Source organism: Arvicola amphibius, chromosome 14 (assembly GCF_903992535.2).
Source record: "Arvicola amphibius chromosome 14, mArvAmp1.2, whole genome shotgun sequence".
Classification (NCBI taxonomy): Eukaryota; Metazoa; Chordata; class Mammalia; order Rodentia; family Cricetidae; genus Arvicola; species Arvicola amphibius.
This window is the reverse complement of record NC_052060.1, coordinates 43866173-44010351: the sequence shown is the minus strand read 5'-3', so window position 1 is coordinate 44010351 and position 144179 is coordinate 43866173. Positions and strand designations below refer to the sequence as shown.

The 144179-nt window shown below is 39.5% G+C and overlaps 1 protein-coding gene across 1 annotated transcript; it reads right to left on the bottom strand.

Moving 5' to 3' along the window:
* Positions 1 to 46337: 46337 nt before the first annotated feature.
* Emcn (endomucin) lies at positions 46338 to 123774 on the bottom strand. The gene is made up of 12 exons (XM_038312076.1): positions 123553 to 123774; positions 98512 to 98637; positions 91811 to 91885; positions 80498 to 80608; positions 65427 to 65465; positions 63424 to 63513; positions 63134 to 63187; positions 61560 to 61655; positions 58404 to 58428; positions 54272 to 54333; positions 50972 to 51045; positions 46338 to 47013 (listed from the first exon to the last, which is right to left on the bottom strand). The coding sequence occupies exons 1-11, from the start codon at positions 123623 to 123625 to the stop codon at positions 51011 to 51013; spliced, it is 786 nt and encodes a 261-aa protein (XP_038168004.1). The 5' UTR covers positions 123626 to 123774; the 3' UTR covers positions 46338 to 47013; positions 50972 to 51010.
* Between the last annotated feature and the right edge of the window lie 20405 nt (positions 123775 to 144179).

Below are 144179 nucleotides of genomic sequence, written 5' to 3'. Positions count from 1 at the left end.
TATTTTTATTATATCAGGAACAACTGATCAATGTGGATTTTTATTCATAAAGATCTGTAGTTACATAAGTACCATGTACACAGAATGGTTTGCACCTCAGTACTATGTGTGTAGTTGGTAGGCTGGAGCTTCGTGGTGAGCAATGAAACCCACTTGGCAGGGCTAAGAGGGAAGAAGGGTGGTCTGCTGAGACGGGAGTGGGACAGGGACTAACAGGCAGGAAGGACTTTCATGGGGACTTTTATTGGGGGAAAGGAAGGGAATGGGAAAAGGAAAAAAGAGAGAGGAAGATAGAAAGAGAGAGACAGAGACAGATAAAAGAGAAGAAGAAGCAGGAAAAGTCCTGCCTGCCCCTTCAAAGGATCAGCAGGAAAGAGAGAGCAGGAGTGGGCGGAGCTTAAAAGGGAAAGCTTGGGCCGGGAGGTGGTGGCACATGCCTTTAAAACCCAGTATTCAGGAGTTCGAGTCCAGCCTGGTCTACAAGAGCGAGTTCCAGGTTAGGTTCCAAAGCTACAGAGAAACCCTGCCTCAAAAAACCAAAAACCAAGCAACCAAACAAAAAACAAAAAAGAAAACAAAACCAAAAACAAAACAAAAAGGAAAGCTTCGGCATGCATACAGAGCTATATGCAGCAGCCACGCAACATATGACATAGCGGCATATGGTCACAGGGCTCCCGGGAAGGCTAGGTATTCACCTGAACGCCTGCAGGCTTCTAGGGAAGCAGAAGAGTGTCAGTATAATGCTGTAATAATTCCTTCAAACAAAAAACCTCAATCAAATCAGTTATTTAATATGAAGTGACCAAATGATCTGAAATAAAGTTTCCCTTTATACAAATTGGGATAAAATGTACTTCAAGTAACAAAACTTACCATTTTCACCATTTTAGGCATGAAACTACTTCCTTGCTTTTGCGTTCATTAACATTGCTGTGCAACCGTCACTGCTGTCCTCCCAAACTTCCGCCCTCCCAAACAAACTCCGCCCATTCAACAGTAGCTCTGTGCTATATTCTGTCCCTTGCTTCCATGCATTTTGCTCTTCTAGATACCTCTAGAAATGTCAGCATTCAGCCCATCATTTTACAGGAAGGTTCTCTCTCCTGAGATAGGTACTGCAGCATCAGGCGAGGGCTTAGACCTTGGTAGTTGTTCCTGAAGTCTGGGGGAGAGATTCATAATGGCTTTCCTGTTAGTTCCAGCGAGGAACCACTGCAATGACTGCTGTCAAAGCCAAATTCATTTTACATCTTATCAGATGAATAGAAGACATTGCATTGATATGAGATTATTTTCAGTTATACTAGATAGAGAAATACAAGCACACGAGTACTGGTGTGACCGATGTGATTCTGTCTGTATCTTGTATGTGCATATGAGTGGGTAAGTTCACACACAACTTTCTTGTTGACATCTTCTTGTCATGCAGTAGCCTCTAAACAGTAATGTGTAGCCCCGCATCTAGGTGCTATGATTATGGCTCATTGAAGTTGTCCCAAGCCAAGTAAGTAGAGATGCTGGGCCTCAGGGACATCTCAGTGTCCCCGCTGAGTTCCATTCTGGTGTCCTGATTGGCAGACGTACTGCTCTCCTTTTAAGTTGACCTTTAAGTACCCTCCTACTCTCATCAGCACCGTGCGCCCCTGGGGAGGACCAGACACTTGACCCACCCTGTGTGAGTTTCCACAAGGGTCAGCAGCTTCCCATGTCTGGCAAACAGCTTCCCCCAGCAGCTGAAGTCAAGGATCACGAACTCCTTTCTCACCAAAACTGGGTCACATTATAGATAGCAGGGGAAGTAGTGCAGAACCAGTTCAGGGTGGCAGCTCACCAAGTTCTCATACTGGCAACAAAAATGGAAAATGGCCTTGTGTCAAACTCCAACATGAAATTGCACATGATTAAAATAATAAAAAAATAATGGCAATGATTAAAAACAAGTCTTTCCAAATGCAAGGAGCGCGGTGTAGGACGTATCAGCTTACTGCGCGGGCCCTCTGCTGCGTCTCTCCGAGCAGCCTGTGTGGGAAACACAGCCAAGGTGGAGGGGACCAAGTGGAAACCTCAGCTCCGTGCTTTCTTAACTCTTGCAACCTCACATCCCCAAGAGTATTGTCAGAGCGGTTTGATGTTTTTGCTTTTTAAATGTAGCTTGGCAGCGCTGTGGAAATGCTTCATTTTTTAAGCCCTTGCTGGACATGACCACTGACAGGCAGAGCTCTTCTGGTGGGGAAGGGCTGCCAGGACAGGAAAATGAGTTCCTCTGCACGGATTCATCTCTCAGCTCCTTCTCAGTCGCTCCCATTTTCCATGACTCTGATCCTTTCTCATTTTCCACTCCAAATTGCTCCCTCTGTATGCTGTGCCAATTGGCACATTTCTATACAGAAGTATTTTGCTAATAATATCCCTGGTCTTCTCAGTCCTTCTCTACTGCCTCCTTTGCCCTCTCTGGGTATAAAGTGGATTTCCACAAATTCTACTATTGAGGATTATGAGTACAAGTTGGGATGCTTAGATTTAACTTGAACTTTTACTTGTAGATTCACCAAGTATTTTTGTTCTCTAGGGTTCAAATTTCTTCAAAAAGAACTTCTCATCAGACAACATTTCACGACGGTGATTTGATAAGAATAAAGTTGTCATAGAATCTACAGTGTCTTGCCTGTGAAGCACGTCTACTAGGCTTGTGTCTTTGAAACAAAGTTTTCAGTTTCTAAAAGTAAATCATAGAAATAGACAGACACAGAAGCCCGTGTTCCTATCTGGTCTGCTATTCTAGACATGTTACTTTGCTGTTCTGGATCAGTAAGTCAGTATCAAAAATAAGGAAAGCTTGAACCTTTCACCTGCATCTGGGCATTAAAACACAGTGGTCTATGAGTTTGTAAAACAAAGAGGAAACTTGACATGTTGCCTGGGGCCTCCTGAGAGTTGCCATTCAGATGGCCTTGTGTTTCTGCAGATCAATTTTCTCATTAGGCTGCTTTCAACTTGGCTCAAAATTCATCTCTCTCTCTCCCTCCCCCCTCATTCCCTTTCTCTCTTTCTCTCTCTGTTTCTGTGTCTGTCTCTCTGTCTCTGTTTCTCTCTCTGTCTCTCTGTCTGTGTCTGTCTCTCTCTCTCTGTCTCTCTCTCTCTCTCTCTCTCTCTCTCTCTCTCTCTCTCTCTCTCTCTCTCTCTCTCTCTCTCTCTCTCTGTGTGTGTGTGTGTGTGTGTCTATGTGTGTGTGTATGGAAACTGGAGATCAACCCTAAGTATTTTCCTCTATCCCTCTCCACCTTGTTTGTTGAGGTCTCCCACTGTGCCTGGAGCTTGGCATTTGTGCTAGGCTGGCAAGGCAACCAGTTCTCAGCATCTGCCTGTCTCTGCCACCTCCTGTCCTGGGGTTACAGATGCACGCCACTGCACTCCCGTTTTCTATGTGTGCTGGGGATCTGAATTCCCTTTGCACAGCAAGAACCCTATCCACAAAGCCACCTACCTAGATTTTAGCTTGAAATCCTGCCTCTCAATACCCCCCCCCACTTCTCCTTCTCAATGCAGCACCACTCACCTTCTTTCTTTCTTGAAGCTAGCAACTTCTTAGGCTTTGAAACAGTTGCATCAGCTATTGGAGTCTCCCCATGGAACCTTGAGTAGAGGGATTTTACAGAACAGGACCTCTAAGGCAACGGCATCCTGTTCTTTACTTTGCTCAGAAATATGACTTCTGTGCTGTTTGAATAGTGTGGCTTGGTGTGCATGAATATTTTATCCTTGCACATTAGCTTCATCTGGGGCATGATTTTTTAAAGAGTTCTGTTTGAGCAGGAATGTTTCTGTTATGCCCTGGGCCCCATTTTTCTATGGAAATGGACTTTGAATGCTACAACACAAGTCTGCCAGAAACAGCATCAAACTGAGAGCACATCCTTTGAACAGTAACTTTCCCACAATGCTCTGTGCAGGGCCCAGGTAAAGGTCTTATATGATTTTTAGGTTCTTAATATTTGATAAAGCAGTGATGGGTTTGCAACGATGATTTTTATGTTTCACAGTGGCAATGTATCTAGGTATTTAATAAGGACAATAGCAACCTTAAGCTGAAACCTCAGCCTGCCTCCCACTTACACAATCTTAGATACGCCATTTTTCCTCTTTGGGCCTCAAGTGTCCATGTGTAAGTTGGGGCAATGACCATTACTTTCCAGAATATGAATGAAGTGCCACCTGCCCCTCAGCAGGCATTAAACAAACAGCCAACCTAAACCTTCTACAGAGGTTTGGTTTTCCTAGCCCCAGGGACCATTTACAGTCTTTATTCACAAGGGAAATTAGAATCCCCAGCAGTGTGCAGTTTCACTATGGTGTAATAAATTTGCTTTTGAATGATATCTACTGGTTATTTCTTTAATATACAAAACCAGCATTTTAGCACATCCCACCACTTCTTAAAAATTAAAATCCCAGCTGGGCGGTGGTGGCACACGCCTTTAATCCCAGCACTCGGGAGGCAGAGGCAGGCGGATCTCTGTGAGTTCGAGGCCAGCCTGGTCTACAAGAGCTAGTTCCAGGACAGGCTCCAAAGCTACAGAGAAACCCTGTCTCGAAAAACCAAAAAAAAAAAAAAAAAAAATTGAAATCCCAGCAAAGCCAGTCAGTGATTCACTAGCCAATAATAATAATAATAATAATAATAATAATAATAATAATAATAATAATAAATAATAAATGGCCTGTCTTAGACATTTCAGTTTGCTTCTGCCAATCATGACAGTTTCTCTCTGTTTCCCCTCCTCTGTGTCTTTCTTCTATTCAACGTGTGTCCACTACTTGTTATTTTTCTGGCCAGATGCTGTGCTCAGTCCTGGGACAAAGTAGTAAATGACTGAGTAGGCTCCCTCGAAATCAAACATTCATCAGATGTTTCAGGAAAGCAGCCATCTATGCTGTGTGAGCTTGGTCACACCTTCTTTCCTTGTCTCTGCTCAGGCTGCTAGAGTACTTAGTAGGACATGTTCCGTTTAGGGACTTTTTGTTCTAGATATGCAGGGGTACCTGGCTTTGTCTGATTCTTACCCTGAATTCTATTCGATGGTGTCTCAAGGATTCTTGGCGAGTCATAGAATCAGAGGTTACTATTGCCAAATTTTCCTTTAGACCATTCTACTTGAACCTTCATGGAATGAGAAGCAACATTTTCTAGACATTCACTATGTCAAATACCAAAACATTTTTTGAACCCTCACGCCCTGATAAAAATATTCTGAGACTTGCCACATGTGCTTTACCCTCAACCACATTATAGTGCGGAAATAGCTAAGGGTCAGCAAACCACTTGCTAAAGGTCAGCACCAAGTGTTCACAGCAAAGCCCAGCTTCGGTGTTCTTATTCTTTTAAGTAGTCCATGATGTCACCTGTGTGGCAGGGCTTGCTCAGGTGACAGCACCTGCTTACCCTGAGTCCCATCCTGAAGATGTTCCCAATGCTCCTTTTGAAGACTCTCAACACCTTACGGATGCTTGAGCAGAGCCACCACCATGAAGCAAAGGAATGTGAGAAACATTTTAGCAGCATTATTTTCAACATAAAGGAGAAAGAAAATTTAAAAAGGGATGACAAAGCAAAGACATAGACCTGATTTTCTGTTGGCCTAGTAATTCTTTGAAAACTAGCCTGTATAGTTCCAGACGTATTGTCAATCAATATGGCTGGCCTCCAAGTAACAGCACGTCTGGCTTCATTTCTGCCACTGTGATGAGATTGTGACTCAGGTTTGGGTCATCCTGGCACCTTACACTCGTATTGCCACTGAGCCTCCCATTGGGAGAGCCAGGACCAAACAATTCTTTTTCCAAGATTGACATGTAGATGGTAGAAGGGGGACATCATTTTGGTTGAATTCTCTTGGCACTATAAAGCAAAGGAATAACATTTCCTGAGAGAGAGAGAGAGAGAGAGAGAGAGAGAGAGAGAGAGAGAGAGAGAGAAAGGAAGAAGAGGAGGAGGAGGAGAGGGATATATATTATATGTATAATCATCATATATAATCATTTTATATATAATCATTTTATATATAATCATTTTATATATAATCATTTTATATATAATCATTTTATATATAATCATTTTATATACTATCTATCTATCTATCTATCTATCATCTATCTGTCTATCTATCTATCTATCTATCTATCATCTATCTATCTATCTATCTATCTATCTATCATCTATCTAATTAGATAGACAGAGAACAGTGGTAGTTTCTGTGGTCTGGTTTCCTGGGGCTTCAAATCTGTGATCAACCAAAATAATGATTGGTCTAACTGGTTGGGTTTAGTTTTTCTTTTTGTATCTTAAAAAATCTGGTTAACATGAAAGTCATGGGAATAACGAATCACTTTTTGATTGGATTTGAGGCCTACTCCTTGAGATGAAACCATATCTGACACTTCTAAAGTGGCCAAGAATCTTGACACTAGATAGGCCAAGGGCTTAGGAGAAAGCCCAATACTATTATGCTGCTAAAAGAGCGTAGCAGTAATTTGACTCATAATGACATGTTGCTCGCTCAACCTCCACCAGAGAAGTTTCTTCTAGCAGCAATGGGAACTAACACAGAGACCCACAACTGGACAGTGTACAGAGAGTGGGAGACTTTGGTGTATTCAATCGGAAACAAGATGCCATCATCAAGCTCCTCCCCTCAAGACTATGCAGAAGAGGAGGAGCTTGGAGCTATTCAGAAGAGGAGGCAGGCAAATTATGAGAGCCAGAGGGGGTTGGTGGAGGGCTCTAAGAAAAGTAGTATCTTCCAGACAAGAATCTATTGGTGACTGATCCTTGCTGGCAAAAGGATAATCAGTTTTCTCCAATGGAGTGTCACTGGGTATATTGACCACTCTCTGAGCAAGCCCCAGAGTAGTTGGCTAGCACAAGATGAACTCTAATTATTTTCCCCTCTGTTGACTTTTTGTTTCATCTTGTATTGTTTTGGCATTTTGTGTGTGTGTGTGTGTGTGTGTGTGTGTGTGTGTCGGTCTTTTAATTTTTTTTCATTTTCATTTTTGTTTAGTGAGGCTTTTTTGAGAGAGAGAGAGAAAGAGAGAGAGAGAGAACACAAAGTAGAGTGGGCATAGAAATGGAGAGAATCTTGAAAGAGTTGAAGGATGGGAAGCAGGATCAAAATATATTCTATGAAGGCATTAAATAATTTAAAGAAAGGCAGATATTTTTTTAAAAAATCTGGTTAATAAATTAATATATTAGGGGCATTCCAAGAAGCCATAAAGGGTATTTGTTTCTGCTTTTCTGGAATGCAAGATGAGTCCAGAGACCATTTGTCAGAATTTCTGTGTAACTTTCATGGCTATTGCTTTCTGCCAATGCATTGACATCTATTTTTCTTTTCAGTCAGGAATTTTAAAACTTGCAGTTAGGTAATCATTCTTTTTACTGGTGAATCAGTCCATTAGCCTTTCCAGACCAGCTTCTAGGCTGCAGAAATGCAGAATTATTAAAATAAGAGCTTCACATTCATGCAGCATATTTCAAGCAAGACTTTTTTTTTTAAAAAGAACTTGTTTATAATTTAAAATAACCCTGAAATTGGAGGTTGAAGCGATTGTTTTCTTGTCTACTTAGTAGCAAGCCGTGGGTGAACTTGGGGCGCTTCTACAGTTAGTGGTAGTCAATGGTATGTCCGGGGGATGCTGGTAGATCAGGAAGAAGATAAGGTAATGTGGCCCTGTGGCTGAAGAAGTCTTTCAGTGACATTGATTATAAAAATACACTTGATTTACTTCTTATTAATAATTTATATTTCTTTATATTCTTAATCTAAGGAAATAAAATGTGCTTACAGCTAAACAATTTTTTAGGTTAGAGTTATTAAATGGATCACATCAGAGCCTTTCGTATGGGCTTTTGTTGAAATCTTAGTGACAAACGAATTTCCATTTGCCCACGGAGGAGAGAAAAGCTAACCTTGGAAGCCCATCTACGATTTCTCAGAATCTGGGCATCACAACCACATCCAGTCTTTCCTCTTCACGTGCTCTCTGCTTTCACTACTAAACTATGGCCACTGTGAGTTTCTGCCTGCCCTGGTACAGCCAGCTGGCAAGCCCTGCTGAATGCCTCAGGCTCAGCACTACCCTTGTCCTGGCAGGTATCTAACAAGCTTCGTGTGCTGCAGACTGCAATTACTCACCTTCTCTAAACCTTGAAGCTTGGGTGGGCCCTTGGGCACCAACATACCCACAGACTCCTGTTTCCACACACACTGCTGGGAGTGGATTCTACTTTCCTATGGACTCAGGCTAAGTTGAAACAAACCCTCTCTCCCCAGGCTCTTGCCTCTGGTCTCTCGATCTGACCCCTTTTTAATGTAACATCCCAAACTGCCCATGAGCTATCTGCACTATCTTTCTTTATTTCTTGAAGAAAATTCATCCTTTAGCAAATGACAGGTTTTCATTTATAATAACACTTTGTTGACTTCTATACTGAATTTCACCCGTACCAGTTTGATTTCTTATTCCGTCTTTCTTTTGATGTTTCCCTGCCTAAACCCAGCTATGTCTTTCTATTTATTTATTTATTTATTTATTTATTTATTTATTTGTTCTTACTTTCCGCTCCTCCATGACTGCCTTTCTTTCTAGCTGTGTTATCAGTTCTACATCTTTATGTTTTCTCATTGGACTATAAACTTCTCAAGTATAGATGTTTTCAGCCTGGGGAAGTTCAAGTTCAGAGCATGAGAAAGATAGATTCTGAGAAGCAGTAGGTAGGTAGTACGTATGTTGAAGTCACACAGACTTCTGGGTTGAAAATTTCTGCAGGAATTTGGTACCCATAATAAGGCTGGACGTTACTTTGTGTCCCAGACATACAGAGATGTGATTTGTGTTATGTTAAGACTAAGTTGTGTGGAGTGGAACAATGTGAGCATAGTATAGACAGCAGGTTTCGTACTATGGCTTCATAATTATTTCTTGAGAGACAGGTAGATTGTGGGAGCAGGGGAAAGTGGCTGGGTATTGGGGCTCTTTTCTGCTGTGCTGTCAGCACCCATTAAACAGGAAGATCATAAATTCAATGTTGCTTCCAAGTGAGCTCTTTTCCAGTCAAGCTACATAGAGATTCTATCTTTAAATGCCAAGCAAACAAGGAAAGCTTTGGCAATATCTGGATGGAATCAGAAGAAAGTGTTTTCTAATGAAATGGGATGATAAATGCTTACCATCCTGAGGAGCCAGAAACATAAAGAACGTTCTGGGGGTAACGGGAGAATGATGGCAGGAGGAAAGAGAGAGAGAGGAAGGGGTAAGAAGAAGATGAAGAGAGGCTAGCAGTGAGCAGAGAAAAACTTGAAGAGGGGAAAGATGGAAGAGAAGGGGAGAGAAACATGAATGGAGAGGAGAGAAGGTAACAAAGTGTGAATGGAAAGGAGAAAGCAAAGACAGGAATGGGAATTGGAGTTTTGTGTCTGTATATACCTACTGAAATTCAGAGTCATTTACCGTCAGTGTCAATGCCAAAGGGCACAGGGGTCACAGTTACCCACCTACATCCAGTCAGATTTCACTCCCCCCCAAACACACACTATGACATGGATGGCGCCATTTTTTCAACTTCTTCAGAATATGAACAAAAGTATCAAGAAAATTTGGCTATGAACAATTTATAATACACTATGTAGCCATTTCATTATATACTCATACATATATGTATTTATCTCCATTATACAATTAGACATTCATTTTGCATTTAATAGTGCATTCTGATTGTCATACAATCACTACTTCAAAAACAGTTTCCTGACTATAAAACCTCTGACCTTAAATGTGCTCCCACTTTTATTCAAAGTTTCTGCATGGAACTCAATGGCTTCCTGAGTTCTAGTCACTTAAGGATTTGAGGCTGCAATTGGCTTATGTAGAACTGGCTTGTCACTTAGCAAGGTCAAGGTCACAGTGGTAAGTGGGTAAGAAGGTGGTTTGTAATTCAGCTCCAGGAGCCGCATAGGAGCCTACATTCCTAGCAGTCGACTAGGTATTAGTAAGACTTAATACTTAAAACTTAAGACTAGACTGGCTGTTTGTGGATGAATGCAAGTAAAATAATGCTTGCATGTACCACGGGGCTGCTAAGAAGATGTCGGCAACAACTTAGCACGGTACCCAGCCTAAGGTCACTCTTAACATTATCTATTATTACCTCATTTTTCTTTATTATCATTTATTTTTTGCGTAGATGTTAGCGTGTTACAGCTTACTTAAGTAGTCACAACAATTCATGAGATAGAACAGTTGCCATAGGCCAACTTCACTTGGTAGCAAGCAAGCTAAACCTTTGCTAGGCTGTGCACAGACCCTTAGGAGGAACACAAGCCAGGGTGTCTGGTTTAGTATAGTCTGCTCCCCTGTGAGATCCAACCAAGTCAGTGAGATGAACACGGTTATTTCTACACAACCCAAAATAATATCTGATATGTCCTGACAGCTCTCCAGTAATGGATTTCACAGCTGTGTGTTGCTTGATACACTTAAAATTCTTTTGCAGCTGCAGTTCAGGCTTATTCCTGTCCCCTTTCTCCATTATCTTTCAGAATGTGAAAGTAATACTCGAAATTTGAAGGCTAACAGGCCACTGGGAACAAGAGTTCAAAATAATACCAGCTTTCAAACTGCTCCTAGTTTTATTAGTGTGTATAAAGCCGACATTTGGTGGTGGCTGTGTGCGGTGTTAAGGCGATCTTTCGTTGAAGGGAAAAAAAACAGGGCAGTAAATCCAGGGCTGGAATTAGGACAGCCAATTTCTGACTTGCACTGTGACTCTTGACAAGCCATTTAATATCCACAGCTTTTATCTTCCAACGCAAACCGGGACAAACACCAGGGCGGGACTGACAGGGTGCGTCATGATCAGCAGCGGAGGGGAACAGAATACTTTCCTTTAGCTAATTTGACAGGGTGTCAAACCGCCCTCTAAATATTTATGTTCATACCCATAGACAAACGCTACTCAACCTTAGTACTGGAAAGAAGCCTCTCTTCCCTGTAAACGCTGAGCCTCGTGGCTGCACAAGCCTCTGAGAATAAGTGATGGGAGGTTGGCCAACCCTAGAGAAGACGTTTGCGCTGTTCCCTCTGAGGTTCAGGGAACACTGGGGAAGGACAGACAGAACGTAAAAACAAAAATATAAGAATAGGGACTACAGAATGCTGTCTTCTGGGAGAGACGCGACCATTGCTATCATGAACATATAGCAGCTGAAGTTGCTTGAACCAGAGTCTGCACAAAAATGGACCTGTCTGTCAGGCATGCATTGAGGAAGATCTCAGGGGTCTCTACCCCTCACGGATGAACTATTTGCTACTGATCAATTCATGGAGAGGGAAAGTCATTGCCTTCAGGTGTGTTCCTGCTGGTGACACCATGTTTAGTTGGCATTAACTGTCAAGTTGACACAACCTAGAGTCACCTAAATAAAGTGTCATTTGAGTCATTGCCTGTCAGTTTGGTCTGTGAGCCTGTCTGCGAGGGATTGCCTTGACTATTTATTGATGAAGAAGACTCAGCCCACTGTGGATGGCATCCTCCCTAGGCAGGTTGGGATATCTTAGGTTGGATAAAAAAGTTAGATAAGCAGAGGACACAGAACAATGTAGAAGGAGCGGTGGGGCTGTGTCACGCCACCCGGCTAGCTTTACCCAAAATAATTACATGGAAACTATATTCTTTTAAATACTGCCTGGCCCCTGGCTTGTTATCTGTAGCTTCTTATTGGTTGATTCTCATATCTTGCTTTAACCCATATTTAGTAATTTATATAGCACCACAAGGGGTGGCTTACCAGGAGAGATCTTAACCTGTATCCACCTCGGAGAGGAGAAGCATGGCGACTCACTATGGAGACTGCCTGAATCGTCTCCCCACTCCTGCTACCCAGCATTCTGTTCTGTCTACTCCGCCTACCTAATTTTCTGTTCTCTTAAAGGGCCAAGGAAGTATCTTTATTAATAATGAAAGTAACACATAGACACTCCTCCATCAGAACAAGCCTGAGAGCGAGCCGGCAAGCAGGATTCCTTCACGGTTTCAGGCTTCAGGTTTCTGTCCCAAGCTCCTGCCTGATTCCCTCAGTGAGGAACTTTGGCCTGATGTGTAAGCCAAATGAATCTTTTCCTCTTGTGAGTTGGTTTTGTTCACAGTGTTTTATCACAGCAATAGAAAGGAAACTAGATTAGCCCACCAGGCTCCAATGGATAGAGCCAATCAAATACTTACACAGGTAGCCTAGGTTAAATTCAATCCTAGGTCTTTATATATGTATACACATGCACACATGTGTACATACACACATGTACACACATACATGCTCACAGCACAACACACACACAAACACAGCACAACACACATACAGAGAGGTAGAGGAAGAGACATATACACACATGTACACACATGCACACATATGCACACACACATGCACAAAACAACACACACAGAGAGTACAATAAACCTAAAGAGACTAGTTTTTTTCATGTCCATGCTCTTGGTAAGCTATCCATGATACTTAGCAACTCTAACCACTTCATTTAGTGACTTCATTGAGTCCCACTGCAAACAGCCTATTCTCCGGACATCCACCATTTTAAAGATACTCAGAATAATGAGATTAGGATGCAATTTTCCCAAAGACTAATTTATATTTTAAATCTGATCCCAGGTGATTAGACCTAGACCTGATCTTTAATACCAACTATGTGCTGGATCCGACCTGGATAATTCCTTTGGATTCCAGACTATGAATCTACTTGACATGATGACCACTCACCTGGCTAACATGCTCAAGACAAGTTCTGTTTGTTTCCGTCAAACTTTTCTTCTCCAACCATATCAATGGCAAATGCATTATTTGGTTTTTTTTTTGTTTGTTTTTTTGAGACAGGGTTTCCCTGTAGTTTCTAGAGCCTGTCCTGGAACTAGCTCTTGTAGACCAGGCTGGCCTCGAACTCAGAGATCCGCCTGCCTCTGCCTCCCAAGTGCTGGGATTAAAGGCGTGTGCCACCACCGCCCGGCTGCATTATTTGTTTTAACTTTCTAAATTTTGTGTGTATGGGTGTATGGTCTGAATGTATGTCTCTGTACCACATCAGGTGATGCCTTAGAGGCCAGAAGGGAGCACCAGATCCCCTGGGACTGGCACCCATTTCATACAGTTATGAGTCACCATGTGATTCCAGGAATCGAATCTGGATCTTCCAGAAGAGCAGTCAGTGCTGTTAACCACTGAGTCATTGTCCAAGTCCCCCAAATGCTTAAGGCATTCAGTTTCTAAATTTTACTCTTGCTTCCTATCATAACTCATACTCAGTTCCTTAGCAATTCCTATAGGGTTTCTTTCTTTCTTTTTTTTTTTTTTTAAAAAAAATCATCCATAATCTGACCACTCTCTAACTTCCACACCACGATCATGCACATTCGAGTCCCCATTATCTTTCTGTGAATTAACTTCTTTAATTAACTTTAGTTTAGAGATCTGTTACTCTGAGAGTTTTCAGTGACCCTTTTAGAATGTAAAATAAAATCTGTCCTCTAAATCCTCCAACCACGTGTACCATAAGACCGAATATTTACGAACCTCATGATAGTTACAACTGCTCTTCTCTCATTGTTTTTTCCCCCCAACACTCTTTCTTTTATTTGCTGGTTCCAGGTACTGGCTGGCTTTTCTTTGTTGCCCCAGAGTCTGCAGTCCATTCCCTTCTCCTGGTATGCTTTCATACTACACCCCATGACAGTCACCTTCTGTACTTACCTTTCAGCTTCTAGATTCTGCAAATTGCTTTCTTTTCATTGCTGTCTTTGAAATATGGGTGGCAGCGACCTGGAATAATGCACTGTCATTTTTGATTTCCTCTCTACACCATCCTATCCTTTTCATAAATAAGCTTCCTTTGAATTATTCTAATTTGAATGGATCATAGATAGCATCATTTCTTTTCTCCTGTAACCATGAATAAAACTATTGTTAGTATTGTATTTAAGACTTAATGATATGAGAAGAGGCTGGGGGAAGCAGGACAACCAAATGAGATTGTGGAATAGTCTTCAGTAAATTTGTGGAGTACAAAGATAGGCGGAATCTCGCATTATACTATAATCTCAGTGGGGCTTTGATCATTTGTTTCTTGATGGCCTCATTTTCTGCTACATAATGATAATATTATGCTAGCTGGGACTGCTAACCAAGAAGCAGCAAAAACTCCAGATGATTAACAAGGTAGACACACTCTAGAGGGCTGGGTAAAGGTCTTGAAATATGAGGTGGGGAGGCAGAGTGTGTAAGGTAATATCCTGTCCGAGTCGCTGCAACTTACGTAACATTCATGACTTAGAAAAAGGTACAGACCTAAAATCAACATTTTGTGAATAATCTGTATATTTGCCGATGTCTTCTTGCTTGCGTACTCATAATTAATAAGGTTAAAGTTGTATTACTTATCTCTGGGGAAAAATGAGCTCTATAGTAGGTCTCGGCTTATAACGCAGGCAGCTCTGCTTTCATAACATAGTACACCTATTAATAAAATAACTATATGTGGCAGACATAGATGTTCTGCGAGTCCCTGGCAAACCCAATTGGAAAATCCACAGTACAGAGATCTGTGGTTCTGGAGTAGCGCCATGCCCTTCTTTACTGACAACCTACTTTCTATTTGCAAAGCAGACGCTGGCTGGCACCTAAGCTCTGGCAGATACTAAACACCCTATCACAGGATGCAGAACAACCATGTGACTCGAACTTTCCATTATCTTGAAATCTTACCCGCTCCACAGAATTTAAAAGGGGATATAAGCAATAACGTTTTTACGAGGAAATGGAAGCACTCTTCCCCAAGTCCGGTCGAGTCAACTACAGGAGCAGATGGCTCACTAGTACTGTGCCCGTCTCTACTGCTCTGCAGCCTTTCCACTATCCACAGCTGTGACTTCATGGGGAGTTCTCCATGGCTGGCATTGTGGAGACAAAGCATAGATTTGACTACAGGCAAATCTCCATGCTTGGCTGGCACCAGCTGAAGAAGCATAGACACTGCAAATCAGTCACACTCAGGAGCGACCTTGGAAGATGGTTCTAGGGAGCGTACCTCACTCTATGATAGTGTAAAACCTGGGCTGTTCATATGTCTCTTAGGATGAGAACACGCACCCTCTACCAGGAGGAAGGACAAGAGAGAATGGTGAAGGGAAAGACTGCACGAACAATCTTTCTCTTGGGGGCAGAGACTAACTTTCACCCTATTAATCTGGGTCTCTACCCAAGAAAACAGACTTGAGTGAATCACATCATTGGCATCTTTGAGTTTCAGTGGAGCAGCCAGTGGCCATGCAGGCAGGGGGTTACTAGATTGAGGTAGGGAAGGCAATTCTCTACTTCTTTTCCTGTGTGTTTGCTTTAAGCTAGTGATACACCTTGGCTGCATAGAACATGGCTTTTGTTTTGTTTTTTGGTCTGTTTTCCAAGGTAACTTTTTCTTCTTGGATCTTTCCTTTTGTGTTCTGGTGACTGGCCTCTGCCCTGCCAGTGCTAATGGTGATTATTTGTACCTTCTCCAACCAGCTCTGTGGTTCCAGTTCATTCTGTCTACACTTTCATAAACAGAATTCAATTTAAAAAATGCTCCCAAATTATCCAATTTGAGAGAACCATCTGTTTCCTATTCTGAAATATGCCTCTCATGGCCATCTTTCCTCTGAACTACACATTGTTTATTATTTAGAGTTCAGGGAACTGCAAGTGATATAAATATTCCAGCCACCCTCACTTCAGCTACAAAAGCATATGGATTTATTGGGCTGCATCGCTAGAAAGCTCAAGCGATGATTCTGTCCACAGGCATGGCTGAATCCAAGAGCTCACGTGGCGTTGGCAGGGTTCCCTTCATCTCTTGGCTCCTGGGTGAGTTGCCTTCCTTTTCAGGCAAGCACTTTCCACAGAGTGACAAAAACGGACGCTGGCAGCCTTTGGTTCACAGTTGATACACAAATTACAGCCCCAGGAAACAAGAGCTTCAGAGATGCTGTGTCTTAACGCCCATCGGGACATTATCCTTTGTGAACTGCAGAGTCATTAAGGTTGCTTCCATGGGTGTGCAGATATGCCTAAGTTACCAAATCTTCTGCAGTTTGGCTAAGTACTGGCTCAAAATAGGAAGGAATCTTGTTTGGTGGGAGCACCCCCATCTTCTAGGCCTCAGAGTTCTTTCTCTTTGAACCGAAGGCCAGTTTCTACTGTAAATGGAATGCTCTTCTTCCTGTAATACAGAGTCCCCTGTCCACCCAGATAAAAGCTGGTGTAGCAAATCCATTTGGCATGGTCTCTCAGCTTTGTTCTTATTGGTTAAAGGCAGTAATTTGGTGGGAGAGGATTCCCCAGGGTGAGGTTTTGGGGCAGGAACTGAAAAGAGGACATCTGTCAACCTTTGGCTTATTTGTTTTGTGCCGACGTCTATCATTTAACTGCTAGTCACCCGTCTGTGTTTTAAGAGCCACTTTGTGGCTGCAGAACAGACAGGAATCTCTGCCCCAAAGACTATGGGAAACAAAACACAAAACAAAACAAAACAAAAAAAACAACAACAAAAAAGGCTATGCCAGTCTTTCATTTTTTTCCTTGGCAGCCAGTTGTGCAAATATACCTTGGAACAGGCTTTATGAACTTTTGAGATCAGGAGCAACAGCAAGGAGCCAGCTTGTCTGGAGAATGGGGGTGTAGAATAGTCATCTGTAATATCTAAAACAGCTGGTTATAGCAGAAGAGGGAACAGACAGGTAGGACAGGCTGGGCTCCTCAAGGGAAGAACCCACAGTTCAGCATTTAGTAGAGCCATGGGCATCTGCATAGAATTCACGGCAAGGAACACCATGAAAATGGCACGCATGGAAAACAGCTTTGCCAGTGTTGGAAGACTGGCAGGAAGGAGGCTGCAGCTGTTAAAGAAAGAAGAGTCTGGGGTCTAGACAAGGGAATTAATAGCTTACTAAAGGGGAAATAAGACAAAGAAATAAGGGAGTTCTTCTAGCTGAGAAGACATAGGTGTTAAGGAGCAGTAGATGGAATTCATTTGCCTACAAATTCTTGGATACATGTGTCAAGTTAGAACTCAGAGTATATAGAATTCTACAAAATATCTTTCAAGAATGTATGGCTTTTTCTAACAAACTTTTCATGTGTTTTCCTCAATAGATTTTCATCAAATTGTTTATATCTGTGTGCTTAGTACCTATTATGAAAGGTAGTACCATACATGGGCTGGAGAACATAGGTTCCAGTGTCACACAAGTTGGGATTTGAATATCCACTGTGTCATTTAGTAGCTAAGTATTTCCGGGTCAAATGACTGGAGTTTCTTTATAAAACTTGAACACAATTCTAACTTCATGGGATTATTGTAGACAACAATGTAGGTGACCTGTACCAAGTGACTGTCACAGTAATCACACAGTAAATGGCAGCATACATTATTACCAATTCCCTAACCAGAATGGATTCTCTTTACATATAGCAAATTGATAATGATATTAATATTTACTTCCTCTTCTTCTCACTTTAGCTAGTTGAATGAGCAGAGCATGTTAACCTTCAATGCTTTTTTACAATTAGTTCTGTGGAGGAAAAAGTGTGACTTTTCTATGGTTTGGTTTTGTTCCTCAGAGCTGGGGTCAAAAAGGTTATATCCATTCATTCTGCTAACCTGATTCTCATCCTGGGTCATGGGATCATATGTTAGTTTTGCTGAGTTGTGGGAATCTAGTTGGAATTTGTTATTTCTGGTTTGTGCCATGGGTTCAACGCTTTCTTGCAATTTTGATGCCAGTATAGGTTGACCTTTGAGCCTCTTCTCCCAGCTAAAGTTTCTATTTCTGAAACAATTTTGGTTTTTATTGTAAGATTAAGGGGGCGTATTAAATCATGAAGATTATGCCTCACCAACATGTTATCCAGCATATCAGCACATCAAGAAGGGATATGTGCAAATTCAGGAACAAAGTCTCTGTGCCTTTTTGTGTACTATCTGAAAAATGATTATTGCAGTGATATCCTCCTCCTCCTCCTCCTCCTCCTCCTCCTCCTCCTCCTCCTCCTCCTCCTCCTCCTCCTCCTTGTTCTCCTTTTTTTTTTCTTGTTTTCATGACAAGGTTTCTTTATGTGTAGACCTGAATGACCTCAATCTCACAGAGATCTTCCTGCCTTTGTCTCCCAAATGCTGGGATTAAAGGTGTGCACAACCACTACCTGGCTCCTCATGTGCTTCTTGATTGTTCTAGCTCATTAGAAATTAGGTATATGTGGAAAAATAAAAGCCCTTTGCTTTGGTGGCAAAGTAGATTGATTTTTTCTTTTTAGGTCAGAGTTGCCCACATCTAAACTCATATATTTTCTATCCCAGGAAGTCAGCAATATACTTTGTTCCAATTATTTTTGGTTTTATAATTCATTTAAACAAAATGTGTTCCTGTCTTTGAGTATCTTGCTGTCTTGGACTTAGCTTTTAAATTTTTTGTTTTTATGTTTATTTTTCTTCTTTCCTCTACTAGATATACTCAATTTGTATTCATTATTAGATGATTTAGCTGGTGGAAGAGTGGATGTCAGATGCTAGGGCTGAATATAAAGAACTACTTCTTCTCTTGATTGTTTTCACTGAGGGAAAGTGAAGTAGTTGTGTGTGAAGGTGCTCATTTTGAATACTCTATTTGCTTTCTGCTGATTCTAATATGGAGCCTGGTATCCTGTGTTTGGTTTCTTTGACCATTTTGCACTGATGCACCCTTTCTTATTCTTGTTGTAATAAAAGGTCAGTTTTCACATATGCATTAAAAAGGCACTTATGTGAAGCAGAATCTTTCTAAAGTTATCTTTTGAAAAGTCAAGGAGAGGGGCTGGAGACATGGCTCAGTGGCTAAAAGCTGTGGCTTCTTTCGCAGAGGACCCGGGTTTAGCTCTCAGCACCTACCACATTACAGATGACAACCGTCTACAGCTTTGGTTCCAGGGGATCTAACACCTTCTTCTGGCCTCTGAGGGCACCAGGCACAAAATGGTCACACACATCATCATAAATACATCTTTAAAAAAATAAACGAGGATGACTTTATAAAACTCAACTAAAAGTTTTAGTAAGCACGCGTGTTTATTTTAAAATGTCCCTGGGAAACATTTCCAGGTTGCAAAGACGATCTCTATTGCTTTTATTTCTCCTCACTAAGACAGACTGAGGACTTAAACTTTCGTTTGGGAGGCAGGCCCCAGGACAGAGCGTTTGGGACAGAACTGAAAAGAGGACATTTGCTTAGCTTTGACTTACTTGTTTTGCAGAAAAGCATATTATTTGGCTGCTAGTCACCCTTGTATGTTTTAAGAGCCACAGTGTGGCTACAGATCACAGTTTCATGTTTAAAGCATGAGGTCATATGTCTGAGGGACCAGTTGGTGCTAACTAGGTGTTAGTATGCCTTTTACTGTTGAATCCGGCACCGCTTGTTTGTAGGAACCTGTCTGGGACAATGAGGGAATGAAGAAAGGACAGACACACCAACAGAAGAGATAGCATCTGTGCATGTGCTGGCTTGGCTGGAGTAGAACCAACTACCTAACAACTGAAAACTCAGCCTGCTTCTTACCTACAGCAGAAGGAGGAGTGTGTTAGTCTGGCTGCAGGGGAGCAGCCTCAGGTTCCTCCCGGTGGAGGAAGCTGCAGTTGCTAGTTTTCACACACACTGGTCAATCATTTCTCAACACGTGTACTTGGACCAGAGGAAGGCTTGGCCAATTCCTATGTATCTGGGTCATTAGACCTTGTTAACAGTACACTCTTACCCAGGGCTTCATCCTCTCCTTACATATTCATTCAGGGCCTCTTCAGCTGCCCACATATCACTACCTTTCTCTTTTTATGAATTATTTCTTTTAACAATTTAGACATCTAAATCAATACATTGTCTTCTCACTGTGCCCCTTCCTGGTTAAGACATGGTCATGGCAAACATTCAGAGTGACGTGAACTCTAAGGTGTGGTTTATAATTTGAAATACAGAACTCACAAACTTTCAAAGTCTTAAAGCAAATACAGCATCTCTCAACCCTTAAAATAGATACAGAAAATAAGTGTTCGGCTGGGCTCCGAGAAACGGAAGACCCTGTGCAGGGTTGAGGGGGGGGGATGTAAACAGTGCACTTGCTGCAGAGAACAGCAGGTGATTTCTCAAAGAACAGGGATTTCTCAAATCCCTGGGTTTGTGGGATGCAGTGCTTCTTGGGTGCCTGAGTCATTGAATAAAAGGACTCAAGGAGGATGCTGTTTTCTAGATGCACATTTATAGCTGAATATTCACAACTTTCAGAATAGTGGACGCAGGCCAAGTGCACACTGATGGGAGAGCTGGTAAGACATCACTCTTATTAGTAAAATGGAATCTTAACTATTCAGCTTTTAAAGAGAAGGAAATTATGTCACATGTAATAATCAAAATGAACATTGAGGTCGTTACGAGAGAAATAAGGCAGTCTCAAAAGAAGTGCCATCTAAGTGTGGTTCAGTTGATAAATTCTAAGATTTATTATTGTTTTGAATCTAAAGCCTTCATAAACATAGAATACTACCACACACATGCACACACATGCGCGCACGCACACACACACACACACACACACACACACACACACACACACACACAGGCACACAGACACACAGAGGCACATCTTTCATGATGTTTACACAGTACAGTGGTAACGTGTGTGTTTTCTGTAACCAGGCTGCTGAGACTCAAATCCTGCCTTTCCTGTAGACTCCTGAATGACCTTGGACAGCATGACTTCTCTGAGCTCCAGCCTTCTCATTTGTAAGTGGAGATATGAAAACTGTTTATCTCATAAGGTTGTGGTAGAGATTAAAGAAACTCAACCAACACCTGCAGCGATGCTCGAAACCTGCTGTGCTTGAAGTGTGGGAGCTAGCTTTACCACTGTGAGTGCATGAAGCCTTCCTAATGCACTCAACATCTCAGTTGCTAGTGATATGGTACATGCATATTCTTTCAAAATCTGAAATAGTTTCTAACAGAAGTCCTAATAGATATTAGGTATATGTGAAAAAATAAAAGCCCTTTGCTTTGGTGGCAAAGTAGACTGATTTTTCTTTTTAGGTCAGAGTTGCCCACATCTAAACTCATTCATTTTCTATCCCAGGAAGTCAGCAATATACTTTGCTCCAATTATTTTTGGTTTCAACATTCATTTAAATAAAATGTGTTCCTGTCTTTGAGTATCTTGCTGTCTTGGCCTTTGCTTTTAGAATTATTTGTTTGTGTGTTTGTTTTGCTTCTCTCCTCTATTAGATATACTCAATTTGTATTTATTATTAGATGATTTAGCAAGCTACAAAATCACAAGCATGTCAATTTTGCAAAAAACAACAAGAGATCATCTTTACATAATGACCATAATATAACCAAACTTGGACATTTTCCTGTATGTAACAATGATATTCAAATTATTAGGATGCTTAGAATACAGCCGTAAACTAACCCTGTCAGGTTTCTTCCTGTAAGATAACAACATACTGTGGTCTTCTTCTTCCTAAACAAACTTAATGAGGCCCTTACCTATTTTATCTTCATGTTGCTGTCACTTAGAGTGCCGGAAATGATCATGCATGTGTATGTGATGTTTAAATCAAAGGAAGCTGGATTCTGAATTTGTTCTTCCAGCTTTTGCAACTGCATTCTTACTATAATTTATTATAGCATAGATGTATAATGTACACGCAAGCCTAAACAGAAAGCAATATCAATATGTATGACTAATACTTTAGTTTTAGAGTAGAAGTGTGGGACTTTTAATTTTCCTTTTAAGTTAGGCGTGTTGACAACACAAGGGCCCTGGCTGCTGCCGCTGTAATAGTGGGGATGAGCAGCTAAGTAGGGGATCTCCAAGTTCATTCCCTGAAAGGAACAAAGAATTGCACAACCCCAAAGACAGAAAGCCCAAGTCACACCTAGATATTCTGGATAGAAGAAGCCTAAGGCTTGAAGTCTGTTAAATGGGCACTGGTAGGGTCTTCTGGAGGGCCTCTGGGTGCTCCCCTTCCCCTATTTGTTTCATCCCACTGTTCCTCATTGTCTCTTTTTTGGTTTTAACTTCATTTTTATTTACTTTTTCTTTTCTTTCTTAAAATTATGACATCATTTCCCTTTTCTTTGTCCCCTCCAAACCCTTCCATATACCCTTCCCTGACCTTTTTCAAATTCACAACCTCTGTTTTCATTGTTATTGTATGCATATATGTATATGAATATATGTTTATAATCCTAAATATAACCTGTCAAGTCTATGTAATGTTACACACACGCACACACACATAGGTGTGTGTGTGTGTTTTCAGAGCTGATTATTGGATAAACAACCGGTGTGTGCTCTTTGCCAAGGAAGATTACTTTTCTTGCTTTCAGCATTCCTTAGTTGCCTGAAGTTCTTTGTGTAGGGTAGGGGCTCTTGGCCATTCTCCTTTCTACTTTAGCATGTGTTTAGGCTGTCATGTTGATGAGACTTTATGAGTGTAGCTTCTGACATTAGTAGAAGACACAATTTCATGGCAAACCATTTAATCCTTTAGCTCTTGCTATTTTTTCAATACCTCTTCAGAAATATTCCTGAGCCTTAGGTATAGGAGTTGTTTTGTAGATGTATCTGAAGGGAATGGGCTCCACAACTTGCCTTCGGGTTGTTTCTGTAAAGGTCTGCATCTGTGGCAAAGGGAATTTTTCTTGATGATAACTGAGAGCTATACTTATCTGTGGGTATAAGAAGAGCTATTTGAAAAGTAATAATTGGAGAAATCTGGTTTAGTAAAGTGGTTATAGGTTCTCCTCCAAAACACATGACTTCACTAGTCCTGGATAACTAGTCAGGTTTTCAGCACCACATACTATTTAGATTTCTCTCCCATCCTCCAATTCCTGAATGTCTATTCTGAGGCTTAACATTAATTACAAACTCTTTGGCCTATTAACTTAGGCTTATTATTAACTAGTTCTTACAACTTCAGTTAACCCATTTCCATTATTCTATATTTGACTACAAGATTTGTGGCTTGTTGCCTTATATTGTGCTTTTCTGGAAGCTGCTGGTGTCTTCCAGACTCTGTCTTCTTTCTCCCTGTGTTCAGTTTGGTTCTCCCATCTAACTATATTCTGCCCTGCCACAGGCCAAAGTAGCTTCTTTTTAAGCCAATGGCAATGAAACATATTTACAGCATACAGAGGGGCATCCCACATCAGTCTTAAGTCCAATCAGCTTTTGGTTCCTGCCAAGTTATGTGTGCCACTACTCCACCGTGGGTGTCACTGTGCTGTGCTGGTCATCGCTGTTTTCATAGGCCTCATAGCGGGGTAGGACTGTTGGTTGCTTTGCTCCTTTGGAAGTTTGTATAATGCCTTCTGGTACCATGAGAGATAGTCCTCATAGAAAAGGCATTCCGCTCAGCTCTAGAGCACTCTCGGCCTAGTGTCTGAAATTCATGGTAGCTTCAACAACTTTGAGGGGAAGGGGCACCAAAGGTAATAATGATAATGTAACACTGGGAAGTCTCTTTAACAACTCTGACCCACAATCCAAAAGAGGGCTTCTGTTGCCTAGTGTTGGGGATTGTGTTAGATGGTCTTTGGCCATGGGAGGAAATATTGTTAGCCCATATGGGTAAATTTCACTTAAACTATATATGCATATGTAGTTTTATATGTACTATAGGTATTTTAGGTAGATAATTAATAATATGGTTTCTTATGACTTTTTCAGACATATAACTGTTTTTTTACCTTACTCCCTCCTTCTTCTATATTTGTCTCCTTCCTCTCCTCAATTAAAGCCCCCCCCATATTTCTTATTTCAAACCATTAGCATCCTGCTGTTCCCCCTCTCTATCGTGCCCCAAATAAACACAAAAGTGTCCCTTTTTACTTTCCTGATTTCTTCAGCCACTCCAGTTACGTACTCACATCTGAAGATTTGGAATTAAGAACCTCAGAAGACAGAGGCATGAGACATTTGTCTCTCTAGTGTGTTAAATTTCTTTATAAAAAATATACTCTTAGTAACTCTGTTATAACAGGCTAAACTGATATAAACCGTGTGCTGTCCTATTTTGATAGAGCTTTCCTGCTGGGCCAATGTCTTGGTAAATTTGCTCTTATTCTTGTGTCTCTTTCTATTCTTCCTTTTGATCACCTTGAAAGCAGTCTTTTGACATTAAAGAACTGAAATCTTCCAGAAAATGTCTAGGGCAGTAGATGTCTGGGCTCAAACTCGGGCGGATTGTAGTCAACTCAAGGTAGCTTTGGGCAGTGGCAGTGTTGTGACCAATGAGTTTTCTTATTCAGTGTATGATTACTGTGCACTGATAACTTTCTCAAGCACGTGGGCCTCAGGACTCTGTAGTTTTGCGTCCATTCCCAGGTAATGTTTAGCCCACTGAAGTTAGAAAATGGTCCTTTTATCTCATGGCATTGATAAAGAAACATAATATGTATTCTTGGTACTTATAAAAATTAATACAACTTTTATACTTACATTTTCACTTTCACATTTAACCTGTAATTTGCTGCAAAAATACATTTTACAATGTTGAAATTTTTAAAAATAAAGCATAAATCCTAATATTGTATACCTGCACCCAATAGATTATCCTTAATAAATCCTAATATTGTATACCTGCACCCCAATAGATTATCCTTAATAAATCCTAATATTTTATACTTGCACCCCAATAGATTATCCTTATGTCCTCATACTTTGTGTATCCACATTTTAAACTTGGAGGAACTTGGCAAGATGGGGTTTACTTTAGATTATTTTATTTCCTAAAAAGAGCCAAATCAAATGCTCCAAATGGAGGGTAGGTACATTAATTCACAACCGTGACGATGTCCAGACTGTCATTATATCAAATATGCATCACTTGGTTGAGGTTCAGGATTGGCATTTTCAAAAGTTCTCCATATGATCCCAGTGTGCAAAACAAGTTGCAAACCTCTCCATTAGGACAGCGTTTCTCCACCTTGGCATGCATGAGAATTACCCGGAGAGCTTGTTAAAGTAGGGATTCTTGGGGGCGGCTTGCAATTACATCACAGTTTTATTTTAACAAGCTCCCAGGTGAAGCTGGTGTTACTGGCCTGTGCTATATGCAGCAGCTCCATCAGACGAGATAGGTATCCATCTCTCAAAAGAGAATAAAGTTGAGTAATTAAAAACTGATTTGGCCTATGGCTACGCTGGACTAAATTATTCTTTAAAACAGTTTAAGTATCTAACGAAGTTCAAATACCAACAATTGTATGTTGAATGGTGCCTTTCATAAATCTATAAAGTCAATTTACATATCGGTCACATGATCTTAGCCACATGATGACCAACACAAGTTCAGTAACATAGCTTTCCCCGTTTTAAAAATCTGTGGTTAATATTATACATTCTTGATACAAGATGGGCCAGATTTCTATAGCTAAAGTTTCTTTCTGTTCCCATATTTAAGTCTTTTGAGACTTCTCTGGGACTATGTCTCAACTCTTGCTATGCATAAAACAAACAGGAATGAAGAGATAATTTATTTGTTGTCTGTATATGCCCAAGAAAGACATTCCTAAGTTTTGGGGCATTTTCTCTATCTCATTTATAAAATAATTTGGAGGAAATGAACGTTTTTAAACCCCCTACGAGCTCTATAATTGTTACCCTTTTCATTTTACAGACTCGCAGACTCTGAGCAAACAAGCTGTTTTTTTTTTTTATGTAAAAGGGCTTGTGATGGTTCACTAACTCAGTACATTAAAAAGATTAGTTCAAATGTCTGGCTTTTGGGGCTTTAGCCTTTTAGCTCTCAGGAAAGAGCAAATCTGATATAAAAGGGTATATTTCCATGGTGACTCTGCTTGATCCATCTGTGTCTGGGAAGCCTAGCCACAAATATCTTTACAACTATTAAAACTACCAGTTTAAGTCTTCCTCTGCCAAAAATAATAGAAGGATCCTATCTCCATGGTGGAAATATATCCTCTTGTATCAAAAGTCTACGTGCTAAGCCACAGAATTGTGAACATTATAGCCAGATTCAGAAAAGAAAGATTAGCAAATTTTTGTAAGGTTCCCATTGGATCTTCTAATGTCTACACACAGAGCTGTTGGGTAATTGCCGTGAGGGAGAACTGAAAGGCTGGGAGGGGCTTATTACTGATTTTAAAGACGAACAATGTAATACCACAGATGTTCACAAACAACTCAAGAAGCTTTGGGGTGTTTTTAAGAAACGGAGTAATTATAAAGTCACTATTAATTAACCAATATCCTGGCTGTACTTCCTAAGGAATAATTGTGGTGAAAAGCTGTGTTCATGGAGATGTTGAGATGTATTTGTATGCACGTGCAGTAAAAAAAAAAAAATGCGATGTGGCCTACTGTTCAATAATAATAAATAAAATGTCTACTGAAGTTGTTAAGTGAATCATTCTACTTGTGGAAGGTAATAATATGTACCACTAATTTAATGACAGAGAAGTTAACACACATGGGAAAGTGGTTACAAGTGGCGAAGTGATAAAGCCTAGTGCAAAGTCAGTGCTTTAAATGTTAGCGCTGAAGAGACAACACTGTAATCAGTGGTTAGAGCAGGAAGGCATTTTGCTCCCTTGCTTCCTAACTTTGCATAGTTATGTCTTTGTTATCTTAGCACCCTGTCTTGTGAAGCACATGGTTCATCTGGAACCAAAGGTTAAAGCACAGACTTCTCAGTCATCTTGCCCGCATGCCAAAATCATTTGCATTGTAGGAGTTACATGCACTGGGGTAACCCTGGGGCCTCTCTTCTTAGCTTCATAGTTTATGCAATGGGAACAATTCTAGGAACTGTGTTATAAGGTGCCATTTAATGAATAAATATAAATGCAAGCCACACCAGAGAATATGAGGTATAATAAGCAGTGTTTATTTACTGTTCTGTGTTGTGTAAAATGATGGCATTGGTTTTGTATTAATGTCCAAATTAGGACGAGAAACATTGACTTTTGGCTTTCTATTATGGAGGTGTCAGTCCTTGAGCTTCTTTGGGCTCATGGCTGGACAGCACATAATGGCAGAAGCTTTTGATGAGAACCAGATCTGCTCTCCTCATGGCAGAGAAGAGGTCCTTATGGGTATATTCTTTGACCCACGATTTCTCAACAGGGGCATCCTTTTCCCTTTTTTCTCTCAAGATCATAGTGTATCGCCCAATATGATTTCAGTTTCAATATCCTATTTTTAAAAATTATTTATATCTTCTTCCTTAGAAATAGAATTTATGTCTGTTGATTAACTTGATTTAACAAGCTGACATTGATTGATTTTTAAATGTTAACTCAAGTTTTTTCATAGGCACAATCTTGACTTGGCCACAATTTTCTAATATTATTGTTGTTGACATATTGATATTTTGCTTAAGGGTTTTAAAATGTCTAAGTTTATGACTGATAGTCACCTAGAACTTTCTTCTTTAAACTTCAAAATTGCTTTTGATTTAATTTTTTTACTGTTTAGTAACCTGTTGAGTTGAATTAAGGTTACTTGCATGAATATGAGTTGAGGTTTTTTACTGTATCATGGACAATGTATCAGTGTCTACACAACTGAAGAAAATGATATTCTCTTTCTTGACATCTATTAACTGCCAATGTTCCTTTAGGCAAAGATGAGCCATCACATCCTGAGATAACTTATATGCATTGGAGGATCTCCCGATTCAATAATCTTGATGACCTCAATCTTGTGTAGGTTTTGTGTAGGTAACCAGAGCTGCTGTGAATTCATGCATGCAAAGGCCCCACCATATCCAGATGTTAGTGTTTCACAGCACTGTTTCCCATCTTCCAGTCCTTACATTTCTTTATGCTCTTTCCTCTCTATGTTTTCTGAACCTCAGAGGGGGCTGAACTGATGTTGAGGACTGAGCTCTCCAAGATCTCTTATTCTCAGCACATCGACTAGGTGGGAGTCCCCAAGTTTACTACTGCCTACTGGGAACAGAATGGTCTTTTATCCTGTAAAGTTTGGTCAGTTGTACTGGTTTAATAAAATGCTGATTGGCCAGTAGCTAGGCAGGAAGTAGAGGTGGAACAATGAGAACAGGAAAATTCTGGGAAGAGGAAAGGTCAGTCTGCAGCCATAAACCAGATGCAGGGGAAGCAAGATAACGGTGCCTTGCTGAGAAAGGTACCAAGCCACATGGATAACACAGACAAGAATTATGAGCTAATATAGGTTATAAGAGTTAATAAGAAACCTGAACTAATAGGCAAACCAGTTTATGATTAATGTAGACCTCTGTGTGTTTCTTTGAGACTAAATGGCTGTGGACCAGGAAACCTCTGCCAACAAATAGTGTCAACGTGGACAGCTAAATCCACTTAAAACCTGAGCTTGGGAAAGAAATCTAGACAAAAAAGAATAGAGTTAAGCATGACTTCTTGGTAGCATTATCGTGGTAGGCTCTGTTTGCTAGAGACAAGTGCACTTCATTTAAGAGCAAAGTTGTCTCTAAAGCCTGGAAGAGTTTGTATGCAATTAGATTTCATTTTTCTTAAATGCTTAATTGAGCTCAATAGGAAAACAATCAAGAGTTAGTTTTTTTGTAGAGTATTTTGAATTGTTAGCTTGATTAATATTAAAATATATTCAGGTTGTTATTACTATTTACATTTGTTACGTCTGTTCTCATAATATGATTGAAGGACTTAGGTTTAAAAATTGTAAAACTTGTTTATCAGACTCATAATAATACCTGTTTTCATGACCTAATACTGTTCCTGGTCCTTCCACATTGAATACACCATACATTTGCTTTCTATTTCATTATCATCTTTACTCCAGCCTTTCCCTAGGATCTCAGTGACCATCATGTGTTCTAACTATTACACACTGCTGGAAGTGATAGAAGCCTTTTTATTTGCTTTTCAAGATTTAATATTTTATTTCTCTATCTATCTGTCTATCTATCTACCTACCTACCTATCTATCTATCTATCTATCTATCTATCTATCTATCTATCTATCTATCTTTTATTTAGTGACTTGTGCATAACCAGTTCACCATTCTGAGAAAGTTATGACTATAAATCCCTTGCTTCCCTCTTCAGAGAGCCCTTAGACAGTTCAAAACAGATGAGCAAGGTCTGATCTGCTGCTGCTGGCACCTGGGGCCAATATCAGAAAGACAGGGTGTTTAGAAATCTGCTAAGCTGCAGTGAGTGAAAGAAAGTTAAAACAGGAGAAGCCTCTCCGTCTGTGTGTGCTCTGCCTTCTGACTGGCTGACCACTCGTGCATTTACTGTAAACCAAACCTTTGACTGTTTTCTAGAGTTCTGATGATGTGATTCTGATGTTTTACCTGTTTTTAGTCTCTCTCTCTCTCTCTTTGGAGTTATCTATCTTGTATCTGTAAGTGATGGATTTCTTCATCTTCCAACTAAGAACATTTCTTTTCCTCTCTGTGGTATTTTATCTGCATCTTTTAACACTGTTATGTGTTTTAAGCTTATGTAAAGAAGTGAATCTGTGTGAAGTTAGGTGTGGCTATGGCAGCGCTGTGCAGTGCTAGCTAGACTGGTCCTGGACCACAGGGCGTGCACTCTTTACAGGCACTCAGCCCTCCGCTTCAGGTCACCCCAGTGCTGTCTTAGAGGATGGTGCTGACTCACTGAAGGTTTTGGCACTGTGGAGACAGTACCTAACTGGCCCAGGACACCAATTTGACCCTCTCTTCCCAACTGGAGTAGTGTTGAAGGTCAACTTTAGAACTTGCCAGTGGGTTAGCTGAGGTGTTTATGGAAATTTTTACCACAGGCATCCTGCTTTCTTCTCCTTTCTCCTATATATACTTACCAGGATGCAGTGAAAACTCTGGCAATCTCCATGCCAGCATTTCCCCCAGGGAATGAAAGCCCTGAGAGAATGCTTCTGGAAGCAATGGTATTCAGTCCCCAAACTAAAGTAAGCATATGCCAGAATAGATACAGTAAATGCCCACGGTTCCTAAGGTTTGTAGGTTGAGGTTGTGAGCATGTGGTAGTGTGCCTCATGACTGTTGAGGAGGAAGGGAGGAGCCAGAGAACACATTTTGGCTATACCATATCATATTTTCTATCTACCTTTGGAAGTTTTGGACCTTAGGTACCTATAGAAATACTTTATCTGAAGATGCTAGGAATATTGGTAAAGAGACATGGTGAAATGTCTTTGCCAGATGGGATTTGAAATATAAGGGTTAGCCAGGTGTAGAGGGACTCACCTGTCATCCCTGCACTTGGGGAGCAGAGGCAGGGGATCAGGAGTTCAAACCAGCCAGGGTACATGGAACCCTGTTTCCATCTCCTTCAATAAATACAAGAAGGGGCTATTTCATTCGAATAGTGAAGACTAGTATCATTATTTGATGTTCTACAGCACGTTGCCAACAGAAACAGTCACGGAGATGGCACATTTGCTAACAACCCAGCTCCTCAGAGGAAGACCATTTCTCTGTGGACTCACCCAGTATGATTTTGGATAATGCCTTTACTCTGTGGGGACCATACCACCTTCTTCTCTATGGCTTTCAGGCAAATGGCAGCCAAAGGGGGAGTTCTGTATACTGTCAGCCCTCAAATCTGCAACCCGACTGTGGCTGTGCATTTATTAAAGGTATAAATCTGAACTTGTGCTGAAGAGGTACAAGAGAAATTTGATTTGTGTAATGTATAAAAAAGAAGAGTCACACTAGTTTCTAAAGGCAGCCTTCTTGTTGCCTCATTAAATGATCAGGATTGCAGTGATATTTCCCAATAGATGACATTAGTGGCTGATCTGTCCCCTATATTTTAAACACAGCAGAGCAGGCAATAGAATCCTAACCAACCCCAAGCTAATACTCACTTTGTGAGTTGTGAATAATTCATCAGAACAGAAAAATTCTGAATTGATTATTATAAAAGCTGCAACCAAAAATTAAGCTCTCTATAAAAGTATTCCTCACAAATATTAAGACTATTAAATTAGGCATGGATGGCAGGAGAATTAAAGCGAAGAAAAGGGGAAAACGAACCTCTGTATGGGTGCATCAGTTGAGAGAAAAGCAATGATGTTTTTCCAGAGATCTGAGCAAGCACTTCTCGCCAGCAGAAACATCAGTGTGGTCATTGTGAACATATCTGTGACCAAATATACAAATCATGTTGCAAAGAACAACTTTTCAAAAGCAACATTGCCACCCCTGTGTGGCCAACTGAGTCTGAGCACTACAAGGCACTCAGTGGCAAGGGATGTTTGTGTATGGGGTGCATGAAAAAGACTGGAAGGCAAAAGGCTATTGTGTGGTCCAGATCTGACTCAATTCTCTTGCAAGACCTATTTAGCAGCTCAACACAAGAGATGCCATGTCCTTACAAGGACAATAACCAACAAGGACCAGTCTATGCATCTCCCATTGACCTTTGAGAAAGGGTGAGAAGGGACTCGGTTTGTGAAGGTATTCCTAGAGTCTTCTGTTTACCCCAGTAACTTTGGTGGGTAATTTACTTTTTTTTCCTACATGAGCTGTCATAGTCATCAGGAATTAGCAAGAGACACCCCTACTTTGATTACTTCTAATAATTTCTCCATTGGATTCAGATACAGGAGATCACATTGATCTGTATGCAGTGTTCTGGTTCATTCGCTTCCATCATTTTTACTATATAATGTAACATTTGTGTCCAGGCATTTAGTAATCACTCAGTAAGTCTTTATTTTTGCGTAGTCATTGACCTTTTCTTTTAACTGGTTTGCATTTGGCTTGCCCTTGGGAGTTTGACATATCAAAGAACAGCACAATGGTGGATGTGTAACCACTTCTGTGTTCTCAGGACTTTCTGCAGGTCTTTGAGGAACTGCTCCTCATTAGCAACTAAACTTTTGGATAAAGTATTAACTGCATTTGAATCCTCCTTGGCCTGCTTTTGTATGACCTAAAATATGTAGCCAACCAGTAACAGCCCCAGTTTCTACAGGTGTCATTAATTATCATACTAGCCATACTCTTTCTGCCCTCTACTTCCTGTTTGGTCAGTCATTATCCTAATTCTATACAGTTGTATTCTTGCTGTGGTTTGAACCTCAAGTCTCTCTCAGCTGTTCAAGTGTAAAGACTGGTTGTCAGCTGGAATTGCTGGGAGGTGGTGGGGCCTCTAGGACATGGGGTCCAGCCCAAGGAAGCTAAATCACTGGGGGTTATGTCATTGAGCAGACACTGTGACTCAGGTCCCTCCTTCTCTTTCTTTCCTGTCCAACCACTGGAAAGGAACAGGTTTTGCCTGCCATATGTTCTCTAACACGGTGTGCTGCTACAGTACCACAGCCCTGTAGGCAGACTTTTCTGTCCTGCCAGCCTGCTCCCAAATAACCACATAGAGAATTACCATTAATTATAAATGCTCAGCTGATAGCTTAGGCTTGTCTCCAGCCTGCTCTTGCAACTTAAATTAACCTATTTGTATTAATCTGTGTGCTACACGGAGCCTTGTTTATCTCCTCCATGACTTCCCCTGTTACATCTTCTGAGTTTGGCTTGTGACCCCTCCAATTCCTCGCTCCTTCTTCCCAGTGTTCTCTTTGACCCCCAAATCCTGTCTAGCTGTCAGTCAATCAGCTTTAGAGCAGCATATCTTCACAGTGTATAGAAGGATTATTCCACAGCACACCCCAACTGTAACAGGGCCAACTGATCATAGATGAAAACCTCTAAACTCATGAGCCCAAAGAAGCCTTTCTTCACTTAAATTGATTTATCTCAGAAATTTTGTCATAGATATGGAAAAGATACTAGTAACATTATCTCTGTAGGACAGAAAAAGTTCCACCAGACACAGGCTGTTTCAGTGATAGTCTCTTTGTTATTTAGATGGACACCTAAATATATTCAGATGACACATTAACTTCTTCGAACTCAGTTTGTTCAGGAGCCTTTCTATTTGTTCTTTAGCCTTTGCTGTACTTATTTTGTTTCTTAGTCCCTAAAGTATGAATTATCAACTACCTGGATCTTATTCCATAAGCTGCAAAGTTAAAAATTTGCACAGTTCTCATGTTTGGCAAAATTTCACAGTGAAAGATAATAATGTATTCAGAATAAACAGGATTGGCTTTGGGAATGATTCCAATTTTGGATCTTTGGCAGGGTTGGATTCCTACTGGAAATAAAATTAACCAAAACTGTGGCTCAAAATCTTGAAAGATAAAGCTTCAGGGATTACCCTAATGTATTCAAGGTGGCTATGCACTTTAAGTACAGCTAATAATAAGCTCCCTGGAAAGAAAGAGGGGGCTTTGGAAGACTATCAAAGTTCAACAAAATCAGCATCAGCTATGCCCAAGACTACCTTTTCCAAAATACTGGTGCATTCACATTTACGATTTCATTTGGATTGCTATCTTTGGGAGTGTGGGAGACATTTCTCATTATCATGAAGAAGGGACAATAAGTTTAGCCTCCCACATTCAGTGTGTTTCTTCATGTTTTATCACAGTGTCTGAATTCTTAATTTCTCCCTGCAAAGGACAAGGCCACCCAGCAGCTGAGATGACGGGCTTCAGCAGAGGAACCTGTGGTATAATTTGGCTGTAGACCCTGAAGGTCCTCTTTCTTATATCATATTCTCTCTCTCTCTCTCTCTCTCTCTCTCTCTCTCTCTCTCTCTCTCTCTCTCTCTCTCTCTCTCTCTCCCCTTTGAGATGGGGTCCCTTGCTGTAGGAAATCCTTCAGCCAGTAGCCTTTAAGTTATCTGCCCACTTGGGCATGGACTTTTATACTATAAATGCCAATGTAAAGTGCATGTCTGCTCTTTCTTCTGGCTGCTGGATTCTGTTGCTGTTCCCTGTTCGAGCAGAGGACTGTGATCTGTGAGTCTACCCCTAAATAAATAACTCTTTATTGGGCTCAATTCTGAACTAGTTTGGGGTTTCTATTTTGTGTCCATCTTCATCTGGCACCCCACGTGGATCCCAACTCCACACCTACTGGGTGGACCGGCCCAAAAGACTCAAAAGGTCTGCAGCCCAGAAGGTCTCCCACACCTGCCTGCCTGGCTTGCTTTCACCTACTAAGTGTTTTTGTTTAAAATCCCCACCACAGCGGAGCTAAGTGCATGGTGACTTGGAAATTTCCCAATCTCATGCACATTTCCCCCACCACTGCCATGTTCTCTGCTGCACAGGGACTTGCACACCTTCCAGTTTATGCTCCATGCTTATGAGTTCTAGGATCCTTGCTTTGTGTACAGAGTTGATTTGATTGCTTTTGGTTTGTCAAACAAAGCATATTTGTCAGTATTTGACCAGCACCAAGGCAGAAGGCCGAAGCTGCTCACGACTACTCATACTGTCACAGGTGGTGACTCTGAAACCATGACACTTGCTGTTTTAGGTGTAATAAAGATTATTACACCAAAAACAATTTACTGGATCTCATAACACAAGTAACTGTTTGATTAATAAATAAATCAATAAACATGAAAGTTATATATTGGCAGACATTACCATGCAAAATTTTAATAACCTTATTGCTGATATTATGGATTGTATTCTGCAAGGCTTATATGGTTATCGTGATACATCCATTTATTGGATATTGGGACTCAGTTTTTTTCTTCATATTATATCCTTAAGAAAATGGTTCTATAACAGAGCCAAGAATGAGGCACTTTTAGAAATGATGCCATCTTTACAGACTAATAACGAATAGTTAGCTGTCAGGATTAATACCATCAAAATCAAAAGTTACCTGAAAAAATTAATAGTACTGAAAAAGATAACATTAATTTGACAGACAAAACTCAATCCATTTCAAATGGTACTGAGAAATTATTTGAAGAATTCATACTGTTGAATTTGACAGTCAAAATCTATTAAAAAGTTATGATAGGTTAGCAGATAGTGCATCTCTCCAGGAAGGTAATCTGCACACTATCCAAATAATGTCCAAGGATAAGATGTTATCTTTAAAGGAAAAACTTAAGACTTTGGAATCACATGCACAGAATGAGAACCAAAGGCCAGGTGCCTCATTGAAATTACTAGAAATATATACAGGCCAGGAGATTCAGGCTTTACAAAAGACAGTAGCAAAAAGATTTGAAATGATTGAGGAAATTATTGGAGCTGATGAGCAGGGAAAGAAGGTACAAGGACAGGATTTAACATTGCCAGTACCTGTCAGAGATGACTTACCCGGGGTTTTAGCTTCCTACTCCGTGATCTACTCTGACAAAGCATCAAGTTCTAAATGCCCAAAAGGACCCAAAGAAGGTATATAGATACCTATAGGAATGAATGATACCTATAGGAATGAAATTAAGCAAGCAGTAGTATCTTATGGCTTACATTCAAATAAAAGAGATCCTGGACATCTAGATACTTAAAGAGGAAAAGATAACTATCCAGATAGGATCACAAAGCAAGGAGAATTATGATTTATGAGTATAGGACATCTGAGGGTAAGAATCTCAGAACATAATCGAGAATAATAGATATGACTCACTTAAAAATCAAAACTGGCTTTGGAGTTGGATGATGCCCTATCCTTCTCTAAATCCAAGCATGTTGTTAAAAGTAAAATTCATAGTTTCTGTCTCATGTCAGGAGCCATCTGGTATGGGGTAGAAAGAAGAAAGAATTTAGAAAATATTTTACTTTTCTTTATACCTATTTTTGTCTTTATTGTACCTTTCATTGAGTATATGTCTGTATAAATACAGTTTAAGTTTTACACAATGAACAATGAATTTTCCTGCAGTAATCTTTGAAGTTTCCAGGAAGAAGATGGGGCCCCACAACAACGACTCCACCTGATTGATATGATGTCATGATGCTGATAGCACTACTAAAAGACCTGTTTGGGGTACCAGCTGCTCAAGATGGTTCCTACTTAGTAGCTGAAATGGTATGCCTTTTTACAATATTCTGTCCAGAACTCCAAATAGGAACCTCAGAAAAACTCTACCGAATACTGAGAGACTATTTACAATTATCTTGCAATTATCTAACCACTTGCAGTTATCCAGACAGTAATCTTGAAACTTAGCCATCATTTTACTTTCACAGGATCCCATAGAAAGAACATCACCCCCATGACAGCTGGAAGTAATTCTAGAAGACAATGGCCCCTCTCCCAACAAAGTTTGTCTTCAGACTTAGGGACATCAATTAGGGGATGATTATAATTGGTATAGGCCTGGGGATTCGGGGGGAATTATGTAGGCTCAGGGATCTCTTTGAATAAAAAAGATAATAGATTAATGTGAGCTTACTCACACTAATAATAATAGTGAGTATAAAGTGAATACTTCTGAGCTATTATTTATAGGCAGTTTACATTGGTATAGATTCTTGTATATTGATACAAATAAATTATACTAAATATGTTCCTATTTTTGTCTACAACATTTGTATACCTAGGCAAAGTTATTATGTCATATTGTATGTGTGCATGCTTCTACCTCTTCTTAAGATATTTTGTATATTGATACATTTTGAGGTCTTTGTCCTCATTTGTTGCACAGTTATTTAAAGATTGTTTAATATTCTAATATGAAGTCTTAGCCTTTAAGTTATATAGGTATTAAGAATTATAGGTCAATAGTCATCTATGTTTGTCAAACTTATAGTTAGACTAATCAGGTTCTTTAGATACATAGAGATTGTATTCTGCATAGATAGGTAATCTTCAATAACTCCAAAGAGCTGTAAAACATGGCATTTAAATAACTTAGGGTTCTGTTGATGTGAGACAAGATTGCTCCTAGCAGTACCAATCTATTCTGGAGAGAATGCTGAGCACCAATAACACTCCCCTTGGTGCTTGTTTTCTTCTTTGCAAAACTAGCCTTTGGGCAAAACTGCCTATGCATCGACCACTGACAAAATGCATGATATCTGGACAGGACAAGCAGGATAGAAGAAAAAAGACTGTTAAATCTTGCCAAGACAGGATAAGATAGTTTTGAAAAATTCCCTGCCTCTGAAAATGGTCTGTCAGTTATTCTAGGCCTTAGCCAAAGTTGGTTGCTCCAATGTTGCAAATGAGACTTTGGGTGATTGCCCAGGTAGCCAGTTGTCTCTCTCATTTGTTGTACATTTTGGAAGTTGCTTGATTGCACTTCCTGCTTACTCAAGTAATATTACTTCCCTTCTCCAGTCTTTGATGGGGTTGAAGACTAGGTAGACATAAATACTTTCTTCTCATGATTTAGCCAAGTTACTTATAATACAAGATTTAGATTCCTTAGGATGGATAATTATTGAAACATCATGTTTCTGGCTTGATATTGTTTATGCTGGTTGTAGTTCTAATTTTTATACTTGTTCTATTGTATATAATTTTGTATTAGGCTTAGAACTCTTTTATTTAAACAAAAGGGGGAGGTGCTATAGGAACTCTTTCAGCCAGTAGCCTTTAAGTTATCCACCCTCTTGAGCATGGCCTCTTATAATATAAACGCCTAAAGCACATGCCTGCTCTCTCTTCTGGCTGTGGGATTCGGTTGCTGTTTTTCTGTTCAAGCAGAGGACCGTGATCTGTAATTCTACTCCTAAATAAATAACCCCTTGTTGCACTCAATTCTGAGCTAGTGTGGGATTTCTTTTTAGTGTTCATCTTCAGTCCCTGTCTTAGCTTCCCAGAACCTTGCACACTAGATTAGAGGTTCGAGCCACCACTAGCACGTCTGTAGTTTCTGGATGTGTTTAAGTAGCATTTACTAGCTCATCAGTGGAACAGAGGATGCACCTATTAAACTCACCCTTGACAGATTTGAAAGCAGATTTCTCTGAGTGGTCTGGATTCAAAAATGACTGAAGATGCTCCTTTGGTCTTCCAAAGTATAGAAAACGAATGGAAATCACCTACACCCTAAAAATTTCTTTACTAGTACAGCCACATTTAAAGTACATAGAAAATACTTGATTTTATAAAATCCCATTTGTAGCCAGGAATTAAGCAACTACCTTGACCCCCAGTCAGTTTTCAGCTAAGGAGGTCATTTTAGAATTACCTGTGGGACATTTTCAAGAGATACATTCTCTCTGCTCAGAGGCTGGGTTTTTTTTCCCCAAGAATCTAACTCATTGTTGCCTGGGGTGGGCAGCATGGACAAAATCTACCACTGGCCAACAGCTCCTTGTGAGAGTAGGTTGTGTCTCCTGGACATTGAGGTGAGAAAAGGTTGAGAAGCACAGCTCCCTGTCTCAGAGCCATATTTCTTAGCTGTGTCTTGAGGTCTTTGGGGGCCTCCTAGCCTTCGTTCATAACGGAGTCCTGTAGGCAATGTTCATTATGCTTCAAAGCAACCTTATGGAAACTATCTATCTTCTCCTGACAACGGAGTTGCTGCAGCTTCTGGCTGAAACATTAACTCTTGTCTTCTTGTGAAAATTATATCAACTCATAATGAAAGCCTCATAATCACACGCTTCTTGCAGAAGGGGCGAGCAGTTACATACATGTTCATTTTTGAGTGGAAATAGAAAAACACTTCACTGCTTGATTAAGTTTGGTCATTTGATAGGTGGAGAGCTTCAAAACATGAGGTAATAAAGAAGAAAAATATTGAAAAGGTTATTATCATGTCACTTTTTAGAAGCCTGCAAAGAGAGAGAACTGAGCTGGAAGAGGAATATCTCATTTCATTTTAACCAGTGGTTTCTTTCTTAACAGTAACACACTCATTTAACTGCACACACACATACCTGTTACTCTCAAACAGAACGAAAAAAGAACAGCAAATATATCAAGAGGATGTTTCTAAACTTCTAAACGCTGGCTTTTATCACTTACTAATTACCATCTTTTAAAAACAATGTGTGTCTTATTTACCCTGAGTTAATTTGAATTCTGCACCCTGCTCTCTCTGGGTTGGGTGCTGTGGGTGGTGAGATTGTGGGAGGCTCAACCTCAGGACGTCACTCTGTAAATTTAGTATCATAAACCAGTTCTTGGGTCTTACATAAGGCATGAATATTTGTCCTAAAAAGTATGTCTGAAAATCCAAATTTGATTAATATAGCTTTCATATTTTTTATATAACACCTTATATATTAAAATTTGAATGCTATTTTTTTCTCTTTCTTTTGCAGAATTTGAAAGAATTTCCTTCAGGAAATTGTCACTAAGATAGGAACATGAGGGATCAGGATGGTTGAGTTGTGGGCGGGACACAGCGGGAGAGTAATGGGAGAGATATCTTGATAAAGGGGGTCATTATGGAGTTATGGAGAAACCTGGTGCAAAAGATGTTCCTGGGAACTCACAAGAATGACCCCAGCTAAGACTCATAGCAGCAGTGGGGAGGGTGCCTGAATCGATCCTCCCCTGTCCTCAGAGTGGTCACTGCCCCAGTTGTTGTCACCGGGCCTTCATTTAGTACCTGATAGAAGTAGATGCAGAGATCCACAGCTGAGCACTGGGCCAAGATCCAGGAGTTCAGCTGAAGAGAAGGTGGAGGGATTGCATGAGCAATGGGGGAGGGTCAAGATTGTGATGGGGAAACCCACAGAGACAGCTGACCTGAGTTACTGGGAGCTCACAGACTCTGGACAGACAGTTAAGGTGTCTACATGGGTCCAACCTGGGCCCTCTGCTTGTGGGTGACAGTTGTGTATCTTGGTCTTTTGTGGAGCCTCTAGCAATGGCACCAGGACCTGTTGTTGGCACATGAGCTGGCTCTTTGGAAACTGTTCCCTATGGCAGAATGCCTTGTTCAACTTTGAGGCAGGGTGGAGGGGCTTAGTTTTGCCACAGCTTGATGTGCCATGCACTGTTGATTTACATGGGAGGTCTTACCCTGTCTAAGTGGAGATGGAGGAGGAGTGGATGGGGGGCTTAAGGGGGAGGATGGGAGGATGGGGGGATGAAAACATTGAAAGTTATTGTTGAGGTAGGGAAATTTTAGAGGGGCTGAAGGTTACTAGCATTGTCTTTGGGGAGAAAAAGATTTTGTCCTCCCCCTAATTCCTTTGAAAAGTGCCTGAGGCATGGCGTGCACCCCTGTAATCCCAGCTTATGAGTGATAGAGGCAGGAGGATCAGAAGCTCAGGATCATCCTTGACTGCATAACAAGTTTGAGGCCAGCTTGGGCTACATGATACCCTCTTCCCAAAACAAACAGACTCAAAATTTAGAGGATGAAGCAAAGATAGAGTCGGGTGTTGGTGGAGCACATCTTTAATCTTAACACCCAGGAAGTAGAGGCAGGCACATTTCTGTGTTCAAGGCCAGCTGGGTCTACAGAGTGAGTTCCAGGGCAGCCAGGGCTGTTGCAAAGAGAAACCCTGTCTCAAAAAAACCAGCAAAACAAAACCCCCAAAGACGGCCAGAGCTTTCTGAAGAGACGTTGAGGTCATAGGCACGCAAAGGTGACATGAGCTTCAGAGGGACAGTTTTCTGGTCTTGTGCTGTCTGTGGTGGCTGTTAGGAGACAATGAAAGCTGACCTGCTGGTGGAGAAGAAAACATCGTCTAATTCAGAAACTACTAAGTGTTCTAGAAGAATTCTGCCTTTCAAAATAATAACCACTAAGTCCCTTGATTTCTGGTCACCCTTTTAAAGTTAACCTGACAGATATGGGCTGATCTTCAGACAGACTACTATAGTAAACTAGGAAAAGCATTTTCTCCCTACATAGCAAATGAGCTTTATAATAGAAATTTCTTTGTGCTAGGGAAGATATTTTAATTTTCAACACACAATAAATATATTTGCTAAACAAATTATTAATTTCATTGCATTTGATGCATTCATTTGATGCATGTTCTGTAGTATATTAGCCATTTTTCTGCCCTGTATAGTAAAATATTTTCTACCATAAAACACTCACCCACCTAATCAACCAACAGTAACAGCAGCGACAACAAACAAATAATAAGGTAGAGTTGGCCAATAGACTATAGTTCCTGACCCCTGGTTTCACACAGTTTTCAGTTGATGGGGTCACTTATGGGGCTGCTGCATACTGAGACTGGTTAAGCTGCAAGGGACAGATGGGTCTGTGTTCTGCAGTGGCACCTGCAGCTTTAGGAAGGTTTCACTCTGCTTTCGGCATTCAAAGCTCTCTTCTCCGTACATCTGGGTTCTACCACGCCCACTGTCCAACACCGCCTCGTTTCGCTTCCAAACTGCTCAGCACCCCATATCCTGCTCTAATGAGCAAGGCTTCACTTTTTTTCTTACTGCTGAAATTCTAAAACCTGAACTATAACAAGAGTATCGTCACATCTTACAAAAGCTTCTAGCAACTACAGGGTCACCATAGCAACACAAAATTTTGGGGGATTAAAGCATTTTGAGTGGAAACTGATGAGGAAAAAAAAAACCGATGTATGCAGCCAACTGAGATTTTGACTGTAGGCAGGAAAATACCCTGAAGTTTCCCCAAAGGGATTGGGGTAGAGAAAAACGCAGAGCTCCATAAAGGCCTCTGGCACAAAACAAATCTGTGGAGGAGATGAATCAATGGCATTGCTCAACTCTCTGCAACCAAGAGTGGAATGGAAAGGTCTGTGTGTCCCTGGTTTGTTTCGTGGTCCAGGAACATGTTTACCTTGTAATCTGTGTTCTTTGCTTTGCTCTGTCCTTGCTTAGATACTGCATTGAATGACATTCTTTTCCAAGTGTCAGCTTAGGAAAGGGCACTGTGTACATTTGGAATGTGTTTTATATATAAATGCTTCTATAGAATAGCCTAATGAGACTATCAACATATACATATTTACATATTCTCCATCATTCACATATATTCATATATTATCTATCTATATAGACATACACACATATATTCATTATATATTCATATATATGTGTGAATGTGTCAAAACATACTGGATAAATGCATCCATTTGAGGAGATCACTTCATGTTTTCCAATTAAACTGTATTAAGAAAGAAAATGATTCCACATTTAATGAAGTCTTTTCAGAGCTTTGGGAGTTGTGTGTGCTGACTATATTTTTGTGATGACGTTCAGCTAATTGTTCGGCTGCCTCTAATTCACCTTCTAGTTATGATAGTAAAACTCTTATTAACTCAGCAAAGAGTTCTTCCTTTGCTCTAGTTGATAGATGTATCTAATTACATAACAGCAGTTTAAATTTATGTTGTAGATTGGAGGCTTTAAGCAGTTTCGGATTTTTTTCTGCCATAACTGTATTTCTGCTTACTATGGCATGTACAATTTTATAAGAATAAAGCCTGAAGGTAGCATTAGCAGACCAAGAGAGTGATGAAGTCGTTTGGGACACAGGCAACTTTCCTTTCTCTTTCTCCTGTGTTTTGTTCCCCTGAGATGATACTAACGTGAAATATAGTTCAACTGACTCTCTTAAACATCTCTAGAAAGCATCCACAGTGTTCTAGGATATGACTTCTACTTGTTTTCCACTGTCACGTACCTAATTAGTCTTCATTAGTTTTCTGACACATAATTTGACTTTGAAGTGTGATAGTTTGAATGAGAATGTCCTCCATGGATTTTGACAATTTGGTCCTCAGTTGGTGGCACTGCGTTGGGGAGATGGTGCACACCAATTGGTTTTTGATACCAAATAGTCCTAAAATACATATCTACAAAGTAATATTATAGGACTGATTGGGTTATATTTAGAAACATATACATACATATATGCATATAACAATAATTTATGGAAAAAATAATCAATGGAAAAAGTGGTCATGAATTTGAAAAAGAGGAAGAAAGGGGATTATTGGATAGTTTGGAAGGAGGAAAGGAAATGATATAATTATACTATATTATAAAATATATTGTAGTAAAAATAGCCCTGCCAAGTTATTTTCCAATGGTTGTAAATTTGCACACCCATTAGCAAAGCATGAGGGTTTTAGTTTCTCGTATTCTCAACTCTTGATACAACTTATCTTTATGGTATTAGCCATTTTTGTATGTTTAACATCTCATTCTGCTTTACAGTTACATTTTCACGGTGAACAATTGGTAGTGGATGTATTTTCTTGAAAGATGTCTTCTTTTGTAAACTCTTCAAGTATTTACCCCAATTTTCAGTATTTTTGAAGGGACTAACTTTGCATGTGGCTGCCTCCTCATATCGCGGCCATCGTAAAGGCTTTCTTATCCCCATTGGTTTCTATGGTAAACATCAATCGACCATCTATAGACATACATGGACAGAAGTACATATTTCTCTCTGCAGCCTCTACTTTGTTTCATTGGTGAACTTCCAGTGTTGAGTCAATACTGTGCTGTTGTGATCAGACTGTGAACAATAAGTCCATAAACCTAATTTTGTGAGTCTTCCCATTTAAAGCATTAAAAATGTTTTTGCTTATTCTACTTCCACTATATTTTTCAAGTGAACTTCAGCACGATCTTTTCAGTTTCCACAAAAAAAAAAAAAAAGGAATGACGGATTGGATTGGATTGACAAAACCACAGAGCAATATCCCAGCAAGTGACCTCTTCCTGCCTCATCTTCTCATTTCTGGTCCAGTGTCACTTGGTTTATTTCAAAAGCTTGATGCATTTCAAAGTACAGAGTACACATATTTAGAACATTTATGTCTGTGTATTTTTTATTTGCTGAAAAGTAGTACTTAAGAATAATTTTTTAAATATTTATTTATTTATTATGTATACAATATTCTGTCCGTGCGTATACCTGCAGGCCAGAAGAGGACACCAGACCCCCTTACAGATGGTTGTGAGCCACCATGTGGTTGCTGGGAATTGAACTCAGGACCTTTGGTAGAGCAGGCAATGCTCTTAACCTCTGAGCCATCTCTCCAGCCCCCTTAAGAATAATTTTTAACTTCCATTTTTTAAATACTCGGAAGGATATTAATTGATTTGGCATGTTGATATTAATTTTGGTTTGAGTAAGCAGTGATGGGCTGTGCTACAGAATTTTCAACTTGAGATTGGTAGAGAATGGGAGCTGGTGATACAGAAAACTGTATGACCACTCAAAATACAACTTTGTATGTGTATATGTGTGTGTATGCCTCCAGCATTTTGTCATAGCCTAGGACGTCAGCCTCTCAAGCCCTGGCATTATTATGCACACTCATGCTTGGCATTCAAACTACAGTTTCTAAAAATGTATCTTCTATCATATTTATAATATATTATCTATTTATCATCTATCTATCTATCTATCTATCTATCTATCTATCTATCTATCTATCTATCTATTATCTATCATTTACCTATCTATCTACATCTATCTCTCTATCACCTATCTGTTTATCTATCTGTATTTATTCTGGGCATCAAACCTAGGGTTGCATGCATGCTAGGCAAGTGTTCTACTACTGAGCTGTACTCAGTGCTCCTCAGCTATAAAATCTTGAGACAAGTAGAGCTTATCAGAACAAAGTCAGAAAAATTAACATGTCCATCACTGAAGATTAGATGATGTCATAAGCTGATTCTCACAGACTTAAATATGTATCATAGCAAGGTAAGAGATGTGTCAGCCATATGTAACATCATGTATTAGCTGGACAAGGGGGGATATAGAAGTCTTGTTTTGCTAATAATAATAGCAGGTGCGTTATTCAGTAGCACCCATGTGTTCTCACAACACCAGTTGTTGAACTCTTGTTGGTGTTTGGCTCGTTGATAGACTTATATTCATATTATCAGGTAGCACAAATACACAAAAGGCCTTACTTTTGATTTAATGACATCTGAACTGTATGTCCTTATTAAAACTTCATAATAATGTTGGGTATTAAAATAAATCAATATATTATCTATTTCTAAAAAATTCAGTGATGATATTATTGACTTGAAACCAAATATTTTATCCTTTCCAACATTGAGGTTGGTTTATAAAAATACAGAGTTGAGTTTACTTTGGAGGCTGTTGCTACAGGATTGCCTGAGTATGTCCAGAAATTCTCTGTTATCAGTTTGACCTTTAATAAAGATTTGACACTTTGGTTGTTAGGTTAGAGCCATTCCCGTATGATCAGTTATTAATCTAGGATGATCAAGTTATACTAACAATGTTATGAAAGTTAGAGCAAAGACATTAATGTGGAAGTAGAAGAGTTTGTTTCTTTGCAATGCATCTATTTCCCAAGGCTTTAACTGAGGAGTTCACCGGAACAATCTAGAATAAAGACATATGCCCCCTGCTGGGGGTGCTGCCACCACTGTCTCACGCTTTAGACTTTTTGAACCTAGAAAGTAGCCCCAATGTGAAAACACATGCAGCGCAGATACTTATCCTCCGCCCTTAATCCCCCTCAATTCTCTTCCCTTCTCACAGAAAAGTAAAGAGATACCCATGAGACTCGTATTTATGCTTGCTTGATATCTTTGATTAGAGCAGCTCAAATATCAGGAAGGTAAATGATGGTGTAAATCACAAACAATCCCACACCAGTTTGGAATTATGATTAATAGAATGATTATTTATTTAAAGGGGAAAAAACTTACAGATCACCGTCCCAGACAACAGCCCTCTGCGCAATCAGGAAGGGAGCCTAGTCGTCAGAAGCGGAGCCGGAAGCCAGAGCGCTAGCGGAGGGAAGTGGCCACATTTTTAAAAAGAGAGACCACGCCCCAATGGGCTGGTATCTCAGCGGCTATTGGCTGAAGGAGCAGAAGGAGCTCCCGCAACAGGTAAAATCAAAATGGTTCTAAGACCCTAAAGCTGAAAGATTCCATGTATATTTCAGTAAAAGAAAATCATCATGGTGCTGTAAAATATGTCTTTCCATCTTCACCCGACCTTCCCTCAGATCAGTAGGACAAATTTTCATGAGTTCAGCTGAAGAAATTACAGCTGCTCAAAAGAGTTACGAGTTGCACCTTGTTAGTTCTGGAACTTTGCTCAAAACTTCAGTGAACTTGATATTTTGATCTCTTGTGTTAAAAAAAAAGTGGTGAAGGTTGATCCGTTAGGTTCCAACAACAAAGTCTGCTCTTAATGGGGGTGGTTCCATATTTTTATGGGCTTTTTGGGGAGGTGACGTGTTGAAAAATAACATCCCAATTAAGTACTGATGGGATGTTGATTTTTCTAGACATTGGAGTTTTAGTAATGTTTGCTTGCTCAACGTGGGCTATTCTGAAAGCAAATAAATAAAACACCACAGAGATATCAAATAGATCCATCAAAGAAATCTAACCCTGCTACCTTCTTGGTATTCTTGTCACGTGATATGAATTACAAATGAGAAAAACCAAAGAAATGACAATGTCTTTTCCTCTACTGTTGGCTGATACTCTGGTCCTCTGATTTTTTTTTTTTTTACAGATTTTTACAAATGTTTTTTTCTCATACTCTAATTCAAATTCATATTCTAGAAATCAATCCAACTAGACAAAATTATGGTAATACAATGCCAGTGCCACACCATAGTCATGATGTAATGTTTAATGTGCTGAGTACAGCCATTACTTATTAAAAGTAACACATGAAAACATGAATAACATACCTGTCTGTACAGAGGAACATGGTATGATTTCTACTTAACATTTGACATCACACTTGCAAAATCTCCCTGCATTAACATAGTGAGAAACAATAAATACTAACACTAACTAATATGAGAACATAAAGAATACATCAGGTCTTCATAGATCAAGGCTGTAAGCCCTGGAAACTCGAAACTCAGCTATGACTTGTCTCCCGGGAGCCCACCTGCCTGGGCTGAGGTGTCACTGCTCAGAGAAGTTCCTCCTAGAAATGTCCTTGAATTCTAGAGTCATTTGATTTTCTACGTCTCTGACAGGGGATATCTAGAATGCTTTATGTTTCTGCCGAGTTGTAGTATGTCCATCCTTTGCCGAGACGGGCAGACTGGTGAGGAGACTGTGAGTTGGCATTGGTTCCCCGGGACTCTCTCCTCTCCACCCTTGGATCTTGGAAGCTGAAGATTAAACCTGTGAAAAGCACAACAAAAAGCTCAGCTCTAAGGAAGTGGAGAACTCGGACGTGGGGAGGAAGACTGGTCTAGGCAAGAAGTGTTAGTGACTTCCTTACATTTTTGCCATACACAGCGGTGACATGAATATTCATTATGAACATTCTGAGTAGAGAATGGTTAGCTTCCGCAAACTGGCCCGCATTCCATAATCTCTATCTCTGTTATTTCCTTGATTTATCCAAGCACACAGGCTGGAGGTGTGGGTGGCATCAGCAGTACAGTTTCTATTTTTCCCTGTCCACAGCCAATCAATTGGCACATCTTGCTTTACTCTTAAAGCAGTGCTAGGCACTGAACGCTGAGCCTTGCCCAAGCTAGAAAAGTACTCCACAGCAAAATCCCCAGGCCCATGGCTTCCATGTCCTGGGAGTGTTATCCAGAGTGTATGCTGAGCTTTACAATGTAGAAGGAGCTGTAGTTGAGGACATCCTTGATGTCTCTCCAGAACAGTCCAGATGGTTGAGCACATGTGAGAGCAGAAGGGAGATGAGATGTACTGGTAAGGGAACGAGAAGGTGGATGCAAATGGGGACCAGCATATTAAGTGAAACAAGCCATAATCAGAAAGACAATGTGTACACCTGCTCCTGTTTTGTGGACCTTAGATTTTATATAGATAACATTAACAGCAAAAATGAGGCTGTCTTGGGGAAGGAAGGAAGAGGAGAGAAGGAGGAAGAGAAAGGGATAGATATAGGGGATGTGTATAGTCAAAGTACATGACCTACTTGAATAAAAATGGCTATGAAATCCATATACCAGTAAAGATTCTGGCCTTACCAGGAGTTCTGCCAGACAATAAATTATATCCTGTAGTCCATGCCACCTTTGCCTCTCCTTGTATGAGAACAGACTCAGTAAACAATAACAGGATTCATTTACACTTGTCAAAGAGAGTACCACTACGTAAAGAAAAATGCTCATGATGGCACATCACACGGCTCTGGCTTTTTGATTATAGTGGCATTCAGATGTAAACACAAGACTTTTTTTTGGTTTTTCAAGACACGATTTCTCTCTGTAGCCATGGTTGCCCTGGAATTCATCCTGTAGACCAGGCTGGGCTTGAACTCACAGAGATCCATCTGTCTCTGTCTCTTAGTACTGGGGTTAAAGGTGTGAGCCACCACCGCCTAGCTAAGCACAAGATTTTTAAATCAATTACAAAAATTCAAATAGCTGGTTTTTTTTAGTATGGTGCCAACTATTTTGAGAATAAAATCATCTTTGTTCTCACAACTGTTATCAAATTGAACTATAGAGGAAAAGTTGAAGCTAAAATAAGTATTAAGGCTCAATGCAGTGGTTATCCTGGTTATCAGCTCAACGGGATCTGGAATCAAGTAACTAAGAGATAAGCCAGTAGGGATACCTGTGAGGATTTTTCTCTTCTTTAAAATGGAAAGAGCCACTCCAAATTAGGGTCCCCCCTTCTAGCAGCACTACAAATAAAAGGGAGGCTAAGAAAGAAAGATATGCTTTTTGCCTGCTTGCCTTACTCATGCTGCCGCCACCACGGATGCATCCCTTCGTTGATATCAGAGCCCTGCATCAAATGTGCACTGAGGATCAGTAGCTCTCCAGGAAGCCTCCAGGCCAAAGCAGCACTGCAGAGGCCTTCGTCCCCAGGGACCGAGCTACTACTGGGTTCTCAGTCTCTCAATGTGAAGGCAGCCCTTGTTGGACTAGCCAGCCCACACTGTGTGTGCTAATTGAACACATCCCCTTTTAGTATATATTTGTTTATTGAATCTGTTCCTCTAGAGCACCCTGACTAATACATGCCTCAATATGACACTAAATCTGAAGAGTAAGGGAACTATTTTCTGGACCCCTATCAACCCTCATATTGTTATAAACATAGCAGGTGAATGGATGAGCCAGCATCTTTCTGTAATTGTTTTTTTTTATTTCTCATGTAAGATTTTATTCTTACAGTTGATAATGCTTTGCAGAAATCAAAAATCACAGCTCAAAAGTCTTTTGGACTTCCTGCCTGCCTTGCTAATTCACATTAAATATAATTACCTGAAAAAAGTGGATGGTCACTAGATGAAACAGGAAGCATTAAATGTATCTAGAATGTTCATTTGAGGTGACAAATTTGAATTTGAATGATTGTTTTCTGTTGCATACAGATTTGGAAACTTCTTTGCTCCTTCCTTAATTCTAAAGAATTCCAATTCATTCTGAATCTCTGCATTGATATCTGATTTTGAGTTGACAACCCAGAAATTACTCACTGGTTGTTACATTCTAAGTGCAGTGACAGAAATATGTATGTTGAAGAAAAGGTAACACAAATAGATGGTACAATTGGCAGATGTCAAACTTGTTTCTTCCCACACCTTTCTGATCTTTAGTCTTCTGAATACGGTTATGCAATCCCAAAATTATTCAGAAGAGCAACATGAGTTGTGTAGCTTTGCAGATCCAAAGAGAAGAAATCATAGCCCAGGAATATATATTCCACATGTGTATGATAGGTATGTGTTATATATGGTATGGCTGTATCTGTTCAGGCATGCTGACATGCACACGAACACATGTGGAGGCCAAAGGTTAATGGTATCTGTCTTGATCATCCTAGTATGTTGAGGGAGAGTTTCTCACTTGAACTCAATTTACCTATTTGGCTAGTGGGGCTAGTAAGCTTGCTTGCTTCTGGGGCAGTCTGTTTCCACTTCTGAGAGCTAAGATTATAAGGGGATTAAGACACTCATCACACATTTACATAGGTCTTGGGAATCCACAGTGACATCCTGACACTAGTTCAGGAAGCACTTTACACACCTAGCCATCTCTCCAGACTAGACTTTAAAAAAATATTTCTTCCACTTTTAAATATTATAAAATATTTGCATCATCGCCTTCTTCCTTTTTCTTCCTCCCAAACCTTCCATATAAACCCCTCCTTTTCTATTTCAAACCCCTGGCTTCTTTTTTCATTAATTGTTATTAAATGAATAAATGTATATGAGTATATATGTATCACTGAAGATGTAAATACAATTGATTTAGTGTGTATAGTATGCCTTCAGGGATGACTGCTTAGTATTGGGTAACCGATTGATGTGCTCTTCCCTAGAGACTTTCTCTGGCTCTCAGTATTCTTTGGTTGCCTATAGCTCTTTGTGTAGGGTTGTAGCCTACTGCTATATGGGAGTTGGATAACCCCCCGCCCCGCATCTCTCCCTGCCTTCAGCCTTTCCCATGTACCTAAGGAATGCTACAGTTTCCTCTTCCTTCATTTGGGCTATGCTCCCTTGTGAATACAGGCCTCCTGCACCTGGGTTAGGCAAGCTTCCTTAGTGCAATAACAGCTCGAAGGACTTTAACTAAGACTGTAGTTCTGGTCACTCGGTTTGAACAGTTTGTTGCACATAGCCATGTTTCGTGGATCTAGAGAGGTAGTGCCTCTGGATGTGTCCTTAGGCCAGGAAGGTGGGTGGGTGTTTGGTGGAGCTGGACTACCAGCTCTGAGCCAGCCTATGGCAGAAAGGTACATCTTTAACCCCATGTAGCTTCTGTATGCTGTCCCTTCTTGCAATAAACTATGTGCAGTAAGCTACAGGTCTGTACGTATTGTCCCTGTGTCCTGTGAATTGCTATTACCCTATGAACGTTGCCTATCCCAGATGCAGGAGGATTCTACTCACAAGGAAACATGGGAGCTGTGACATTCTTTAGGCAGTGGGGAGGGCCACTGGAAGAATGTTCTAGAGTCAAGACAGCAGTCGTTTTTCTGATAGCTTTTCTTACAGTCTGTTTTTAGACAAATAGTCAATGATGTTTTCATTGGCAGCAACCATTAAACGCTCAGAGTTTAAAAGTCTATAAAATAATCTGAGGTATAGCAGGATAAGGAAGCAGATATTAATGGGTGTTTCTGTGAATGGAATTAGGGAACTCACATATTTATTGCCCAGGTATAGGGAGGATCCATCACGCTGTCAGTTCTTGGTTTTCCCCTGTGCAGAGCGTTCACCTGAGAACAGAGGAGAGGTTTGATCTATGTGCTCAGAGAGATGAAAGATGAAAATAAAGTTTCCTGGATTTTCATTTTTTTCAAGGAAAGTTCAATTTTTTTCTGCAAGATTGTCATTAAAGTCACGGTTCGCCTCTTGGTATTGTCTGGAAATTATTTATCAAGATTTATGAGCTTTCTTTGGCCATCTTATGTTTTTACCTTAACGGATCCGTGCTAGCTTACTCCCTGGAGGTGAGGGTGTGGACTAGGAGACATCACAGGGGAGACGCCAGGTGGGTCATTATAGACTCTCCCTTTACGGCTTTTCCTAGGCTAACCCACTCTACATCTTTAAAGTGCCATTTTATCAAAAAGGTATTCCTGGGTCCTTCTAATTTAAATAATTCAGTGGGAGCTTTGGGGAAATGATTTCTAAGCCAATGGGAATGCTTTGGTGACAGTAAGGGAAGCATATAGGTGACATCCCTCAATGTCAGTGATAGTCTGCTATTGGATAGAAAGGTTAAAGGATGAACCTGGATGGTGGGAAGAAGAGAGTCTCCAAGCACTTTTTACATGGTACTGAATTTGTGATTTGCATCCTGTGTCCTTCAGGGAGTACCACGTATCAGCGCCCATCATTATCTAGAGAAGCACTGTGGGTAAGGTTCTCCAGCTGTGAGGATACACGTCATCATTTTACTCTAGCGTTCCTCTGTCGGTGCTTAACACAGCTGTCTTCCGGTGCCAACGCTTGGGCCACCAGTTACTTTCACAGGTGTGGAAATAATACATAGCACCAGAGAGCTAGGAGACAGACTCAGGACGCTTTGCTGTTGTGATTCTTAGGTCCTGTGCTGGAGGAACTGCTGAGCAAAGGGTGGCATTCCTTGCAGCACCAACCATACTACAAGCTTCTGCTTGCACCTCTTTAGTTTGCCAAAGGCACGCCACCCACCTGAAGCCCATGGCTATGAAATAGAAGAATAAGAAATAAACAAGAAACATTTTCATTTAACTCCTTCTATGTGACAGAAATCGCATAAAGGACATTATATTGAGAATTCATTACAGTTTCTAATAGTTGGCCTTAAGTTCTGTCCAATCAGAAATAGACAATATGAGAAAAACTCTGCCCCATCATGGTTTTGGTAACAGTTATTTTAACAATGATATTCATGTGTAATGATTTGAATCAGAAATGTCCCCCACAGGCTGTATTTGAACACTTGGTCTCCACCTGCTTCACTGTTTTGGGACTTCAGTGAGGGGGAGCCTGGCTTGGGGGAGTGTGTCACTGCAGGTGTGCTCTGAGGGTTTAGAGCCATCCCATACTATCTTTCCCCGTCACTGTTTTCTGTGTGTGCATGGAAACGTGGTCACCTTTGTGCCTCTGCTCCTATGCTTTGCCTTTCCCACCAGAAGGGCTCTCTGCCCCTAGAACCACAGGATAATGTGGTGACCCAAGTAGAGGAAGAGAATTTTGGGGAGAGGAAACTGTTAACTTTGGGAAAATGACAAGACATTTAATTCCAGCCTCTGTACTGTCTGTAAACAAACAAAAAATAATTTTAGCATGTACTGGAATTTTTCTTGAAAGTATGAGGTTTTAATGTTTATTTTTTCCTTTTCTTTTCTTTATTGTTTATTACTTATTCAAATAACATTTGTTTATTGTTTTCTCTCATGACATAATTCATTTTGAGATAAAAGTCCTGAGATTCTATAGTGAGACATGACTATACCCCAAATATGACTGTACCCCAAACCCTGTACAATTTCATTGTACTCCCATTTATGTATATTAATTAACATGGTGTGACATAGACTTTGAAGTAAATAATGTCAACTGTAGAAATCTTCAATTATGATTTATGGGCATGCTGATGTCTTCTATAGCAGATAATTTTTTCATTTAAGTATTTTGAGATGATTATATGGGTGATGGTAGAAAAACTGAGATAACTTGTGAAATTATATTTAACTTTATCATTTCAGGCTCTATTCTAGTTATATTTTAGGAACGGTTTTAGCATTGGTCTTGGAACAAATGCAAAATAATTTAAAAAATTAAATTTCTTACAAGGGTGGTGAGAGAGATTTTATAAAGAAGATGTATTTAAATAAGTTTGAAGGGCATTGAGAAGACATTTGATTGGAATAATGAAGTCACCAAGTCTTGTTAACAATAGACTTTAATCAAAATTCTGTAGTCTAAGGACCATTTGAAGGTCATTATGCTTAGCTTCTTAGTTCTAGGTTATTAAAATAGATTCTGAACCACCAGTTTCTATCTTATTCAGACATTTTTTAGTTGTAATCAGCCGGATTGGCCTTTGGGGTAATTTTGAAAGCAGTATGGCTCCCAAATCCATCTGGGAAGGAAGGAAAGAATCAGAGACAAACTCCTAACAGGCCTAAGATAATATTTCTTCTTTAAACATGGATCTTAACAAACTCCTGTAGGAAGGAAAGAGAAACTGGCAAGGTTGAGGATCATCTAGCCACATTATCAGCTTCACTTGTTGCAAGTACTATCCTGAGAGAGCCAAATCTGCTGTGCAGTCTGCAAAAGAGAACTCAAGAAGGTTTCAGGGTTTGTTGTTGTTTGTTTTTTGAGCGGGGAAATTCTCTTGAGAATCCTATGATCCTAACATCAAGTGATCTTTATTATAGCCAGCTCCTTGCAGCTATAACGTGGAGATCCCACGCAATACCTCATCCCACATCTCTTGAGATTGTGTGAAATAATATAGACCATTGTTTATATTTTAACTAGAAAATCATAACTCCATATGACTACATAGACACACACACACACATACACACAAACACACACACACACACACACACACACACACACACACACACATCCACTCACTCCTTGCCCAAAATGAAACAAAACATCAATAGAACTTTTGAAAACCTTTTGAACTTTCTGGTCTTTGGGCCATTTCTGCAGAACAGTGAAAGTCTAACACTACTCCCCCTCCATTCATTTGAACATGTCTCTACATGTACCAAAAGCAACCCCAGTAACGCAAGGCCCAAGACTTCAGTTTATGAAAATGACATCTTAAGAATCATATCCTCTCCGATATGATAGCAGGAATTTGCATTTACTGAGAGCTATGGCGGAGCTATTTCTCAAGTTCTGCTTGGGACTGTTTTTCATGGACTAAAGCCCAATGCTGGAGTCAGATTGCCATCTAACCACTTGTTTTCTCACCAAATGGAAACTTACCAGACTCGTGAGAGATTGTTTTAACAGTGAGCAGCTTCACACTCTCTTTATCGGACTGAGGCCTGTTTGATACAGAGACACTTGAGTTAGCAGCACCAAGGTCAAGTGCAGTATGTCTGCACAAGGAAGCGGATGTGGCCCAGGGTGAAGAAAAGACACAGGCAAAGACTATTGTTTTTATAAGACTCTATGACAAACTCCACGTTCCTTCACTACAAACACAAGCATACTGTGCAGCCTTTCCCGGAAGTTTTTGAAGCACAATGGCCGATCCTATCACTGTCACAGTGATGACCATGAGTTATAAGTTTAGATGAACATCACCTGGGTCATGGGGATGAATGCCTGGATGTCCTGTGTCTCCAGTTCTGAGTTATGAGGGAGAAGACACAGAAACATTCGTGAACTTTCTGATCGAACAATAAGGCCCAGGGACATTCATTTTTATTAGATCACAAGATTGTAGTATCTGAACCAACTCTTTTAAAGAGACTTTCCCACATTGTTTCCCAGATTCCAGTTCCAAAACCTAGCTACTTCCCTTAGATATCCTGAGAGCCTCCATTTGGAAGCAAGATGATAGGCCTTCAAGAGTCACTATTTCTATAACAGTAACAATTTAGTGAAATAAAAAAAAAACACTATGAATGAAGGGTACATATTCAGATAAATAAAGAGAATGTAATGACTTTCTTGATTTTCAGCACAAACACAGTGCCTCCTGGCTTACTAAAGCCGTGCATGAAATAGCTGCCTTTGTTGCTACCAGCCATTCTGCTTGCTTTGCCAATCAAAGTAGAGCAACCTTGTGCCCAGGAAAAGCTCGTCAGAAGCAGCTTGAAGAACAGGCACTGCTTTCCTTAGCTGTGGTGAATGTGTTGAACATTTCATCAGGAAAACTATCTTCAAATGCTATGTGGTTTGCATATTTTGTTTTGTTATATTCATCCTTCACTGAATTTTTTTCTTCATATTTTTTCTTCTTTCTTATACCTTGTCTGTACCTAAAAGTAACCTTCTCTTTTATTTGTCTTTAAATAGCTCTGACAAACAACCAAATCCCATGTATGGTAGCTTCCCTACATTTTTTAAAAAAGAAAACACACTATTAAAAGTTGCAAAGGAAAAAGGCCAAGTAACATAGAAAGGCTGATCTATCAGAATTACATCTAACTTCTCCATGGAAACAATGAAAGCCAGAAGGTCCTGGTCAAGTGTTTTGCAGACACTAAGATACCAATGGATGACAGCCCAGACTACTATACCCAGCAAAACTTTCAATTACCATAGATGGACAAAATAAGATATTTCATGACAGAACCAGATTTAACCAATACCTAGCCACAAACCCAGCCATACACAAAGACTAGAAGGAAAACTCCAAACCAAGGAAGTTAGCTACATCCACAAAAGCACGGATAATAGATGATCTCACAGCAATAAATCCCAAAGAAGGGGAAAACATACAAAAGAACATCACCAATGCTGAAAACTAAAATAACAGGAACTAGCAATCACTGGTCAATAATATCCCTTAATTTAAATGGACTCAACTGACCTATAAAAAGATACAGGCTTACAGATTGGACAAAAAAACAGAATCCATCCTTCTGCTACATACAAGAAACACACCTCAACCTCAAAGATACATCACCTTAGAGTAAAGGGTTGGGAAAAAAATTTTCAATCAAATGGACATATGAAAAAAAAACTGGTATAGCTATCCTAAAATAGACTTCAAACTAAAATCAATCAAAAAAGACAAAGAAGGACATTTCATATTAGTTAAAGGAAAATCCAAGAGGACATCTCAATACTGAACGTCTATGTCCCAAATAAATACAAGGGCACCCTCATATGTAAAAGAAACACTACTAAAACTTAAATTACACATTAAAATCCACATACTAATAGTAAGAGACTTCGAAACCCCACTCTCTCCACTGGACAGGTCTGTCAGACAGAAGCTTAACAGAGAAATAAGGGAACTAAAAGATGTTATAAATCAAATGGACTATATAGAACATTCCATCCAAACATAAAAGAATTGACCACATACTAGGTAACAAAGCAAACCTCAACAGATTTAAAAAAATGGAATAACCCTATGTTATCTTATCAGATCAAAATGGCTTAAAATTAGAATTCAACAACAACACTAATTCCCGAAAGCCCACAAACACATGCAAATGAAACAATGCTCGCCTGAATCATCAATGGGTCAAGGAAGAAATAAAGGAAGAAATTAAAGATTTCCTAAAATTCAATGAAAATGACCACACAACATACTCAAATTTATGGGACATGGTGAAAGCAGTGTTAAGAGGAAAGTTCATAGCACTAAATGCCTACATAAAAAAGCTGGAAAAATCCCACAATAGTGAGTTAACAGAACAACTGAAAATTCTAGAACAAAAATAAGCAAATTCACCCACAAGGACTAGAGGGCAGGAAATAAACAAATTGAATAATGAAATCAGCAAAATAAAAACAAGGAAAACAATACAAAGAATCAATGAGACAAAGAGTGGTTTGTTTTTTTTTAAAGCAACAAAATAAACAAACTCTTATCCAAACTAACCAAAAGGCAGAGAGAGAATATCCAAATTAATGATATCAGAAATGAAAGGGGGACATAACAACAAACACAGAGGAAATCCAGAGAATCATTAGGTCATATTTTAAAAATCTGTACTCTACAAAATTGAAAAATTTAAAGGAAATGGACAATTTTCTGAAAAATATTACTTATAAAATAAACCAAGACTAGATAAGCAAATTAAATAGACATATAACTGCTAAAGACATAGAAACAGTCATCAGAAGTCTTCCAACCAAAAAAAAAAAAAAGCCCAGGACCAGATGATTTCATCATAGAATTCTACAAGATTTTCAAAAAGAACGAACACCATACTCCTCAAATTGTTCCACATAATAGAAACAGAAGGAACATTGCCAAACTCTTTTTATGAGGTTACAATTACCCTGATACCCAAACCACAGAAAGATATTACTAAGAAAGAGAATCATAGACCAATCTTACTCATGAACATTGATGCAAAAATACTCAATAAAATACTGGCAAATTTAATCCAAGAACACATCAGAGAAATCATTCATTATGAACAAGTAGGCTTTATCCCAGAGATGTAGGGATAGTTCAATATATGAAAATCTGTCAATGTAATCCACGAAATAAACAAACTGAAAAAAATCATCATCTCATTAGATGCTGATAGAAGCTGAAAAAGCCTTTGACAAAATACAATACCCCTTCCTGATAAAGGTCTTGGAGAAAGTAGGGATACAAGGAATATACCTAAAAAAAATAAAGGCAATATACAACAAGCCTACAGCCACAAAAATCAAACTAAATGGAGAGAAGTTAAAAACAATCCTACTGAAATCAGGAACGAGACAGGGTTGTCCACTCTTACCATATCTATTCAATATAGTACTTGAGCTTCTAGCCAGAGCAATAAAAAAACAAAAGGAGATAAAGAGGATACAAATTGGAAAGGAGGAAGTCAAACTCTCACTATTTGCTGATGATATAATAGTTTACATAAGTGACCCCAAAAATTCTACCATAACCTAGAAACAACCTAAATGCCCTCCTACTGAAGAATGGATAAGGAAAATGTGGTATATTTGCACAATGGATTACTGTCCAGCAGAAAAATACGACATTTTGAAATTTGTGGACAATTCGATAGATCTAGAAAACATCATATTGAGTGAGATAACCTAGACCCAAAAAGACAAATATCATATGTACTCACTCATAAGTGGCTTTTAGACATAAAGGAAAGAAAAGCCAGCCTACAATTCACAATCCCAGAGAACCCAGACAACAAAGATGAACCTAAGAGAGACATACATGAATCTAATCTACATCAGAAATAGAAATAGACAAGATCTCCTGAGGAAATAGGGAGCATGGGGACCTTGAAAACAGGTAGAAGGGGCAGAAAGAGGAAGGGAGTGGAGCAGAGAAAAATACATAGCTCAATAAAAACAATTTAAAAAGAAAACAATACATAAAATGTGAGTATAAGCTAAAAATTCTTCTATACGTAAATGACAGGATTGAATGTTCTGTGGGAAAAAGCAGCGACACAGGCCAACTTACTGATCATTCCCGTTTTCTGGAGCTCCTAGAAGAGAAGATGGTTGTTATTAAATGTGACATCAGGGCCTCTTTCTGCTGAAACTCTCTCTAAAACCAGTTTTACTTTTACTGTCTACCCATAGACATTCACTCAGGCACAGTTAGCACTCAACCTGGCATGGACCTGCCCTTGTTAAATAAACTTCAAGGAATTTGGTTCTGGTTCAGTTTTTTTACCATATAACATCACATTACTTTGAGAATGCACCATCTAGGATTGTCTATGATGTGGACACTAGAAACTTCCATATCTTTGCTATCTCTCAGAAACTTCTCAAAGGATCAGTTGCCCTTTTCAGCCAGAGAACAAATTTTTCTATTTTTCTTTATGCACTGCTCTTTCTTGGGAGACAAATCACTATAGTTATGGCAAGTGAGAAGGAGATACCCTTTCTCTTGGGTTGTAGCGCAATGTCACTACCAAGAGAAGCCTTCGAAGTGCCACTGAGGCAGCTAGCTTCCCAAGTGTCTGATAGACACTCCTTGGGTTCACTGTGAGTATGTTTCCTATAGTAGGGTCATGGCCTCCCTGAAGCAAATGTTAATCTGTTCCACTCATTTGTTTTGCCCTGATTATATTCCATTCCATTTGGCTCCTGTGGCAATTTCTCTTCATATCTAATCTAGGTCCATCTTCGGGATGGGCCTCTTGAGTATGTCTCGTCTGCCTTTGAGTATTATTATTTTCATGAAGACCTTGGATATCATTAACATTTAGGCTGCTTCTATTTCTGCTGCCCAACCCAAGACATCCAACTCCATCTCTAGTTACCTAATATTAACCCATTGTATTCCATGCAGCTCGCTGATATCTAGCCATGGCTTTCTCTATCTTTATCTATAAGCATCCAGCAGTATGTTCTTATCACCATAAGTGCTAAATGCAATGTTGCCTGTGATGTTCATAGGCCTCCCCCCATTCAGAGTAAGCTGATCATAGTTGAATGCATGTTTTAGCATTTTTGCTTAGAGTATGAAAATAAATGGGTTAATTAACTGATAGATGCCTGCCAGCAAACTTTCTGCACATATCCCATGCCTGATCATCTATGAAAGTTCAATCTACGGCAAACATTGCTCAGATAAGCTTCGTTTCCAACTTCTGCTTCATGTTGTCTTCCAGAGGGCAGAGTGGGCTTACTAATACTGTGAATGTAATGACGTCTCCCCCCACGTACTTGCTGATTAACTGCAGGCGTTTAATGGTGCTAATTTAAAGACAACAATGCTGGAAATTCTGTGTGGAAACAAAGCTAACAGTAAGCAAATAGATCTGGCTGGTTATATAACTTCCACACTTTATTCCATTAGAGTCAGTTTTAATAGAAAATGTCACTTTTAGCCTCACACATTTTCAACGTTTTCCAGTTAAACAATTCTTTTTCAGTACACGGTATTTTTATAAGTGGACTTCATATATTAGTCTTTATCCATCTCATAGACTGACCACCCACAGGCTTCAACTGTGATGCTGTGATGGCCATATTCCCATGGAAATAGGGCTGGTGGCTTAAAAACGGGTCTGTGTGGGGAGCTGGTCTATGCAAGTCCTATTTCCTCTTTGGAAACTGGATAAGAAAATGTTTTTCAGACATTATAGGTTCACTCTCTCACTCCTACAGGAAAGCGCATTGTTTTCTTTTCCTTTTCTTTTTCTCATTTCCCACCCAGAGAGCAAATGAATGTCACTGTTTTGGTCTGCTAACTTCTCCTTTGGATGTCATGATCTGCTCCAAGCCTCTGTGAGAGGCACAGTCAGTGGCCTAAACCGCATTCATTAGCGTCCTAGGGTAAGAAGGGAACCATAGAGCCTATAAGCCATATAAAAATAAGTACCTTTTACCTTCTTAAAATCTTAAGAGGCTTAGGTAGAATTGTGTTAGTGAAATAGTTAGAATGAAAATAAAGGGAAGATTTGCTTCACTGGCCATTTTAAAATTTTACCTCAACAAGTGTAGAATAAAAGTCTACTGCTCTATATCAGGCATAATGCAAGAGGAGCTGTATGCGGCCTGTGGAAGGACAGTTGTCGCTGGGCTCACAGGCAATGAAGGCACAGAGCAAAGTAAAATTTCTATAATACCACGAAGCTGTTAATCCGATTTGTAGAGTAAAAATTAAAGGTATGATCTCTTCTGTTTAACGAAGTGGTGTGTTATCCAAAGGTACAACCGCTGGCTGAATCCTATGGAGTAAGTTGCAAGTGTGTTCTAAAAGCCAAGTGGTGGGCAGGCTTGACGTTCCAGGAAAATGACAAGAATGGATAACCATATGGAAATCTGAATTTCATAACCCATCCAGGCCAGGTATCTGGAACTGGCTGGTGGATTGGAGTTTGGTCAATGGTTTAGCAGAGAGCAAATCCAGGTGGGAAATCTGAACAGAGATATATAGAGAGAGTAGGTGGAGTCAACGAGACGCCATGTGCTGGTGAAGGAGAAAGACACCAGACTTTTATTCTATGCTTGTTGAAGTATAATCAATCTGCTAAGCTACTGGTCAAAACAGCTTTCTTACTAACCAATGGTAATAAAACATATTCATAGTATACATCAAGCTAAGAGGATTATGATGACAGAGAATTGATGGTGGTGCATTCTAGATGAGGACCATGAGGGAATGTCTTATCTTTATAAACCATCTACTCTAAAATAGTAACTTAGTATACACTACAATAGAAGGTTTATGTAAAGAAATGATAAGCCACATAATGCCACCACAGAAGAAACCTATGTTGGAAAGAAGTTGAGCTTTCAAGGAGGGAAATAGTTTCCAAAGTATAATTCTTGAGATTATGTCCTTCTAAACTAAACTTCCATACACTTCTCTTATTCTCTGACCTAGAACACACTTCCTATTGCACATCATCTTCAGAGCATACACCTGTCACCGTCCACATAGTTGAGGCTATTTCATTAGCTTGAATCAATCTATAGTCTACTACCAGATCTTAATCTTCACTCTTACTTTGAGCAGTATACAGAGAATTTCTCCCTGTTCTTTGTGACATGGTATTGTCACTAAAACTCTTCTCCTCTTGACAGTTTTAAGTTTAAGCAAACACCCATTTTCCTTTTGGGAAAACAAAATGAGGCAAAACAAAAGGTCATCACTTGCCTGGGTCTCTCTTCCAGCACATGCGATACAAACCCACCAGAGTAAATACCAAGAGAGCTATGACAATCAGCGCGATGACCACAGGCAAAATAACACCTGAAAAGTATTGGAGACATCGTCATCTGGAGTGATGCTGATCCCATACAAACAGACCATGCTGGGCAAAACATGCATGCTTCTTTCTTTAAACAACATCCTGTCATAACACTAGTATATTTCAGGCAACAATTAATCTGATTCACAGATTTGCTCTGCTTGTCATTTCTGACATATCCACTTGATGTCACTCTTGTAGCCTTTCTTAACCAAACTTCCAAACCTGAGGAGATGGAGTCCCATCTTCCTGGAGGCTGTGGGCAGAAGGAGAAAGGAGACCAGAGGCAACAGTTCTCTGGATTAGAGTTAAACCGCTCTCATTCATTATACTTTTTTTGTCTTTTATAATGACGTTACTTTTAAAAAAATGCAGCTGACTTGGGTGGTTCTCATGCTAAGGCTGAAACTTGCAAGTTTCTTTGCAACATGCCGCCTTAAAGCTAGAAAATGGGTAAAAGAAGAGTGGATGTGTTAGATAGCATTTTAGAAAGTCTAACAATGTCAGTAAAAGGAGTTGGGTATGCACACACGTGCATGGGTTTGCAAGGGGTTTGTTTGCTGTTGTGAATTTGTGGAAGGCTTTCCTGTTTTGGTTAACAAGAGGGTTTTTGAGTTTTCAGTGATAATCCTGTGCAAGGGTAAAAGTTTAGTGGTTAAAAAGCAAAGGGGCAGGGAGGGGGAGAATTAGTCAGGTCTTCGTATCTACTCCTGTTCTTCTTATCTATTTATCAAGGGGCCCTAATGTTATAATTCTTCAGTAGGGTAGCTTACATTTCACTATCAAGTCAGTGTGAAAGCGTACTTGAAAATATCTCTTGAGTGACGTTGTTTCCTCCTCAAAATGAAAAATTTCACAAATCAATGGGTCAGTTCTTTCTGGGATACCTTATTTAATGAAACGGTTTTACTAAAACCAAAGATAATCATTTGTCATTTCAGCTTCGCACACATTCATCTTAATGTTAATTCCTAAGGGAACAATCGAAATACTCTATTCATACTTAGCACACCTCTAAGGTGTTATATTGCCTATGTATATGTTCAAGTTAAAATAAAATTAACTGCCATCAATATAATAAAATTCCATCAAGGTGAAAAAATTGTTGTGTAATTGAATTGCTTTAAGAATATTTAATTGGCACGTGGAGATGGATATGTTGAAGGCATAGATGTGTGGTGGTTTTGCCTTAGCTGGATACAGTTCCATCAAGTCATTATTTGTTCTTCCTGGTAACTGCTTACCACTAGGACAAGAGTGAAAAAGAAAAAAAAGGAAAGAAGGGAAGAAAACGGCCAGGGTGTAGTAATTAAGATCAGATTTGTGGGGGATTTTTAAAGCAGGCTGCAGTTTGAATTATAGTGGACCTACAGGCTAAGTAAAGTTGAGAAAAGACTGTCCATAACCCTGTCCCTTCATGGTTCTCACTTACATATTCTGCATGCCTGTTTCCATGAATGGAGATACATATGCTACTCACTGGAGTAAGAGGAGATGGTTAATGGAGTGGCTGTGATCTTCCCATCCTCACTTTCTGTTATTTTGAGAGAGAGAACAAACAAGTCACCTTTGATAAATATGTCAATCTATACAACCTTCCCTCTCCCCCCATTTAAGGAACTATCCGTGATTTATAGTTATGATGTTACAAATGCAAAATTTCCCCTCACTCTGCAAGAGCTCTGTTTTGAGAATCAAGATAGATGGTGTTTATGCCATAAAGAACAGTGAAGTAGAATACGTTTCCATTCAGATGTACAAAAATCATACCCGGAAGGTGCGAGATGCTTTTTGGAGTTGTTAGTGATGCCGAGGGTGATGTGGTGGTTTTAGGCGAGGCATCTGGGTGTTGAGTGGTACCTATAGGAAAATCACAAACCCAGACTGAGTTATGGTATTAAGTCTTCATATTGGATTTCTTTGCAGATTTCAAACAGTCTGCATTGTCAAAGACCTGGGAAAGCACTTGATTTAGGTATAATAGGTTACATAAAATGGTAGAGGCATAACTTGACTTCACGTATGTTTTCTGGAAAAATGATTAACTTTGGCATAACACAAACTGAATATCAGTATTACATTGTGCAGAGCAGAACTGGCCAAGAACATTTGAGGGAGTTCCCTACTCCAGTCCACAGAGCACGAGTAAAGCCGTGAGGTTCTTGACAGGTGTAAATCTGCGATAAACGCCAACTCCTTTTCAGATACTTGCAACTATGGGAAACTGTATTTTGTTCATTACACGTGCTTAAAACCGATATACATGCAGAAAACTTCAGGTTTTATGATATTTCCCAATGGTCGGAGATAGATGATCACTGCAGAGGCTTTGATGAGAAGCAGGTGAGAACCAATGGAGACTGGTTTCCTTCCGTAAAGCTCCGCAGCTATATGAACACCTTCCCTAGAGAGATGGATGCTTGATTGTTTCTTCTCCATTTACCATGACCTTTTTTTCCTTCAAGGAAGATGTTTTTGCCGTATTCAATCAGAATAACAAGTAGATTATCATTATGAGTAAACATCATTAAAATTTAAAATATAAGACAACATACCTTAGTAGATATAACATAATGCATGACATATCAAGAGGTGAAAGAAAATACAAACAGGGAACGCTTTATAATTTATTCACACTCACCGTGAAATGAAAGTAAAAATGTAGTTTAGAACTTTTGAACATGAATTCTTTGTCTCTTGTGACAGAAAGTTCTCTTTTGTATCATAGCTGCTGGCTCATCTTCCCACAAAACTCTCAGAGGGCGAAAGGCCTAACTCTCGCCATCCCTCCCACAGAGCTCCTGCCTCAGCCTGTGCAGTAAGGCAAGGCTGCCCATGTCCCTACGTTGCTTAAGACTCGTTCTGAGTTCTAAGGCCCTGGATAATTGCACCAGGGAGATTGATATTTCTAGGGCTGCCACGGCTGCTCTTTCCTCCTTTGCCACCCACGGCACAGCACACACTGCGAGCTCTGTGGGGGAAGAATCATGTTGGGAGTCTGTCCTGTGCTTGCTAGGCAAGAGATCTGTGGGAGGGAGCTAGATACATGCCCATGAGAACAAAGAGAAATGTCAGGCTAGTGCTCAAAGCAGGCAAAAAAAAAAAAAAAAAAAAAAAAAAAAAAAAAAAAAAAAAAAAGGAATATTAAGTGAAAGAGTGGGAGCTCGCTGAAAGCTCACGACTGTTAGTTGTGTTTTGCTGTGGGGATAGATAGTCTTTTAGGTGTTTCAGGAGAGGACAATCTTCAGTGTAGAGCCACAATTTCCATCTTGTTAGGGACACTATTTGGACATTAATTCAGAGTAAAAAGTCAAGTGGCCAGACATGGGAACTTTTTGATGTTAACATTTTAGCTTTTAACTGTTGTTTACAGTATCCTTTTGGATGCCAGGGTCAGATTTTCCATAAAAGTAGATGAAGAGACTGTATTCCTTTGACAGGACACACTGACCAGTACAGAACTGGGCAGCGACCTTCATAGGTGTAGTTCTGTCCCCAGGACTGACTCTACCTATCCCTACCAGAGTCCTCAGGCTTATCCTTCGTATTCCTAGATTTAGCTTTAAAACTTGAAGCCTCCTAACATTTAGTTGTCCTGTATTGTTCTCTATTTCACTCTGCTTTCAAGCTGGCATATGTGTACATACATACATACATACACACATACATACATATACATACATGCATACCTACATATACATACACATATACCTATATGGTCTCATTCTTGGGATATTGCCAATGAATATTCAGAGAAGAGAAAATGAACTTACCTGGCACTTCTGGTGTTTTGATTGAACTCTGATTCTCAGCTTTCAAGGAAAAAAATAGAAACATTAAAATTAATTGTTGATTATAATACCTGGTTTTATGGTTGTTTCAAATGTAAGTTTTATACACATCAGTTTATTTTGGATATGATACGTGTGTCCCTCAAGCTATAGAATCATGGAGCTTTATGACTCCAAGAAACCCCAGAGCAAGAATCAACTAACTTTTTTGTCTCTCCCCTTTTCTTAATTTTAAACAAAAATTTCCGCATGGTATCATCATAGGTACAAATATACTTGTAACTTCCTCTTTTTTTTGCAAGACAGTGTTTCTATGTGTAGTTTTGGTTGTCCAGTGCTCTGTTGACCAGGCTGGCCTTGAACTCACAGAGATCCATCTGCCTTGTAACTTCCTCTTTAAGGCTTAGTGTGCTATGAAGTGTCTGTTGCAATGTCTCAGCCCTGTCTTTAGTGTGAGCTGTCATACATACGAAACACCTAAATCAAGAACTCAGCCAAATACAATCCCTAATGAAAGCATGTAATTCTATATTTATAAAACTTTATTTAGAAAAAATAGGCAGGGACATCTATTTTGCTTCTCTGACTAACTAGATCTTGGTCCGGATCACTTTTACATGATCTTACAAATGAAATACCTAAATACAACACAGTGAGCCACAGGTACTTCTATTTTTCTGCCAAAGGGACTAACCTGTGCTATTGTCCTATTAAGACCCTTATACATCTTATCTGGGAAACAGGCAAGAGTCAGAGAACTGTACTTGAAACTTAAGGGATTCCTGGGTGGTAGCTACAGCCCAAGAGAGATGTCAGCAAGGAAAACCACTTTAGAGAACCTTCAAAAAAGGCCCTTTCAGTAACTTTGATGACGTGGACCATGAAGAGGATTTGCCTTGTGAAAAATATAGAAAATACTTCTGAAGCAAGTAGAGGCCTAATAACACTTACAAATGATTTGCACCTTGTGTATATTCAACTGGGCGGCCAACATTAGCATCTCAAACTCAACCACCTCAGACAGCACCCTTGAGTGGTATCCTCCAACCTATGTCTTTCCCCCCTGCCTTCTTGGATCAGGTCAAGGGACCATTGTCTTCCAGTTGCTTACGGCCAGAAAATTCCTTCTAGAATCTCCTTTCTGCTTGCCTCCATACATTCTGAAGCTCTAGATTAAAGTTTGTTCATCTAGCTCCCAAGAGCTTCTAAGAAAATGTCTTGAAAGTTAACCTTGATTCCGCACCACCTCCCTGTTCCTTAGTGTGGCTGGCCTGTCGTCATAGGATCTGGGGAGCCCTACCTCACTCCTCAGTCCTCTGACCCATCAGCTGCCACTTTAACTCTGCTCCACATTGTACCTGGTGCTGATAGACCAAAGGTTCAAAGCTACAGAGTTCTTCCAGACCTGAGTTTCTCATGTTCTTCCCTGTGCCTCAGGGTTCTCTCAAGCCGTCTCACTAAACTGTCCACACACCCTTCATACCAGCCCGTCACCTGACTTTATTTGCAGCCCTGTGATTTTATTATTATAGTGACGTTTACTTTCTGCTTGAAAAATCGCTTGTTGTTGCTGTATTGTATTTCTCTGAGGATGGATTTTCTACCTTAGATAGAGCTGTGGTTCTAGTACCTATCCCTAGAATATGCTGTAGTAAGTCTCTAGTATATGAAAAAGAACACATTTTAAATTTAATGCTTATAAGAGATATTGTTCCCAGTTTGTAGATCTGCAAATATTAGCTGGGGAAAGTCAAATTACTGTCCTTTTGTTGTTGTTGTTGTTGTTGTTGTTGTTATTTTGAGACAGAGTTTCCTATTAGCTATGGAGCCAGTCCTGGAATTCGCTCTGTAGACCTCGAACTCACAGAGATCTGTCTGCCTCTGACTCCCGAGTGCTGGACTTAAAGGCATGCACTACCCCTGCTTGGCCTTCAAATTACTGTCTTAAAAATGGAAGAACAATGACAACTCAGAACTTTGGTTCCAAACCCATCTACTCTCACTAAAAGAGACAGTTTTTCTCCTCCTAAATATTCTAAGTATAAAGCTTATATAATTAATTTATCCTTTGATAACTAATTAAAATACTTTTGAAAGTGGCATAATGCTGCATTTGGGAGAGGCAGTTAAAATATTTATTAGCAGCTAGGATTAGAATACAAAGAAAATCAAAACCCTTTCTTCCTTTTGTTTATATCAGGTCACAACCTTTTCTGCTGATAGACTTGTCTGGGAATGAATAATTCTAAGTTTGGATCAAATAAGACCTTCTGGCTCTCTTTTATTTGAATTTCTTTTAGCCTCCAAAGTGCATAATAATTTTATATGGATAATAAATAAGAAGTATAACTGTGTTCTAAACTTTGCTGGAATGTAAAAAAACCACAATATTTCATCTCATTATACTGAAGAGTCCAAGATCAAAGTCTATACATATATCTGTGTATGGAAGAAAAATGCTGAGGACAAAATTCTACAGTTGTCAAATACTTAATCAATATGACTGAGCATAAAGGCCACAAACCTATATTTCCATCATATTGAAAACTGAGGCAGGAGGATCACAAATTTGGGATCCCAAGTCAGAGCTCCACAGTGAGACTGTCTCTCAATCAATCAGGAATTTAGGGATAGCTCAGTGAAAGAGTGCTTGCCTAGCATGCTCAGTGCCCGGATTGGACCTCCAGTACCTTCAAAACAGAAAGGAATGTGCACCTCCTTCTTGAAATAGAGGAAATAGTTTGAAGACAACAAACTGTTTTTAAATGAATACAACATTTAACACAGACCCAGTTTAGAGGGTACAAAAATTTTAGCAAAAAATGAACGCTCTGGCATATGGTTAAGTGTATCTCTGGTTTTTATTTATAACTGTAAGGACGCATATGCGCTGTCAGAAGGCCACACTCGGATCTGTAGCGGAAGCGACGGAAGTCAAATCACAGATGCATATGGGACGCTTTTGCTAATATTCTCACAGTTGGGTGATCAGTAAAAGACAGAACTGTTGGCATCTGTTGCTGAGTTGTAGCCTGTAATATAAAACTGTGCTCTTAAAAACTGAAAATATATTTCCAAAGCTAAACCTAAACATTATTTAGAACAGAACGCTTTACTAACAATACAATAGCTAACTTTGCTTCTTTCACAGGAGAGCCTGTGTTTTCAGATAATGCACTGTTGTGGCACACAAAATGTGATGTTAAAGGAAGGAGAAAGAATATATAGAGCTATTTTTATATATGATCATCCACTTCTATTGAAAAATAAGTTATGAGCAATTTCCATTATATTTTCTGTCGTCTGACAGTAAAGCAGTGGACATGAGATTATTTTTGTTTTTTATATGCTAGGCCTTGCGACTAAGACTATTATTCTGCAGATGCGTCCTGTTTGTGCCCACAGCATATGATATCAAATAGCTAGCCAGCCAAGGGGGAAAGCTGTGGTTAAATCCTTGCCTATAATGTCATGGGGAAATGGCTCAGTTTATAAAGTAGCATTGGCAGCTTTGGCAGTCAGACAAATTAATGATTTCTAAATTGTAAGATGAGAGAGGATAGCATTGCATGAGATAGAGTCTCTCCAACGGTTGGAAGGGAACATTCAATGAGGATGTTATTTCCTGTCAGTTTAATGTCCGTGGGGATATGATGAGGATGCAATGTGTGTGTGCAATCTTGCATTTGTGTGTGTGTGTGTGTTCCAGCATGTGAAGGTGTGCTTGCCCACGTATATGTCTGCAGAGTCCAGAGGTTGATGTTGAGTGTCTGTCAATTGTCCTTCAGTTTGGCTTTCGAGACAGGGCCTCTCACTAGTTGACCTGGCACTCACCGATGGCTAGATTGGCTGTGCAGCAAGCACAGGGAGCCTCCTGTCTTTGCCTCTCAGCCATAGGTTAGAGATGCACACAACCATGCCTGGCTTTTCACGGTGGTGCTGGGGATCTGCCCACAGGTGTGCATGCTTACACAGCAGCAGACCGTTAACTTGCTGAGCATCTCCTCATCCCAGGTCTTATCTTACAACAAATCTCTAGGTCAGTTCTCAACCTTCTTAACGCTTGGCCTTTTACTCCAGTTCCTCTTGTTGTGGTGACCCCCAACCAGAAAATTAATTTTGTTGCTACTGTAATTTGTAACTGTAATTTGGCTACTGTTGTGAATTATAATGTAAATATTTTTGGAGTTAGAAGTCTGTCAAGGGGGTTGTGACTCAGAGGTTGAGAACCACTGCCCTAGGTGAACATCCCGAGGCCCCAAGAAGCTTCTCAGATGGCCAAAGGACACAACACAAATGAATGTTTGTACTTAATTGTTTTTCTTATCTAAGCATTTTAAATTGAGAATCTTTACTCATAACCACTAACCAAACTTTCTCTTGGCATGATCAGAGACACCATGGTTTTATTTTATTTTATGTGAAGACAGGCATGGTACCTTGGAGAAAAAAAAGGCCTGGGTGTGTCTCACTCGCATGGTCAGATAGTGGTACCTCTGAAATGTCCACCAGTTATTGAGAAATCAATTCTTTTTTTTTTTTTTTGTATGACAGTAAACGCCACACTAAACCATGAATAATGTGATAAGGAAGGAGGAAGCAGTGGAGGATGGGAAGGTCAGCGGCACTGGGCAAGTCCAACACAGGGCCTGTGGGTCACACCTATATCTAAGAATACAGTTGAACACTCAGTTGTAAACTTACTGAAAACATTAGGGCACATTTCTGAGATTTTTAAAATTGTAAGTCAACTGAGTAAAGGTTCAAGTGTAGATCATAGTTTCATGTCACAATATCAAGAGATATTGTGATAGGAGAAGGGAATTGGGTTTATAATAAGATTGGAAAGAGACATCCTATAAATGGCCAGAACTTAGGAAGAAAGGAAGACCATTATTCCCTCTCCCTCGTATGAAGCCTGACATGACTGAGGAAAGAATACAAAACAAGTTTATGGATTGATGATCCATTGCAAATCATTATGTGATAAGGAAATTTACTTGCTTATCCATTTATTGTATATAAGTGTTATCATTAATAATCTATACATAACTGTTATGTGTTTCTATTTCCAAAGGCATCAGTCCACAGTTACTTGGTTGTGTTACTTTAAACTGAGGTAGTGTGCCATGATGGGACATAGCAGAACAAGCTGGCAGAGGCCATTTAAAGCAAAACCATCCATAAATGTAACACACCATCATGAGGCCAGAGCCTTCACGAGTCAATCACCACCCAAAATTCCAAGCTCTGAATACTGCCCTATGAAAACCAAGCCTTCAAGGTAAGTGTTTTGGGGGACACCTGTGGGACCCAAACCACAATAGCACAGGAAATGAAAGAAGTGAATTCATATTTTCAGCACCTTAGTCCTAAATTGGACACTCAGAGTGAGAAGATTAGTATGTTTACATGTAATACCTGTGCACTTCATGTGCTGGCTCATAAGAATCACTGTTATTGGCCTTTCTTTTGAATCTCATACCAGTACTCAGGAAGATAGACCTACATAGAGATGGTGAGTGTGTAGCAGCAGAGCTAGGTGCACTGAAAGCTAACACAGGTCACTGGTCTGAGATGGGTTTCATGGTGACACCCTCCAAAAGTCTTGTGGATGTGGGCTCTGTGGGAAAGGAATCTATGAAATATAATATATTTAAGCTCTTGTGATGGGATTCTCATAGATTAAGGTAGGCTTTAGATCCCATACCAAATGTCTTGATAAAACTGAAAGCACAGACTCCATGGCTAGAAGAGCATGAGGAGAAACTCATGTATAGACACAGAAACAAAAGGTGGTATGAAGGGACAGAGTATCTGTGATACCACAAGCAAGTTACCTAGGAAGGGCCAACAGTCCCCAGAAAGGAAGTGAGATCCCATTCCCGGCCTCTAGATGGAACCCTGATGCAAACTGGATTAGAAACTTTCTGACACTAGAATTGTGAGGTGATAAATCTCTGTGGCATGAACTTCTTCCATATTTAGGCCTTTTTATGGCTGAGACATTTTGATACAGCTTGCATGTACATAGCTATATAAAATAGACAAACAAATCATTTATTGTTGATAAATCACAATAAAGCGGTTTTATTCATTCTTTTAGTATATGTTTAATTTTACCATTTATTAAATATGAAGACATATTTATACTATTGAGATGGGTGTGCTTGTTTATTTTTTTATAAAGAATTAATCCTTTGGTGCTGCAAGATAAAGAATCTCTTCAATAGTCTACAGCTGACTGATGTCTTGGTTTGGTAATCATCAGTGCTAAACCTGCCATCTCATATAAGTAAGTAGTACAGAATGGCAGAATTATGCACAAGGCAACTTCAGAAATTGCTAAAAATTATGTCCTAATCTCAAGCTAAAATTCATTTAATCATTTAAAAAATTAACTCAAGTCAGTAGCTCAAAGAGAGACTTTAGAAATCAAACATCCTAACGCAATACCATCTAAAGAGATAGTAGTTTGATATTTGTATGCTAAGAAATGATGGAAGGCTAATTAATACTAAGTCTTTTTCTTGTAAGTAGACCATTGTGATTCTATGAGAACTTTGTATATTCAGTATTAACACAGTCATGGCAGTCCCTGTCAAACTAAACAAAGTAGGGTTTCTAATGGTTCATCTATCCAAGGTACTGTGAAGGAAGTACAAAATGTTTCACTGGGACTAAGAATAAAAGCTTTCTTCAGTGGGACATGAAGGCTAGAAGTTACTCACCTTCATTCGACTAACCCAGGGACTACAGACAGGTCACACACAGATGTTGCCATGGTGAATGGATTTAATCTTCAGAGGGAAAAAGTGGCAGCCTGCTGAGCACACTGGAGTTCATCTGGACTTCATGAAGGACTTATTACATGGTATCCATTAATTGCCCACTAGCTAAAGTCCTTTCATTTGCCTAATACAGCAGATTTAGTGTCACTACGCACCTGTTAAAACCTCTCTGAATATAAATTAATTAATGATAACTTTTCAAAGTTGGGATAGTTATTCATTCATATGTTCTGAAAGTTTGTGGTTTTTTTCTCTTTTAGATAACTTTTTAGTTTTGTTTATTGAAAATGTTTGGCAGTTTTTATCAAGCTTCTTCAGAACTAAGTTTTCTAAATTTCAGCACTCCAAATAATAAGTCATTTTTCCTCTCAACATACACTGTCTGTTTTCAAATAGAATGCTTAAAATGTCACGTTTCCAGGTTTTATTTTATAACCAAAAATCCATCTTTGGTTGATAAACAGCTGTCTAAAATCTGGACAATTATAAACGGAAAGTAGTTTGTGTTTTTCAGGACTGGTAAAGGGCATAAGCTCTTAGGGCATACGCTCTTTAAGAGTCTTTGCCCTACTGAAGACATGTGTACCCACGATCCCTTTACTTAGCAAGAGCCTTATATTAGCATGAAGCCTCTCAGAGATTCCGGTCTAAGCAATCCACCATCAAAGATATCAAAGTTTAGATTATTTTTCACAAAGTACTGGTTTGGGCTGAAATGACACTATTTAAGCTTATTAAGTCATTTATTCTGAAATAATTTTCATCTGATGTTAACACAGTGCAAGCAATGTTGGGGTATCTTTCTTCATTTCTAAACTACCATTCAATTAGTATTTAAAGTTTATATACAAATTCTGAATGTTGTTGGGGCATATCTTTGTTCATTTAAAAACCTTTACTTTTATAATAGAAGCATTTAAGACATTTTATTTCAATATATATATAATTATACAGTAATATAATTTCTGTCATCATTGTACTTAATTTAAAGTTTAAGATCCTGACATTTGCATTTAACTTCCTGTCTATTCTTTTTCCTCCTTTTTTTGGTTCTTTTTTCGAGACAGAGTTTCTCTGTAGCTTTGGAGCCTGTCCTGGAACTAGCTCTTGTAGACCAGGCTGACCTCGAACTCACAGAGATTCGTCTGCCTCTGCCTCTTGAGTGCTGGGATTAAAGGCGTGTACCACCACCGCTGGGCTCTTTTTCCTCTTTTATTGCCTTCCTTTGGATTGAGCATTTAATTAAAAGATTATTATTATTTTTAATTATATGTATGCACATGAATCTGTGTATGGGTATGTGCACATGTGTGCACATACTGCAAGAAGCCAGAGGAGAGCACCAGATACCTGTGAGGCTGGAGTTAGAGTTATGAACTCCCTAAGGACTGAGCCATCTCTCCAGTCCCTGTATTAAGCTTTCTTTTAGGTTTTTGACTTTTCCATTATAGATCTTGCAACAGTATAGTTACATCTCTCATCTCAAAATGAATGCTATTGCTTACATATATTTATATTGTCATATATAGTTTACATATATTTATATATATATTGTCATATATATTCTTAAAATATATTTCAAGCCTCAAATGCACTTGTTTTATTTTAATCAAACAGTTAGTTCTCTGTTGAAAGGATTAAAATGAGGAAGAAGCTTTTTGTATCTACTTGTGAGTTTGTCACTCCCAACTCTATTTTCCTTTATTTAGATCTAAATTTCCGTCTGGTGATATTTCTCTCTGGCTGAATGTCTTTACTCATCATGAAATTTCTCAGCTCTGCACGTCTGTAAACGTCCCCACAGAACATCAGGGTGACAGTTTCCCCTCCAGGAGGGAAGATGTTCTTCACTGTTTTCTGGCAGGCATTGTTCCTGAAGGAGCCTTGCTGTCTTTTTCCCATGTTCTTTCACTTAATGTGTTATCTTCTCCCTAACAACTTGTTTCAAGATTTTCTCTTTATCTTTGGTGTGGTTTCTTTTCTGTTTCTTTTTCTATTTTGGGCTCATCATGCTTTCTGAATCTACTGGTCTGTAATTTTTTTTTTTTTTTTTTTTTTTTTTTTTTTTTTTTTTTTTTTTTTCCTCATGGTTTATTTTTTTTTATATTTAAAAATTTCCATCTCCTTCCCTCCTCCCCCCTCCCTCCCCTCCTTCTCCCCTTTCTCTCCCCTCCTTCTCCCCCTTCCCTCCCCTCCCCTCCACCCATACCTCCCCTCCCTCCCTCTCAAGGCCAAGGAGCCATCAGGGTTCCCCACTCTATGCTAAGACCAAGGTCCTCCCAACTCCCCCCAGGTCCAGGAAGGTGATCGACCAAGCTGAGAAGGCTCCCACAGAGCCCGTCCATGAAGAAGAATCAGAGCCCAGAGCCATTGTCCTTTGCTTCTCAGTCAGCCCCCGCTGTTGGCCACACTCAGAGAGACGGGTTTGGTCGCATGATCCATCAGTCCCATTCCAACTGGAGGTCTGTAATTTTTAAATCATATTTGGTAAATACTTTTCTGTCCACTTTTCTCATTCTTTTTCCAGGTGTTCAATTATTTGCATTTGGATTACTGGGGATCATAACTTTTTAAGTTATTGTTTGTTTCCTAGGCTTTCTTCATAGCATTTATCTTCTTTATTTTTTCTTGATTCTATTGCTGTATTATGTTTAAAGCCACAATTTTATATTTTATCATTCTTCGATTTTAATTCATGAATTTCACACAAAAATGTTGAGACTTTTTTGATGCAGGCCATGACATAATATAATAAAGAATTCTTATCCATAAGAAAATCATTTGCTTTCTGTAGTTGAGATGTGGTGTTCCTTGTGTATCCATTAGATTAACTGATTGCAACAGCATTTATGGACTGGAGCATCAGATGTCAACATGGCTTCAATCAAAGATTTATTACAAAGAACTTGCAAATAAAAAAGTCATTCAGTGAAATTAAACAGACCTAAAGTTTTGGCCTGTTCTTCTTGTGGACTATTTAGGATAATATATAGACACCATTCTCTCAGACTGGGGCTCCTTTTCCTCTTCCTTCCTATTTGCGCATCTTTCTTTCTTTCCTTGTCTGATTGTTCTGGACTCTGAGTGCTCTGTAGGATAGAAGTAGAGAGGCTGGGCAACCTTAATTCCTGATCTTAGAGTGAAAACCTAATGTTTTTCTCTACTAAGTGTGAGCTAAATCCATTATGTTGATGGAATTGTCCTTTATTTCCGTCTTGTTGAGCATTGCTTTCAAGAAAAAGCGATGGATTTTGTGATGTCCCCTTTTCTGCCTTAATTGAGATGAGTACATTTTATTTATATTTTGTCTCACATTGCAATTAGTATTTTTACAACTTCTGTTCCATGAATAAGCCCACTTAGGATCACATATTATAGAAATGTGAGATGTCAGACTATTAGCTTCAAACGAATGAAACGATTCAATAAAATGGACTGATAGACTTTTTTTTTCAAGACAGAGTTTCTCTGTGACTTTAGAGCCTGTCCTGGAAGTAGCTCTTGTAGACCAGGCTGGTCTCGAACTCACAGAGATCCGCTTGCTTCTGCCTCCTGAGTGCTGGGCTTAAAGGTGTGTGCCACCACCACCCGGCTCTGATAGATCTTTGTAGTAGTGTGTGGTCCTAGTTTGTTTTTCTGTTGCTGTCACAAACACTGACTAAACCATGGTTGGGAGATAAGGGGTTCTTTTTGGCTTACAGGTTCATTATTGATAGAAAACAGGGTAAGAGTTTGAGGCAGGAACTTGGAGAACCAAAGCAGAAAGCTTGCTGCTCACTGGCTTACTTCCCTTGACTCACTCATCTACCTTCCTTATATGGCCCAGACCCAATTTTCTAGTAGTGGTACTGCCCACAGTAGGCTGTATCATATGTATTGCTTAGCTAATTTTAGGTACATTTACAATGAGAGCTAGATGCAAAAACAGAGTAGAAAAACGTGAGAAAGTATGCCGTTTGACTACTAAACTTTGGTCACTGTGAATGAGGAATGTGGCTGTGAAGGTGGTTAGCACCAGTAAAATGAACTAAAGTCACTTTTCACTGAAATAATAAGATGTTTTGAGGTTATCTCAAGAATTATCCAGGTGCCACCTACCACAGGACCAAGAGATAAAGGTTTTTCAACTCATTTGGAAGCCTGTGTCTGAGAAGAGAGCTGTAAGTTGCCATGCATGTACAGGGCCATGGGTGTCAGTTGCTCAGATACTCTAAGACCATGGAGGCTAAAGTCCAGCATGGCTTCCCTAGTCACACAACTGACACCCTAGTGTTAATCAAGTGATGTTGGTATTCTAGACCTTTGGAGGACAAGGTTCATGGAGTCATGGTGGCTTTCACTCAGATATCAAATGAAGGCTTTAGAGTCAAGGCATCATGTGAGACATTTAGAGTCCTTGTAAGGAGCTCAAGGGTAATAGGTGAGGAGTAAATGAGGATAAGGATTGATCCTAAGCTACAGTGGAGACCCCAGAGTCTTAGAAATGTCGAGCATATACTGATGAATGCTTCAGATGATGAATAAATTCTGCCTAAGAATGCCCTGTGGTCTTTAACTGCAAAGGCTGTAGGAATAGCAACAACACCATTTGAGAGTCCTTTGGAACTCACTTTACCACGGTTTACAGCACAGAGGCTGCACAATGATCTGTAGGGTTTAATGTTTGCTCTGCTGGGTTTCCAGCTTGATGTGCCTATATTTTCCTTCCTTTGCCTCAGTTTCTCCCTTTTGGATTGAAGATGTTCATGCTGGATCCTTGTATCTCAGGCACATGGAACTTTTAATTTTAAAATGCCTCACAATTAAGAGATTGCCTTGAATAACAGTAGACTCTAGATTTCAGAGTTCTGAACAATGATGGACCTGCTAAGACTTTGGAACTCTTGGAGATGGACTAAAATCATATTGCCATTGTAAATTGTCCATCAGCCTTTGGGACCCACAGACAAAATGCTATGCTCTGAATGTGTATACTCTGAATATGAAATATTTCTTATGAACTCATATGTTAAACACTAGGTGACCAGCTGGCACTTTGGGGTAGATATGAGAGTCCCACTGGAGTAAGTCGGTCACTGAGGACATGTCAGCTTCTCATTTCATTCTTTTCTGCAATGGCACAAAAAAAGTCCCATTGTCCACATATTCTCACCAAATACACAGAGTCAAGTATCTGTGGGTTTAGCCCCTGTGACACTGAGCAAAACGCTCCCTTCCCTTAAGTTGTTCTGGTTAGGTACCCTGTCATGATAATAGGAAAGATAAAAAGGATCTAGGAAGCCTAAGTACCATGCCATCCAGTGATGCTGACACATGTATTCACTGTAGAAAGAGTATATCATATATTTGACATAGATTTGCTTAAATTTACTCTGTGATATATTTATTTAAATATATCATATATTTAAAGATTATATCATATATTTATCATATCATTGTGATGAGAATTCATAACATCTAGTCTGTTATCAGTTTCCAATCCTATCTTCTATTATTTTTTAACAGGGATTATGTGCTGTAAGATCTAGCCCTAGAACTGATTCTCACTGCCTAACCAGAATGTTGTCGTGCCTACCCCAAACTGTTCCCCACTTCCACTTCCTTATAACTATTGGTTTTTTTTTTTTTTTTTTTTTTTTTTTTTTTTTTTTTTTTTTTTTTTTGCTTCTGTGAGTTCTTCTTTTAAAAAAAAAACTTGAGACCAAGTCTTGCTACGTTTCTCAGGAAGGCCTTGGATTCACCATTCCCCCGACATCTTTGAACTTGAGCTCCTCTTGCCTCCCACTTCTAAACAGCCAGAATTTCAGGCCTGCACTGCCAAACTCAGAAGTGTTAAACGTCTTAAGATTTCACACGTAAGCAAGCTCACAAAATGTTTGTATTTCTATCCCAGGGCTATTTCCCTTAGCATGATGATCTTCAAGTTCACCCGCACCATTGCACCATCACAAAAGGTATGTTTCTTTTCTTCGTACAGTCTTAGTTCTCTCCAATTTTATGTACATTTCACTACTTCTTCTTTTTTTAAATCTCTCATCTGCTGAAGGGCATTCATGGCTGCTCTCTATCTTGGCTATTTTTAGTGTGGTTGCAATAAACATAGAAATAAGTATATGTCTCCTAGATACAGATTTAATTTTCACACAGACCCCCTACACAAAATGTGTGTATACATGTACACACACACACAGATATATATATATATATATATGTATATATATTCCACACACAAATATATATTCCACATATACAGGTAGACTGTCTCTATATATAGAATTATCAGATCATATGGTAGTTCTGCTTTTAATTTTCTGAGAAACATCCATATGGTTTTCTTCAATGTTTGTACTAATTTATATTTCCACAAAAAATCAACCAAGGTTTCATTTCTTCCAGAATCTCATCCATATATCTCATCCATAATAAAATTCATTTGAAAACATATGAGGTTATATCTCATTATGATTTTGAGTGAGTATAGTTTTTGCCATCTTTATGTTCTTATTGAGAAATATGTAAGTATTGACAAAATATTTTCTTAGTGTATCTTGCTTTTGAGTGGGTTTCTTATATACTTACTATCTTAACTTATTAAATGTATGGCCATTTCAAGTTCTATTTTTAGTCAAACCTTTGTCCTTTTTTGTTGTTGTCATCTGTGATTTTATGGTCATATCCAGGAAATCATGGCCCAGACAAATATCATGAACTTTTGCACCATGATTTCTTCTTGTTGAGTCCGTGTCTTTTGGAGATATGAACAAGTTCGTGCTGTTGCTTTGTTATTTACCCTGTACTGTTTATTAGAATTCACTGTGGCCTGTTTGGCTTTGTACAGACAAGAGTTTGATTCCGACTGTAAGGCTTACCTAAGTCCCGTTCATTTCGACCACCAGACCTCCTCTTAATTAGTTAACCTAAGCTCCACATCCGTTCTTCAGCTTCTCTTTGCAGACATCTTACGTTTATTATGTCCCTTTATTATGTCCTCCTTGCTAAATGCCATTGTTTGAAAGGGCATCCTTGACTCCAGAGAAACTTGCAACATTGCCATCACTGGTTTGTGTCTTACTTTGTTTTATTATTATGAGCACACCCATTTGTTGTTATCAGGTTAAATATTTACCTTCTAAACTGTCTTTGTCATCCATCGCTAGGCTAATTCTATTGTTAGCATTGTCTAATATACAACTATAGCCCACTGCAAGAATAATGGTGATATAGAATGATATAGAAGTTAGTGAAAAAATTCATGCAATAACCACACATTTCTTTATAATTTCAAAAGAATGAATTGATAATTTCTGTGTGTAAAATTCTATAACTTTAGGAGCTTATCTTCTACAGATAGAGTGAAAGAATAACACGAGAGAAATAAATGTGACTGAAAAAGAATACTAAAAATGATAGAAATATTTTATTTTCATTCTATTTTTTGAAGAGGGAATTAAGGAACAAGTCTCATTAGCTCTTCTCCCCTAAAGCAATGTGCTTTTGCTCTAGATTTTAGGATGACTTTAGACACAAATAATTTTGTCTTATAAACTTGACCTAAGGAACTATCAGCCATAAAGTTAAGGTTGAAGGGGAATTGTCAGGGCTCTGCTAGCCAACATCCAGGGGACAGGACAGATAAAACTCTGTCATATTATATATATGATTCAATTATTAACCAAAATAGTCCTCATGTTCAATTTTGATTATTAAAACTATGGAATAAACTTAGAAATTGAGCCCTGTGTAGTCTTGAACTTTGTTTGTTGTCAAAAGCACTTTGGCCAGTCTATATTCAAGAGGAAATGTTAAATCTCTCAGTCTTTCCTGAGTTTGGAAAAACTGATATGATTTACATCCTTAATATATTGAAGACATTCTCTGTTGGAATTTTCTTCATGTGAATATTCCAAACTTGCATTTCCATTTCTTTCAATGTTATACATTTTCACATTGTATCTTAGTGGATTGCTTTTTTGAGAGAATGTTCTAGTTTTATCAGAGTTGTGTATTTTGCTGTCTTCTCGAAGACTAATGATTTAGTAAATGATGACTCAGCTTTATCGTGATCTCCATTGGAGCCCACATCATTGTGTCTGTGGACAGACCATAACTTGGAAATCCAATCAAGTTTGCCAGATTGGCCTTGTTTGATGCAGAGCAGAAGAAAGCTTAGGTGGAGCATGGGCCTTCTGTAACTGTGGGCTGGCAAACATTCTGAAGGTAGTTCTCCCTGATACATTAACACAGTGCAATCACCATACTTACTTTTGTGCTGGGAATTTGGTAGCGTTGAAGTAGCATTTGAAAGAAGAAGACTTGGCACTGTTGTGTTTGTAGTGAGATCTTGGTTCATTATGATAGCAGGAGTTGTTTTTCCTGTTATGTGAAAAAAAGAAAATCCATCAGGAATATAGTAGAGCACTAGCTAGTTTCATTAACATTCATGCCCATGTCCATTTACAACCTTAAGGTTGTTACAGAAAATATTTAGAAATCTCGCATTCTAAATAGTCAGCATTAGAATGATCTAGGTAATTTCTTAAGAAAGATGAGTGCTACTGGATTTTCTTGTGTGTTTGCTACAGCTGTTCTCTTACGTGATACTACTAAGTACATAATTAATGAAAATCATTGTATGTGTGAGACTCGGAGAGTCTGATAATTTCTCCAGTCACATAACTTCCGTGTGAAGAGAGTCATGCCTGGGATCCACCACATTTGATTAAAAAATCAGTTAAGCACTACCAGAAAGGAGAGGATCTGGAAATGGCAGCAGTCAAAGAGGACACTGCAGTCTCATGCTGCCTACGAGGGGATTTCATGCTTGTAGAAGAGCCAGAGAAGTGGGGGACGCCAGGAAAACAAGAGAATCTATTTTATATTGTATTTAGTCATTTTTAAAAGGAAAACTAAAAGCAATGTTGAGCCGAGATGTTAAAAAATAATCCCGGAATAAGTTGACTTAAAACAACTTATATTTGCATAATTATGTTTGAAATGATCAGTGTTTTTCGGTATTTTCAAAGTTCAGTATAGGGACATCAGACTAGTAAAGAAAATACATACATGTCAGTCAGTGTACAATTTGTGCTGCTTAGACGTGCAATTAGTTGGCACTGTTCAGGAAAGCAGTTTAGAGGATTCCTATTGCAGAATGGGATGGAGCAGAGATTTCTGACTCCTTCCAGTGCAGGAGGTCTTGGAATTATCACAATAAAGCAAAAATCTATGAAGAAAATTCTTAGTGCTCCTAAGGGATTTGTGTTAGAGAAACCAATATAATAAATAGTGACAAATACATTCTCAGACAGAGATGCGTAAGTGTTAGTGATTGTGCTGTTTTGCCCCATGGATCATCTACTTGTACTGTTGACTGGACAGATGGCAAGTACTTTGGGATCATTATCATTCCTGGGCCACTATCACACCAGAGTCCCTTGCTAGTGCCAGGATTACTATTAATAATCCCTGAGGAGGAGGTGCTGGGCAGTGGTGGTGCACACCTTTAATCCCAGCACTCGGGAGGCAGAGACAGGCAGATCTCTGTGAATTCGAGGCCAGCCTGGTCTACAAGAGCTAGTTTCAGGACAGGTTCCAAAGCTACAGAGAAACCCTGTCTCGAAAAACCAAAATCAAACAAACAAACAAACAAACAAAAATCCTTCACTATAACTTTATATTAAGAGTTTAAGAAATTAAAAATGTTTTAAAATCTGAGGGGGGGAAAGTGTCATAGTCTCATCTTCATACCACCAGCAGATTGCTCAACAACATTCCTGCAGACTGGGAGGGAAGAGAAAAAATATTCTAAGGCCTAAATGAAATAAACTGCCAACCAAAATTACTATTATCTGTGAGGTTAAGAAACTGAAAGGAAGTGACAATATCCAAAAGCAAGCAAAACCCAAGGGAATTCATGTCCATCAAACCAGCAACATCGAAGATGCTCATGTCCGTCAAATCAGCATCACAGAAGATGCTCGAAGAGACGCTGTTACAGAGTGAAAGGAAGACTGTCACTCTCACAAAGCACATGTCAGTGCACATTCCACTAGAAAAGTAGATTCACACAGGGGGCATAGAAAGAAATCTAGTGCTATTGGTTCAATAAACCCTTGAACCACAAAATAAATAACATAGAAGAAGAATGTTAAAAGTAACCAGAAGAAAACAAGCCAAATGACTAGCAAAAGTCTCAATAATAGTTTTGAATGTAATTGAACTAAATCCTTCAAGTAGAAGATTTGGATCATCAGAATTGAATAAAACTATAAAAGTACCCAGTAATAGCCCAGCAATTCACTTGGCTAGTAAAGACCCACATAGACAGAAAGAAAAGGTTTTCATAGAAATATATGTTCTTTTTTTTTCTTTTTTCTTTTTTTGGTTTTTCGAGACAGGGTTTCTCTGTAGCTTTTTTAAAGCCTGTCCTGGAACTAGCTCTTGTAGACCAGGCTGGCCTCGAACTCACAGAGATCCGCCTGCCTCTGCCTCCCGAGTGCTGGGATTAAAGGCGTGCGCCACCACCGCCCGGCAGAAATGTATGTTCTAATGGCTTCTTTCCTGAGGGCATTGACCTAGTCAATAATCTGTTTCTAGTCTCTTAGTTTCTAGAGATGTTCCAAGTTAAATGTACAAATGTAAAAGTTTGAAGATAGGACCCGTGAAAAAGCAAGAAGCTGGCACCATTTGTCTTTCTGAACATGGCTCACTACCTCTGTCATCATGATTTTTTTTAATACTATGTATTTGTATGTGTTATTCTTTACACCTGAATAAAATTTCATTGTATATATGTATCACATTTTTATCATCCATTCATCAGTCGATGGATAGCTAGACTGCTTCCTTTTCCTAGCTATTGTGACAACAACTTGGAAGAACAAGTATTTCTTTAGTTGGATAGAGAGACCATTGAATGTACTTCAAATGACTGTTCAAATTGGGTTATATGGTAGTTCCATTTCTGTCTTTTTGGGTTGCCTCCCCACTGATTTCCTGCTGTGGGAGGTCCTTCTGTCTATTTGTTGCTTTTATTGGTTAATAAATAAAGAAACTTCCTTGGCCTATAGTATGGGAGGAGGAAGGAGGAATCAGAGAGAAGCCATGGAGCCACCAGAGTCAGACATGCCAAAACTTTGCCAGTAAGCCACTGCCATGTGGTGATACACAAATTAATAGAAATGGGTTAAATTAAGATGTAAGAGTTAGCCAATAAGAAGCTAGAGCTAATGGGCCAAGCAGTGATTTAATTAATACAGTTTTGGTGTGATTATTTCAGATCTAAATTAGCCAGGCGGTCGGGAACCAAGCGAGGGACCTTCTTACTACAATTTCCATTGTAGCTGTATCTATCTATGAATCAGAGAGGGGCTCATGGGGCCCTGCCTCAGCCTTTTCTGAACTATTGCCTACTCATTGATTCTGGGGGACAGACAGTAATTTTCTTCACTTTTATATTAAACGGTGAGTCAATCAGGCTCTAATGGATGATTCCACACTTTTTGTCACTTGACTCTTGTTAAAATCAATGAATAAAAAACAAAACAAAATAACATGAATGTAGGAAAGGACTTATAGCACAAGGGGGTGGAGAGTCATTAGAATGTGGTGTACACATGTATAAAATTATTAAAGAAAAAATTTGATCCAGAAAAGTAAAAGTACTAGAAAGTTAAATTTATTAATAATATCACTTACAATTATCAAGTCATATTTAGCCTAGGGGTACAAGGATGATGGAATATGTAGTATATTAATGCAATACACCTAGTCAGCAGATTGAAGTATAAAAATCATGTGATCATCTCAATAGATGAGAAACAATGACATCTCATGATAAAATCCCTCAACAAATTAGAGTCACAATGATAATAACTCAATAATATAGACTGTATGTGACAAAGAAATGGCCAACATCACATTAAATTGAAAAAACTGACATAACTTCTAGGATCAAGGTTAATCAAGGTTAAGATGCACTCACTCTCATAGCTCTTACTAAATCTAGAACTGATATTTTAGCCACAATTATAAAAGGAAAAAGAAAATTAGAAACTATATAAAATTAGAAGGAATGAAGTCAAATTATCTTGTCTCCAGTTGATTCAATATATAAAAGCCTGAAGGGGGATGGAAAAGTGGCTCGGTGGGAGCAGTGTCTTTGCAGAAGACCTGGGTTTGGTTCCTAGCACCCACATGACAGCTCACAATCATCTGTTTTACAGTTCCTGATTATCCAGTGCTCTTTTGACCTCTGTTGGCACCTGGCATGCGTATGGCATAAATACATAGATACGAGTAAAATACACACATAAGAAAAGAAATCTAATTTTTAAAAAATCATTAAGACTTTATCCAATAAATATTAGAACTTATGAAGAAAATCACAACTAATAGTATATAAAATCAGCATAAAGATCAGTAATATCTCTATACACCAATAGTGAATTTATAAGAAGAACTCATTAAAGAAAAATAATTACCCAAGACAATGAAGTACTTAAGAATATGCCTAACTGAGCAACCAAAAGACTTCTCAGTAAAAGTTGAAAAACACCGCTAAAAATAAAAAAATACACATGATATATACAAAATGAAAAGTCCTTTTAATTTTATAGACTGGAAGAATTACTATTGCAAAAACATCCATATTACCCAAAGCAAGTTGCAGTTAATGACTGTCTAGCAAAGTACCAACTACATTCTTTTTGAAACTCTAAAAGTTCTTACAAATTCATGTGTCTATCTGTGCAAGAGATCGTGAAGAATGAAATGAAATCATGAGCAGAAGAATCAACATGGGACACCTCACTACCTGACTTTAAAACACACTACAAAGCTAGAGTAGTTACACAACAGAATAAGGGTATAAAAACCAACACCTAGACTGAAAACAAAACAGAGAAGCTTGAGAAGACTCACTACATCTACAACTAGCTGATTCTCAACAACGGTACCAAAAGTATTCGCTGGATAAGGAACAATATCTTCAATAAATGATGTTGGAAAACTAGATGTTCTTAAGTGAAAGGCTGAAATGAACCTTACTTTATACTCTGTTCAAAAAGTAACTTAAAATGCACCAAACAATTAAATGTAGGATTTGAAATTCTTAAACACATGGGAAGAAAACTGAGTGAATCACTTCAAACATTGTTCCAGGCAGTGATTGTCTGGATAGGACCCAAAGAACAGGAAGAGAAGCAAAAATTAACAAGTGAGATGATATCACTTGCCAATTATTTGTGTTCAAAGGGATGATACACAGCAAAGAGATAAATAGAACATTTCTAGATGAAAAGCTAAAAACAAAGGTAAAATAACAGAAGACTCAGGGATGCAAGCCCTAAGACTTGGCTTAGAGAATCACCTGTTTAATGTGGAACTTCACAGATGAGAGTAGAACTAGAGGCCATACTTAGTTCAGGACTGATGCTCACTTACCCCATGAAGAGGGGGAGTGGAGGGAATCTTGGGTGCTGTGAAGATAATGTATTTTTAAATGTATGTAGTGGGCCTGGGGTGCGTGGAGTTAAGGCATGGAGCATAATGCTAGCAAGGATGTAAAGGTTTGGCATCTGGCACCACATGCAGATATGCTCAGAGTCTTGGCTTGAGGACAGAAAAATCCACGCATAGATGAGGGAGGATTATTACCATATAAGCACTGTAATAGTAATACGCTGATGGGATCTTTTGATTCACACACAGTATGTTCCAGATTTCAGTAAAGACCACCAATGATCCAGAGTAAAAGGAGGCAGGCCTTTAAACTTGTGTTATTGCTTTCATTCAGTTTTTCCGACTACTTTCCTCAGATTACAGTGTGCACCTCTGTTGGATTGACTATAACTTGTAACTTCAGAGGTTGCGACGTACTTTAAGTTCAATAAATAAAATGTAATATTTGAATTAAATTAATTTAAGACTACAAACCTTAAATACCATGCGTATTAATGGGATCGCATGCTCTTTTGATACATATCTATATTGTGTAATGTTGAAATCATGGTAAACATATTTCTTCAAATACTGTCAATTCTTTATGATTAGAAGCTTCCAAATTCTTGTTTTTTTTAATGCAGTGTGTTTTGAAACTATATTCACTGTATTGTACCAGAAACTTTTACTCTACTTCACTAAACTTTTCTCTAATTCTCCCTGTCTCCTCTTCTCCCTAGGCTCTGCTACCTATCATCTAATCTCAGCTTCTTTGACAATTATTTTAGATTCTACATGCAGTTGAGATTGGTGTCATTTGTCTGTCTACTCCTGACTTATTAAACTTAACATGGTGCTCATCTCTGTCAATTTAGTCAGGATTTCATTATATTTATGGTTAACAATATTTCGCTGTGTACCTGACTACAATTTTTAGAAGTTCATTATCAGTTGCAGTGCTTTGGGTGGATTCTATTCCTGACCATTGCAAATGGTGCTACATGGGCATACAGAGGTCTCTTTGAGATGGTGATTTCATTTCCCCTGAATGTCTACCCAGCAGCCAGGTTGCTGGATCACATAATTATTTACATGTTAATTATTCTGAGAAATGTTTATATGATTTCAGACTACAATATCTACATTAATTACATCTCTTACCAACATAGTATTTATTGCTTTCTGAAAACAGCCTTTCTTAGTGGGGGGTAAAGTGGTATCTCATTGTACTTTTGGTTTACATTTTAATTCATAGAATTGTAACATCAAAATAATTCTGATTTCAGTGTTAGAACCTTTGGTTTTGAGTCCATGTTTCTGACATTTTTAGTATTTTGAGCATTTTTACCTGTATAGGGATTAGAATAAAGCGAATTTAGTATGGAGCATGTTTAAAGGAGTATTATCAGCACCAGACTGACAGTTTACCCACCACCTGAAAGTCAACCATTGATTAGGGTTGAACAGAATACAAGTGTAACTTTAACTCCATTATTCTATAGAATTAAAAATGTGAAATTAGTTTTATACATTTTAGAAGCTGAATTTATGTTGAGAAATAATGAATTTTTGTGACTTACTCTATGGTTGTAACTAATTGACTTCAGGGGAAAAACTTATTATTTTAATGTTAGAGGAAGGATGATAGCCTGCTTTATACATTTGGATCTCTGTGATGAAAAGTACTGTTTTATCTGATATCCACAGTAAAGTCACCTTTTTTGAATAAATTTGGCACAGGAGAATGAATTCTGACAATTTTTACTTTTTAACATTGACAGTTTTAACATTGACTAAGGCATATACTGGTGAATGTTACAGTTGAGAAATGACATTTAGCTTAGTTTTATTTTTAATAGATAGTCCAAACCTACTTATAAATAAATTCAATCTAACAGGTGATGGTTCTGGACATAAAGAATTATAAACAATTATAGAAGAAATAAAATAGAACAAAAACAGTTACATCACACTCATGGCTTAGAAGAATTAGTTAAAATCTCCATTGTACACAGAACAACATGCAGATTTGAAGCACAATCCCACTTACATTCTTTATAGAAACAAACGAATTCCAAAATATATATGGGACAACAGAAGGCCAATAAACCAAAGCAATTTTGAGAAAGAATAAAGAGTTGAAAGCATCATACTTCATGATTGTAGGCCATATTGCAAAGCAAAAGTAATCTAAATTGCATGGTACTGGCATAAATCACGTATATAATAGTGAAACAAACAAAAATAGAGAGCCAGAAAACAAAGCCAAATATGCATAACTAATAACTGACATGACATCTAGACATCACAGTGGAGAAAGAATAATATCCTCAATAAATGTTGATGAGAAATCAGATTGTTGTAACCAAAGAAGGAAACTAGATTTTTATGTGATACTACCAATAAAAATAAGCTCGAAATTGATAAGAGGCCCAAATGTGTTATGAAATCATAAAAATTCTATGAGAGAATATTCCAGAGATTCTATAAGATACGTTATTATAGAATGCAAAGCAAATACCAACAAATACAAGAAAGTTGAATTTGATTTTTGTTTTACATGATCACAGTGGATAGGAACTAAAAATCATCATCAAGATAAACTGTAGGATCTGAAATGTAAAGATTGAGCACACACTACTGAATGATGGAGAGTCATCAAGGAAACTAGGAGGGGAATCTAAAATCCTGGAATTGAATGATAATGAAAATACACCTTACCAAAACCCGTGGGACACAATAGCAGTCTTAAGAGGGAAACTTAAAACAGCTGTAGATGCTTGCATTTAAAAAAATTAGAACACAAATATAAAAAGATACATCTGAAGGTCATAGAAAAACAGGAAGCCAAGTCTCAAATCAATAGATATAAATAAATAAGAAAGATCTTGGGAAATGAACAGAGCAGAAATTGAGAGAACGGTACACAAATTCAACGAGACAGTTGATTTTTTGAAAAGACAAACGAAATTGACAAAAACAGCTGAATTAATGAGAAGAAAAGAAATGAAGGCTAAAATAGCTACATTAGAGATGAAAAGTGAGACATCACGACAGATACCAGTAAAATTCACAAGACCTTTAGGGCATAGTTAGAAAGCACATACTCCAACAAACTCAGAAACGTATGTGAAATGGATAATAATCCTAGACACATATGACCTAGCAAAACATAATCAAGAAGATGTCAACAATTTAAGGCAGCTGTATAACAATGAGATTGAAGTACTAGTTAGATAGTGCCTCAACAAAGAAAAGCCCAGAATTGGGTAAATTCATTGTCAAATTTTAGCAAATTGTTGAAGAAGAGCAATAACCATGGTCCTCAGACTCTGCCTTAAGTTGGAGAGGGAAGGAATGTTATCTGTCTCACTTTATAAAGCTGGTATTGCCCTGATACCAATGACAGATAGAAGAACAACAAAGAAAGTCTCAGGAAACCCACACTAATGAACATCCATGTAAATATTCTCAATGAAACACTGGCAGAACAGATTCATGAAATATTTATTTTATTTTCATTTTTTAAAAATTATTATTTTCTTAAATGCTGAATAATAAGTTTAATTCAGAACTATATATATATTTAAGACATCCACAGATTTTTTTTGTTAAGACAGTCATTATTTTAACGTGTGCTACTGTGCTTGCAGTGAATTCTATTCTCGTAAGAGTTAATAATAATTTAGAAATTTACAACTGACAGAGACTCGCATTCAAGGAAGAATTGAAGTCAGTACTTTATAGAAATTCTGTCTTTGTAACAAGATGATAGTCAGGGACAGATTTAATTAATGTCTGGATCCCCTCAGTGCCTTCTGGGATAATGTCAAAGAACTTATGGTAAGATTGTAGGTTGTCTGGATGTCTACACTAACTGTCCTAGGAAGATAGTTCAAAGCCTTGGCAGAGACTGGAGCAGCAGAAACTTATTGAAGACTCTTTTGGCCTCTTTCTTTGGAATAAAAAGAAGTAGTAAAGCAGTGTGCTTTGTCAGTTAGTTGAAGTGTTGCACTAGAAGGAAGGAAACCATTGCGTAGGAACACAGGTCAAACTAAGACTTGAACCTCTCCAGTCTTCATGACTAGGAATAAGAGCTAGAGACACTGGAGCCAAGATACATGGGTGTGCTGAAGAAAAGAGAATAGCAGCCAAATGTGAGGAGTATTTGAACATTTAAAAAACATTTCTTCTAAAGTGTGTGTGTGTGTATGTGTGTGCGCAGGGTATAGGTACCCACTGAGGTCAGAGATGTGGCAGCTGTGAGTTGCCCTATTTGAGTGCTGGTAACTAAACCTGGATCCTTTCTTTCCAAGAAAGTACATAAGCCTAACCACTAGCAATCTCTCCAGACTCTAGACTTCAACTTTTAACAAGAGAAAAATGGGAAAGAGTTTCTTGTGCTGTTGGACAAAATAGGTTCATTGGGGTTGTACACATAGCAATGTCCTCACTCTTGAGAGTGTAAAAGGACCTAAAATGAGTTGTAGTTGGGACTGGGAGCACGTTGCTCCTTAGGCCATTGTTAACAGGATGGCTGGATCCCCAAATCTCTTTATTTTCAAACCCCAGTAACTATGAAAGGATCCTGTAGGAATTGGGGTGAATCTAGGCCATGAATAAAATATCACTTTGTTTTAAATAAAAGTCCATTTGAGCTCTACTTAGGGTGACCTTTGTATAATAAAAATTCCAGAAATCAAATAAGTTGATGTTGTTTGATATCATCAAAGGGATTCAGAATTCAGAATTTAAAATTTCCTTCTACCAGGCTGGAGAGATGCCTCAGCAATTAAGAGTACTGGCTGCTCTTACATAGCATCCGGGTTTGATTCCCAGAACCCATGTTATAGCTTACAACTATTCGTAACTCCTGTTGGGCATCAGTCACTGTCTTCTGGCCTCTGTGGCACTGGGCACATATACATGTAGTACACAGACGTGTATGCACATATACAGTGCACAGACGTGTATGCACACATATAGTATACAGACATATGCACAAATACAGTGTACAGACATATAAGCATATATAGAGTACACAGACATATATGCAGGCAAAATACTCAAACACATAAAATACGACAAAGAAATATAAAAATAAGTAATAAAGCTCCGTTGTTCCTTAGAAACTCCAGCATCATGTTGAGTTTTGAACTTTCTTTCCCTACAGCTTTGTCCATGATGATTTTGGGCAGAAAATGTTAGTTGCTTTTTTTTTTCTTTTCTGTATTTTTCTTATTTTTCTGTTCATACTAGACTTTGTAAAGAAGTCTCAAAGAATGTCCCCAAATCCACTTTCTCATCCCACACTTACCACCTGCTTTACATGGAGTGACTCCACTCCCACTCGAGTGAATTCTTGACACTGGGGTTCTTCATAAGTTAGTTTTAAGAGAATATTTTCTTCTAATGAAAAAGTATATAGATAAGGGTAGATTGATCTAATGCTGAGTGTTCTTAAAATGGAAATTTGTCTGTAACATGAAGAAATCACAAAATCTTTCAAAAAATTGAAGAGAAGGGAACACATCCCAACTCAATCTGATGATGCTACTATTACTGTGATATTAGAAGGTAAGTTCAGAAAAATCACAAGCTTATGTATCTCTTATGAAAATCCTTAGCAAAATAATATAGATGGAACTGGCCTCATAGGAAAAGTATTCTGTAGTGTGACCAAGGGGAATTTTTGCCAAGTGAAGAAGGTTAGTTCAACATGCAGCAATCAAAGGTGCATGCCATGTTGATAAAATGAAATACAATAACAGGACAACTGCAATAAATTGAGAAAAATCATTTTTGAAAACTTAAAATTCTTGCATTATAAAACATCTCTAAAAGCTAATCACAGGAGTTTAAAATCACACTAAAAGGAGAGATCCTGTAGTTTGACCTCTTGTAGTTAGGAAGAAAGAATGACGTCATTTCTCACCACTGTTCAGCCTCATTCTGGCAGTTTCATCAAAGAGACACAACAAACAATAAACCTAAGAAGATCAAAGGCATCGACTTTGGAAGTGATGCCCTAGATTACATCATGATATCTACAGAAAATCCCAACGGTTTCACACACGTGTGCGTGCATGCGCACACACACACTTAGCAAAAACAACAAAATGAGTCAGTACTCACCTTCATGTTTTACTGTTGTCAGTGAGTTAGGTGCTGGAGTCAAAGAAGCCTTGGACGATTCGCGGTTGGTTGTTCCTAGGTTGATAAGACAGATGGTGTTGTTATTAACCACAGTCTCGTCTCATCTGCCAAGGAATGAGGTTTAGAAATGATCTGCAATCAATCTACAGATGTACCAAGTCACCCTTGTCCTTTACCGTGTTTTAGTTCATTCTATCTAAAGGGGAATGCAAGTACGGAATTATTGAATGACTGATTTAAACACACACACATACACAGACACACCGACACTCACACCCATACCTCCTCACCCCCCCACACCCATACACTTCCAGTCCTCCACCTCCCACATATACACCACTCACACACAAACACACACACACACACACACACACACACACGCATAGCCACACTCAAATACACACACATACATATCCACACCCAAACACACACACACATACATACCCACAGCCAAACACACCTACCACACACACACACACACACACACACATACCACACACACACACACACATTCAGTATGAGTGATCCAAACATCCAAACAGCAAGTTTTTATTGCAGATTATTACCTGGATATTATCGAAAATGCAAAAAGGATTATTTTTAATTTAAAACTAAATTTTGCTGGTTCAAAAATCATTTATTTTTCCTGGGGGGGGGGAAATCCTTGTCAAGTAGGATCACGAAATGTAATATTTATTTTAGAGTTATATTTCATTTCCTTAACTTAGTCATTTGTGGTAATGAAATTTGAATAAAAACCAGACATTGAGAAACTTAGAAACTTCTGAAATTAATCTGCTCTTTGTATTTTTGCTATAGAAACTTCAGAGACCCAAATAGTTCTAACTCCTAGTATGTCATACATATACGAAGCAAGATTGTAATGCATTTCCCAGTAAACTTGGGGCCTTATTCCTGACTACTACAGAACAATGGAAAGTATGTTAAGAAAGAAGCCAATGCTACCGGTGAGTAACTGTCAAAATCAGGAGCTGTGTGCACTGCCCACGACACACCACTGTCCTTTGCTGATCTGCATGCCCTTGTGCTTCCTTATTTAAAAGAATATTTATTAAATGCCAGGAATTGCTCTTGAAGTTACTCGGAACAAAAAGATGCTGACGATGGATTTTGCCCCCAAAGTCATGGAGGAAACCCTCTTTGTATAAATCTAATACTGTACAGGGCATCTGTGAATATATGTGAGTGTGCATGGTTGTGCGTGTGTGTGTACACATATGCATATATATGTGTGCTTGTGGTAAGAAGAGTAACACTTGGGGATCGTTGCTAATTTATTAGTAACCACTTTCAAATATGTGCAGCATGCTACATATGGCATGGTGAATTTCTCTTTATGTGCTGAATATATTAAAATTCTGAAGAAAAAAAATGTACCGTTATTATGAGAAACTGCTGGTAACCATTAGCAACTGTGATTTGTGTTAAATTAAAGTTCATAAACAATTCAACAATTTCAAACAACTGTTCAGAGAAACAGATTGAAGTTGACATAAACATAGGTGAATTCTGCATATATATGTACACATACATGATATTATATCACAAATTACTATATTTTTCGTATTTACATTTTCCACAGAGTGTTCATTTTCAACTCAAACTTAGAGGTAGGAAGATAATTGAGAAAAGAAAGGTGGGGCACATAATCCTATCATAGTTCTATCTAATCATACAAGGACGTTTATGGGACAAGTTTTTTTTTTTTAAGGAAAATTCTCTTCTTTGCAGTTTTATGTATTTATTTCCTGCACAGAAGATGCGCAACTTAATCACCACTGTAGCAGAGCCTCATATGAGATAGCTGGCCGGAAATACCTCTGGCTGTAGTTAAAATTTAATGTCTGTTTTTGTACGTGAGATTTTTTTAATATTAATTCTGAAAGCTTGTTCTTCTATCAGTTAATTTATCTCATGTAACACCACTTTGCTATCAACTACCCTCTTTTTTTTTAAAAAAAAAAATAAAAGGAAGGGCAGAGTTGGAGAATTCTGTTTGAATTTTAACAAGCAGAGCTTGCCTGAAGATCAGAGTGCAGAGCTAAGCCACTAGAGGCCAGGCCGTGGTGGCCGACATTTTTAATCCCAGGATTCAGGAGGCAGACAGATCTCTGTGAGTTCAAGGCCATCTTGGGCTACATGAAATTAATCTAGTCTCAAAAAGAAACAAAGCTCACATAAAGGTGATCCCAGTGCTTGGGATCCCACGCCTTTAATCCCAGCACTAGGGAGGTGGAGACAGGAGTGTTATGGCTGGGCGGAGAGAGGAATATAAACTGGGAGGAGACAGGAGCTCAGTGCAGTCTAAGGCAGCAGTCTCAGCCTTGGTAGAGACAAGAAAGTGCCTGGCTGCTATGCTTCTCTGCTCCTTCAGCTTTCAAACTCTGATAGCTGAGTCCGAGTTTTTATTGTTAAGAATGATTAGAACTCGTGCTACAGGGGAGGTAGCTTGGCAGGTAAGGTCACCTGTTGCAAAGCCTGCTGACCTGAGTTCAATCCCTGAAAACCACGCAGGGGGCAGGAAAGCTTGTGTGCACCATCATGAATGCGTATAGTGTAATAGTAGTTTTAAGATAAAAATAAAAGAAGGTCAGCACTCGGGAGGCAGAGGCAGGCGGATCTCTGAGTTCGAGGCCAGCCTGGTCTACAAGAGCTAGTTCCAGGACAGGCTCTAGAAACTACAGGGAAACCCTGTCTCGAAAAACCAAAAAAAAAAAAAAAAAAAAAAAAAAAAAAAAAAAAAGAAGGTACATCTGCATCTTTGGACCTCTCTTTCTGCCACCTTTCTAAACAGAAAGATATAGACGCTGTCTTTGGTAGACATCTAACATCATCCAGTGGCGACCTGAGAGGAGAAAAATCACATTCAAATGAGCTTATTTGCATCCTTTAATATTTAAATTTTTAATAGAATATTTTGGAAGTTGTTCTGTATACAACTGAGAACCTATACAGGGCTTTGGTTTAACTTTTTTTTAAAACCAGTTATATCATGTTGGTAATACTCTACCATAACTCCAAATTAAAGGCATTGACTATCAAGTGTTTCTAAATTGAGCTAAATAACAATCAGCACTATAAACAAAATTTCAAATCTGTTTTTGCGTGCTTCAAGTTCACTTTCTAATGATGACACGCTTTGCCTGCTGGATGTTATTCTTACCGTTTGACCTTTGAATAAAATGCACAGGTCACTTGATGGGCATGACGGAGGAGGTTAAGTCTTGCCTGTAATTGGGCAAATCTCTGGAAGCAAGACCTGCTCCAGGCCAAGCTGTCAATCAGTTCTGCCAACTATGTTGCTAGGAGGAGAATTCTCTTGTTGTGCACCTTCCCCCCCCCCCGCACTTTTCCTATGATAGAATAAATGCTATCAGCAGGAGGAAGGCACTAAGAAAGTCTACGAGACCAACTCTGCTTTGAAATGTAACAAAGCAAATCTGACTAGGAAGCCAAAAATGAAAAGAAACAGGTTTCTATATTTTTTGTTTAGTTTATAAAAGCCTTTACTGTGGCTAGAATCAATGTGTTAGCCTTAAGAAAGAAAGAATAGGGAGTGGCTCACTCTGTGTGTGTGGGGGGGGGGCGTGTAACAAGTAGTTTGGTTTAACTATGTCATGGATGTTTGTGGGGGGTGGGCCAGCTTATAAACCTGCCTGACATTGAAGTTGTTCACACGCTGACTCTCTACTTAGAACATAAGGAGTCAAGGCACATTTTTTTCCCTCCTGTTCATTACTGTGTGTAACTGTATTGCCTTTAGGAGGATGGACTCAGTCTATGTGCCTACTCCAACTTGCCTTAATGCAGAATGGTGTTAAACAGACTAGGCCAAAGCTGTTTCATATCTCCCTTCTCTAGTGCTCTTCCTCGATAGATTGGTACCTCAACCCACCCTCCTCCAGCTGCCTGCTCACTTCCCCCAGCTTTGCTTCATCTCTGCCAGACTGTTTCTCACAGCGCAGTGAGCTGCCTTTCTCAGTCCATAGGTGTTGCCACTTGGTCTCATCAGAGACCCCAGAAGAGACTTGCTTCCCGCTGATCTTTGTCTCAGTACTGTATTCATGGCTACAAGATTATACCACTAAGAAGTACTCTATGCTAGGGGATTCTAAAGTCATAATCATTTGGAAAGGAGGTTTGATAATGGCATTGTAGCTTTGTGATAAGCTGTCTCAAAATTTGACACACATTTTTAGTGTGGATTTCATAATATTTTACTTACCAAATAAACAGAGAGATTGAAGTGAGAAGAAAGAAGGGTATGAAAAAGAAAAGTTGAAAGATGTGATAAACACCTGTAAAATTGATCTAGGGAGGTAGATATAGGGAAAATAATGAAAGTATTTCTTGTTTTATTTGTCTGAATATTTTTGTAATACAAATTAATAAAAGGCAAAATTTATATCTTTTATTACAATTTTACTTTTGAAAGTGGGAATTTAAAATTCTCTAGGAGAACTTTTGAAAACACACCCAGAGTGTAATATTTATTAAGTGGGTATTATAAATTATCATCAGTGTATATGAAAAGAAACTTGAAGAAATATGTGTGTACATTTGTGTGTGCTACATTATGTTCAAGTGTGACACACCTTGCTTCAGAGAAGCAACTATATTTATGCTCAACTATAGGACACACCCACTACAAAAAATGATGAAAACATCGACTTTCTCTGCCTCAATATAAACAGGCTTGAAATAACATCCCAATTCAGCAAAAAGAAGGTGCATTCCTGGCATAACAAATTATTACAATCCTGCCCAAACTCCTTCACTGAACTCCTGTCTCTATGGTTCATGTAACTAAGCATTGTTCCAGGGTTTGTGTTATTATTGGGATAGTACTTTTGGCCATAGAATCTTAGACGGGGCTGGATGTGACACAGCACCATAGTCTCTGTCTTGGCTCTTGTGCAAACATCACTGATTGCAAACATAATACGCTCTTGCCAACTCAGAGTCAAATTCATACTGACGAGTTGAAGCTCGGAGAAGAGAGCAGGTAGACAAACTTTGTAAAAAATCCTATTTGAAACCTGGGAACACAGAGGCGAGACAATCCTTCAAAAATGAAGCACAACGTTCAGGAGATGGCTGGAGGCTTTCTAGGCTGTGACTCCTCCATTTGGAGCTTGGCTTCGGTGGAGCTAACATTCTCTAGTATACCGGGACTAAAATCCCCCATGCTCTTGTTGTGTAGGCTTTCTCCTGATTCAGTCAAGGAGTTCTGGGAGGACTGTTTGGTTCTCATTGTAGAGTCGAACACAGTGGAAACAGATTCTGCTCATGAATACCTTTGGTCTGTTAAGTTACCATCCAGTTCAAGTCCAGATGGTCGATGTATTTGTGTGCGAGCCTGGCCTTAGAGTGAAAAATTAAGAAAGGTACAGAGCTGAGAAATACCGCGGAAGAGTTTCAGGCATCCATTCATTCTAAACATTCAAATTTCTAGCAATTAGCTAACAAGTTTATTTTTTATCCTTTTGGATACTGAGCCTGAATGAGATAACCCTATTTATATATTTCCCCCTTATGTTACAAGGTAAACAATGTAGCAAACATTACCTTGAAAAGTGTTTGTGTTTTTAGTCGAGTGATTATAATGGCTTGTCTTTTTCTCCCATTTTATTTCTTTTTGAGACAGGATCTCTCCGTATAGCTCTGGTTACCCTGGAAATCGATATGCAGAATAGGTTGGCCTCACACCCATTGGGATCTCCTTGCCTCTGCCTCCCAAGTGATGGGATTAAAGGCATGTGCCACCAGTCCCAGGGACATTTCAAATTTTCAAAGATGGTTACTGTGGCTTGAGTAGGATGGCCTCCATGGACCCTGGTGTTTGAATGCTTGGCCTATAGAGAGTGGCACTCTGAGGAGGGGTGGCCTTGTTGGAGTAGGTGTGGCCCTGTTGGAGGAAATGTATTACTATGATGGTGGGCTCTAAGGTCTCATACATGCTTAAGCTATACCTGGTGTGATAGACAGTTCACTTCCTGTTGCCTGTGGACCAAGATATAGAGCTCTCAGCTCCTTCTCCAACTCCATATCTGCCTGCAGGCTGCCATACTTCTCGCCATGATGATAATTGATTGAACCTCTGAAACAGTCAGCCTCAATTACACGTTTTGCTTTATAAGAGTTGCCGTGGACATGGTGTCTCTTCACAGCATGGAAACCCTAACTAAGACGGTTAAGTACCCTCTTTTCATACTTAGCTAAAATTTTTGACATAGTTTCTGCTCCATCCAGTAACTATTGTGATAAAAGTGTTACAGAAATCTCCAAACTAAATCTATTATTAGCACCTATGACCAACAAAGTCTGTCAGTTTGTACGGCTTCCAATTGTTGGCTGTGCCATGTAAGTGGAGAGCTGAAATATTTGCAAAGATATTTTTATGACTTAGGTATGATAATTGTTTTCTTCTCTAAAAATAAACTTTGTTTATGTAACAATCACAATAGAATCTTTCCTAAGCAAGAAGTGATCTAAAAGAATATCGTTAAGGAAACTCGGCAAGGCCTCCAAACTATACAGGAATTTGTAAATAGTGAAGTATTACTCAGCTTTAAAACAATATTTCTCCAAAGTACATATATAGGATCTACTAATTTTGCTTTTAAAAGGGAAACTATATCCTCATAGGAAGGTCCTACCTGTAGGAGGTGTTCCATCCTTTGTGTTGTTAACAGGGTTTGTTTCCAACACGCTGCCTGGGGTTGGGACAGATGATTTTATTGTAGAAGGATCTGGTGGTGATGGAATAGATTTATTTTGAACATCTGAAAGAGACATGTTTAAGTAATTTCATGAATATTTATTTTTTCAATCAACAGACTAATATAGTTAACTAGAGTAAATAAGCATAATTGAGTATGAATGTATTCTCTATAATCTATCTATCTCTATCATTTAGGTATCTGTCACATATATGTGATATTTATTATGATATGATATATATGATATCATATATTCTCTTAGCCCAGTCAGTAGAGAATAGATTCATGATCGATTTCCGGTTTTAATCAACTGATCATAGCTCAGTACTTGTCCCCTAGGCCCACCCACTTCTCACAACGGTGTGTATTCTAGATGATAACCAGAGTTGTCTGTATGTCTAGAACTACATAATAATAATACATAATAGCTAAGATGACAAACGAGGAACGCATGTTACATTTGAAATTTGATACTATTTTTACTGTAACTAATTCCACCAGAGAATATAACTAAATGTGCATTCTCTGGCAGTGGATAGTTTGCTATATATTTTCATAGCACACTAAAGTCAATCATTACAAAAATATCAATATTTGTTTACACATCATTGATTAATTTTCTTTTTCTCCCTTACAAAATATTTACTATTTTATACTGTCCATATGTAAAGCATAAATCAATGTTTTATATATAATCTATTATTTGTCATTTATATAAAATATATTTATATACCATATAATTTATAAGTCTTTGTTATATATACATACATTTTTGAATATATTATATACATAAATCATATATTTGTTAATGTTTATGCTTTATGTTTTTAAAAAAATATTTACTTTGTCATATATGTATGCAAATATGAGAGAGAGTGAGACCTTAAGCAAGAAAAACAATAAACTTTAAAGAAATTAAATAATTGCAATAGTTTACATCTGGGGCTATCATAAATCCATATTTTCAAATTGCTTATTTCTCTAAATTGTACTTATGCTTGGGAATTTTAGCCCACATTAGATACTTTTTTTGTAATGATAATCCTTTAACACAGATGAGGGAACCAGTCTGTAACAGGCAGAACTGGGGAAATCAACACGGCATCATCATGTTTCCAAAGTGAAACACGAGACTTAATAGTCCAAGAGAGATTAGTTCCTAACACTATTATAATTTTTTAACACATATATAAGGTCTTGACTCTCTATTTTATAGGTCTGTTCTCTGAATCTCCCCCATCCCGTGTGTGTGTGTGTGTGTGTGTGTGTGTGTGTGTGTGTGTGTATGCGCGTGCATATGTGTCTTCCACCAGAAGTGGGAATGTTCTTCACCCAGAACAACTACAGGCGCACAGGCTCTCCACAGAAGTGAGACTGTGGGGGCACATAGCATAAATGCAGTAAATAAATGTCATCAGAGGTGTAGAAAAATCAGTCACGGGGGGAAGACATTACTCTCTTCTGTCTTGCCTAGGTTTGTACAGTGTGTAGCATAGATTATGTACAGCTCATGGACCTAGAACAATAAGGACTTCGGTTCATATTCTGAACTAGAAATGTCCTAGCAATAAATGTGTATCAGTACAGAATCTCAAATTTACTTTGTATTTAAAACTTTCTTTGAGTCAGAGACAAAGAAATATTGGCATGTCAGGCAGCTACAGTGTCTGATGTCTGGAGGCAGAGGTATTTGCTGTTTATTTCACAGCCCTGATGCTCGGAAGGGTTAACTCTTAGCACCGACTCTGTTTATGGATACAGTAAATGAAACTGCTTGACGCAACAGGGATGTGTTTAGCACATACAGAAAAGAGCTGCATTTCCACAGGCTCTATGGAAATCAAGTCAAAAGCTTTTTCTTCTCTGGAAGTAAATCTCACACCATTTGTTTGTGCTTTCCAGCAGCAGGATTCAGAAGGGAGCTGGAACACATCTTGACCAAACCATAGTGGACCACATAGGACCAGACTAGACCAGACGGGTCTTGTCCAGACCCCTCCCCCCAACACACACACACACACACACACACACACACACACACACACACATCTTGTAGCTATCTATCTTCCTTTTAGTCTTTCATTTCATTTTCTAACATGACTTCGAAATCTAGTGTGAAGTGTATAAATTACTAATAGACAAATAAACAAACCATTTAGACTACTAAATTTACTAGTAAATAGCTTGGATGAGCCCTGTATGCAGACTTTCTAAATGGGAACAATCTCGCTTTCCAAACACCATCGCCATCTCCAGAGGTATTTCTTGCTCTCTTCCTTACTCAACAAACATAGAACGACTATTTATAGGAAAACCATGTTTTGATACAGTAAAAGGCTCTGCTGTATTCCTCCTCACACCAACCTCAAATACCTTTGAGTCTGGTAGGGATCCTAATAGCAGTGCACAGCAAATAACACAGGAAACCACTGTGGGCTACAGGGATGGGTTCTGCGAATGCTGGTGGTGAGAAAGAAAAAGTAAGGATTTGTTTGCTTATTGAGAAAGGGTTACCTAGTAGTGTTAATTCTTTAAAAAAGATCTTTGTAGGATATTTGTCAAAAGAAAGAAAAGGGAAAAAAAAGAAACTGAATTGTAAAAAGCATCTTAAGTGACTACCTTGTTTAAAATTCAGGATGTACTCCTTTCTGCATCCTGAGGTAGCATGACTTTGAATTTTCTTGCTTAGAAAACAAATCTTTTAAAGGCTATTTCCAAAGATCATGGTGATAACTGGTTTTAAAAATCTAGCTTGTTAGCATTTCTGCAATCTTTATTGTATGATGTTAAGGTTGTATAGCCATTTCCTCTGAATTGAAACATTCCCTCCAAAATCAGGGGCAGGGGTGGTGGTGGTCCTGAGCTCAGAGGTAAACAAAATGTCACATATCTGGGGAAGTGAGATTCTCAAGGAGTGAACTGCTGGAAGAAGCCACTGAACAGTCTAGCTGGAGAAAGACAGAGAGAGAGAGAGAGAGAGAGAGAGAGCGAGAGCGAGAGCGAGAGAGAGAGAGAGAGAGAGAGAGAGAGAGAGAGAGAGAGAGAGAGAGATACAATTTCTGTGTGATTATTTCGGTTCTGGGCATCTGGGACGAACAAGCAGGCCCTCCTCCAACAGAAAAACTTAATGTACGATGCTGCAATCAAATGGTATCTTTACATCGTTCTTAAATTTCATTTCTCATAAGAAATTAATAAGATATTTGCTAGCTAAAGAGCCATTTAACTTGATAAACACCTGTTTCGATAAGTGCTAAAATGTATGAGTTCTATCTAGAGGAAGCCAGAGTTCCACCACATAAACTGACACTGTATAATCATACTGTACAGACGTGGTTGTATACAGTGTAGTGACATAGCATCCCTACAATAATCAATAAATGTTTGAAGGAGAGATTTTGAGAGGAATTGGAACATGAAGCATAACATGGAAATATATTTCATATGCAAATGGGAGGGGAAATCAAAAGTGACAAGTAAATTTGAGGCCATAGGGGTACCTCGAAGGGGCCCTTGATTGTGTTTGGCACCCTTAAATCTTTGGGAAATAAAGACAGGAAAAGCCCGTTTTAAAATGGAACTTCAAAGCTATTGAAAACTTGAAAAACAGGCTTTTGATTTACATTCTCAATTAAGCTAAAAATATACTCCTGAAGTTATGAGTGCTTAGACTTCTTACTTGAAATGAATGGGGTGGGTAGACAGCTAACAGGAAAATCTTATCCCTCTCTGGAAAAATCCTTAGATAAGTGAAGAAATTCTGCACCTGAAAGAGCCATCTCCTCAGGTCTCCAGCCATCTGTGCAGTGGGGAGGAAGTGCCAAGCTTGGCAGGCTGCAGGCATGGACAGGTGTCTCAGCCACCTGGCCCCTCTGGGGAGAACAGGGCTCAGCGCTGCATTGGCGAGTTTGTTAAGCACAAAACATTCTCTGCAAACGGACCTGAAGCTCTGAGGTGTTCGGCTGACTAGTGGAGGGGCTTGGCTGGTCAGAGGCATTACAGGGCCAATTCTCTCCACCCACCCGGTATCCCAGTCAATTCTAGGGGACGATGCCAGAGACTTTCCGTTTGCAAATGTGATTATTTGAAGTTCATGTTTAATAATGAGATAGTTTAGACTTGGAGATTTATTACAAAACTTTTTCTGTTATGCGCCGAGTTTGATTGATGAGTATCCACCCCTTAGGCACACACATTGGCAATGGTGGTTATGTTTAATATTCATAAGTCTGAGTGTGAGGGACAAGGAACGACCCTCGTGTACTCTTGGACTTTCAGACAGGACTGCACTAGGGTTTTTTCCTCCAACCAAGTGCTTATGCGTCTGGAAAAGAACTGATTCTGAGGAGCTCGGTTGGCATCTGCCTGGTCACAAGATGCTAGGGCTCAGCATCTTATTAGCTTTGTCAAATGTTACAGGCAGGGTCCTTAGGTCATCTCAGGATCAGTCCTGGTGTCTGCCTGTCTTGTGAGAGCTCTGCCTTCTGCCTGCCTGGGAACCCAGAGGCCGTGGCTAGCCAACTGCTGTGCCTGTTTTTTTTTTTTTTTTTTTTTTTTTTATCAATCCACACTTTTAGCATAACTCTCATTGAGTTCCTGTGTCCATCAACCTTCTCCCCAAATTCTCCAGGAACACAGGAAATCCCACCCAAGACTTTTGACTCACAGACCACTGGAGGAGTCAGGAGCAGTGACTTTCACACACCAACTGGCAAGGGCACACTTTTGAAGTTTGGGTGCAGTATTTGGCTGAGTTGGAAGTATCTTGTGAATCACCTGCTCCTATTTCCATTTTCTCCAAGTCCTAGTTGAATTAAAACACCCCTTATAGCAGCCAAAAGTCTAGTTCTGGTGTAAAAAGGGTAAAATTGAAAAAGAAGGATTTTCTCCTCATTTTCTGAAAAAATTAAAGATAATCTTTTCTTGTTCTGGTTGTATAAAGATAAATTACAGCTGGATGCATTTACAGGGTGCAAAAAAATGATGTTACAACTCCTAAGCACAATGGAATAGTTAAATAACATTAATGAACATAATAAGCACCTCAAATACTTAATGTTTTGTGGATTAATCTTTAAAATTTACTTGCAGTAATGTTAAAGTGTATAATACATATTTTATAATATCAATCTCTCAAATATCTCAATGATATTCTTCTAGTCTAATTGAGAGCCTGTCCTCTTCCGTCCCAGTCACAAATCTCCATCCCCAAGCTTCTGTGTCCACTGTGCTTCCCTTGGCTTCTTTCAGTAGGATTGTGTCCGTGTAGGTGGGGTGACGCAGCACGGGTCTTAGCAGTCTAGATGACGTTATTCAGCAAGAGGATCTCCAATCCCAGACATAAAATGGTGTAATCTCTCCCATTCTCCAAATTAAACAATGTTCCCATGTGTTTGTAACACATATTTCTTTGTTTCTCCGTTGATGGACATTTAGCCCGATTCCTTAACCTAGACTGTGAAGAGTTTTGGAATAGATGTGTGTTACAGGTGTCTCTTTGACATACTAATTTCTTTGTTCATACACCCAGTAGTGGCATCACGGCATCATTGTAAAAAAAATTAATGATTTATTTCATTTTATTTTATATACATGGGTGTGTTGCCTGTGTGTGTGTGTGTGTGTGTGTGTGTGTGCGTGTATGTGTGCACCACGTGCATGCCTGATACCCACTGAAGCCAGAGGAGGGCATTAGATCCCCTGAAACTAGAGTTACAGGTGGTTGTAAGCTTCGAGTGGGTGCTGGGAATCAAACCTGGTCCTCTGCAAGAGCAACCGGTGCTCTCATCCACTGAGCCATCTCTCCAACCTTACCGCTTCAGTTCTTTTTGTAGTTGCTGGGCATCGAGGAACTTCTACACTTTTCTGAGTCGTTCCCTTCAAATGGAGAATCACTTTAAATGGTTGTGACATAATTTATAGCTAAAACAGCAAAATGTCCCTGGGTCAGAGAGTTACAGCCCTTTGGTTGCAGCACAGACCAGTCCTGAGTTCCAGCACAGAGGTCTGCCTTTTCTTTCTCTGTGTGTGTTCTCCTGCTCACAGCACACATAGAAAACTGGTCTGACCACATTCTCAGCGGGAGAGCATCAGGTACTTAGCCAGGAACAGAGATGATTTTGTGTTTTTTCTGCTCTATGATTTTAGAGATTAGCTTTGCAAGAGAATATTATCTTTAAGGAATAAATGTTCTGAAAAATTCCCTAAAGATGCCACTGAAGAAGCCACTTGTGGGTTAATTGCATCTCACGTTTTTAAAAAATATCTCTGCATGGTGGGGGACAGATGCAGCCATCATTACCACAGATTTTTTTTTAACTTAATTGTAGGTGATTGACATGTTTCCAGGATAAGGTCTCAACACCAGGCTGGCAAGCACACATCCTGATAGTCTGCTGAGAATATGGGGCTGGAGTCCTACGTTCACTGGCAAGGAAACTAAGATGTGAACTGTGTGCTTTCCTTTCTAATTGACTCAAACAGACCTCAGTACTCACCTAGGGGGACTCATTCTATGATATTGCCTTCCAATTTTCACTAGAAAAACAAAGCCCCCTGAAGGTTTCTCTAAATCCCAAGACAAAGACTTGGGTAGAATAGTGTTTATTAAGGACCACGTGGTCAGATTCCTTATAGTAGAAGATCTTACACATTTAAAATCATGCCCAGAACCAGAGGTAGAAGAAAGAACTAAAGAACTGAATTCACTGAAAAATGGAAGCTACTTTTTATTCTTGGAAATGCAGGAGGAAAAAAAATTTCCAGGGTTGAGATGGAACGTTACTGCAAGTTCGTTACTGCCTTCACTCTGCCTCTCTCTGGTGGCAACCTGCTTGCCTTCACTAACAATTGGAAATATGCACCAGGACTTTAGTTAAGTCTTTTTTTTTTTTTAATCTGCTATGCATGGAGGAAAGGGAAAGCACATTTTGGTTTCTGCTAAAGCAAAGCTAAAGGACGTGCCCTAAAGAACAAAGAGACGCGCCCGATTTGATGGATGCAGAAAGCTGACAATAAAGGCAAGTGTGAGAACACTTCCCATTGCCTGTCACACTTTCTGACATTTCCCAAGGGCTCAGTGTACATTTTTAGCCTCATGGAAGTGTATCTGAGAATGAAGAAGCATAGGCGCCATTGACGGTATCTAAAATCCTTTTCTTAATCAATTAAATATCATCTACCAAATCCAGAAGCACATGCCTTCTGTGTCATAGCTTTGTGTCTGGGAGGCAGAGGGTAATTGTAACTTGCCTCTGTAGCTGGAAATGATGCTTTACATCTATGAGAGGATAATCCAAAGAAACGGACTCTGGAGCTGTGGGACTGGCTACCCAATCTCGGCAGTACCAGCACTGAGGGATGTGTTTTATGAGGTTTTCTACATCTGAAGCCAGAAGTACATTATAGGGAACATTTATGAGTTGATTTTGTTCATTTTGAAGACAAACTCACTTTATATAGCTATTAAATTTACTTTCCTGATATAGAAACAGAGACATACATGAAAGAAAATCAAAATATGTGTAATATCATATTATCAATATATCATGAATTTAGCCCTCTGGAATAAGTTTGATATAATTAAATATTTAAAAAATTTAGAGTTATGAGAAAATGTGAGAATTATCAATTTTTAGGCAATCTTAGTGGCATTTGCAGGTATCTGTGTGTCTTTGGCTACCAGTGAGGTGTTTGCCATTAGGTCCTCAATGTTTATTAAATGATAGACATAATTAAGCTTTGTTTGAATTGGATTGAATATGTATAGTGCTGCAATAATTATTCCAACCTTTAAGGTAGAATTTGCATCTGATAAGAATGAAAGGATAAAGACGTGCATTGAATTTACAATTAACAGGTGAACCACTAAAAGACACTCTGGATTTATGCTTATTTTTAAAGCATTACTTCATTATTTATTACTGTTTGTAAGGAGGCCTCAGCTCTTTGTGACCTGAACCGTATGGAATACAGTATAAGTTTGGATTTATGGTTCTTTAAGGAGAGAGCCATTTTAAAATCTGGGGATAACTGATGGAGCATTTCGTGTGTTTGCTGCATTTTCCTGTCTCAAGTGAGATTGCAGTGTTAGATGACATCACTCTTCTTCGCCTTCTGCGATAAGGGCCGAAGTGAAATGCACTTTGTACATCCAGAGGAGCTGTTTACTAAGCATCAATGCATTAGCAAGCCCTCGTCTGCTGCCACAGGCCCTAGTGAGAGAAACAGAGCTGGCAAATGAATTGTCAAATATGCCTGCAGCAGCCTACTAAAGTTTGAGTTCTTAGGAACTTGAGTTTAAATTCCAGCTACTCATGTCCTACTTGGATTCTTGCTACCACATGGCTTTTCATAGCTTTTTCTTTATGTATCACTTCCTTACTCTTTTTTCTTAAAAAAGTTCACTTTATAATATGTAATACTATGATATACAATGTCAAATGACATAACAGATCTTGATAGAAGTAATCACAAAAATAAATACTATTAAGAGTCACTGGAGGTGTGTGTGTGTGTGGTGTGTGTGTGTGTGTGTGTGTGTGTGTGTGTGTGTGCCTGGAGGCAAATGTTTTACCACTTAACTATTTCTCCAGTTATCACTATAGAGCAGGCATTATTATTATTATTGATAATTATTATTCTGAGATACATTCTCATTATGTAATTTGGGCTAGGCTTCAATTCGTTCTATAACCAGGTCAGCTTCAAACTCACTTTCTTCCTGTCTTTGCCTGCAGACGTCTGGGATTATAGGCATACCTCACTAAATTGGGATCATTGAATTTTGGATATAAAATTTAGTTATGATGTCTTCAATTTGATTCATGCTCTCTTAACCTTAAAAGAGAAATCAGTGAATGTTAGAACATAGTAAAAACATGAGAATGCCAATCACACATGATGTACCTTAGAAACCAGAATCATATAGAAATTTGGATCACTATTATTCTAAATTCCATGATCATTTAGACCATCTAGTTACATTAATTGCACCATTTTAAACTGGAAATGGTACTCCTGAGAGGCATGGATGTTGTACCGCACCAAATCACCAAATCAGGTAGCTTCTCTGTCTGGGGGAAAAATGAGTTTCACTTTCTCAAATTCTAGCATGGGTTGTATCCACTTCCTTTGAGATCTAATGGCACGTGGTCCCAAAGATCAGTGTGATTTTAAACCCTGATAACAAGTAGAAACTGAGGGCTGAGCAGTTAATTGACAGTCATTAATGTCCATATACCAATGCAGAGGAGATAGTTTACACAAAAAGAAGCCAAAAGGCCTACAACAATCTAGACAGACTCGAGTAAGACTTGATTTCTCATTTCATACGTCATAACTACCTAGCAGCAGAACAGATTAACCCATAAACCACTAAATACTTTTTCTAGGGCAACAGCTATCAACCAGTCTTCAAAGAAATCTGATCTTTACCTTAGAAAGAGTAAATGGAATTAAGTTTCCAAAGAGCAGTAAATCAAACATTTTAAAGTATCTTGAATAATGATGAAAGAGACAACAAGCAAAAAGAGAATTAGAGAAATTACTGTATATTTGTAGGATGAAGTTTAGAAGGAATAAATGTGAAGGAAAACCCAAAATATAAAGGTAAAACTAGAAAAAAGGCAGAATGGTACAAGAAAAAAAAAAAGCGGTAAATGATCAAAATACAAAAAAGAACCTAAGTTTTGGAATAAAGATGACATTTCATGTTCAAACTGTGATAAAGTTATACTATATAAAAACTAGGATGTAACCACTGATACATCTTCAACAATGATTTGATTCTTACAACAGTGTGAATTTCATTTTTACTTTTTGAATTTTAAGCAAAATTAAAGCTATCAAAGAAAAATTAACATTGGTAAAGGTGTAAATTGAATTCCAGGAGAAGCAAAGAAGGGTGGGGAATGATATTTCATAACATCGAAATAAATTTGTCTCAAAAATTTAAATATAAAGCAAGTTACTTATCAACTACGATGATTTATGTTTGTATCTTATAATCACAATGCTCACATTTTGTGCATTTTGTAGGTGAACTGCTCAAGATTTTTAAGAATGTCTTTGAGCACACATCTTGTGTGCATAAATTATTTTTCATAGGTTACTTAGTTTTTAGATGTCAATATTCAACTATTTTAAAGTCACAGAAAAATACAACTACTTCCTGGCTAAGCTTCTAAATTTAATTTTCCCGTGCTATTTTTCTCCTTATTAATACACAAAGTTTAGCATCACTTTTATGGTACTTGTAGTCGCATTCACATTTTCTTACATTCTGGGCTGCAGAGATAACACAATGGTTAAAGGCACATATTGATCTTGCAGATGGCCTGAGTTCAGTTCCAGGCACCTACGCTGATTGGCTCACAGCCACCTATAACCTCAGCTCCAGGAGATCTGATGCCCTCTTCTGAACCCCTTGCCACCTACGCTCATAGGTACGCATATATGCATAGATAAAAACAAATTTTAAAAAAAGAATTTAGAAGTTTATTACAAATTTAAAACAACATGTACCTCATAGGCTGGCTTTTTAGGGATTCGTAGAGATAACATAGATAAAATTTTTTGTATTTCCCAATGAATACTCAAGTGCTATACTGTTGTTATTCAAATCTAAGCAAGAAATGCTTTGGTGCTGAAGAACTCCACTGGGAAACAAGTTACACTGATTTGCTGGAGCATGCTTTTGATAAATGTTTCATCACTTTGCAAATACTTTTAAAGTATTTCTACCCTGCTTTAGATGGGGTTCCAGGAAAGTTAAAATTTAAAATAATTAAAAGTCTCTGAGATAGATGAAAATGTTGTTCCAGATAATGATTTCTTGTCTTCTGCACCAAGAAGCACAGCAAACAAATAAAACATAAAATGAAATAAAAAGAAACACAGCAAACAACCCCGAATATGGGCTTAAGATCCTGCCTTGCCTCTCTCTCTCAGCACTTCTGGGAAACTAGGAAACTTGAGTAGTCCAGCTAGCCTTAACTCTGTAGCATCATCTTCAGCTGAGTGAGATGACACACCTAAGCTGCTATCATCCCCAGGTTCATCAGCTTATTAAGGACAATGAATGCCTTTCCTAAAATAATTGGAGGCCATGGCATCTTGCAGAACGCTACCTCACTGAAGGAGACGAGCCTGAGCGGAGGTGGGTGTCACAGAGCAGGTGTCTGAAGTCAGATAAGCAAGGTTTAATGAGAGAGAATCTAAACTTCAAGAGACTGTAAGTGGATGGAGAGGCAATCAATGGCATAATTTAAGTTCACAAGTATAAAATAGTTTTGTATCAATAGACACTATTCTAGAGGAGTGGAGAAATAGAGTATCAGAAATTGTTTAGGACTTATGATAATGGAGCTTTATTTGGCAAAAGAATCTATTCTCATAACAAACATTTGAGAAGGCTACATACATTATCTTCTAGGTTTTCTTTTCTAACATTTCCTAAAGTTTTTTTTGATTAAACACATTCAACCTCAGATAAGTGCTAATCACTTTTAAGACCTTGAAGACTCTTCTCCACCAACTAAGATTGCTTAGTTTTATTTCAATAGATTTCAATTTAATTGCTAAATTTCTAAGCTTAGCATCTCTGTTCTGTTCTACTGAATCTCAGGTTGTCCTACCTGCATGAAGCCTCATCTGTTAGTCCCATCCAGAGTCCTCAGCTTTCCTACAGTACAACGCTTAAGCCTCACAAGTGATCACCCCCTCTTTTTCACTCAGCCAGTTGCTAAGTGCCAACTAGTGGGGGTGCATTAGCTACATTTTCAGAAACTTCTAATGTTTTCAAACTGTTTATTTTTATTATAAAAGATAAGAGATAGAAATGGAAAAAAAGTGAATGCATATATACCTGGGCTAACGGTGATCTGGAAGCTCTTTGGGAATGTGCTTTTATGAATGGAGTACCTTCCACCTTTACTCAAGTAACCTTTATCTGACATTGCAATAATTTCTACAGGCTCTATATTCATTTAAGTGTAACAGAGTTTAAACTTCACACTTTTAATTTCATGAAATTGGAAACATGCATCTGTGTTCTGTGCTTTGATCGGGGTAAGATTTTTTTTCATCTTGGGAGTGAGAGCTAATGCACATTTATTGTTTTTCTGCATGCAATCTAGCAAATGATGATATAGCATCTCACTTCTTTTTTGTCTGTTGCTGTGATAAACCATGATGAGCAGCAACAATGTATAGAGAAAGGATTGATCTGGTGTTTGGCTTCAGAGTCTGAGTCTAGGACAGAGGAGGTGTGGCAGCAGGAGGTAGGAACTTGAAGTTGGTCAATCACATTTTATCCACACACAGGCGAGGCTACAAACCATCAGATATTGTCTCCAGGGTTGTGAGTCCTCTATCAAGACTCCAATTTCTAAAAGTTTCCTAACTTTTCTCAAACAATGCCATTGACTGTGACAAGGTGTTCGAATACATGGCACTAGGGAGGGGGACATGTCTCACATCAAGTAATGCATTTCATTTACTCCCGTGACTCCTTCCTAATTCTGCTCCCAACATGGAATGGACAGTAAGGAACCTGAACAGGGACAGGGCAGCAGAAGCAGAGTCCCTATAAAGATGCATGTTGAGGCTGGCAAGGTAGCTTACAGGGTAAGAATATGAGCCTTCAAGCTTGATAGTCTGAGTTCAATCCCCTGAACCCAAGTCAAGGAAGGAGATAAACAACTTGGATTGTTCTCTAACCTCCAAATGAATGCCATGGTAGAGATGCACCCACACTCCCACACTTGCAAAATAAGGAACATAAAGCAGAAGTTGCCAAAGAACTTATGATGTAGACTCTTATTACAGGTTGTCATGACTTATAGAATTGAAATTGTTATTTTCAATTGTTATTTTCAATAATGTTCTAACTTTAGATTCATACAGTCTTCAAATTCCCATACAATTGTCCATTTGCAAGACTGAATGGGAAAGGATGGGAATCCAAGAGTTCCGTCAAGGTCAGGGAGTTTATGGTCAGCAGTCAGTAAGAGGAGATGAGAGGAAACAAACCAGCTTTAGTCTCATATGGTGATGTGTGTTCTCCATCATTGAAATCATTCTCTAGGTTCTCCAATTTCTTAAGACTACAAAATAATGCCGTGAACTGATGCTACCAATTATTTACAGCAATATTTTAAGACAAATATTCTTCATCTTGATAAAGAGAAAAAGACTGAGCAGAAAGCCTAGCCAGTGGTACAAAATAATACCATAACACTTGTCCTTCATTGTGCACTAAAACATCAAAACATGGATGAGGTTTTGCACACTATCTGCTGGCTGCTTAGATGCAACACAGGCATTACGTAATAGGCGATGGGATTAAACCCGGAGTACACAGAAAGTCAGATCATGTGTGCAGTGGGCAGGGTAGATGTGCACACACATTTAGGAAGAGAGCGTGCCCACAGGACATGTGTAATTCAGTATAAATGTCACGTAAATACAAGCCCCACAGTTACTAAGAAAACGCAGGAAAAGCCTCCCCTCTTTCCATTTTTGATTGTGGCTATTCTGTTTTTATCAAATTTTCTTTGGAGAAATACTCCTGAAATTATAAGTTACTGTGTGGACAAGCAACACACCTTCTCATTTCATGTCAAAAAATGTTTGGTTTAGGACCTCTGGGTGACAGTCCCTAAGTCATTTTGGCAACTGATCTTAATTGAGTGCCATCAGGGTACCGAGCCAGCTGACCATCATCACCCTGCGCCATTTTGCTATAACACAGAATCTCAGCTCCTCTCTCTAGTCACAGTCTCTATGTTAATGCCAGTCATTTAATACTCCACGAGCCCTCAAACATTTTTTTTGTATCTTAACAATTTACTGAAACCAACTTTGTGTTTGGATTATCAACCACATGCCCACTCCACATGAGACTCTGAAGAGAATGTAGCATTTTCTTCCTTAATTAACTTATTATTAAAAGCAGATAATTTTCCTGAGTAGCCTACAGGGTGCTGCCAGGCTAATAGGGTGGCAAGAGCGAGCAGAATTGAGAGTGAATGACAACATCCCATGAGTAAGTGCTGAAGGGGCGGGCCAGACAAAGTAGGAATTTAAGCTGCAGTGCCAGGGGAATTCAGTACTTCAAATAGTATTTTTCTTGGCCATATCTACTTTGCTATTATCCTAAACTAGTACAAAAAAAAGACAATGAATTCATAGCAAAAATTTCCCAGAAAGCAGGAGAGTTTGCCATTTTCCTTGAAAAGTAAACTTCCTAGTGCCTGCTGTGAAGTGGCTTGGTGAAGGGAGCTGTGTGGGGATCAAGAAGAGTTGGATGGCCTTGGCAGAGAAACACACTGGCTGCCAGAGGAACGGCTTGAGGCGGGCAGGCACTCTCTTCCCAATCATTTGAACTGTTAGGGCGTCTCTTGCCTCCATCTGCCCATCGCCTCCATCTGCCCAGTCCTTGCTCTCTCACACAGGGCCTCCCTGAGCCTCAGCAGTTTCTCAGGTCTTTTATAGCTCCGTTTTTCCTCTAGGCAACTCTTCCTGGTTGCTAATGAGTGCCACATGAATAGTGCCAATAAAAGAAGAAAATAGGAGGGCGTCTTGCTGATGTGATCTCTGGCCAAACAGAACACGCCTTTCATGTGCCAAGCCCCTCCGCCAAGCAGCCCAAGTGAGAATCCCCAGAGCTGAGCCCTGCTTTGCTCCTGGAGGTGTCAGGATGAGGGAGAGGCGAGGCAATTTGGGGCAAAACGTACAGATGTTGTTAGAGTAAAAACACAAAGCTGGGGCTCTGGAAGGAGCCGCGTCGCTATCCAGCCCAACCTCTTTCTCTTCATAGATGTGAAAGATCCTGCCTGAAGAACATGGAACCTGCTTGCCTCAGTCACAAGAGAAATGGGAGCCACTGGCTCGGAGACTATGGGCTCTTGGCTCGGAGAGCAGTGTCTTCTCTCCATGGTTCGGTCTTGGCTGTGATACCACTCAGGGCTCAATCGGGAAAAATATAAGAATTCTGTTCCATTATCAAATACGTTCAATCATTTTTCGATAAAATTTCTTACTAGAACTATACTCAGATAAATGTGTTATGAAGGATTGGATCTGTTAACACTCATGTCAACCAGATAAATGCCATTTCTTTTATATATATATATATATATATATATTTCTTTTTTTTTTTAGGAGGAGGAGGAGGAGGAGGAAGAGGAGGAGGAGGAAGAGGAGGAGGAGGAGGAAGAGGAGGAGGAGGAGGAGGAAGAGGAGGAGGAGGAGCAATAAATGCCATTTAAAATGACTACTGACCTATGAAAAATTTAAAACTTCAGAACGACCGAATGATCCGATGTTCCTACGTTTTCAGGATTAGACTGAAGTTAACTTGAGAAATTATAAATGTCAACAATGCAATAAATTTACTTTTATTTGAAGTATAACAGTTTAGAATGACTTGACAGATGGTGTAGAGGATTATGGGACCTTTTTTTTGGGGGGGGGTGTTATGTAAAGAAATCTGAGTCAACAGTTGCTGGTCACTTTGGTGTGATTTGGGTAGATCCAACGGTCGGCACAATCTCCATTACACAAACTGAGATGGCAGACCAGCTTCACGGGGCCTGGCAAGCAAATGTAACCCACCAGGTCCCTGCTCCAGATCCTGCCTCAGTTTCCCCCAGTGGTGGACTGTGACCTGTAAGCCCAATGCAGCACCAGAGAAACAAAGTAGAACACCAGGGATAAAAGTAAATATGCCTCAAGCAGAAGAACACATCTTGGATGCCCCATGACTTGCAATGAAACACAGTTTTCCACATTAAAGCAAGGGAAAAGGAAAAGGCATCGAGACATTATCCTCAATGCCTGAAGATTCACATACCATTAAATGGTGGACTGATTCTACCAGTCCTGGTAACCTGATGTTACCAGGGTAAGAGGTGACAGACAGCATTGTCTTTTAATTCTGTTTTTTTTTTTTAATTTTGTAATTCTTCCAAGTTTTAGAATACTACATAAAATTAGGTCACATAAACAAAGCTGTCAAAACTAAAAGAAACAGAGAATCACAGAAAGCTCATTGAGTCACATGATTTAATCATTAATTAGAGCAACCTCGATCCTGCAATTACTATAAATAAATCCTAATAAGCTAATTCTATGGATTTAAAAGGCAGCTCACATCTTTCAAAGTCAGATTTGCAGAGAACATAATCAGGAGCTATGCCAGAGTCGGACAGAGGAATTGGAGTCCAGGCATGCAGCAGCCGTCTCTCCGCCCTGGGGAGAGGATCCAGGAGCTACTTGTCTGCGTCCTCACACTAGCTCAACACTCTAGGAGGGCAATTTCACACTTTTTACCACAAAAACAAATTTCTTTTCCCACTTCAGTTAAAAATAAAGTCAATGTGTTATACAAATGGTTTTCTCTGTTGTGTGTGTGATATTTATAACTCAAGGATTATTTTGAAACATGACCATTGCAATGTGAACAGCCACAAAGAACAACATTAAAGGTATATGGATAAAGGATAAGGAATGGAACAACAGAGTCCAGTTATTAAGAAAGAAGCCTGACAGAATTTTAAAGTCTATAAATGTACTTATTGACTCTATGATTTTAGTATTAGTTGTCATAATCATAGACAACCCAATAGGAATTCATGGTTTGTATTACATTTAAAATAGATCTCTTATTGCCATGTAGAATGACTACTTGTCAATACATAGACTTTTCATTATTGTCTAATAGAGAAACTGATGCTAGCGTAGGTTCAGTGTGGTGACCAGTTCTGTCACACGCAGAAGCAAGACTAAATTTCATTGCTGCATCATGACTGAATCTCCATCACTAACTTGTCCGAACTCTCAAACCTACTAATAGTTAATTTTTATGAAAGATTAAAACTCTTTGTGGGTCTGCTGCATGCAGTGGCACGTGTTTTACCTTGGCACTCAGTAGGCAGATGCAAGTATTTATAGGTTTATAACTCACATAATAAGTCTCAGGCCAGACTGGTCCACAAAGCAAGTTTCAGGCTAGTCAACACTATACCATGCCTTTAAAAAAATTTAAAAAGTAGATATTGACTATTTTCAAACAAAAAGATGTTTCATTAAATATAAACTTTCAAAAATAGTCTTATATTAATTCTTTGAAAATTTATTTTGCATGTATCTTTGGATAACATTCACTCCCCTCTCGTCCACCTCCAAGATCCACCCCCACTTTCCTACCTAATCAACTTCATGTTCTCTTTTTTCTTTTAAAACCCATAGAGTTCGATTTGTGTTGCATGAATAGTCTTGGGGGTAGATCAGCCTATCATTAATGGAGTCACACCATTAAATAAATCTCCCTCTCCACTTGTGTCTATTGATCTAAGTGAAGGATTAGTGAAGCAAGTGACATAACTTTGAAACACACTCTCGAAATTATGCAAATTCACACACATAATTTTCACTTGCATATATTGTGATTATAACATAGCTCAGCAACCATCCTCTAGAATACTATATCATGTGAAATTATTTCAGGAATTTATATTTCATCAGGGGAAGAGTTAACACTATACTTATTAGTTGATTCTGACTGGAATCAACTTGGAATAAAAGCATTTCATCTAAATGGTGGAATTTGATAAATGGTGGAGCATTAAGTTCCAAAGTTTTATGGTACTTACTGCCCACTCTATACATTTTGTGTGCATCACCTCACAATCAATGTCCCCATGAGGTGAGAATTGCACTTACTCCATCGTATAACTCAGAATATCAGAAGTTAAGCAATTCATCCAAAAGACAGAATCTGAATCACATCATCTGAATCCAGAACTAATACAATTTGACATTAAGTGACTAATTCTGTAACTTCTGTCTCCTATAAACCGTATATCTGTTCCACTGACATTTCGAGGCAAGTCTCTTTTATTCTAGCCAGTGTGGCGAAAGGCACTACAGTTCCTTCTATGAGATTCATGAGGATCATTTGAATGAGGATGCTAAAAATCATATGTCCAAGCAGAAGTTCTTGTAGGTGCCATGAGAGGTGGCAGTGGTTTCTCAACTGATGGAGGGGGGTGTCTCTAACTATGTTCTTCTTCTTTTTTTAAATCAGAAAACAACTTACAGAAATGTCACCACCCTGGGAAGGTAGCAAGCTACAGAAAAAAGTCCCAAAGAGCGTCACTTCTTGTGTGATTTCATGACATGTGACCTTACTATACTCTCACACTGTTTTGAAGCCTCAGCTTCTTGGACAGTAAAACAGATGCAATACCAATGGCCTTGGAATGAGAGAAATAAGAGAGATTCTCATCAGCACCAATGGCAGATGCTCTCAGAGGCTGCACAGATACTGCACACTTAGGAAAGGTTTCAGGCAGAAGACGACAGATTGAAGAGATTACTAAGTGGTGCACATTTCAGTAAAATCAACGGTATTGATTTTTTAGACATAGAACTCATTACTGAGTCTGTGCACACACAACTGTTTTCTTCAGAGCTGGTCCTCTTTAGGGTATTGCTTAGCTTACAAACAAGAGATGGGTCAACACTTTATAGTTATTTAAGTAAGGAGAAGCTGTAACTAATCCATATCACTGCCTACATCCAAACGTTTCCACTGAGAAAAGTGAGTTCCCTGGGAAGCAGAGTTCGAAATCAGAATGTGCATGCCCTTGGTTTAGGAAGAGCTGGCGTTGCAAGGGAAAGGGTGTGGGGGTAGAGCAGCGGGTCTGAAGCATTTCAGAAAGAAAAGGAAAGTCCTGGGCTGAGGAGATGACTCAGTTGATGAAGGGTTTGAGGACCTGAGTTCAGATCCACCCCCTGCCCCCAAGCAAATGAGGCATGCGCACCTGTTATCCCAGCATGAGGGATGCTGAGCCAAGAGCATCCCTGGAACTCACTGAATGAGTCACTGAGTCATTAGATTAAGTGAGACCCGGTCTCAAAAATTCGGTGGAAAGGCATTGAGGAAGATACCTGACATTGACCTATCTCCTGCACAAGCACAGAGACACCAGTCTCCTGCCATACATGCACAAGCACACACGTATTTTCACACACACTCACACATGTAAATAAAACAATGGGAAAATGGAAAGTATTCTCCCTGACTTCCTTCCTCTTCATCAAATGCTGTCTTGTGGAATGCTAATGTTACTGTGTTAAATTACAAAGAATTTTTAAAAAAAAAATCAAGTAGGATTCTGAAACAAAGGTTAGTATCAGAATAGCATCAGACAGAAAGCAAAATACAGCCACCAAAATGAAGCAAAACCCTGTCTGGATACACCTGTGTACAGATGGCTGCCACAGCAATGGCTGGAGTTCTTGTGGTCAGGAAGACTACACAGAATAGCAAAATGAGAGTCTAATTCTCCCATGGTAGCACTTCTAATTTGGAGAGCAGTTGTCACCACTACTGATGTATCTGTGCGTAGGAAACAAAACCCCTGCTCAACTTCTGAATGTAAGCTTCCATTGGCCTTTATGAGAGTCCACTAATGCTTCCCGTGTCTATTCCTCAGTCATGTGCTGTGGTGCATAGGGTTCCCCGCCTGCCAGCTGAACTCTAAGTTTCTCTTCTGAGCGACCTTTTCACACCATGGAGCTATTACTGCCTGATTCAAAAAAAAGCCCAGTGACCCTAGGAGTTCAGAAGCAGAAAAGGGGGTAGGACACAGGAATCGGATGTAAATTCTTACCTTGAAATTCATGGCTTAGAAATGTAGCCTCTCAAATTATTCCTAGAGTTGCAGAGGCCATTGGAAGCTGATTGCTACTGAAAAAGAACCTTAGTAACTGGAATCCTGCAATGATCCATAAGTTCAATATTTACCTGAAGCTTAAGCTAGAAGAGGAAATGACCACTATCTAACAAATTAATTTCTGAAACCCTCAAGTCTGAACACTTTTTTAATTTTCTGAATGATTCTGACTTACGAAATGAAATTGAAAGAGAATTTGTTGAGGAAGATCTTATGGAGGTCCAGGAAATACTCCATATTTTGATAATATATGATCACTTTTAGTTCTTATTTTTATACTGATCTTTACGATATTGTAATTATTATATACTGTATTTATTTATATTATTTATTTTATTATTTATTTGTCATAGTTACTGGCAAGCTGTAAGGCGCTTGCAGTGTGGAAGGAGAGCTAAGATGCTGTAGGGACTGGCTCTCATGAGATTAAGCTCCATACAGAGTGTAACACATCGGCGCCTGGAAGACAAGGGAGCTGAGCATTCATGTTGCTGTCACAATGAGGAGGGTGAAGCTTTGAATCAAGAACTGACCTCTACAGAAGTTTCTCAGTCTCAGGAGGTCCCATTTATTATTTTTTTCTCTCAGTGTCCATGCTACTGGGGTTACTCAGAAATTAGGAAACAACCTTTCTCAAGACCCAGTAAATACCACTTTTGAGTATATACCCCAAAAGGATGCTCAATCATGCCACAAGGACATAGGCTCAACTATGTTCATAGCAGCATTGTTTGTCATAGCCAGAACCTGGAAACAACTTAAGTGCTCTTTGACCAAAGAATGATAAGGAAAATGTGGTATATTTATACAATGGAGTACTACACAGCAGAAAAAAATAATGACATCTTGAAATTTATAGGCAAATGGATGGTTCTAGAAAACATCATATTGAGTGAGGTACCAGACCCCGAAAGACAAATATCGTATGTACTCAGTCAAAAGTGGCTTTTAGATATAAAGCAAAGAAAACCAACTTGCAAACCACAATCCCAGAGAACCTAGACAACAATGAGGCCCCTAAGAGAGACATACATGGATCTAATCTACATGGAAAGTACAAAAATACAAGCTTTCCTGAGTAAATTGGGAGCTTAGGGACCATGGGAGAGGGTTGAAGGGGAGGGGAGGGGAGAGGAGTGGAGCAGAGAAAAATGTAGAACTCAATAAAATCAATAAAAAAGGAATAAAATAAATAAACTACTGATAATCTGTGGGGAAAAAAAAGAACTAGATGCCAGGCGGTAGTGGCACACACCTTTAATCCCAGCACTTGGGAGGCAGAGGCAGGCAGATCTCTGAGAGTTCGAGGCCAGCCTGGTCTACAAGAGCTAGTTCCAGGACAGGCTCCAAAGCTACAGAGGAAAACATTACCTCCAGCTTCCAGGACATTTGATTCCTATTGCACAGCTCAGCTTACATGTCTCACCAGAATTAAAACCTACCATCTTACATCACTGTTTCTCCTAAACTATCTCTTCACATGTTTCCTCGTCTGTTCTAAACCATTTGCCCAATCTGTGTCCACACAGCCTTGTCTTGGCTTGTCTCTCATCAGCAGTAAAAATGATAGGAACAAGCAACATGTGCTCTATGTCCTTGACGCTTCTCCCAGACCCTTCTTTACACTTCAGTGGTAGACTTTCTGACTGACAGTGTCTGGTGCAATGGTCTCTTTGTCCATTCTCTCTCCTGACCCAGGCAGTCGAATCTATTTTCTGCTGGAGACTGATCCTCTTAGTTTATAACTTTAATGATAAGCCCCATGCTCAAGAACTTTTATAGGCACCAATTGTTAAATGTAAGTCAATATTGCTTTTGTATTTGTTTTATAGGTGTGGGACTCTAACCCAGTGCCATAGATAAATTAAGAATCTGCTTTACCCTGAGCTACAGCTCCGGGGATGGATACCAATCTGTAATTCCCATCCTCTACTCAACATCTCCTGATACCATACTTTGCACAGCATTTCTTAGTATGTACCCAGACTCAAACTACAGCTTCTTTGTATTTATAGACTAGAATGCACTGCTGTTTCAACAGTGTCCCTATTCAGGAAATTTTACATCTACCTTGAGCCTCCCGATTTTCAAGTTACAAAGTTCAGCATATTTTTATGAGAAGTTGTGAGATTTCCCAACATACCAAACTAGGAACTTGTGATTTCTCTATGCCATTTTTTCCTTATTCCTCAAGACCCTTGATAAAATTTGTGTTGTTTGGCTCTTCCTCTTCTCATCCTAATACAAGAAATGTCTCCTATTGGCTTTGGTAAAGCTACAGGATTTAGCGTAGCATCTTCTAATAGTATATTCAATCAATTTTTTGCTTTATAAAATTGGATGCTCTATCACTAACAAATGAATTCTTCCAGGCAACTAAATCCATCTGTTATCCATATCCCGGGGTCTGTTTCTGCCTACCCCAAACATTTTCATCTCTCCTAGACTGATGCAACGTTTAAAAATAAAATGGTAGAGGGAGTAAATGCACACAGCTTCCAGGCTTCCATTTCCTGGAATCGTCTTTTAACATCGCTGAGCCTCAGCAGTCAAAAGCTCACCCCTCTAGACCCCAGAGTCACTGGAGTGTCTGTTCAGGTTTAAGTACAACACAGAAGACTTCAGGAAAGACTGACCATCTCCTTCAGGAACTTCTGGGACACATTTCTAAAGAGCAGCCTTCCAAGTTGGACACTATAAATTTTTAGGCCAGCATCCTATGGACAAAAGCTACTTGCTGCCATACAGATAATTCTCTGGGTCTCAACAAAAGTTCCACCACCAGATTGTATTTATTTAAATCTGAGATTGACAAAAAAACACCAGAAAGAAAAGTACTCAGTTTCTCGGAAAAGAAATCATATTTAGCAGTCAATTTCAGAGCCAAAAAGCATGCATTTGTTTGACAATCTGAGCGTTAGAGCTGAAATGGCTCCCTCCCAGACCCCAATAATTGACTCTGCTGATGAATTTGTTGATCATTCTAAGTGTGAGGAGCCAATAAAGCTCAGAACTCAATGTACTTGGGGTACATGGAGTTAGGAAAGAGCTGATGAGATGAACGTAGGAAATGCTTCATTTCCTGTGCCCATTCTGCTAAGGAAACATAAACTGGCAGAGCCAGGTGCATCCAAGTCATCCATGTAGCCTGGAAAAACTCGGTCAGCCCTACCCAGGCCACTGTCAAGGGTCAGTCTGTGGTGCCAAGATACAGCAGATACAGCTTCTGTTTTTAAAGATCAGTTTCTCCTCTCTCCTCTCTCTCTCTCTCTCTCTCTCTCTCTCTCTCTCTCTCTCTCTCTCTCTCTCTCTCTCTCTCTCTCTCTCTCCTTCTCCTCCTCCTCTTACTCTTCCTCCTCCTGCTTCTCCTCACCTCCTCCCCTTCTTCCCTCTGCCCCTCTCCCCTCTCCCTCCTACCCTCTCTCCCTTCCCTCCCCTCCCTGTTTTCCTCATTCCAGATACAGGTCTTAAGTTATCAAGTAGGTTTGTTGGCAGATGCGAAGGAAATACTGTCTAAATATTTTCCCTGCCACAGTGAGGAATTATCCAGTGTGGGCTAAAACTTGTTAGCATGTTGACCCTGCTAAAGCAAGGGTAGACGCTTGACCAGTGAGCTGAAGGAGGCTGGTGTTTTCCCTAAATGGACATAGTGGAGAAGTCTGTGAGCCCTTCTGTGTTCTCTCCATGCTGGTTCCCTCTCTTACAGTCAGCTTGGAGGCCAGTTCCTCTGACTCCCTTCCTCTTTGTTTCCAGGATGCACAGCCCATTCAGCATTAAAACGCGCTGGCAGTATGCTGCACACTAGAAGGCCTGCAGACTTGAAGGGGTGGAGAGCCTAGCCCAAGCTTGCAGAACTTTTATCAGCCAGGCACATGGGTTTTGAGCAAAGTGTCGCAGGGTAGATGCTCTCATCAGCTGTTCTAACACATCCTGAAGAGACACACAGAAGCAAGCCGCTGAACTCCGCTGCTTCATGGACACTTTTGTAAAAAAGCCAGATTCACAGGAGCTCCTTCTAACTTTCTGGCAAGATGCAAGATAAGCAAGTGTGTGATGAGAAAAGACTTCCAGATTTATCCTAAACTTATAAAAAAGATTTCTTTTAAAAAAATTACTGACAAGATGTAGCTCAAGCTGGACCATTGGTTGTGTTTTTATTCTTTTTTTTTTTAACTTTACATTGCTTTTATAAATTAAAATTTTGTAGGCAGTAAACGTTGGGAAAGGGTGCAAGCAAACTTAGAATTGAGTTTTCTGGACCACCCCTCCCCCCCAACGCACACATACCCTCTGCACACACCCTCAGAGTCAGAACCAATCTCTCCCAGTTATGTCTTCTCTTACATTTTAGCTTTCATGCTTATAGAAGCTGCCTAATGCTAGAATCACTGGCCTATTTCTCTCAATAGCACATCTACCACTGTAAGAGAGGGAAGCAACTTGCTCATTTTGCTGTTCCTTGCACCGCCCAGCACAGGACAGGAGCCCAATAAATTAGTGCTTTAGCTTAACTGTTTATTTTGTGTTACTTAAGAATGGTTGGAAATAAAAAACAGTGGTGTTTGCATCTGTTCACTAGGGCGGTGCAGCATGCACCTGAGGGTCTTACCGGGCAGTCGGTGGTGGGTTTTACACGTTTATCTTTAAAGTTCTGAAAGTCACACAAAGTATTGCGGGACTGTGTTCACATCTGCATATACTTCTGTAACAAAGGTCAATACATTTATTTCCCTGCTTGCCCAGTCACCTAAGATGCTAATATCCTTCTAATAGCGAATCACCATTCACTTCTTTAGCTAGCTTTACCCAACCAAAGCTGAGAGCTGGGATTGACACCGGCGCCCTTGGCAACACAGTTTCCCTCATACAGGATTCTCTTATCATTCTGGGCCGATGATAGAAAAAAAATATGTCTTTTTGAATTAACACATTTTTAGCCAAAATTCTATCTTAGTCTCCGAAAAGGTAACACATTTCCCCAGTTGTTTTATGAATCCATTAAACATACTTTCAGGCCATCAGGCCAGCAAGCATTTCCTTTTAGCAGAAACCAGCTCTCATCTGTGGCGTGCCTTCTCGGCCTCTTCCCCGCCTAGCTCCCTTGTATTCCATCGAGCAAATCAATCGGCACATGAGAACTGCGGGAGGAAGCCTCCTGAAGGTCAACCGGGGCTAGAAACTTGCCAGCTCCGATTTCTCATCCACACCATCAGAAGGATCAAAGAAACAGTACCTTCGCTGGCCTCACTGCGGCAGACACGGTTGCACAGGAGGAGGAGAAGTGCGGTCACCTGAAGCAGCTGCATGGTGCCTTAGGAGGGTGTCAGTGGCTTCTCTCCCGGGGTAAGGCGTGAAGGATTCCTCCCAGCCTGTCCGGGCCGAGTTAGCAAATGGAAAAGGTGTGCCGCATGTGGCCAGACGCTACCCATTCCTACTTATTTTGGGGACTCTGATAAAGAACTAGAGGAAACACACACACTCCCTTTGGGAGGTCAGCAGAGCGGAGATTTATTGTTTCAGCCCCTTACAGGAACTCTTTTTCCCCCCCTCTCTCTTCCTTTGGCAGCCACTTGTGTTTTTGTTACTGCATTATTTTGCTCTTCTTCAACAAAAAGGTCAGGATGGGATTGGAACAGGAAGGGACCCTTCTCAAGAAAGGGCCAGGGAGCTTTCTAACTTTTGTTTTGAAAGCGCGTTTTGGAGTAGCTGTTAGGATGCCTCATCAAGCAGCTACTCAGCCTGCCTAGGAAGGCTGTAACTTCCCAAGGGCTGGATTTGAGTACAAAACCCACAGGGAAAAGCTTTTCTTTTCTCTTTTCCACTCAAAGCCAAATCAGTGAATACTGCCACCTTCTAGAGGCAAATGCAATTATTGATTAGATTATGCTCCACTCTTGAGAAAGCAAGCCGGCCTTTTGTGAACATCCAGAAATATTTTTTTCAAGACACGTCTAACAGAATTAAGCAAAGATCTAACCCCCTGCTCATTTTGGATTTGATATTTTCCTCCTTACTTTGCACACACACGAGGGTAGTGTACTACCACCAAGCTACATCCCTAGCCTAGATTTCTGGGTTTTATTAGTGAGTTTTTTTTTTTTATGAACAACAAGAAAAAAATTACGACATTGCAGGTATAAGGAATCTGCCTCAGTCTGCTTGGGCGGAATGAGGCATTGCGGCGAGTCAGGGATGCTGTGAATTATGTCTTCTGCAGGACCCAAATACCAACCAGCAGTCCCTTTGCTCTCAGTGATGACCAATTAATACACGATAGTCACACAGACCCCTGCACACAGCGCCAGCGTGAACAGGAGAATAAGGGGCTCTAGCCACAGACTTGCCATCTAGGCTCAGCGGCGGGCTCTTTAACACACCATGAGGGGCAGGCTTCCTAGAGAAGAGTGCTGATGGATTCTTACAGACTAAGCCTGCAATCCCACTTTACTCCAGCCGTTCCTTGTTACACCATCCAGGGAAGAAAGGTCTCCATATAAAAGCAGATCACTGGCTCAGACCCCTTGAAAAGATGGCTTATTTCATCCTGACCATGGCCCAGTCTCAGAAGAGCTGGTTTTTAATTTTTAATTTTGTACATAAGTAAGAGTAATTTTAGCCTCTTGATTGACTTTTCCAAAACAGAATGCCTGTGGGCGTCCCCTTTATTAGGCATAGCCTAGAGGGTACAAAGATGCAGAGCATGAGGCTCACGACACACGCATGTTCCAGGAATAGGCTGGGACATGGCCCTGTGAGAACAGGGTGAGACACACTACCTCACTTCCTGATTGCCGTTGCTCTTCTTGGGAAGTCGTCCTTTTTGGGAGATTTCACTCACCAGAATTTCCATGAGTCTTTGGTGTTTTGGACTTTTAGCATGTTTGCTGTGAATTTTCATGGAGGGCACGAGACATCTATTCCAGAAAGAGTTAATCCTCGAAGATTTTCAAGGTACTTTTATTTACTTTGCTACGTGTGTGTGTGTGTGTGTGTGTACGCATGCATCTGGGATACATATGTGTGTGTGCACCCATTTGGGCAGGTGTGCTCACTCATGTGAATGTGTGAATGTGAGGAGAGACCAGAGGTTGACGTCTTCTGCCCCCTTTTTTTTGACTACATCTGTCACTAAACATGGAACTTACTGTCTCAGCCAGACCTCCTGGTCACTGATCCTCTGGATTTGCCCATCTTGAAGTTTCAACAGGAGGGTTGAAGACACACACTGTCACACTGCCACACTGTCATACGGTCACACTGCCACACTGTCACACTGTCACACTGCCACACTGTCACACTGTCACACTGTCATACAGTCACACTGCCACACTGTCATACGGTCACACTGCCACACTGTCACACTGCCACACTGTCACACTGCCACACTGTCACACCGCCACACTGTCACACTGTCACACCGCCATACTGCCACACTGCCACACTGTCACACTGCCACACTGCCACACTGTCACACCGTCACATTGCCACACTGCCACACTGCCACACTGTCATACGGTCACACTGCCACACTGTCATACGGTCACACTGCCACACTGTCATACTGTCACACCGTCACACTGCTGCACTGTCACACTGCTACACTGCCACACTGTCACACTGTCACACTGTCACACTGCCACACTGTCACACTGTCACACTGTCACACTGCCACACTGTCACACTGTTACACTGCCACACTGTCACACTGTCACACTGCCACACTGTCACACTGTCACACCACCACACTACCACACTGCCACACTGCCACACAGTCACACCGCCACACTGACACATTGTCACACCGTCACATCTGTCTCTGATCAAAACTTGGATCCTTATGCTTCTGAAGCGAACACTTTACGCACTAAGTTATTAGTCTAGCCCTATACACCAACTATTTAGAAGACAGGACCATTTGTTGAAAAAAAAAAAAGAGGAAAAAAACAAGCTAACACAAAAGGAAACTGCCTAAGCAGAAAAAGAGAATATTTTCACAGATGCGTGAGTTGATGTGTGGGTGTGAGCACAGAGGTAGATTAGAGATAGGTGAGTTTAGATAGTAAATAATCTTAGTAGGATGTGTATTTAATCAGTTTGTTAAATCTGTTGCTGACTATTTAAAATCAATTTAAACAATATCTTACCTCAAAAACAACATTTTAAAAAAATATGTTAAAGATTTAAATGGGGAAACCAAAATAGAAAATTTTAGGAAAAAAATACGGGTGATGTTACTAAACTGCACCAGAGAGAATAGTTTATAAATGATTAAAACATTTTGGCCCGATATTCACAGGATAAAAACCCAAATAGAAAAACTGGAAAACTGCTAAAAACATATATATTCTAAAAATAAATAACTTCTTGTCTACACAAAACAAAGGTCACATATGTAAACAGAGACTGCCTTTTTGTTCCCAGCTGCCCAGACCTGAATAATCACATAGAAACTATTTTAATTACCACACTGTTTGGTCAACAACTCAAGCATATTCTTAGCTAGCTCTTAAATCTTAAATTCACCCATTTTTTATTAATCTATGTATTGTCATAAGGCTGTGGCTTACCGGTAACATTTTTCAGCATCTTTCTCCCTCAGTAACTACATGGCATCTCTCTGATTCCACCTGCTCTTTCTCTATATCTCTGTATAGATTTCCTGCTGGGCCTTGCTCTGCTAAGCTATTGGCCGAAACAACTTATTCATTAACCAATAAAAGCAACACATATACAGAAGGATGTTCCATATCACACATGCCTGAAAATGAGCAAAATGTTACCAAAGAAATAGAAGGCCAACGAAGGAAAAAGTTGATGCACCTGACTGCAAAATCGTAGAAAAAGACGTGCGGATAACAGGTTAAGCTACTGTTGCCTTTCAGATATAATCAAGTCTGGGTACTGGTAAATACTTGTTATGCTTCTCTCCTTTTACAGAGGCACAGCCTTCCTGGGCTGGGAGAGGGGATTACTTGGCACTATGCATTGATGCTGGCCTAACTGGATATCAACATGTAGAAGAATGAAAACAGATCCATGTCTGTCACCATGCACAAAACTCAAGTCCAAATGGATCAAAGACCTCAACATAAAGCCCACCAACACTGAACCTCATAGAAGTGGAAAGTACACTTGAACGCATTGGCACAGGAGACCACTTCCTAAATATAACCCAGTAGCACAGACACTGAGAGAAAGAATTAATAAATGGGACCTCCTGAAACTAAAAAGACAAAATGTCAGCCTACAGAATGGTAAAAGATCTTCACTAACCCTACATCAGACAGAGGGCTGATCTCCAAAATATACAAAAAAACTCAAGAAATTGGTCATCAAAAGAATGAGTAATTCAATAAAATAAATGGTGTATATACCTAAATAGAGAACTTTCAACAGAGGAATCTAAAATGGCTGAAAGACACTTAAGGAAATGCTCAACATCCTTAGCAATCAGAGAAATGCAAATCAAAACAACTCTGAGATTCCATCTTATATTCCACCTGTAAGAATGGCCAAGATCAAAAATACTGATGACAACTTATGCTGGACAGGATGTGGGGTAAAGGGAACACTCCTGCATTGTTGGTGGTAATGCAAGCTGGTACAGCTGCTTTGGATATCAGTATGGTGATTTCTCAGAAAATTAGGAAACAACCTTCCTCAAGACCCAGCAATACCACTTTGGGGTATATACCTAAAGGATGCTCAATCATACCACAAAGACATGTGCTCAACTATGTTCACAGCAACATTATTTATCATAGCCATAACATGGAAACAATCTAAATGCCCCTTGACTGAAGAATAGATAAGGAAAATGTGCTACATTTACACAATGGAGTACAACAGGAAAAAAAATAATGACACCTTGAAATTTGTGGGTAAATGGATGGATCTAGAAAACATCATATTGAGTGAGGTAACCAAGACCCAGAAAGACAAATATATGTACTCACTCATAAGTGGCTTTTAGACATAAAGCAAAGAAAACCAGCCTATAATTCACAATCCCAGAGAACCTAGACAATAATGAGGACCCTAAAAGAGACATACATGGATCTAATCTACATGGGAAGTAGAAAAGGACAATATCTCTTGAGTAAATTAGGAGCATAGGGATCATGGGAGAGGGTTGAAGGGGAGGGGAGAGGCAGGAAGGGGAGCAAAGAAAAATGTATAGCTCAATAAAATCAGAAAGAGAGAGAGAGAGAGAGAGAGAGAAGAAGAAGGAGAAGAAGAAGAAGAAGAAGAAGAAGAAGAAGAAGAAGAAGAAGAAGAAGAAGAAGAAGAAGAAGAAGAAGAAGAAGAAGAAATGAAAAAGTCTTTCTAATGCCAGCAAGGTGGCTTGGTGGGTGGAAATGTTGGGTACCAACTGTAACAGCCTGTGTTTAATCCCTGGGACAAACCAGGTGAAAGAGAGAAGCGACTCCTACAAGCTGTTCTCTGACTTCCACAGGTATGTTGTGGCACATGTGTACATGTGCGTACATACATAAATAAAAGAGAATATGAAAGAGTTTAAATATTTTCCTGGAACTAACACATACTATTTCTGTCATCTAACCACAAGAGAATGGCTGCTGACCTTCCGTTTTTGTTTGAGTAAATATTTAAGATGTAATATTTAGGATATATATTTACACAAGTATTACTAAACATTTGGTGTTCTAACCAGCTTGACTGTTTTAATCATTATGTAGTGGGCAATTTAAGAGCACTTTAGCAAAGGAAAGATAAGTGACCAGAATAAAATTATTCCATCCTGAAAGAAGAAACTGTGTTGGCTTTGTATTCTTCACAAAACTCATCCAATCCCGTGTACAAGGGAAAAGGATGTTACTTAAGTAAGGTCATGTGAGAACCATCTCAAGAGTTCTTCCCAGGCACTCGCCAAGGGCTGCCTGTGACGTCATTGACACTGGAGAATTTGGAGGCTGAGACTGTAACAATGGTGACTTCTCTCAACCTGTGTGTCACCAAGAAGATATATTTAGGCGGCACTATTGTTAAGGCCACAAATTAAAGCCTTCTCCATACCTGTCTCCTTCCTCTCTGCTGGCTAGTCTTGCTGAATAAAATAATCATCTAAAGTAGTTGGGAAGCCATGGGATGATCTCACAAGCTGGCAGATTTCAGCTCCCCACCCCTTCTTTCAGTGCTGTGCTCACTGGCTGAAATATTTGTCCTCTAACTGTCTAGATTCACCATGGGAAATTGAGGGGGAGCATTATGCCCTTCTCCAATAATGTATAAAGGAAAACGTGAAATTCCGGGATGTCATTTAACAGTGCCTGTGGAAATAAATGAAGCAAGAAGAGAAACCTGACGTTGGCTTCTAGAATCTTTAGGCCAAAGCAACTTGTTTGCTGAAGCAGTGGTATGTCTTCATGCTGTAGGATTCTATGGGAGACATTATTTCAGAGTGATAATTTGATTTCTGAAGAAATAGCTAGTGAATGTCACAAAGGTCTGAGGAGAGACGATAAAGAGAGCCACGACCCTTATTTTCGGAGGTTTGCTCCGTGTTCAAATGTTGGGCGCGCTCAGGGGAGATGGGACTTCACCGCTTGTCACTGCCACTTGTTATTGAAGATGAGAATTCTGGAGCCACTAGGAACAGAACTAAACAGAACTAAGACAAGGAAAATTTAGAAGTCATGGTAGAAAAGATACCAATTCTTCCTTCTTCAGGACCAAAATAACCATCGTTGGTGAAAGTTCTCAGTCTTTTGGCCAAACCCCTGCCACCAACGGAAACATTCTCCTCACTTATTTTCTGTTAATTGGGCTCAGGTGGTCCAGGCTGGTCATCAGTACTCAAGTTCATTATCACTCAGGACATTGCGGCAAGCTGCATTGGGTGTCCAAACTGTTCTCTGCCCCATTCTCTATCCGCCCATCCATTGTTGTATACGCAACATGTAGGGATCATCTTTCAACTCACACTAATTCCCCAAGCTTGCATTGGTGCAGAGAGGCATCAATATGACAGGGGCATCGTCAAAACAATAGTTCCGGATTGAGGTATATATTTATTTCAGTGCAAATATACAAATCTTATGACATAAGCACCCAGACGTCTGTCAACAGATGGAATGATGAAAACACTCTTCTCTGTGAGACAAGCCCATCTCCCATGTCAAAAGGTTCAGCAGCCATTCCTAAATCTTTACCTGTTCTTATGACCTTAGGAAAACTGCCACATATTGAATCTCCCCATACAAAGCTGAGACAGAGCAATATTTCCCACTGATTATGTATACTAATAGAAAACATAATATTTTTCATAATAAATAATACACCCATTTTCAAAATTGATTCTGAGTCATTTACCTCAATGCTCCAAAGTGACATTACATTAATGTGTTATTTCATCCCAGTCAGCCTGGCTATCACAAACAGGATAAGTTCTAAAACAACCTCATTAACTTCCTGTTTAGGTCAGCTATTACTAATGTAGTACCCTGTGTCTTAAATTTCTGCCCATATGTCTTATTTTTTGGTGTGCAAGAAATAGCATTTTAGGGAAAGATTCTTTTATGTCAAATAACGTCTACTAAACTTGTTGAATGTGACCGTATGTGCCTGTGAGATTTAGGGCTGAAAATGTGACTCCAGGATTGAGAGCACTGATTGCTTAGCTGGGCAGTCCCCAGCACACTCAAATCATCTCTAGCTCCAGTTTGGGGGAGTTGGGGGACGGACAGACAGACATGATGTCCTCTTCTGGTCACCAGAGGCGTCACGTTCCTGTGGTGCACAGACATACTCATACACACAAAATAAATGTAAGCAAACTTTATTTTTTTAATCATGAGGCTTATGTGAATTTAGTTCTGTGCCATCCCTTGTCACACTTGGTTTTCCCTTTTCCACCTAGCTTTGCTAGTTTACCTCTGGCTGTATCCACACATCCCTTTGTCTGCCTATCTTAGCTGTTCTCAGTTTCTGAAATATCCCCTTTGGATTTTTTTTTTCTGTTTAGCCATTCTGTAATAATCGAAGGAAAAGTTCGGCTCAGCCAATTTAAAGTCATGATGAGGTGATTTATTTGTTTTTCCTCTTTCAAGTTCCAGATAAATTGAGGTTGAAGTTAGTTCTACAAAGATGTGTCAGTTTTTCCTTTTTTCTGTTCCCAATAAAGAAAGCAAATTGCAAGCGTAGTTTTTGGTACTCATAGAAACATGAATTTAGAGTTGGAAGCAAAGTGTACTGTGTTGTTCATTTATAATCCTTAGAGGTCAGTCATGAAGGAATTGTTTTTCAGATGATACTCAGAGAAGATTCAAGATGTGGCTGCTTTCTCAGAATAGTGACCAGTTAAATCAGTTCATGCCTACTAATGGTTTAGATTGGTCTTTATTTTTTTGGGGGGTGATACATCTTAGATTGGTGTTCTGTGAAAAGATTTCCCAGATGATAATGTTCTACACTTCCTGACCAAAACATGTTACTGATCAAAACATGTATCAGTTTGTTACTGATCAAAACATGCTTCAGCTGTATATAGTGCAAAGATGAACAGGTATGAGTTCTTCATGCTTTCCAGTCCTCGGCCTTGATAGTCTTAGAAGTCATCTATCTCTGATCATGTAGACTGGATTCCCGAGTGACTCTGTGGAGCAGAATTCTCCTTTCTCAGCAGAACTTTATATCTGCATGAACAATATGGAAACATTTGGGTCCTATTAAACCCCTGGTATTTCAAGTTGATTTTTTGGCGCTAACCTCTGACAGGTGGAGAACTCTGTTATCTTCTCTAGATAAGTCTTAATTTGACGAAGCTGGAACTAAACCAGTCACACCATTCATATAACGCTCGCCTCCTACAGTAGATAGTAAACTCATCAATGGCGGAACTTTTGGGTCACTGGCCTGTCCCCGTAGCTCAGCGCAGTTTTGATTACAAGATAATCTAACTTTCTAATGTTAATTAGGCTATTTCCTCAGTTTTCATCCTTCGGAGGACGTCTTCAATTGGTCCCACCCCTACTCGGTTTGCCAGATGTTATTTACCTCCAGCAACAAAATACTATTGACATTTCAAGAACCCAAGTGAGGAGTCACTGTCATTCTTTGGCCCTTGATTTTGTTTCAATCTAGGACTCAATTCTCAAGTTGCCCATAGGTTTAGTTTCTACCAGTTCTTCCCCAGTTTCAACAATCTTTAGAATTTCAGGAGATATGCAGAGTTCTATCATACAGCATGAACTCACGGTAATACATGAGGTGAGTGGGAGGGTCAAGTACAGTGAGGTCTTCATGAGTCAAGGGGATATCTACTTTAGTAACAGGAAACAGTACTACATTAAACACAGTCTCAGAAGGAATCAAGACCGGAGGTAAAGCCCTAATTCTTGTTTATCTGGTTTTCTCTTTTATGTTTAGTTTAGTGCCATTCTAATGAAATACCCGACACAGGCTCACGCTGTTTGGCTCATAGCTTGGAAGAGTCAAGGGGACAGTGCTGAAGTCAGTTGAGTTATCTGGTGTGTCGTATACTGGTGGATGGCAATGGCAGGGACAGAGAGAAAGAGCGAAGGGAGGAGCAACAGGGGCTGGAGGGGCAGCTGGGGTGGGAGATGGGCAGGGGCTAGCTAACTTTTTCTTACAACCTCCTGAGAATTACAGGGTCTCATAGGAACTATGACGGTTTCTAGTTCATGCTCTCAGAGACCTAAGAAATCCCACTAGGCTCACCCTTAAGAGTATATAACACTTTCAAATACCACCACACTGCAGCCCAAGCCTCCAGTCACAAGGCATCTGTGGTGGTTTGAATAGGAATGGACATACACTTATAGATTTGAATGCTTAAAGAGAGTCACTAGGAGGTGTGGCCTTGTTGAAGGAAATGTGCCACTGGCGCTGGGTTTTGAGATTTCAAAATGTTTAAGCCTCCTGGTGGTGGTGGCACATGCCTTTAATCCCAGCACTCAGGAGATAGAAGCAAGTCCCAGCATTCAGGAGACAGAAGCAAGAGGGTCTCTGCGAGTTTGGGTCCAGCCTGGTTTACAAGAGCTAGTTCCAGGACAACTAGGGCTATTACACGGAGAAACTCTGTCTTAAAAAACAACAACAACAACAAAAAAAAAACCCCAAAGAAACAAAACAAAAACAACAAAAAAAGCTTAGTCTATGGACACACTTCCTTATACTTCCTTATTTGGGCTGGGTGCACGCCTTTTAATCCCAGCACTCCGGAGGCAGAGACAGGCAGATCTCTGTGAGTTCCAGCCTGGTCTACAAGAGCTAGTTCCAGAACAGCCAGGGTTGTTACACAGACAAACCCAAACCCTGTCTCGAACAACCAAAAAAAAAAAAATGTCTGTTGTCTGTAGATCCAGATGTAGAACTCTCCATCACCATGTCTGCCTGCACACTGCCATGCTTCCCACCATGATGATAATGGACTGAACGTTAGAACTAAAGCCAGCCCCAATTAAACACTTTCCTTTATAAGAGTAGCCATGGTCACAACGTCTTCACAGCAATAGAGCACTGACCGAGACAGCGCTGTAATGGAAACTTAGCACCCACTTGAACTGTAGTAACACTGTTGGAAAAGAACATGAGAGGGACATATCAGTTACCTCGGGCAACTTTTTACATCCCTGTCCCATCACACGACACAAGAGCAGGTAGCAAAATGCTTCCTCCGTGTCTTGGTTGATTTGCCAGCACAATAACAGCCCTCGGTTCTGAACCCAAGAAGCAATACTATTATTTAAAAACATCTGAATGGAAATATTTCACTCTTCATTTCTAAGTAAAAACCAGACAGTGCTTTGTGTATTTTCTCAAAATTACTTGAATCTTTTTTTTTTAAAGTTAATACAAATCGTTTTAGCAACAGGTGTTAATAATTATGGGCACAGCCAATGTAAAATCCCCACACTTATCAGAATGGAACATTTTAACAAAATGCAAATCATTTTCTTTCACAGCAAGCTTCTCAAAATAAACCATTTCCATTTCAGCCCCAACTAGAATTGTTTACAAGTGCTTTCAACTTCATTAAACATGTACTGCATATATCTAACTAAACATTAAAATATCTTGGATGAACAACAAAGCTGGACACTCTGTGACCCATCCTTCCAAATGTAGCCTTTGCTCAGAGGAAATGACACAGCAATTGCTTTCATAAGTGGACCAGAGCCACACCTGAGTGTGTTTCCAACCATAAAACACAAACTTCCTGTCCTATGAGGTCTGCGGTGTTGATGGCTCCGAGGAGCCTGATGCTACAGCACTGACTTGTTGTCTGGGTTTAATTTTGTCCATGTCTGTCTGCAGTCTTAGCACTAGATCCACCCTGCGGAGATTTTCAAGAACATTTATATTTAGGGTTTGCTACAGAGCTTAGGAAGCACAAGGTAGGATCCAGCATCTATGCGGGGGAAGCGTCCCTTGGTAATTCTGATGGCAACTCCGAGTTAATAATTACTGGCATGGTCATTAGGAAATATATTTTTTTAATGTTTGCTTGCTACTGAAAGGAAACAGCTGCATTTCCCGGTCTCCATTGTCACACTCAACAAGAAAACCCTCTCTTTTAGATTAGTGGCCTTTAATGTTCATTCATGAATCACCTATTGGGTCACACTGTATTGGCATGCTGGTTTACAGAACAGGAAAAGCACAAAGCAAAACAGAATAAAACAAAACAGAACACCTCTAGGCTTTATAGAAACAGTTGTAGAGAGGTCTCAGAAGACTTTTCTACCTATTTGACCAATGTGTCTTGTAGTCCCTCAAGTTTGAGACTTGGTGATTGAGATATGATCCTACTGGAGCAGTGCTAGCTCAGAATTTTCAATCACCCCATGTCTTACATCATACCTCCAAAGTAGCCTTCTAGGTTTATACCAACAGAATTCTCCTCTCGGGCCTGAGATGTGCTAAGCTATGGAGCACACGGCTCTGCTTCATAGCAGTGATTATACTGCTTTCCTTAGTTTGCCAAACTAACTCTTTATATTTCAAGAGACTCTAAGCCTGGGATCCTAAATGTAAAGACAAAGTTTGGATATCTTCTTAAAATTGTCTTCCTGCTTTTATGAACAGTCACAACCTCCCAGCGATGAATTGTTTAGGTTTATTTGGGGTTTTTAAAGTGCCAATCTATTAATTGTCTGATTTGCTAAATCTTTTTATTTGTAAGTACAGAAAGCTTTTGAGGCATGCACACATAGAAAATAGCTCAGGAACCTGGACCACACTTAGTTCAGGTTGTACACACATCCTTCTCACCACTTGGCATCCTGGAAGCTTTATCTACTTGTACTATGTGCACACACACAGTCTTCTCCCAACAATGCACCCAGCAGCCTACTGACAGCCTCGGACCTCCACCTGTATTGTGCTACTTGTAGGGCTTTTTCAAACAATGGAACTAGTTATTTTCCTTAGCAACTCCTTGACCATGTCCTGTTTCTATTCAAACACATACTGGGACACAACAGTGAACTAGGACAGTTTTGGGTACATGTGCCAAATGTTTTCCAAATGGACTCTTAGGGAGAATACCCTGATTACCATCTTAAGTCCATGTATAATTTGGTAGGCATACTCCTAAAATCAGATGCAGCAAGCCTGCCAATCAAAACAAAGAAGCTCCCCCTCCCCAAACAACAATCCTTAGCCACAAAACATCTTCTCTCTTGAACTGCGTAAGAGGAAACCCCAAACATTCATCAGGGGCCTTTAATATCCTTACTCATGTGGTTTACTGTGACTCTTGACAGTATACAGTATATTCCTTTCATCCTGTATTATTTTGTTGCTTTGAATACAGTTTTCTTGTCAGCTTTTAAATCTGTGTACTCATTTCTGTTCTGAATAAGACGTCAAAAATGTGGCAGCACCAGACCCAGACCCTAACCGCTGGTAACAATCTCATTTTATGGTTATATATATATAACCATATATATAAACATGTTTAGTGGAAGTGTGTTACATGTTGGTAGGAAAGAGAAAGAACAAGCCGATGTGCTAACAGTGGTTGTGGCCCTGTGCAGCAGGACTTCATTGGTTGCTTCATAATCAAACCACTTTATCCAGCTCTCCCTTTCTGAAAAGCCTTTAGGATTAGGGTCCAGAAACTCAATTAGGATCTGATACTGATCCTGAAATAAGTATCTCTGAATTTAAAGAATTCATATAATTTCTTACAATTTGTACCAATTTAACTAGGAAACTGAAAAAACTTGTTGATCCAGGTTGCTATTTTGTTTCACCAGCTTGCTTGCTTTCTTCTGATTATGATTTATCTGGAAAAATTCTTATTGTATTGGGCATGGAAAAAGATAATAGAAATGGAGTAATTTATAAAACAACACGTGAAATTATCCACGCCAATTTCTTACCCCAACATCAATGTAAATCTCAAGGTTTAAAACAGTGCTTTGTTGTGTGATGCTCACGGTGTCAGATTGGGATGAATGATTGTCACTGTCAACTTGACTAAATCCAGAATGGCCCAGGAGACCAGCAAGACACATCTCTGGGTGTATCTGGGAGTGCATTTTAAGAGAGGAGTGTGAGACAGAAGATCCTTCTAGAATACAATGGGCACTGGCTATGAGCTAGAGGTTACAGGAAAATAAAAGAAGAAAAAGAGAATTACCCTTTGCTTCTGTTTCCTGATCAGGCTAACATAGAGATGCTCTCCTTGGCACATGCCCCTGAGACCAGGATGTTCTTCCCACTTTGCAAGTGTGCAGGTCATCCGACCAGGCGGTGAACACCTGGAATGAAACCATTCTCTCTCTCTCTCTCTCTCTCTCTCTCTCTCTCGTAAATTTGCTATGAAACAAGCACCAACAACTACTTATACATCATTTGCATAATGTAAGTAACTTGGAGTGATTAGAAGGATGTGGACAGGGTGTATGATAATACTACACTCTTTTGCACAGGGAACTTCAGCAGCCCCCAGTTTTGCCATTGGCAAGGAACCTGCACTGATCTCTACAGATACTGAAATATGCACTTAAGGTAATTAGTAATTAATAACCATAACAATAGGTGGTGTGTATTATATACACTGATCTTCTGGCTTTTGGGAGGCATCACAATTCACGCATTTAATTAAATTGTATTGTGCTCCAACTGGGATGCAACATGGCCAAGGGACAGAAAACCAGGTGGATTTCTTGTGTTGAACCCTTCACCATTTAGTTGCTCTTCTCAGGTATTAGTTTATGATGATGCAAAGTTAATTAAAGTGTCTGTCTGAAAAGCATCTTAATTTAGCACTTAGAAAGTTAAGTGGATTACCAGTCCAAAGGGACAAAATGGAGGAAGAGCTTTTAGGTGTGGAAGACAAAAAAGGGAATAAGCTAACACATTAGGACTAGCTGTTGACTCAAATTCTGCTGGAGACTGATTTATATACAGCCCTCAAAAGAGTTCAGCTTTGTTAACTTGAGCTTGGAAATCTATAGTTGTTCTTCTTGAGTATGGCAAGGAATCATGACCATAAAATCACTAGGAGTGTTTGTTTGGAACAAGAAGAAGGAGGTTGGGAGGAAGAGGAAGAAAAGGAGAAAAGGGAGGAAGAGAAGGAGGAGAAAAGAGGATGAAGGAGAAGAAGAAGGAGGAGGAGGAGGAGAAGGAGGAGAAGGAGGAGAAGGAGGAGAAGAAGAGGAAGAAGAAAGAGGAGGAGGAGGAGAAGGAGGAGAAGAGAAAGAAGAAGGAGGAGGAGGAGAAGAAGAAGGAGGAGGAGAAGAAGAAGGAGGAGGAGGAGAAGGAGGAGGAGGAGAAGGAGGAGAAGAGGAAGAAGAAAGAGGAGGAGGAGGAGAAGGAGGAGAAGAGAAAGAAGAAAGAGGAGGAGGAGGAGAAGAAGAAGGAGGAGGAGGAGGAGGAGGAGGAGGAGGAAGAGGAGGAGGAGGAGGTTGTCCTATGATTTGGATGTGCTTGGTCTATGAAGAAGTAGAAGGGGGAGGGGAAAATGGATTCTAAGGCAAAATCTCTATGATTCTGAGCAATAGTCTTGAGAGGTTCACACATGTAATCTTATGCATATGAAAGTTTCAGAAACACCACTCAGAGTTTATTTTGTGGTTTTGTTTGTTTGTTTGTCTTGGTTTTGTTTGTTTCACCTGCATCAGGTTGTTGTGGTTGTTCCCCCTAAGGTTTTCCTGCAGGTGAACTCTGGGTGGAACCAGAGGCTTGTCAATCAGCAACTAAGAAAACCAAGCCTTTTCACCCGGATCAAAGCAACATAATTTTCCTGAAGGTATTTTAACATTTCCGTACATAGGTCATTGTAGATCTGCTTCAAAATGGGGAGCTCTGCCAGTACCCCAGATGTCAGCCGTGTGCCCCCCTACGTGCTTTCTAGCCCATGGCTAAGTGTGGGAAAGTCAGGGCGGACTCTTCAGCTTTACAAGTCTGCACTAACTACTTGGCTATGCCAACAGCTGCAGCGCAGTAAAACACAGATTTGTGGGATTTGCTCATTGCTCTCCTGCCACTAGATGGCTAGTGGTCTCCCAGGACAATGTTATTCAGCTGGCGCCCGCAGTGATCAGAGACATTTGAAGCTAAGGGTGATGTGCAAAGAAGAACCACAAGGCTAGCAAGGTGCCACCGCTGGGATGTAAGAACTCACGGCCCACCCAAATGAGTTAATTTCATATTTCAGATATGTTCTCGTTGTGGCAGCGACATTTTGTAGGTGGAAAACACAATAGGAACATTGCAAGCTGTCCCTTGGTTGATTCTTTGCCTGTGAGCATAATGAAAAATCGAAGCGCTTGCTATGCCAAGGATAAATTTATTTTCTCCTTGATATTCTAAGAGACTAAAAGGACAAGATGTAAGGCTCGGATCTCAGTGCCTTAAGAGGCTAGACCGAGTCGCCAGTCTGCCCGAGGCCAGATTTCCTGTCTAACTTGGTGGCCTTCCCCAGTCTGAATCTACAATAAAACAACAAGCTAATGGACGAGACCTCACCAAGGACAAAGCTGAGGACAGGGCCGAATTACCGCAAAGCTAATGGCGTTTAGCTTTTAGAGTCTTCTATTTACAGATGTCCCTTCCAAGTTCTTCTGAGTGGAACTCAGGGATAAATTCATTCAGCCATGTTTGTGCTGTAGCATCGGTTCTTTAGATGAAATCAGTCATGATAAAGCTCGCTCCTTTGTCCCCTTTCTCTGTCAAATAGCACTGGAAATTGGTATCGTGGAGATGTAGGTAAGGGCATGAAGGGTAGAGAGCCTTGGTAGGATTTAATGGTATATTTCCAGGGCTCATGGTCAAGTGTAGGTATCAAGTTTGACGGTTTCTGTGTCCTGGTGTTCACTGCACTGATTGTCCCTCGGCTCAGCGTGATTATATGAATGCATTTTATGGCTCTCCATACTGGAATTTTGTGGGTTGTGGAAGCAAAGCAATGTCAGAGATGTATGGAGTGGCAGGCTACTTTGGGTATAATTCTTATAATTATCAGACATACCAGGTTAGAAGCAGAGCATGTCGTCTTGTGTTCTCTTCTGTGAGGGATGCTTAATAAATTCCATACTCTCAATCCGTCGTGCAATGTAAGGGTTTTGTTTCAATAAAAATCATAACAAATAGAATTTACCATGTTGTCTGAAAGTGTGTGTTTGTACTGACATGGATAGATATCACAACTGAATATAACTTAACAAGTTTCATCAATTCATGTTGACTTCCTTTTCTTTCTGGAGAAAATGGTTTTCGTAAGTTTTATTTTTAATCATAGAAAATGGTGACCAAATATTACAAAGTCAAATATGTAGAAATTATTATTATTATAGAAGAATATTTATTGTAGTGTTTCTAGTTCTTTTGACATTTATAGTTTGTTCTGATTTTTCTCCCATTTGTAAATGAATAATTACTCTAGCACATTTTTTTTTCTGAAAGTGACCATGAAATTTTATAAGCTTCAGAATTGTTTATATCCTTTCTGGAGGAGATAAATGGTTTATATTAAACTGTCTACCATGTCACTAAATAATGTGACTCTGAAAACACTCTAGAACTGTGTAGTAAGCCTGAAATTATGCCTGCTCTCCATCTCTCCATCTCTGTTTCTCTTTCTCTGTGTCTCATCTCCTTTGCCTCTCTCTCGCACACACACACGCAGACATAGACACACACAGATACATACACACACACCTCACACACACACGCAGACACACACCACACACAGAACATGGAGAGACATACACACACACCTCACACACACACGCAGACACAGACACACACAGATATATACACACACACTCACACACACACGCAGACACACACCACACACAGAACATGGAGAGACATACACACACACCTCACACACATACACACACACACACCACACACAGAACATGGAGAGACATACACATACACACACAACTCACAAACAACACACATACTACACAGACAGACACCATATGTGTGCACACACCCACAACACAACACAACACACAACATACACACAACTCACAGGCTGTTTAAATTTTCCATACTTAGTAAAACAGACCTTCTCAACATTCAATGTAGCAATTTTCCTAAGAGCTCAGTCACCCTCAGCCTGAAAAGTGTATAATGAACAAAAGCCCAGATAACACTTGCTCTCTGTTTACTCCAAATCATCTTGTAAAGCTCATTCTTCTGAAGCTCATATCTCTGAAGAGAGTTCATTCTATGCAGAGAGCCATCCTTAGCCTCTGCCTAGAGCCCTGGGCATTTGTCCTTGACTACGCTGCAGATGCTAACTAGGAAAACAACCCAAAACCACAGAGGAAAATAAATATCTAATTCCCCTTGGGAAAATCCAGAATAAACAGACAGCGTAGTCAGATGAATAGATCATACAGCGAACTTTAAAAAAACGAATGACTCAAGTTTTTACAACAAATTAAAGCAAAACAAAGTCATTCAGCTGGACACCTTTCCATTAAGAGAAACAAAGATGCGCATTTAATCTAACATGCACATGCAAGTCCAGGAGCTAGGCTAAGTCTCTTCCAGACTCTTCCTTGGCGCCCCGACCCTGAGTGTAAGTCTTTGAGGTTAATGCCTCGCTCTCTGTCCCACACCTGTGTGATAAATAGCAGGATTGTTGTACCAAGACATTCAGTTTCAGCGTCTCAGAGTTAAGTTTGAGTCTGAACTTTCTGGATATGTGGGGAATACACCCAAGGAAAACATTGACTCAGAGCAATGCTTCAGTATTCTATGCAGATTAAATCACTCATTTAGGAGATATCTGCTGAATACAAATTTTAAATCTCTCCTTGTTCTAGACCCTAAAATCAAAAGAATGAAATATATATATATATCTATATATCTATATATCTATATATATATATATATATATATATCTGAATGATTTGGGAAACTAGGCTCAATTTACAATTTACTTAATGATATTTATTTCTTTAAAATATAGAAATGTAATCAAATATTAAGTGTTAACAATTACTGTTTTATTCAGATGTGAAGGAATTTGTAAGGGAATATATTGAAGAATGAAAATGTGTAGTTAAGTGACTTAATTCTAACAATAGCATTCTCTGAGGAAGTTACATTAAATATATATTCAAAGAATGAGTAAATCTTTGACAAATAAAGTTTGAAAATTTGATGGACTCTGAAATAGAAAACCATTGCATTCAAAGCAGAAGAAAACAAGGCATCGGAGTTGTAGAAACATGAACAAGAGGCATAACAACAAATCTGACATTTGGCCAGAAGCCAGGGTGTGAGGCTTGCTTTTAACTCTACTTAAGGACTGAAAGACTTCACAGAAGCATCACACTGGTGGTGCAATGTTGATTTCCTGAGAGAGACAATGCTTTAGTTTTAATTCACAGAGTGAAGAAGCAACAACACTGTGAGGCCTGCTCTTCAGGAGAGATGCTCATGGAGAAGGAGGACTACAAATCCCAGGTATCTCTGTGAGGAGAAAGGTCATGGGGTACATCAGGAGAAAGCAATTGAGTAGAGTGAGGAACCAGTGAAGAGAGCACCCAGGGCTCATACGCATAGACTCTGGGCAGTTTTCCTGACAATGAACATCTTCAGTACAACCACAAGAATCTGTAAGAGCTGTGCACTACCTGTTTGTAAAAATGTGTCAGAGGATGTGTTTCTCTCTAGGTTCACCAAGGAGATGGAATCTCAGCTGCCTATGAGGATCCACGAGCAGAAAAGGAAGCAAGAGTTGCAAAGTCAGGAGTCAACAATAGCCACACGTAGGTGCAGAGGTCTATGTGGCAGGCTGTGCTGAGCCCCATGCTTGCATTTCTTCACATGGTTGTCATGGGAATCGCGTGCCATAGTATAATTATTATCCCATCTGTCAGGAACCAATGCTCAATGAGGCCAGAGGTCACAGGTGCACTTGGTGGCAGAAATAGGTTTGAATACCAGGAGCACTGCCATGGAGTTCAGCTTTTAATTGCCATGATAAAGAGGCATCCGTGTGGTTCATATTGTCAAGTTTTCAGTCATATTCAAATATGCAGAAGGAGAGAAGCTCTAAGCACTATGACATATGTGTCTCTTAGTTTCCCAACACACATCAAATGTCTGTCTGCACAATATTATTCTAGGCTCTATGGACAAACAGATCATCTCTGGCAGAGTCCTCAGGCTCACAGCTTCGTGGACGTTGTTGTAGTGAGAAGCAAAGGTCTAATCAAGAAGTATGTGGTGATATCTTGTTTATACAAATAAAGTGTGCCTGACAATCAGAGGGCGGAGCTAGCCACTACCTAACCATAGAGGTCTGGAGGTCTGTACAGACAGGCCGGAAGTGATATGATTGGCCAGAGAGAGGAAGTGATAAGGCAGGAGGAAGAAGGAACTCACTCTCTTTTCGCCTGGGAACTTGAGAGGTAAAGTGACTCCTTTGTTTCTCTGATCGCTCAGCATTTTCTCCTATATCTGAGTCTGGTCTTTTATTCTTAAGAGCAATTAGAACTTGTACTACAACAGTATACCTCATAAACATGCAGAACATGTTACTTTCAACATTACTTTATACTGTGCGATTTGAGAAAGTATTTGTAAAATTTGGCTTAGTGAAATTTGTGTACAGGCAGGACTTCCTGGAAGAAATTACAACAGTATGAAAACTAAAATAGTCAAAAGGAGAAACAATCACTCTAGACAAAATATCTTGAAGACCTTTCATGAAGAGGAAGCACAGAAGAACAGAGAGAGGCTACTGTGTCTAACCAGGAGCAAAATGACAGATACATGGGTGTTGCACAGGTTGTTGACATGAAGACGTGTGGGTTAATGGGCTCTTTTATCTCAAGAGTGCTCATCCAGATGTGTACTTTGACAAGCTTGCCTGTCAATTTATTGCAATGGATCTGGCAGATGGTAGTGCAAGCATGGCCTTGTCAGAGGTCTCGTCAAAGCCAGTGGTAATGTGGATATGCTGATGGGAAGGTCATTGATGCTCACCCATGAAATAAAAGGAAAGAAATTAGAGAGGAGGTGATAGTTACAAAGAGAAAGGAACATAGTCGAAAGGCCTAGGAGGTGGTTTGGGGAGCACTTGAAGGATTGAATTAGGAGTTGGGGGAGAATGAACTATTGAAAGTTCCTACCCTCCCCCCCCCGCAGCTTAAAGAAATTGGGTTTCAGCCACAGTGCTAACAATAAAAAACACAATTTTCAGGAGGACGTTTCTAAACTTGGTTTTGCCGATGTTGAGTTTTGAGGAGACTCAAGTGGGCACCTGCATCTTTCCATCCACTAGTGAGAAAAACCATGAGATAGGGAGATGAATGTGGTCTATGCACACTGTCTTCTAATTAACAGCAATGGATGGACATGTGCACAGAGAAGGGGCCTGAGGTCATCCCAACA

Coding starts and splice junctions, on each gene's coding strand:
- Emcn (XM_038312076.1), bottom strand. CDS start 123,625: ATGCAGCTGCTTCAGGTGACCGCACTTCTCCTCCTCCTGTGCAACCGT. Junction 65,466..80,497: donor ACCAAATTCCCAGCACAAAA/GTAAGTATGGTG, acceptor TTTCCTTGAAAG/CTGAGAATCAGAGTTCAATC. Junction 54,334..58,403: donor CCAGAAAACGGGAATGATCA/GTAAGTTGGCCT, acceptor TGTATCAAACAG/GCCTCAGTCCGATAAAGAGA.